The sequence below is a fragment of the Pygocentrus nattereri genome, chromosome 10 (genome assembly GCF_015220715.1).
Source record: "Pygocentrus nattereri isolate fPygNat1 chromosome 10, fPygNat1.pri, whole genome shotgun sequence".
Lineage (NCBI taxonomy): Eukaryota > Metazoa > Chordata > Actinopteri > Characiformes > Serrasalmidae > Pygocentrus > Pygocentrus nattereri.
In genome coordinates, this window is record NC_051220.1 from 27,632,367 (window position 1) to 27,775,316 (window position 142,950).

A 142,950-nucleotide genomic window follows, 5' to 3' on the forward strand; every position below is an offset into this window, starting at 1 on the left:
TTTAAACCTACCTGTCTGCTTGATTTAGACACCTGGCATCCTTTTTTTGTGCGAGTTCATTAATACTTGGGCTCAGTTGCTGAGCTGCTGAGCTGACAGTAACTGATTATATTGGCTGAACTGCAGATGAACTGCATTTTGCTTATATGACTGGTGTAGAATTGTGTAGAATTGTCCTATATACCCCGATGACAGCTGGGATAGGCTCCAGCACACCCCCGCGACCCTGAGGGAGAAGCGACTTTGAAAATGTGTGTGTGTGTGTGTGTGTGTGTGTGTGTGTGTGTGTGTGTGTGTGTGTGTGTGTGTGTGTGTGTGTGTGTGTGTGTGTGTGTGTGTGTGTCCTATAGACTGTTGTTGGGGTAGGAGAGTCAGAGCACACATTACACTGCAGTGCATGCTGGGGAGATGAGCACATGAGCTAACAGGATTGTGGCGGGTCTGATCTGGCCTGTGGACCTTATGTTTTACACATGGGCCATGGATCAAGCCTGATCCCATATCTGGTAAATCAGGTATAATTATTACTCATCATACTTAACCTGTACTCAACTAGCCATACTCTGTGTTAGCCACATGGTCACTAGGTATTGAGTGCATCTGCTGAGAAGACTACAATAAGTGATATCGACACAGTAGAAGTGTGCTGGGCCTTTACAAAGGCCATATGAGCAGAAGAGAACAATACTATACCTACGCACGGGTCACTAATCTTACTAATTCAATGCAGACCATCTAATCCTCCAAAATCCTCAGAAACAGGGTGCAACCCAACCTATCATTAATGTTATGACCAAGAATCGCATCACTTTTAGCATCCACGTCCATACATGCAATGAATCTAGAGAACAAATGCATCTATAATGTGACCTAGAATTCTAGCGGCAGATACACATAACGCACAATCAGACATCTATACTCCAGTCATAGATCTGGAGGTGGTGAGGGCCCAGAGGGCATAATGTGCATTGTGACACGTTATGTCATAAAGTGGTTAATTTCAAGTTTATAACTGCTAGGATTACACCATTTGTGTTACAATGGTAAACATACAGCACTGAGGTAACTATACATTTAAGAGCAAAAATAAAAAGGATGAGGGACATGTGATCACCAGACCATTAGAACCATTAGTATTAATGATGGTTCTACTTTCTAATTGTGTGTCTTATTCAGTGGTGGTCGGGTTTCAGCCTTCCTTACCTTGGCCATGTCTCTGAGCACTGAACATCTTGTACTTCTTGATACTCCAGCTAGGTTGCAGTTCTGGAATATGTCAGAACTGGAAGATAATGGGTTCCTGGTAGCTTCACGCTTGATTCTTCTCAAATCCTTGGCAGTTATTTTGCATCTTTTTTTCTCAGCACGTTTCTTGCGACCCTGTTGACTATTTGCAACAAAACGTTTGATGGTTCTGTGATCACGCCCCAATATCTTAGCAATTTCAAGAGTTCTGCATCCCTCTGAGAGACTTTTGGTAATTTTTAACTTTTCAGAGAAAGTTCAATCTCTTTTTTGGCCCATTTTGCCTAAAGAAAAAAGCTGCCTAATAATTATGCACACTTTGATATAGGGTGTTGACCTCCTTAGGCCACACCCTCCCTCATTACACAGATACACATCACCTGCTATGCTTAAATCCATTAAACATTCAAGTTTATCCAGCTTGGAGTTATATGGTCAAAATAGTCACTTGCCTAATAATTGTGCACACAGTGTAGAATAATTATGACAGGAGCATGTTTACCACTGTTACCTCACTTTTCCTTTTAACAACACTACATAATCATTTGGGGACTGAAGACACCAACTGATCCAGTTGGATAGCTGCTCTACAGCACTGGGCTTTTGTGGTTGAATTTTGGACTTTATAGTGCAAAACATATTTACAGTAGTAAACAGGTCCTAATTACTGTCTGATTAAACAGCCACGTTGTTGTAACACATGTGGGCTGTGGTTTGGCAAGGTTATGTTAAAATGAGCTTGGAAATCTCTGAAAAAGACGTGATCTAGAAGGCAGCATATGCTGCAGCAAAATGTGTATGCATCCTTCAGTATAAATAATACCTTCACAGATGTGAAAGTAAACCATGCAAAGGCACACATGCCAAGGTTGCTATCCCATGTTGTGAAAGACGCTGGGATTTGAAATTTATGCTGCTTCCCATTTTGATACTCCTTTTCTTCTTTTGGCAGAGGACACAACGTCCATAATTCCCATAAACAGCCTGAAGGTTGACTCGTTAGACAACAGCACATGTTTGCAATGTGCATTAATCCATTTAAGAGGAGATGGTGCTAAAAGAACTCCACAGTGTTTCTGGACATTGCTGACGTGTGGCTTCCACTGTGCATAATACAGTCTGAACTTAGATGTGTGGATGTAGCGTCAAACAGTGTTTTTTGACATCTGTTTGTCAAAGTGTTCCCAAGCCCATGTAGTAATATCCATCACAGAAGCATGCTAGTTTTAATGCAGTGACGTCTGAGGGATTGAAGGTCACAAGCATTCAGTTGTGGTTTTCAGGATTGCTCCTTACGCACAGGGAGTTATCTGGATTCCCTGAATCTTTTGATGATATTATGCACTGTAGAGGGTGAAATACCTCAAATCTTTGTGGTATCATTGCAGAATCCTTGAGGAACATTGCTTTGAAACTGTTGGATTATTTGCTGACGCACTTCTTGAGAAAGTGGTGAGCTTCAACCCATCCCTGTTATTAAAGGACTAAGCATTTCCTAGATGCTCCTTTTATACACTAGAATGCCAAAATCTCCTGTTTAAGAAGTATATTCGCAACATTCCAACAATTAGAATGTGTTGCAGGCATCAATGTCAGAATCAGCACATATATATCTTTTTTAAATTAATAAGTTAATAAGGTCAAAAATTACATTACATATATTTTGTACTGTTATCATTAAAATATATGTGAAAGTGAACTTGTATAATATGTTCTTATAACTATATCATGTGGCGGCACGGTGGCGTGGTGGGTAGCGCTGTCGCCTCACAGCGAGGAGGGCCTGGGTTCGATTCCCCGGCCGGGCGGCCAGGGTCCTCTCTGTGTGGAGTTTGCATGTTCTCCCCGTGTCTGCGTGGGTTTCCTTGAGTGAGCACAGGTTCTGTTCTTCCAAAAAAGAAAACACTGGTGAATGTCAGAATCTTTGTGAAATCTGCATAAGTGGGTTTTAAGAAGAAAGTTTGTAGAAGAAAGAACGATTGGTGAAAAAGGCCCATTGTTCCAGCCAGTAGTTTTTATTGCAAACCAATATTCTATATTTAAAGTCAAAATGCATTATGCCCAAAAAAGTTTGCCTAAGTATTCACCCCTTCAGACTAACGCCTGGTAGAATCACTTTTTCTGTAGTAACAGCTTTAAGTCTCCTTAGTTAAGTTACTGCCAGCTTTGCACACTGTTTGGGAATGATTTTCACCCATTCTTCCAGACAAATTTGCTCCAGGTTGTGCAGGTTGGTTGAATGAATCTTGTGGACTGCAGTTTTCAAATAGAGACACAGAATTTCAATTGGATTTAGATCTGGCCATTGTAGAACATTAACCTTTTTGTTGTTGTACTTCTGTGTCACTTTGGTCTTGTGCTTGAGATCACTGTCCTGCTGGAAAATGTTTCGCTCAAGCTTTAGTTTTTAGCACACTGAAGCAGGTTGTCTTGCAGTATCTTCATGTATTTTGCATCATCATCATCCATCCGTCTGTCAGTTTTAACAAGATGCTGAGTCTCCACTGAGGAAAAGCATCCCCATAACAGGATGCTGCCACCGCTATACTTCACTATTGGGATGATGTTTGTTGAGGAATGAACAGTATTAGGGTTGGCCACACCTGACCACAAAACCTTATCCCACATTTTAGCTGGGTCACTTTGATGCTGTATGGCAAACTCTGTATGTGCTTTGATGTGTTTTTTCTTCAGTAATGGCTTCTTTCTAACCAACCTCCTTGATATTGTTGACTGGTGCACCTTCACTCTAGTTTCACCCATTGAACTCTGTAGCTCTTCCATAATGATTGTTGTGGCTTCCCTCTCAAGTCCACTGAAGTAAGGTTTTAAGGAATGGCCATGTCTAGGCATGGATAGTATGATGCTGCTTTGATTCAATCAAGTGATCCAACAGCACTCACTTATTTTGTTCCTATCTTATGTATGTCTGTAACTTAATAGTTTCCTTAAAAAGTCTCAATACTAACCCACTAGTCTATCAATTTTGACTGACATGTTGGTACAATATGTGAAAAGCTAAAATGATACTAAAACACAATATTTTATGTGTTAATTTAAGAACCTGCCTACTGCATATTCTGAAAAGTTGGGGCAGGAACATGTTAACCACTGCATTACATTACACTACATTAACAGCACTTAATTATTGTCATTTTTTCACCTTTTTTCTATTATACAAGTCTTCAGCTGTGCAACCGTACAAAGCCTTTGTTATCATATTATGAGCTTTATAAGACACGTGTTTTCACTGGATGACAGTTCTGTACTGCAGGCAGCTCAGTCTAGCACCCACTCTCTGATTATTCAGTCATGCTGTTGTAACACATGCAGAATGTGGCTTTGTATTGGGCGCATGTTGTTCCAAAATATGTTGAGCTTTAATGGTGTCTTGACAAACGTGCAGACGTGTCACTATCACTTACAATGACAGACACTAGTATTTTAACTTTGCGCTAGTAAAAATGGCATCTGAAGAGTCGACGGCCTACGACATTGATTTGGGATTTTTTGAAGGCCTTATGCACTGTAGAGGATGAAATACCTAAAAGCCTTGTAATTCCTGGCTGAGGAACTCCATTTTAAAACTGCTAGATTTTCTTGCTGATGCATTTTTGCCAAAGTGGCAAGCCTCAACCCATCCTTGCTCATAAAGGACTTGGCCTTTCCTGGATGCTCCTTTTGTGTCCAAGCATGATTACATCAAAGCTTTTAAGATTTTTAGAACATTTAAGAACGATCCCGATCTTAAATTGCTGCTGTCCTATTGTTGTTGCTGTTATTAGTGTAGTTGTGTTGATTGGAGTAACTTGTGTCTGAGGAAGGTGAAGCTTGTAATGTAATTAAGTGTTTATAGGTGCCTAACTTTTCACATGTTGTGTCCTCTAGCGTTACCCCCCCTTTTCATGTCACATGTTGGGGAGTGCTGGGCTTGGCATTTCTTGCTGTCTGTTGAAGTGCCTGTTTAAAATAACAGAGCATTGTCTTCTATGCCAGTTTCAGCTTTCTGTACCTCTAACAACAGCCTCTTTACTTCGCTTCCTCAGAGTTACGACATCATCTAAACTTGCAGGAGTCAAGCTTTTTTAATCAGAATCAGACTTTAGTGGTGAGCAGAGTTGGCAGTATGCAAGGTAAGGTAATGTTAACCAGCTACTCTCTCCTTGTTAGCAGTACTGTCTAACATTTAGACACTTGTGTGAAATTGAAGATTTTTGATTTAAATTGATACACTGCTTTCATGTATCTGGCATCCATGTGAGCAAACTGAACTTTTTGGATTGTTTGAACTAACACAGCAGGACGCTGTGGTACAATACCAACATAAATATAGAACTGGTATTGAATAGCTACATTGTTACGTCATCCCACCGAATAGTGGCTATGACCATGTCGAAAAAACACGCTGAGCCTGGGTTTTCCGCTTCGAAAGGTTTTGATGTTGAAATGCCACTGAAACCGTGCTCAGAGCCATTCAACCCTGTAGTGGAAAGGAGGCTGATGATGACTTAATGGATTTGCCACAGCCCTTTAGCAATGCTGCAAGCAGGTGCTGGCAGCATGGTCAGCCAGGCAGCCAATCCATGAGAGGAGGAGACTATAGGGATGAGCATACTGGTGGCAGAGCTGAGCACAATGATTCGACAGGTTAGAGAAGGCTGTGCATGAGGAGTTGGACTGGACCAAATAGTAGTCAGTAAAAAACTGTTAAAATGCTGAGAATTATAAATGCTGTACTAGCATTTGAGACATAGTCAGTGCTAGCCATGACCCAGTTTACAGATGTGGCTGTTCAATTTGGACATATATATATATATACAATTTTGGATATATATATATATATATAATATGAGATGTTAAACAATACTCAAAACTGACCAGCCACATCGTCACAGCTAGCATTCACTATATCGCAAGTGCTAGTATACCAGTTTTAATTATCAGCATTTTAACCTTGCTTACTAGAGGAACTTTGTAAATGTGCTTTGTTGTACATTGAATGTTCATTGTAAAAAGCACTATACAAATAAATTAGAATTGAATCAAAACCACAAATTTAAGGTTAGCAACTCCTTCTGCTTGTAGAGTCTTAAAGGTTGGTGCAGACTTTTCAAGAAAATGTAGAAGAGCCAAGGAAAGCTTTGTCCTGTCTGCTAAATACTCATCGTGCATTCTTGACAAAGTGTGAGATGTAGAGTGAAAGTAATTGTAGAGCAATGTTTCCTTGTGTTGGTCCTGCATCCCTAGTTTAGTGTCTCCCTGCTCTGACTGCCCATTTGAACCACATGAAGTACTTTCACAGCCTTTTCTGCATAATTCAGTTATTGAAATGTCAAAAGTCATTTGGAATCATTTAATGTGAAATTGTGCAAATGTGAAACTATCTAAAACAACCCGTGAACCTATTCATGTATTCTGAGTTTTTATATGTAATGTTGATATTGGTAAAATAGAGATAAAATTGTTTTCTTTGAGTTAATATTTTCCTTGTCTCACCTTTTATGTACCTCTTTGCTATGAATTACTTGTATAAATTTTATATCTTTGTGAGGTAGACAATTCAGACATTTGGTTCTCATCACCACTGTTGTCAATGGTTCTGTAAGTTTCTCTAGAACACATTTCACATCAAACCACTGATAAAATTTTGAAAAGCCTGTGAAATTCTTCTTAAAGAGATAGTGAGCTTATTAAGTCTTGGGAGAAGGGAAAATACTACATTTTGTGGGATACATCATACTAGACCCATTCACATTGCGGGTGTGGGTATACACACACACAATATACAATTGTTTTTGAACACTCACACATGTACACACATATATGCACACACACACACACACACACACACACACACACACACACACACACGTGTGTACGTGTGTGTGTGTGTGTGTGTGTGTGCGCGCATGTGCATATATGTGTGTACATGTGTGAGTGTTCAAAAACAATTGTGCATGGGATTAAATATAGTTTTATGGCATTCAGAGAAGAAAAACAACTACATTTGTCAAGATTTAAGTTTTTTTATTTGCCATTTACAAGAGGGCATTAGAAATCTTACTCACAGAGTCTGTCTATATAGCGACATTGTTTAATCTGGTCATGTTACCATTTCAACAATGTTCCCTATGCTTGTACAATTCTGTATACCCATCTGGTCACACCTTCTAGAATTCCTTTTCAAATATACATTTCAAATGTCACACATCATATTTACAAGAGGACAAAAGCAATTTAAAAAAAAAAAAAAAAAAAAAAAAAGAAACAAGTAAACAAAAAAACAGAATGTCTTACTCTTATACGTGGAGCCATGAACAAAGTCACAAGAACAATATTATTAATTCAATGTCCATAACCAGCATTGCTGACCAGCATGCAAGCCGTCCGACCATTTAAAACACATGGACGTATAAGCAATCTGTTCTTTTAAACAAAAATGAAAATGGTGTGTCGGAGGGGTGGGGGGTCATACAGTCACTCACAATAAAGATGTATGTATTTATCAATAATAAACCTTGAGAGAAATAGCTAATCTGGATTAGTTGCATGATCTATTTGCAAGCTGAGCTATTACACATTAGCTAGTGAGAAATGTATCTTAATAGCCTAAGCTAACCTACAGTACACGGTATTTAAAACAGATAATAGGATAATAAAGATGTAACCAGTGTAAATATGTAATAACTAATCCAGATGAACATAAAGCTGTGCCCTGTGATTTTAAGCCATTTTGTGTAAATCATTATACATTCATTCTCAGAGACATTACGGTCACATGCCTGAGAAGTTAAACACAACTTTCTTATCGATCAGATGTTGACATGTGAGCATATTGATTCCACTGAACACAAACAATGATAGAGTAAACAAAGTGACTGGACCTTTGAAGTTGAAGATTTATTACTGGTCCTGTTCAAGCAACTCATTAAACAAGGTAGAATCTTGTTTGATCCACTAGAAGACGTGCTAGCAGCATAGCCACCATTTGTTGTTGCAAAATTATAGAGTGTATTTTATATAGAATTTTTAAAGGATTTTAATTCAAATAATTGTCATTACGGGTAAAACTGATGGAAATAGGTGAAAAATCTGACTAGCTATCTTCCGAAAGCAAGACATACAAGCTGATCCCCATAACCTGCAAGGTGGCTATAATATCTTCTGCCTTTGTAGTGTTCACTGCCTGTCCATATGACACTTGCATAAATACAAGAACAAAACAATTATAATCACCCACACTCACCACATGTCAAGGGCGTCAGCAAAATGCATGACTTTGCTATATAACATAATGCTATAGCCTGTCTACCCGAACACTATTTAACCATTTTCTTAAAACATCACCACTTTGAAGCACAAATATGATCATAGCTAAGTGACAAAACAGAATAAATGAAAGCCACTATTTTAAACACAGACAAACATTTCCTAAACGAAAAATAACCAGTGTTATGACACCAAATTGTCAGAGATTCTTTCATTTCATCCACACACATTTATTGGAAATCATTATGATTATCAAAGTAGGACTTAATCTGAATTCACTGTGGTAAATTTTTTTGTTTATAGAATTAGGTATCCTCCTATGGGATGCATAGCAGCAAAACAAACACAGAGTATACACAGCTCTAGTTTTCAAAGACGGCAACGCAGCTGTGGCGGCGAGGAGGGGAGAGGAGGTACCTTAAGTGCACTAACAAAAAGGGCCAGAACCCCTAAAAAAATAAACAAAAACTCTCACACACACACACACACACACATAAAAAATCCTCTCAGTGAACACAGTTGTGTCTTAACTTCTTCTGCTAAGACACAGTGCTGCCTTGTGAAGAGGCTGAAATTTAAAAAAAAATAAGGATGATTTACTTAAATTACTTTCTTTATCATGTAATTTCTTTATGAGTAAGGAGACTTCATATTTACAAGAGCTAAACAAACCTGTTAAGTCTTTGAATCTTCTTTTTGCTTCAGCTCTTTCCTCTGAATCAAAGTACCACACTGTGATTGCATACCTACAACACAAAATCCAACAATCAAATTGAGAAAGACATATATACACACATACACACACACACACACACACATATTTATATCTGCTATTAAAAAATCTACACAAATTTACATCCAAACACAGGCACACATGCACAGACCTGGTAGCAAATGACGGTTGTACTTCATGAGGATTCCTACGGTCTGACCAGAAGAGCAGCAGTCGATCAAACAAAGGTTCAATGTCAGCTACATAAGATTTTCCTTCAGGAAATATCCGCAGAATTCCCCCATGCTCCTAAAAAGAAAGAGAAACAGTACCATTATTTAGTGTATATTTATAGGACTTATGAAGAACAACACAATGTAGAGACTGGTAACTGGTACAGGCTGGTAACATCCAATTTACCTTGGCATTCCAGTTTTTGTTCAGGTAGTAGATGCAGGTGACACAGCGCCCATCTGCATTAGGGTTATCTACATGTTTCACGTAACCTGCTCCATTGCCTGGATAGCATGCCACCATAGCCTGAATTGGAAGAACACAAACAAAACAACAGACTTGTGAGCCACTCATTAACCAAATTCCATTTCAGCATATTTTAAATTTCTGCTTTTATCAAGGTTGACAAGCTGCTAACACATTGTACATTGTTTTTGAGGTGGTCCTGTACCCAAAGCAATACTAAGACTAAAATACTCTCAACCAAAAAACGTGGAGGCTTCTGTTTTTTATTCCACATATGCTGGCTTTTTCTGCTTATCTGACTATTTGGAGCCTCTCCCTTCATCAATCACTCGTGGCCCCTGTGGAAAGTTTTAAATGTCTGGCATACATACTTAGGCATGTCCTGGAGCTTTTGAGCGTGCCTGCTGTGTGGCCTTCCCTATGCAACACAATATCAACACGCCTCATTCTCACAATGAAACGGGAAGCAGAACTCCCTTCACATCACCTCACCCCCACCTGGCCTTCTGACCTTGCACAAAGTTTAGCACGCAATATATCCCGTTGACTATACCGTAGCGCACATTCATTTCCTTCTATTATGAGACCCTGAAATCAAGTGCTCTACAAGTGCTGTTTGTAAATATTTGGTCAGTTCCTTATTACAGTATTTAAAAATAAGAAGTACAGTATATGTCATGGAAATACGCCTTCTGAATAGCAGAACAGTACCTACAGTGGATTAAAAAAGGAAAAAGGCAAAAAATATGATGACAGACATTTTTGAAAAATACAGTGATTAAGGACTATATCAGACTGATTTACAAAGACTGTGTTTTTCACCTACATTAGAAATTAGCAATTAAAGTGGTAAAGCTTTGTTTTACATTTCCTTACATTCCAGGCATTAAACAGGTAAGTGTGAGGTACAAACTCTAAAGTACTATGTAATTGTTTTGGGTAACATAATGATAAGTTCAGAGAAAGTTTAACACTGAAATGCCTTGCAGGTGTGGGGTACAATCTCTACAACACTGTGTAATTATTTTAAGTAATAAGTACCAAGGCAGTATAACTAAATAACACTGAAGAGACTAACAGGTTCTAGCTATTAAGATGATAAAGGACGTAATAAAATGCCTTGTAAACATTTGGAGCAACAAGATGGTAAATGCAAACATACTTACATCAATGTCACACATTTAGGCAGGAAAGTAAATCAGACACACCTTCAAGTACCAAACTATAAAGATAGTTTTCTGAAGTAAATGGTAAGGACTGAGTAAAGCTATAAGAATCACTGATTTCTTTTACAGCCCAGATCCAGTTTCATTATAGGTAAAAGTCAGATACATACTACATAAGAGCCATCGTACTTTCTTTGTGTGCCATCCTTTTATGCCATGTAGCTACACAGTTCTTTTTACCCAAAATAATTACACAGCACTGTGGAATTTGTATCATATACTCATTAAATTTATACCTAGAACCTGTTGGCATTTCAGTGTACTTTAGTAAGACTGCTGTGCAACCTACCATCATGTTACCCAAAAGAATTACTTAGATATTATTAAATTTAGATTTGGGTTTTCTCTTTAATTTACATGACCTACATAAAATCTTCAGCCTTCAGTTTGTCCCTTAACCATTTATCTTAAGATAAATACTTAAAGGGCTGGTTTCCTAGACCTGAATTAAAGCTAATCCTCGACTCAAAAGAATTTCCAGGTATGTTTTACCACTGGCACACAGTTTAGTCCAAGACATTAATCTCATCATAACACATTTTGAAATTCATTCTAATATATTTTTCACTCCTTCATGAAGTAATTACATTTCAAGGGAAAATGTGTGGCAATCTACGCAACCCATTTTAGTGAGTTAGTTCATATGTTCTTTCCCAGAGTAACAAATCATGAGTAAGCTAACCTTAATATCTTACAATGACTAACTGCTATTGTGTTAACTTGAGGCACTGTTCTAATTTTAGCAATTAATTTTATTTCGTTGTTTTTGCAATTGCCTTGGAATTGTTACCATCTATGTATGACTCAGGAAAATGAGTCAAGGCTGCTTTTTTATATGTAACTGATTCCAGTAAAAAGGTGATCAGGAATCAGTAAAGAAATACAGTTTCTGTAACCTTCCCAATCCTGCCAACATTAGTAATTATAGCCATAAATGGTCTAAAATATACAGTATCAAAGCTCTAACTGTGCCCTGACACTTCCGAAAATACGGCACAAACACCATAGCTAAATCTGTTTCAAAACATAACCCCATTTTCCCTTAATCATCGTCTCGACAGACCCCGCCACACAAATGCAGCAGTAGCCATTCACTGGCGCTTGTGTTTACATTTCTGCAAACGAGTTTTTATCATGGTCTCTTTCCCACAATAAGGGCACACACGTAGGTTTGCCGTCATAGCACAATGTAAACATGTATGGAGAGGTCTGGAAGGAGGATAGTGTGTGTTTGTGCATGTGTGTGTGTGTGTGTGTGTGTGTGTTGGTGGGGGGGAGCGAGTGCAGGGCTGGCAGGCTGCCAACACTATGAAGGTTTAATGACAGTGCTACGTGTTGAGCGTGAGGCTGCTGCTACACCCTGCACTCAGTTCAGTACACAACAGCAGTATTCAGCTCCAGCTCCCAAGCTCTCCCCCCAGGGGTCAGATAGCAAGTACATCCAGCCCTCTTTCACTGCATTCCGGCTAAAGACTACTCTCGGACAGCAAGCACGGGATGTTTCATTAGAACTTGAATTTGAACTCTTTTTTTTTTACTTGCCCCATTATAGGAGCTTTTCTTCTCCGAAACATTACGTAATCACTGAGGGCGGCCTGTGCTTTTTACATGGCTGCCATGCTGGGGCACCCCTATAGATTCCCCTCTAATCCCTATAGAAACACTTTATGTTGGAGCTGCAGTGTAGCGTGACAAACTGCATGCATTCTTCACTTCAACAGTTCCAGTTTTTAAACTTTTTATAATTTAGACTATTAATACTTGACTGCAATTCAATTAAATATTCTACTTTTAACTCTGCTGCTTTTAAAACTATTTTCAGCTACATTGAACGATCCTGCTGAGCGCACACAATTAATTATCAGCCAGAATACGTTGACCATTCCTGTGCCGGTCAGGACCAGATGCATAGCTTCACGTCCGCAGTTGGTTTTGCAATTTGTTGCCTCCCACTTATTAGTTTCTGTTGTGTAATTAGATTCCAGATCTGCAATGAGCATAAACGGCCAACACAGTACGTGACAAAAGTAGTGTACCTAAACAGTTAGCCAGCAAAAAATTTGAATAAAGTAAACATTTTACTTGGATATTAAAAATTATTTAGGCTAATTCTCTAGTATGGTCATTTTATTTGTTCATGTTTTAAGTATTTTCTCCACTACTTCTTTTGTGAAATCTGTTGTTAAGTACTTTTATCAAGGACACAACAGACAAAGAGCATCTGACCGCAGGCAATATGAGGTTGAAGGGGATGGGCAGATATGCAGGGGCCCAGCAGCTGACCAAAGTGAAAGTGGCTTGCTTATTCACTTCCCGTTGCCTCAGCCTTGGCTTCCTGTGAAGTGGAAGCTGTGGGGAGAGTCACGTACTACTCGTGGTACACTCTCGCATGGCTAGGTCTGACAGCCTATCTGTTGCATTCATCACCTACCACACCACAACATAACAAACAGCTACTGTAACTGTACTGAGAACTACAGATAAAGGAGGACGATGAGAAGCTATGTACTGTATGTAAGCTACAAATAATAAATACACTGGCCTTTTTTTAAACCATTGTTTTTCCTGCTTTGTTTACCAGATATTATGCAGATGTGCAGTCAAGCTGCTATATGCTGTTATAATGTACCTATAATAAAATGTTTGTTGTTGATGATTTGACGAATTGAATATGAAAATCTAATGAAATGTTGAAAAATTAGAGAGAAGCACAAAATCACTTGTACTGTAAGCCTTACAAGTAAGGATACTTTTGGCATTTTAAGATACAATGTGTGGTAATACATTAACAGTAAAATAAAGACAGTATCAGAAACATATGAAATTGTATTCAAACTGAAGTTTTATACTTATCATTCACACTTTTAATACATGTCATTACTCTTAGTTCAACATGCCAACGGTCATTAAAATTCTACATTTTGGGAAAATGAATGACTATAATGACTCTTTTGAGCTACTCTACTGAACTCTGCATACTTTGCATTGTGCTTCAAGTACCCTCTTAAAGTATCAGATTGCAAGAAACATGAATATGTGATTGAAGGAAATGATGTTCTCTTATTTCTGCATATTACTTGACATACTGTATGGCCATTGTCTGAATAAAATTGCAGTACATTTTGTGCCTTCACTTCCACCAACTTAGACAATTTGTACTTAAAGAGAGCAAAATTTAAAAATTGTTTTGTGATATCTCTTACAGTGTAACTAAATCATGCTGTAATTTCTTTGATTCCTGTCTTTGGACTATGTATGACTAAACCATAAAGACACAAGTGCTCTAGAATGAGGAAATATTCAAATCATACCCATACTACAGAAACTGAATGTTGCAATGACAACAATTTCAAGTATTTTGGGGGAAAGATGAAAAAAAGTATACCTAGGATTACAAAAATACATACACTACCATTCAAAAGTCTGAGGTCTGTTTTCCATTAAAAAAAAAACATTTAAAAGTTAACAATAAATGTATGAAACTGCTCTACAACTGTACAGATCTCACCTAATATGAAACTATGAAACAAGAAAGAAATGTTAATGTTTATATATGTCCAGAGTGATGAGCATGAACTAATAATTAAATTAACATTAACTTAAACCCTTCTTCTGTTTAGTAATTACATCAGTGTTAACTCATAAAAAGTGTATATATTGTGTTGTTTTCAACTGTAATAATGTATTATACAAAATTCATAGAGTATAAATTTAGCTCCATGCTACATTAATGAATTCGTGTAATATTTAATATCTACTTTGGAGCTAAATTAGTGGGATTTTTGTGGACTACAGGTTAACTCAGTTTAACTTTATCCCGGCCTTAACCTGTGACTATACAGTTCAGCATATTTGCTTCTTTCAGAAGGTACAGAAGTTGATATTTTAACTGTGAGAAACAAACTCTAATGCCTAAATATTTGTTCCATCTGGACTTGTTTCCTCTTTGTTTACTTAAAGGGGAATTCCATACATTTTTTTCAAACGTTGAACTGCAAACAGTCATTCAGAGCAGTTTGGTTTTAAATTTATTCTTCATTGAAGAGAAACTTGTAAACTCAGATTTCATTACAGTTGTGGTGATACAAATCAGGGGTGATTTTTACAAATATAGACACTTTATTTACTATCCAGACCAGTGAATTCACAAGCCTTCAGAGCTGTTATATGTAAAGCTGATGATGGTAAAATAGTGGTAAATCTAAAGAACTAAGCTTTCATTTGGGACTATTTTGCCTCACAGCTCCAGACATGCACTTTACATTTACGGCATTTGGCTGACGCTCTTATCCAGAGCGACTTACAATTTGTTTATTTTTACACAGGTAGGTGGAGGTAGTGTTAGGAGTCTTGCCCAAGGACTCTTATTGGTATAGTGTAGGGTATTTGCCAAGGTGGGGATTGAACCCCAGTCTACAGCGTAGGCAGAGATGTTACCCACTACACTACACCAACCACCTGCACTGCTGCGAATAGATTTTTATATACATCTTAGGCCTAAACCTAATCTCAAAACTATTGTAAAATAATGTCTCAGGCTTCAGACAGAATACTGAAGACCACTTCATGTGTTAACTTTCTGTGAGAGTTCATTTTTGGACGCAATAAACTCCTCAGATGTCTGGTTCCAATCACAATTCTGACTCTGCAGGTTTCTCTAGAACTGAACACTGACATCAAAATGCTCTAAATGACTGTTTACCTTCTAATGGATTTAATTATGAAGACATGTTTGAAAATCAGTGGAGTTACCCTTTAACCAAACAGTTCCATCCGAGCTTAATGGAGCTCACCAAGCTGACACCAATTAGCTGAGTACACTCGTCACAGACGCGCGCTCACGTTTCAGTGGTAAATAAAACGGGTGCGCCTGCGCACTGTACGCTACAGATGCTACAACTCCAGCCTTTGCCTCTCAGAGCATCTTAGCGGAGTTTTACAGGGATTTACCGCATCGTGCGTGAGGAAAAGGCAGAGGCATCTGTTTCATGCATTTCACAAAACTTGTGAAGAGAGAAGTGAACAAAATATCAGACTCTAGAGGATATGCAGAATATATAACAACGACTGGTGTGCTTGCATTTGACTGCAGTGAAGACGAAAATCATTTTTTCTCGCTCTTCTACGCTTAAAAAAGGTGGTTCTTCAGAGGGAATAGGTCTAGAGTCATGGGGTCTATATAGGGTCTTTTCATGCTTAAATAGTTCTTTGCATGGTTCTTTAAATTGATGGAGAATATGTTGTATATGGTTCTAACGTTATATAGAACCTTTTTGAAAACGGTTCTATCTAGCACCAAAGGGGGTTCTTACATCATAACAACAGAAGAACCCTTTTTGGTGTTATACAGAAACATTGAAAAAGGTTCTATATACAACACACTCTTCATCAAGCTGGAGAACTACTTCACCATGCAAAGAACTATTTAAGCATGAAATGATTCTGTATAGAACTCTAACTAGAACCACGTCCTTTGCTGAAGAACGCTTGAAGAGCCATCATTTTAAAGAGTTACAGGCTGAACAGCTGAGCAGCAGCTGGGGAGACTAGGGAAGGGTTAATCCTGAGTTCAGCTCAAAGTTAGCTCGTATAAGATGCTCACCTTCTAGATCTGAAAGAGACAGTATTTCCTGCAAGAGAACCATTTGGGCAGAAAGCCTCTCACCTTCGATCTCTCACGGATCACGTTTTTGCCCAGCCGTCCGATGCACAGAGAAACCAGCTTGTCGATCAGTTTGAGTAAGAAGTTGATGGCCTCCGCGCCCCTCTCTGTTCCGCTCACCCAGGCTATCTTATCGCCCCTTATGTGTCGCTTGGAAACTCCCAAGCCTCGACCAGCGAGCTGCCCGTCGTTCAACAGGCCAGAACACTGCATTTGCTTCACTTGCCCCAGCACCATACGTCCAACCTCGTCGCCCAAAAAACTGTCCACGTAAAAAAAACCATGATCCCGGAGAGCGGGCACAATGTGCTCCAAAGCCAGCTGCTCCAACTTCATGTCCGCGAGATGCTGAAGAAACGGCATGTCTGCTCCGAGCTTTCTCCACAAAACTAGAGTCCTGCAGCCTGCTGGTTCTGGCAGCTTCACCAAAACGCTTCAGTCTCAGACAGCTCGAGCCATTCAAACAGCTAAAGTGGGTTAAAGTGAGTAACTAATCAGAGTTGTGTCTGTTTACGTGTCCCTGCAGACGTTGTACTCACGGAAGGAGCTGAAACACGCCCCCTTAACCTGCTTGGAAGTGTGCAACGTGCAGATCGTGTAGTGGGGGGGGGGGGACCAGACCACCAGCACCAATCCCTTTCATTGTGTTTTACTCTAGCGCGAGAGACCAACACGTGTTTGGCGTGAAAAAAGCACCACTTAAACTTAATAAAGCTCATGAACGAGACCTGTAGAGTAACACGACACAGATACACGACGCACGTCCAATATAATCAGTAAATATGTACGCGTCCAATGTGCGTTTGTTTACTTATTTACGCTCCACAGATGGTGGACTACTGTAATTAGTCGTTCACATCGCGGTGGTATTTACGTTTTTATCATAAAGCACTGCTGGAAGTTGTCGTTAAGGCGCGTCCCCCCGCCGCCCCGCGCCATTGAGGATGTGGACGGGAGCATGTAGGCTACAGCTCGCGCTGCACGTTCATCCAAACACACGTGCTCACCGTGTTTCCACAACCGTGTTCCGAAGACTCCTGCCTGCTGTGATTGGTCAGTCGAATCGCTTCTAGTGTGATGATTGGCTAATCGAATCCCGCCCTCCGGCATTAGGATTGGCCAGTAGTTCACACTCAGACCAAGTCGGCCGGAATACGGGTGGGAAATGTGATAACCCCGCCTTCTTTCTTCTCGAAAACGTGTACAGATGCAGTTGTTTCATGTCGAAAAACTGAGCATTTTTCCTCTCGAATGGGCACAGTACAGCTGGAGCAATAACACAACACTAGTGTGTCTACATCATCATCATCATCATCATCCCCTATTTATATTATGTTCATAAGAACTAACGACGGAAACCATCGCCTTGTGTAATATACTATATTACTTTAAAGACACTGCAAACAGCAACTAATAACCCCTTTATACAGCTATTACACACTTGTTTACAAATGTAACACAAGGTACTTTATTACGGAGAATCTACCCACAGAAACCAGTTCACTAATTTCTTAAGACGTATTATTGTTCTTAACAAACTACCAACAAAAACTCATATTTTCATTACACTTTGTTTACATTATATTTGTTTACAGGTTCCGCGTAAGCTGGCCTTTCAGAAACAAGCAATAACTGCCAACTCGTTACATTTAGACTATTATATGGCATATATTACACATGCATCGTGTATTTAAGAGTTCTACATTATGTATTTGTTTACAGATGTAATTTATATACTTTCAGAAACTGCCAGCAGACCGTGCACTCTCAGAAAAAGGGTACTAAACTGTCACTGGGAAGGTTCCCTCAAGGCTATGTCTTAAAAATCTTTAGTCAAAGAACAGAATAATTATATTAGTTTTATACGTCGTATTGACTCCACACAGCCTGTCTGTCTTCGGGCTTTTAATTCAGTGGTTCTGTTTTACAACACTGGTTTAGGAAAAGGTACGAGTATGCACTTTCCCTGAGGAACAAAACTCATGTTAGGTATTTAGTTGGACCTTAAAACCTTAAACCTGTTGCATTTACGTTGTTTGAACCCGCACAGCACCTTTATTTCTGGCAGTGTTGTAGAGCAGCGCAGCCTTTAAATGTTTCATTAATGCACTTTTGTGCAGGCGGTTACTCTTAATTACCGGGTGGTGCTGTGAAGGTTAGAGCCCACTTTTTAATACATGTGTGGCCGTAAAACTATTATTGTTGTTGATGATGACTAAAGAGAGATCCTGGATTCCTGACCTTGTGTCTCCCTCTGATCTTGTAGCTCCCAAGTTGGCCGTCTGCGAACGTGATGAGTTTGTCCATCCTGGACAGCAGGAAGCCAATGTTGTGGCAGCCCGCCTCGGTTCCGTCCACCCACGCGATCTTGTCCCCCCGGATGGCTTTGCTCTTGCCCCGCGTCTGGCACGCGAGCTGCCCGTCCTGCATCCTGCCGCCGTCGTGGATACGCCGGACCTCGTGCAGTACTCGCTCTCCGATTCGGTTCCCTATAAAGTTGTCCACGATGCACAGCCCGTACGACTTCATGCACGGCGCCACGTACTGCAGTACGAGCTTGTGCGTGTTGAGTCGCCGCCGCTCGCTGCTGACCGGCCGGTTGCTGCGCGGTTGCCGGAGCTCGCGCGGCACTCCATCCTCGGTGTTGTCTCCCGAGCGCCGGCGCCGGCGCCCCGCGCCCCTCGCGCCCTCTCCAACCGCGCTGTCCTCACCGCCGCTTCTCACGCTCGCCTCCTCCATCTGCCCGTGAGTTAAACGAAGCTGCTGCGCGTCTCTCTGCTCGCCTTTCTCGCGCTGGATGGGCGCGTCCGGCGTGCTACGTGAACGGGGAGCCGTGCGCCCAAGACCGCATTTATCACTCTAGCAGTCGCTCACTTTAGGCTACCCTATATAACATATCAGCTGAGTCAGGCATATGGAAGGCGTATAGGCGATAACTTCTCAGAAAACTCTCTGTGGTTCGGGTTAAGTCCCGTCTGGATGGTAAGAGGTCGCCCGGTGGAGCGCGCGATCGTGCGGAACGTGTGCTCTGCACGCAGCTGCTTTTGCTTTTACTTTTCGTAAAGCCCGAGTGTGAGGAGGAGACAGCGCGCCGAGCGAAGCCTGTCACTTAAAGACGTGTTCAAACTGAAGTTAGAGCGCAGCTGAAAGGTCTCTGTGAACGTGGTCGAACTCCAGACGGGTCTGACGTTTACTGTGGAGTGAACGCGCGAGCCTGGTATTAGTGGTTTTTTGTTGTTATTGGTTTGTAGGCCACCCACAAGAATCTCAGTCGGTTGTTTTGGTCATTTAGGCCCGCTGTATGTTAAAATGGACCCTGTGAAATGTAAACCTGGTTGAGCATGAGTTTAACCCGACTGAACATGAGTTTAACCCGACTGAACATGAGTTTAACCCGACTGAACATGAGTTTAACCCGACTGAACATGAGTTTAACCCGACTGAACATGAGTTTATCCTAGCCAGTATAGATTTGCTTTGTGTGGCCACTCAAAATGTGCAATTCTGAAGCTTTTTTTGCAGTTTACTAAGGTGTGTTTAAATCGAATGTGTCCATATACATAATGACTACATGCCATGAGGCTGTGATTTCAGCATGGTAATAAATTCTCTTCTTTCATTCAAGTTTGATGTGGTTTACTTCTGACAAATCAGCCTCAAGATCAGACACCGTTTTTTCTTCAGTCTTTATATTATACTCATTAATGACTTTCCTCACGTTACTTACCATTTTCTTCAGCTCTATACAGTACCGAAAAGGTTCTAGAACTTTATAACATTACTGGAAGCCTTTTTTGATGCTATATAAAGACCCACATGCTACAACAACTGTGTTCCATCATAAAGAAGAACAATATAACTATGCAAAGAACAGTTTCTGTATTTAAATGGTTCTTTGAGTAGGTTTTTGTTTATGTAATCTTTGCTTTTAACTTAAATAACCTTGAAGAGCCATTTTAAAGGGGTATACATGCTTGTTTTCCACAATATAATAGTAATGAGCATCATGCTTGCCTTTTATGGTGGTGTAGCAGTGGTTACCTATGATCAGCCTTGGGCTGAGTGTGTGTAATTTTATAGGAAGTGGGCAATTTTCTGGAGAGCTGTTATGGATATCTGCTTAAAGCAGATGCATCTAAAAGTTTTTTTTACAGGAATAAAAATAGACTCAATTGTTATGGGAATAACAAACCATCACATATTACTAAGGTTTAAATACTAATTGTACAAGTATTTTACCAGTGCCACGTTCATAATGAGTAAGTCTATATGTGATTCTGATACATTTAGCCGCGGGTGGTGAGAGATTTATATAGATTTGCTTTATATGCTGGGACTGAGCTGGGAGAGGCCCGTTAAAGGTTTGTTGGTCCTGTTTACTAACACCTTCATGCAGTTGCTCAAAGCCAGTAGAGCAATTATAATTGCAGTGTTAGCAGGTCACTATATTTGCACTATATCTTAGGTGCAAACTCCAGGCAACCCTTGAGCATGTACGTGAGAACATCCTCATCCTGCAGTTTAAACAGTAACCAGTTGCTATTTTCATTCTGAGTCCATGCCAGCAAGATGAATCTGAGAACGGGATTGAATGTCATTGGTTTTTCTGAAAGGTCCAACCCATAATACATCCTGCAGGTGGCAAGTCCACACAAGTAGTGCCTGTACGTATTCCTACACATTAAAGTAAGCTTCTGAAGATTAACCATACAGATCAAGCCACTTTGCCAAGATTTACATACTTGTTCTTTTCCATTTGATTTGTTCTGCTCTCTTAGTGACCAGTCTTTTAAACTGCAACTACCATGAATAGCAAGCGTAGTAAAATATGCAACAAAACTCATTTAAAAGATTATCACTCTCTTCATAGTTGTCAAGAAAATGTAATCTATACATAGCTTTAATAATAGCACTTTTGGAAGGCCACCCTGGTGAACGTAGGATCAGACTGTAGTCAGGTCACCTTAAAAACTCACATTTGTAACCCCCCCCCCCAGCTCTATGCTGTCCAGGGTGTGGCATTATTCAGTACAAGTTACAAACAAGATAAGAGCAACACACTGAAGAGTAACAGTGAAAAATATGTTGTCACACTCAATAGAATCTGTTTATCCAAGGAAACACTGACCTCACCAGCTGAACCATGGTCGACCCTGACATTAGCTGATGACATTTCAAAAGAAAATCGCCCTGTGTGTGTAAACTAGATTGTTGACGTTTAGAAATTCCAGGCATCCAAAGTTGTTCCAACATACAAGATTCCATTTCCTTTTCAAGAACACGATTAGCTGCACACTAGATGTAGCATATGAAACTCTCTATGGAGATTAGGACATTTGTTTTCAAAATACACTCTCCATTTTCCTTTCTTTATAATAAAAGCCTTTGATGTTATACTGTGACTGCTGGGCTCCGGCAGCCTGGCCCATTCATATTCAGGTTTTAAGAAGTGTTTCAGACTGCCTTCTGAATGAGATACAATACAAGGCAACCAATCAGAACAGAAGATGCTCACATGTGCCTTTACGACTGGTATAATAACAAAAAAACAGCCTGTCGCTATAAGGGACAGTTGGAAAATGTCACATAAAATTAACTCTGACAGTTTTTGTACATAAAATCACACAACCATCATAAATAGACCTCATGAAAAACAGGTTATGGTTCCTTTATCCAAATATCCTTTCACATCTCATTTGTCACACCAGAAAAAAAAATGAAAAGGTAAAAACAGAATAAAGTGATGGAAGTGTTTATTTAAGTAATATTTAAATACACATAGGGTGAGGTGCCACACAGTTACCACCTGAGAAACTTTAGTTTTTTTTGTTTTTGTTTTGGGTCACACAGGTTATCTATACAATGCTACATTGTGGTAAAACAAAACTTATCACCAGACAAAATAATTCTTTATAAAATATTACAAATATGTATACATTGAAATATACACATTATCACAAAATATTGACTATGTCAATAAACCACTGCCATCAAAGGAAATTGAAGCATTATAAAAATGTCAGCATTATATAAAAAGATGCATCAGGGCAGTATGTGCTCAGATTCTGAGACTGCACGCTTACATGGGGCTACATAGCCACAGACATTAAGACTACAATGGATCCATATATCTGCTTTCTTTCCTGATTCCTCTTCAGGCTTCTCCGCTGTCTCAGCCCACCAAACTGTTCAAGTCTCCAGTGATTGTAGGCACAGGGTAAAAAAAACCCTGCAAGAGAACTCCTCTTTCTAACCACCAGGGGGAATCCATGGGCATCCCGAACGGTATCAGACGCTCACACGGTCACTGGACCACTTCGAAGTAGTGTAAAATGGCCATGATGTGCTGGGGCATGAACACGTAGCCTGTGTACACTGCCATTGCTGCTACGGAGATCAAGAGAGAATCTGACATGATGTTAAAGAAACTTTACTTCTTAGAGAAGAATAATAAGGGTAATTTGACATGCTGTTTATTTGAAAGAAACACAAATGTTCACAGAACTTGTGCCATAAACTATGTTCTTAAAGTATACATGGGTATACCTTATTTTTATTCACAGAGTAATTAAAAAAAAATAAAAATAAAACCCTTCACCAAACAAAAAACAAATGATTCAATTGTTGGGTTATAAACACCTAGAATAGGGGAACATAAGTACCATAACTAAAATACTGTTGTGCTGACAAGATCAGATATTATTATAATAATAAAAAAAAAGTGGAACAGGTTCATCTTTGTCCTCACAGTGGAAACCATGATATCACTCCAACAGGTGCCTTTCCTGCCTGCTGTTAAACTGTTAGAAATTCTTTAATACTAACTTTAAGATCAAAGGTCACATGTTTTAAGATCACTTTATAACAGCTCCAGTCATAAACAATGACTCCTGTGCCTAAAGACACCCTAGTGACATCACTAAAGTCTGAACTTTTGTGAAGTCAACAAGATAAAAGCATATAGAACAAGAGATCTTGAGGACACTTGGTTTACAAGTATGCATTTGGGACTAGCATTGGATGTGAATCGAATTCCCAGAAAAAAGAAAGAAAAGAAAAAAAAAAAAAGTCCATTCCTTGACTCCAACACGTGTGGATGTCACAGTCAACTCTCAGCCCAGGACTCGGAGTAAACTCGGAGTAAACTCCAGCAAAATCAGCGATTTTCATGAACTCATCAGAGTCAGCGATTTAACTCTGTCAACTCTGTTTTTTACTGTAATCGGTTGATCGACCTATCAATGGAGGTCTCAAAATGGGAAAAGGTCTGGGTTTGAGGAGCACAACTTGGTTAATTTAAGAAGCTTTATGCCATGTCAGTGCTGCTCACCAGCTGGTCACAAACTCTGCTCACAATTTTTTTTGGTATGTCCTGCAACGCTACGCCACCCATTTTCTTCATGATTTGGGTTTTAAAAAAAAAAAAAAAAAAAAAAAAAGGATTTGAAACAGTACTAGGGACAAAAAAAAGAAAACAAAATCTTCCACAAAACATTGTGGAAAACAATATGAAGCTAAAAACAGCTTCTTACTTGCCAGCGTTTTATTCAAATTTTCTGTTCCACTTAAATGGTGCTGCAGTTACATTTAGGATGGTGCAATATTAAAGCTAGTCTAAGCTATGTTTAGGATAGTTTAATCTCTGCTATATCCTTTAATCATCAGTTCTGGTGCTGAGTTGGTGAAAAAAAAAAGAAAAAAAGTGGAGGCAAGAGTCTAAGTCAACACTGGAAAATTGTGCACTATTTGGGACAGACCTGTGCATTGCACTGGTTATAAACATACTGTACCCAGTGAAACGGTCACCCTGCATGCATTTTTTTTAAATGAGCCAATTTGCTTATTGCAGCAAATTGCACATATTGCAATAAATACACTATGGCTCAGTTTTCAACATCATCTCAGCCATGTTGGTCAGACCATATTCTATCGCATGGAAAATTGGGCCACAAGATGCAGAGGACAGTTGTGGCCCTGGCTAAAGCACCCCTTTGAACTGCAAAAGAGAAATGGGACACTGTGACCTTGCAGGCATGTGCAAATAAGGACCTGATAACCACTGTGATCCAAGACTTCACTAGTCTAGTCTGCCTTGCAACATCTATGTGAAATGAAGTACTAAATATTTCAATAAAACCAGTTTAATAGAAATAAATAACTTGGTTAGTAGTAACATCCATGAGTGTGTGTGTCTGTGGTAACATCCATTGATGTTGAGTTAAATGTGGGATTTCTGTGAGGGGGATGTGGATTTCACAGCAAACTGGATAAGTTCAGCATAAACTTGAAAACTGTCCAACATTTTCCTTAGCTCTTCTCCTATTTTACAGTCTTGATTTTGACCTTTGTGAAGTTGTTTCGCGAAATGCCTCCTGTGCTTCATACTGAGCCTTGTTAATGTCAGATTTATGTTAATTCTTCCTAAATACCACTGAAACTAGGCCTGAAAACCCGGAGTCACTATCACAAGCCTCTCAAAACGGTGGGCGTGGTCTAGCAAGGCGATAAATGAAAACACTTTGGACCGAGAATCATCTAATGTTTGCAAGTCCCACGAAAACTAATTTAGATAAAATACATGTCAGATGTAAGATATTTCAAGCTTATTTTAAACCACTTCTGTCGTGATGCACATAGGCCGAGTCTTGACATGGAACACAAACGCCCTTCTTCCGCGACGACGTGATGACGTAGGAAACATACCAATTAGCGCGAGCAGATCTTGTGATCTCCAAGTCATAAGCTATAGAACTTTAAGCACGACAATGAGTTGAAGATCTGGCCATCAGCCCGCACGCAAGTCCCAATGGAAGAAACTAAACACTGCCATGTAAATCACTGTTCAGATTACTTAACTATTGGTAGTTACATTATTTTAGGACTATTACAGTACTATAATAACAGTGCTTCCTATCGTTACTAATGTTGTAACTCTAATGTACAAAACTGTCAGTGTTACTTGTAAGCTGATGCCTTGATCTGATGAATCACCCCAGGTAATTGCACCATCCAAGTTTCTCAGCTTATTCTACTTGAGTTACGGGAGTAAGCCGGTTATCAACGAAATGTTCGGTTCGTATTAGGTATAAATTAAAAATCTAGAACATAACGCAAAGACATCTGCTAATTTTATTAGCTGCTAATCCTACGGGTGACAATTATTTCGCTCACTTGTTGCTATCTGTAGCCACAGAGCTACTTACGAAGCTGAAGCCAGCTTCTTATTCGAATTGCCCAGTCCACCTTAATTTGTGCAGCAGTTAAGACTTTGGCGCCACATTTAAGGTGTAACGATAAAATCCCACCAAGAAGCTGGCGAATAGCAAGCCGACATCTGCCTCGTGAGCTAATTAGGTTAACCTAGGACAATGACACAGTAAGTCACTAAAACAAAAAGGGGGAAAAACACAATCTCAAGAAAGGATACTGAAGACGGTTCTCTCCCAAGGCTCCAACATGTACAGTGCGGTGACAAGTAGATATTGGTAATAAAACCAAGATATTTGTTTCCAAGCATCTCCAATCGCCATGTTCCTTACTTGGTCGTCTTGATTCCTCCGCTCCCTTCCGGCTTCTTCACAAACCGCGGATTGGTGGAAGTGCGCAGTGACGACACGGCAAATCACGTGCCCACTTTCAAACGATAGGACGTTTCTGTGTGGGGTGGCTGTGCAAATTTACATACTCGTTTGCATACGGCTTTCTGATTGGATATTTGGCGGAGCGGGTTTTATCTAGAGAAACAAACAGTGGAGCTAGATAACATATTATTAAAAACACGCGAAAATGATTAAAAAGTGATTAAATATTACTCAGAGATATATTTCGAGAAACGTCTAGAAATTATGTGAGACGCAAAGTTAATTTAACGCGATTCAGCTTGAAAAAAATGGAGATTTGAAAGGGAACATAATCTGAGAAAACTGAATACAGGGCAGAGGAGATTTGAGACCTCTGTGTTTTACTGACACTAGATGGCAGCATACCTGCATTTATTCTGTACTACTATACACCGTGACCAAAAGTATGTGGACACTTGACCATTGCACGTAATTGAGCTTGTTGGATATCCCATTCCAAAACCATGGGCGTTAACATGGAGTCAAATACCTCTGCTAATCACATCAGTTGCCAAGTTTATGAGTAATTTTGCTCACATATAGCTAGCTGTACCCACAAAGCTAATTATGAAGCTGATGCTGATGTTGGATGAAAAGGCCCACAATCAACTTTCCATTTCATCCCAAAGGTGTTTAATGAGGTTGAGGTCATGGCTCTGTGCAGGCCACTGGAGCCCCTTCATACCAGACTTGTCAAACCATGTGCACCTTCACGTTCTGCACAGGGCACACTTAGGCTGGAACTGGAAAGTATTTTCCAAACTGTTGCCACAAAGTTGGAAGCATGAAATTGTTTAAAATGTTTTTGTGTGCTGTAGCAGTAAGTACTTTTTACTGGAACTAAGGGGCCTAGCCCCAGACCATTATTCCTCCTACTCCAAACTTTATTGTTGGCACTGTGCATTCCAGTAGGTATGGGGTGTTCTCCTGGCATCCACCAGTCAGATTCATCCATCTGCCTGCCAGATAATGAAGCATGATTCATTACTCCATAGTCCATAGCTTTACATCAGCCCATGCTTGACACTGCGTATAGTAATCTTAAGCTTGTGTGCAGCAGCTTGATAACGGAAACCCAATTCACAAAGCTCCCAACACACAGTTCCTGTGTTTATGTTGCTTAAAAGAGGTGGTTTGTAACTCTGTAGTGAGTGATACAACAGAGGATAGGCAATTTTAAGGCACTATACAGCAGGCCTGCTCTATGAGTTTGCATGCGCTACAGTAGCTGAGCTATTGTTGTTCCTAGATGTTTCTATTTCAAAATAGAGCATGCAGTTGACTGGGGCAGATCTACCATGGAAGAACTTTCTCAAACTGACTTGAGGAGGGGATCCAATGACAGTTTAAATTAAAATGTCTAAATCCACCACCCAGAGGGAATGCTGTCATGTCCATTTGCTCTTTGAATCTCTGGTTTTGCTGATATGTGCAATTTTAGTAGGAAATATGCTGTGTTAAACAGGAGGTGGGTCACTCTGTTAACATGGAATTTCCTATGACTATTAATGTAAATATGAATGTAAAGTCATTGGTCACAGTACAGCTGAACAGACCCCCAAGACTCTTGACAAATACATAAACAGATACAATTTTATGATGAACCTTGGGATCTCAGTGAGGTACTGGTTATATTTTAAGATTGGACCCAGAACCCAGTATAAGGTTGCTACTAGTCCACAAATTCAGGTTCACAGTTAATTCTCGTAAGTTATCAGCCATTACAATACACTATCTTTAAAAAACAGCAATCTCAAAAAAAGATTTATTTAAATAATGCAAGTGACTAACACAGTTTGTTTGCTTATAACTATTTGTGAGATATTATTCGTATGTTTTCATTGAATGTAAGACTATATGAAAATGTCCTGCATCACTTAAAGTAAAAAAAAAAATTAAAGAAATAAACCTAAATCACTTTGTCAATCAAGAAAAATATTTTACATTAATGTCCATGAATACAGATGTCAAAAACAGATTAAATCCTTTTCTACAACATCCCCTTATTCTCACCTGTGTTTCTTAATCAAACTGTAGACAGTGATTTTAGGAATAAAGGCTGCCTGGAGTCCTGTGTCACACACATTATCTCTTCAGCTGTGGCTTGCGAGGATGTTGAAGAAATGGTAGACCTCGTCTTTATCAAATACAGCCACTTCGGTAGAACACTCTGTACACTTGACTGGATGATATATCTCTTCCTCATCCATTCCACTCAGCCTGGAATCAGTCAGACCTGCCTCTGCCTTTGTCTCTGTGGATGTGGCCACAGAGCCTTGTTGACCTTTCTTCCTGCGTCGGTTCTTCTGTTTGGCTGATTTATACTTCAGCACTTCATCCTTACTCACTGTACAGTTCATCACAAACATGGCTCGGTACTGCGTCCTATACTTCTCATGTCTATGTACAAAGACAAGAAGAATCATATAAGTAAAATCTTATATATTTGATATTTTTAAATTGTTGCAGGAAAGTAACAGCATGTTTTGATTTGACAGTGATAATATGATTAACCAAATTGGGCAGCTATTGGTGGAATAGTGCAATAATGCCTTCACCTCTGACAGTCCAGACATAGTGTGGTCATACATGCAGGACAATTGAGGACAGCATCACTGCTCGGGAGAGGGCAAGATTTGTTTCTTTTGTCTGTAGATGATGTGGCCCTTCTGTGGCTTCTGTACCTGTATCCATGCAAATGTTTATGCAGAAAACATGAGTTAATTTTAGGCTTTGTGTGTGTAAGGTAGAATTTGATTACTGTAGTAATTTTAGTTGTCCTTCAGTACAATACTCACTCTTTTCTTCTGGCATCTACCCATGCCTGATCCCGATCATCTTCATCTGGGTCATATAATAGCTCATCGTTTGTAGGTTTAAGACGCTGCTTTCTCCTCTGACTCTGGGAGACACCTGAAACAGAACATCAAACACACAATGAACACTGATGTCTCTAAGGGACAGCATGTAGCACTGTTGCATTAATGCTTTTCCTGGCATCCTTACCGGCTTGGATGTCTTCATCTGAATCTGAATCAAAGTATATGTTGTCATACTGCTGAGGGTGCGTTCTTGCCATGTTTTGTGTTGCAGCATTGCCACTGGTTTGAGAGATCTCACCTACAAGTGAAAATGACTCTCTGTAAGAGATCACAAGTCTTCCACAGATCAGACACAGCTTCTGGGAATGTTATAATAGTAACCTTGAGTTGATGGAAAGTTCCAGTTGCACTCCATGGATTTCATAGTGCTGCTCAGCTCTGCCTCCATCTCTTTCTCAAACTCATCACCACTGGATGACTCACTTTCCCCGGTCAAATACTCTCGGATGAGCTTCTTCTTCTGATCTGGAGTTCCATTAAGAAGAATGTCGAGCTCATCTTCAGAGCTAAAGGACAATACATACAAACAAAGTCAACCATACTGCTTAATTTTTTGTAATTAGTGCATCAGGACAGATGCAATCACACACACACACACACCGATCAAGCATAACATTATGACCATGATCCATGTTTCTACACTGATTATCCATTTTATCAGCTCCACTTACTATATAATTACAGACTGTAGTTCAACTGTTTCTCTTCATACTTTGTTAGCCCTCTTTTACCCCATTCTTCAGTGGTCAGGACCCCCATGGACCGTCACATAGCAGGTGCTATTTGGGGGGTGGATCATTCTCAGCACTGTAGTAACACCAACATGGTGATAGTGTTTTATGCTGGTACACGTGGATCAGACACAGCGGTGCTGCTGGAGATTTTAAACATTGTCCACTCTATTAGACACTCCTACCTTATCAGTCCACCTTGCAGATGTAAAGTCAGAGACGATAGCTCATCTGCTACTGCACAGTTTGTGTTGGTCATAATCTAGTCCTTCATCAGTGGTCACGCTGCTCACAGGACGCTGTTGGCTGGAAATTTTTGGATGGTGCAGTATTCTCAGTCCGCCAGTGACACTGAGGTGTTTTAAAACTCCAGCATCACTACTGTGTCTGATTCACTCAGGCCAGCACAACACACACTAACACATCACCATCACGTCAGTGTTACTGCAGTGCCGAGAATGATCCACCACCCAAACAGTACCTGCTCTGTGAGGGTCCATGGGGGTCCTGACCACTGAATAACAGGGTAAATGGCTGCTAACAAAGTATGCAGAGAAACAGCTGGACTACAGCCTGTAACTATAGAACTACAAAGTGTGCTTACATTCTAGCTGGAGCTGATCAAACAGACAATGAGTGTAGATACAAGGAAGCGTTCCTAATAAAGTAATCGGTTAGAGTGTGTGTGTGTGTGTGTGTGTGTGTGTGTGTGTGTGTGTGTGTGTATTCTAGCCAACTCCAGCCATATGTAAACATTCTTGAAATCAGTGGTATTAATTTCGCTGAGGTAGCAGTCTCTACATTTTTAGGAAGGCATTACACGAGAAGTTGGAACACTGCTGTGAGAATGTGGTTGCATTTAGCCACAAGAGCATTAATGTGGGCAAGTAGTGATGTTGGATGATTAGTTCTGGATCTTAAACACCACCCCGCCCATCACAAAAGTATTTAATGGTGCTTCATCACTCCAGAGGCTCTAGTTCCACTGCGCCAGAGCACAACTGGGCACGCTGACCGCAGACTCATGTGCAGCTGCTCGAGCGTGTAACTGGCATTCATTTGGCAATAATTTTCTATGGAGTCTGTACCAGCTGTGTGTGCGCTCTTATGGCAGATTCCATGTAGAACTGCTGATCTTTAAGAATCTGTACAGTTACGCTGAGTGTAGACCACAACACGTACTACAAAACCAAACGCCACAGCGAAGCCCACACTAGTTCTGTTTACAACATTACAGCACATTCTACCTGACTGCTCTCTCTTCGTCACTTGGTTCCTCAATCTCGTAGGAGTCATATTCCTCTTTTCGGTTCATTGTTTTCCTTTTATGCAGAAAAATGTTAATATAATAGAAGATTTCTTTCGCTCTGAAATCGGCGAGTATAACTGCCAGATGATGAGACGGGAGCACTGACTGATTCCGGGTTAATTATTTTCCGTCCATGCGATGCTTCAAAATAAAAGTCGTTTGAGGATACAGGTTGACTTTGTTACTCGGTAAAAAAAATATTTACCAAGGATGGTTCATAAAGTTCATGACGTTTTATGGTTGATTGCGATTTCTTTACAATCATTTTTTCCTTTTACAACCAATTTGTATTGAGTGAAGAAAACTGCTCTTTTATTATTGGCATTTTAATTTTCGTAAATGAAAAATAAAATAAAGTTCTACATTGAAAGTAAGAGGCAACTGGCCGTTTAACACAATCGGTCATCAGTCATGCGGCTTGGTTCCCTGACCTATGAACGGACCATGGCCCTGGATTCCAGTTGTAAGTCTATGACCTGAGGTGGCAGAGTCTGAGGACTTTTTTATTGTCTCATTTACTTAGTCATTTGTATATGTCCAAGATCTTTTCATTAATTTAATTTTTTACATCTGTAGTGGATTGTCTTGAGTCTTTGAGCCTCAGGCCTCGTGGTCAGAGGTATCTTGGCGCTGACCTTATCCATATTCCACCTCTAATAGGAGCATTCAAACACAGCAAGAATGCCCTTTCCTGGCCCACGGTGTTTACAGTCACAACACTTACACACATAAAATTTGGCATAAAATTAACATCAAATATCAAGCAATGGAATGTAATTTAGATTAAGAGATTAGTCCCACAACGGGGAAATGTCACCTCCACAAATCTAACCCATCCGTGCAGTGAAACACCACATACACACTGGTGAACACACACTAGGGGGGCAGTGAGCACTCTCGTCCTGAGCAGTGGGCAACCTATCCGCCGCACACGGGGAGCAGTTGGGGGATAGGTGCCTTGCTCAAGGGCAACTCAGTCACGTGTTGTCAGCTAAGGGGATCAAACCAGCAACCTTCCCGTCTCAAGGCCGGTTCCCTGACTTCCAGTCCACGACTATTGAGTAATGGTTTTCTTCATATCTCAATAAAACAGCGTTCATATGGGCAGCAGTGTTAAAAATTAATGTCCAGTTATTTTCTGGAATGTACCTGGATAGAGTATGCTTCAGAAGCCTGTTAAAAGTGAGCAGAATTTTCTTCATGCTGAGTTTTTTCCATTCACATGAAATGAATTCTATCACATAAGGTAAACAGTGTTATTTATTTTTGTCATGTTCATTACCACTTTATCATCATTTTTACTATTTAAGTCAGCATTCCTCCATCTGAATAAATGGAAGCTTTGGTCACATACTGTGAAAAAAAAACACATTCATGTACAGTGCACTTAAAAAGCCTGGGGGAAAAAAGAAATGTATTCATTTATGATTTTTACAATATCTGATTAGTCTACATATTAAGGCAAACAATGATCTGTTATTTGTCAGGAATGAAAAATGGAAACAATGTATTAATTTTGCTAAAGAGCATAATACAAAAGAAAAACTATGAGTCTGATTAAGATGATCAACAGCAATACAGTGAAAACTAATACAACATGTACAAGGCTTTGAGTGACCATACACTTTAATCATAGTAACAATCAGCTCAACTTGAACAAGACAACTGAGCAGCATCCATACAAAAGGATTACCGAAACTAAAGACTCTGGGATTACAATAAGCCAAAATAAACAAGTAAAAAGAAAACAATTAGACAGAAATTACAGGAACATAAATGTGTTCATGAAGCAATTCTCATGAAAAACGTCAATTAACAATCAGAAGTTACAAGACGCGATTAACTGAATTTGTTGGTTCTTGTGCTGTGTGGACTTGGGAAATTTTCCACAGTGGGCCGCGTCACTTTAAGGCGGCAGTGGAGGGAGTATGGTGTCTCTGGTAGTGATACATACAGATGTTTCTTGATAAACAGACCCCAGGTATGCTCTCTCCTCCAATCCTCCAAATAAAGACGGGACCAAAGCAGGGAAAGCCCTAGACAGAGAACCCTGTTCTAGGGTCTAAGTGTCCCCTTTTAGAACAGCCAGACAGCTTTGCAACAATTGTAGATTACCCTTTAAAAGAAGACCGTGAATGGTGAGTATCAGGACAATGTAGAGATTTTGTCTGATTTTCTTCCATTAATATGCTCAGTGTCATAAAACCACATTAATTGAGGTTATATTTCTGGTTTTAAACAAGTTGAAATCTTTCCAACATGGAATAAAATTTACCTTAGCATGTTTGAGTTCGAGCTCAGCTAGTTCCACCAAGTTCTTTCTGAACGCTGCTACTCTTCTTGTTTTGAAATCTATCAGTTCTGTTTTGGTTGGGGGGAAAAGTACACACATAAGCAGCTTCATAATTAATGCAAACATTCCTTCTTTACATTATAATCTATAGAAATTTGTAAATGTATGTATGTAAATTTCACGAAAAATAAACAAAACTGTGAAGAAGAAGAAAAAAAAAAAAAAAAAAAATCAACAAATACCTTGTTTAGCTGATTCTGAGATTTTCTCAAACTTCTGACAGCACACCTGCTGGGTGGTTTCTGCTTGAAGGACGTCTTTGTTTTTAGCCCTGGCTTTGTCCAGAGCTTTGTTGGCATTCTCATAATCAACTAATGCCCTTCCTCGTCTGTACAGAAGGTCCTGAAAGGCAGCGAAGGACAGACCAAATGGACTCAACTCTGCTGCTCAAACACAAAACTAACTCTTGACCACACATGAAATGCTGAGCCTGTTATCACACATGCTGTAATCTAATAGAGTAAACAATCATGAAAGCAGCATCTGTAATGGCTTGCTATGTGATATGAGGGATGGTAAGGGTCAGACAGCACACCTTGGCAGCTTGCGACTCCCTGAGGTAATACTTCAACAAGTCAGCAAGTTTTAGGTCCTCGTCAGCGGCAACTCGTGCTTCAATTTTCTGCGCAGGAAACATACAGACGGCATGAGATTAACTGACATGAAGGGAGCAGATGACCTTATGATCCTTGACACATTGTGCTCAATTACTATGGCCTTGTGTTGTTGTAAAACTGCTGACGTTCACTGCATTCAGCACCAAATTAGCTGCCTCTCTCTTCAGGGAGAGAAAAGGGCTTTAAGGCACTTCCTCATTAATAGTTGAAAGACTCTTATTCATGAGGGGCTACCTTCAGATCTCTCTTCAAACCTTCTCAAGGCTTAACTTGAAAAAATAAATTGGGCCATGGTGGTACCAGTTTGCAAACTAGCTTAACCACTAGGGAGTTAAAATAAATACAGCATTAAAAGGGGAATTCCACCATTTTTTTCAGAATTTCAGCATAATTAAATGATTAGATGTATACAAGTAATTCAGAGTGGTTTAATGTCACATTTTCCTAGCTAGAATTGTTCACAGTGCTGGTGACGAGAACCAGACATCCAAAGCTTTAAAAAGCGTTAAACAGCTCTAAAGCTACCTCTCATAAAGTTCATGACATGGTTAAGAATATACTACCTGATGTAGTGGATATTGATTCATATGGTTTTGAGCACATTTTAAAAGCCATTTATTACAGAGAGGTACATGCAAAATGTAAAAAAGTATGTTTTTTTCCAGACATTCCACTATTTTACCTTTATCAACATTACAAATAAATGATCAGAAGAGGTGCAGGAACACTAGTGGTTTTGGATAGCACGTAAATGGCTACATTTTGCATGGTTTATATAGCAACCCCTGGTTCTGATCACTACCACTGTAAAGAAATGTGTCTAAGTTTTTCTACCACTCTGAATTAATTTGTTTACACTTCACAAACCAAATTATGCAAAAAATTGCTGAATTCCCCTTTACTGTTGGAAACCATACACTAGTTCCTTTCTGTGGTTTACCAGGCCAATAGTAAAACATACATTGAAATAAAGCAGTTAAAAATGCTAGAAATTCACATACCCGTGTTTTCTCAAAAAGCTCTGACACTTTCAAGAAAAATCTGAAAAGTAAAAGAAAAAATTCATCATAAGAAACAAAAGGTATGTTTGATGAGGCTAAAACAAGATTAAAAACTGTATATACGGCAGCTGGGTCGATCCGCCAAAGCTAAAGAGGGGGTGGGTGGGGTGGAAACAGTGTTACATACTTGCACATATCTGTTGAGTCCTGGGTCCCTAAAGTGTACAGTGTTGAGGCAATTCTGTTGATGTCATCTGCAGCACCTGTAAAAGACCTTCTGTTACACCTCCACATGAAGTAAAAGATATTCAGCAAAGCGCTCAGCTCAAACTCAAGATCAATACTTATCCATGCACTGACTGACTCAAGCCATTCATTCCTTCAGTTAAAAAGCATTCACTCTGATTTTCAATTCTCCACTTCAGTGTGTCATATTTCACTGCCACAGAAAAGAATACACTTCACGCAAGACTCACACACCAAACAGGAGACAAGTGATTAAAGAGAGGACATGCTAGGTGACTGCACATACACTTGCCATAAACTGATAGTTGTCATGATGAACAGCAATAAAGTCACCAGATGTATCTAAAAAATACTGACACAGTTTTATCAGATATACAGTGTGACTCTTCTGCTCAGACATGCAGAGAAAACTCCACTTACCAGTTTCCACATTTGTAAGCAAATTAATGCAAAACAGAGTAGACGTAAAATACTGTACATAACATAACACACAATGAAACATGACACACGTGCCATTTTTGGAGAATTGACCGAGTTGCATGTTTGGTCCTCAGTTGTATCAATTTGGCCTGAGGTGAGGCATGAACTGTTGCCAAAAGACAAAATTATTTTCCATTCCAAGATTGTTTTCCATTTCCAAAAGTACCCCAATTTGCTGACAACCCCCCACCACCCCACCCTCCTTGATGTGTGGTCAAACTATACCACTTCTTAGCTGTGACAAATGAGCTCCACAAGTTAAAAATGCATGTGATATATTTTTCTGCTTATATATGTTGAAAGTGTATTATCAGCATGTAAGTGAAGAGCTTACCTTGAACAGTGACAGTTAAGAGAAGGGGAAGAGAAACTTACTTTTGTGAGACCTGATCATTCTGTCAGATTTGGCGGAGGCGTCTTTGACGCGGTTATGGTACTCTAAAAGGAATGTCTTCTCATGTTCAAAGAAGTCATCTACATCCTGTATTCAAACGGAGAGAGGGGATGAGGGCCGTTTAAGTGAAGATAAATTTATTCAGAGCAGCCCCCCCAAAATGCTTATAACCACCATCATTTTGCACCAACATATTCAATAACTTGTCCACAAAGAACTGTAAACCATGTCTATTCAAGTATAAAAAGACTATTCAGAGGCATAATTAACATTTAAAGAATCCAAAGCAGCCATTAGTAAATCATTTCCCAGAACAGTTATTTCCTCTACACCATCACTCAACCTGTGTCACATGATGGTCACATGTACCAATGCAGGGTGAGCTCACCTTCACTCCTGCCACTATTACTCCATCTGCAGACTTCACCACGTTCTTGAAGAAGTCCTCCAGTTTCTCCTTTTTGTTTTTGCCTCGTACACTCAGCTGCCAAAGCCAGAAACAAGCAATATGTCCAAGTCAGTTTACCTCGAGTCATGAGTTTTGTTCTGTTCATATTTTCAACAAAAGGTCGAAACAGGTTATATTTTTTCAGTGAATATAATGCAGCTGAACAAAGGGAACACATTTACAAGCAGAGGTGTTCTTTCAAACAACAGGATAGAAAATGTGACACAAAAAATGGCACTTACATCTTGGTTGTACTCTAAGAAAACATGAAAGTTCAAGTCTTTGCGCAGGACAGGATGGGCAGCAACACGGCAGAGAAAGACTTCATGCATTGCCACAGTCTTCTTGAAGATGGCCAAGTATTCACTGCAACACAACACACATTACTTCTAGCGCTGAAGAAACAAGTGCATATCAAAGCAACCATAAAAACAAGGTAAAAATATATACATGAAGCCACTACATCCAAAGTGACTTACGCCTCAAGTTCCTGTTTCATCTTTGTGAACTCCTCCTTGGTCATGGAGCCTTCACCCTCACCCAGCTTCTGTAGCTTCTCTCGCGAGGCATCAAAGTCTGGTCTCGGAGGAGCAGGAGGAATCTGAAATGACACTCCATCAGTCATGTAACCGTTTTGATGGTCTTTATGGTTCCAAAAACCTTTTGTCGTTTGACATTCAGAGAGTAATGCTGATAGAGCATACTAATGATATCAGTGTTCACTGTGTCAGTCTGCAAATGCATGAAGTAATCTCTCATATTGTGAAGTGACATGAATAATTCACTGCAGATGTGATGGTAGTGCAAAATGCTTTCCAGTGCCAAGAACCATGGCTGCCGAGGTCTGAAGTATATTCCAAATGAAAGGACAATAAATCTGACAGCAAGAGTTACCCATGCTGCAGAACATTAACCAGAACCCAGAAGACCGGACAGCAATTTCCCAGTGCCACCCCTAATTCATTCTTCTCCCATAAGAGCAGACCTTAGTTCTCAGAAACTGATTCAATTATAAACAATGCCATATCACTTCACTCAACTGGACTTTCAAAATGCTAAATGTCAATTTTCCTTTTACTTTGTCTTCTACCCTGCATATTACGGGTACCTTTGCAAATAAACCCTGAGTATCTAATGCAAACACTTTAAGCTAGAAGCTACTTTAAAAACTACTGAACTGTCAAATGAACTATTTTCATTGCAGCACTTAAGCATCTAAAAGTAGATGATCATACTCAAACTATTCACTCTACTACCCCTCATGAAGGAACATCATTTCATGACAGATCTGTAATAATACTGGATCAGAGTCATTCTTTTTCCCCCTCCAATATCAGAGCCAGCATTTTCTGCTGATGACAACCCAATACAGATACCTAGTATTAGTTTAGGCAGTAGAAAGCTGGGTTGTTACTGTTTGCACATAATGGCCCTGCTGCAAAAAGTTTTCACTGTGATACATGCTCTGTCACTTTACAGTGAACACTGGGCTGTGATGACTTTGGAGAAGTGGGCCAATGTCATATTACGATTTCACACTGGACTACTGCTAGGTAAATTCAGCTCTATGAAGGGGCACCATCCATCAGCTGCTGCATTAAACTTGTGTTCACCTTTTATAAATAAACTTTTTTTCTTCAGGTAAAGAGAATGTTCAAAGAGCTAAGCTTTAGTAAAACTCATTTATAAAAATAAAGCCTTATATGTTCAGTGAGACAGAGAAGTACATTTTAACACAGACCTAGACTTTTCTCTGAAACAGAACAGCAAAACATTTTGACTGACATTCGGACCACATCCATTCATAAATTGTTACATTTCTATGTAATGCTTGTCCAGGTAGATGCATTACCAATTTCTACATTTTTTAAATGTTTATGTGTTACAAATCAGCAGACATGTACATGAAAAGACTGGACATGTGCATCGGCACAAAACTCCCCACTTTGGTGGATCCCTACTAAAGATTGATTGATTGAACAACTACTATCGGCATAACCTCAGACCAGGAATGGCCTACATGGCTGCCATACTTACAATAAAACCAGCATATTCTTCATTCTCTACAAAGGAGTCATGGAGCCAGATGAATTCTTCATGCTGTCTCACGACAGAGAATTCATTCTGCTTGAAGTTGGGTAGAGTGCTCTGGAGAAGCATAAAACACATGATAAATTCTTACACATCACATTAAACACTATTCGCCTCTTAACACTTCCAACAAGACATTAAGCTGAATATTTAAATGTGACTGAGATCAACAAGACCATTCAGAACACAAGGAGAATTACAAGCTTTACTTTTCCATTATTTCTGCAGATAATATATTTTGCATATGTTTGAGGAAACTTTTTTGGCAGCAACCCTTCAGACAGTCCAGTCACAGGGACCAGAATAGAAACACACATGCTTCCAGCACTAATAGACTTACCTTCGTATGGACGGTGAACTTCACTTTGTCTCTCTCACTCAGAGCATCTGAAATGTCCACTTGTAGTGTAGCATCGGTCTGAAGGTCCACATTGACAGCCCTGGGCTGTAAACCATGTTGAATTAGACACTACAGACAGTGAAGGCTCTCATTTTCACTTTTCTCACTTTTTCACTTGCAGGCTTTAAAACTTTTTTTTTCTTTCTTTTTAAATGCAATGGCTGCGTCCTCACTGTATGTCACACAGCTGTTCCACTGCGGGATGATTCTGCTTCATTCCTGACAGTTACAGAAGGCTTACAGACTATGTATAACGATACTACAGATTTTTGTTTCCAGTGTACACAATTTTGCAGTGCTGTCTTAACAGTTTGTTTTGAACAATGGGCTTTATTGTGTGCACATGTACAGTGGCCCTAAAAAAAGTATCTGAAAATTTGAGACAAGTTCATTATGTAGAGCACAAAATGTTAGACTGAATAACGATATTTTAAACAAACCATTCCAAGACCTTTTCAAGACCGGTTTGCATCTAAATTGTCTTTGTTCATCATCCCACTGATGAACACAAACTCACTGTCACCTCTGTACAAAAAAAATGACCCAGACTTTGACATTTACACCTTTAAAGGAGCCCCATGCCATGTTCACACAGGGTCTAGTGCACTAAAATGTTTCTCTCAGTTTATTAAGTAACCTAAAGATCAACAATAAAGCATACCCGTGGTTCAATATGGGAAAATATATATCGTTATCATCATGAATTATATCACAATGTCACTGTATGCTTTTCTGACATTCTGTCACTACTTAAAAACATTTCCTAACTGCATGTTTCATTACAAAGAGTGCACAGTTGGTCCTGTTTACCGGATTTAGTGCAGCACAGCATGTAAAACTGTGTTCTATTTCATAGCTTTTGTTAATATTTTAAATATGCTGATATATAAAATTATTTTCCAACTTACCAAATATCAGAAAAAAATACAAATCACCATGTGCATCATGAGTGTCTTGTAGCACTGTGATATACATGTTGCCATACTGCCCACCTCTAAGTTTGTGTCCGAATATTTATGGGGGCCAGTGTATATCAAGTGAAGAAAACAAATGCAGATAAAAACATAACTCATGTACTAAACACTGGCAATAAATGCCTGAAAACTGAGTATCATCAACAGCCTGCCAGAGATCACTGCTATTGTCTGACCTACTGCTCAGCTAACTGGCTTCATTCTTCATTCTCTGAACTTTGTTTGCTGGCCTAAGGAGCAGCCAGGCTCGTCTGTGTACAGTGACAGAGACAGGAGGCTCGCAGATAAACAGATTAATAACCCTCTTCTGCTAACAGGTCACAGACAGCTGGCTAAACCTAATGTCAGTGGGTTAAACAGGCTAATCGTTATGCATGTTTGCGTCTCCCACAGTACCTTTATTTCCAGGCAATAGGAAGTCAACTGACTATCAGACGCTTTGCTAATAGCTTGTAGCTCTCCAGCGACATTGAACGTGACTGACACGGCTAATCTGACACAGCCGCTAGCCCATTAAACCGCATAGGACACAAAAAGACGAGAACGCTTTAACAAACAGGACGGTGCAGCAACCAGGAGACAAAAAACGAAAAAAAACTTACTCCTCTGTCCTCCTCGGAGAGGAAATCGGGACCATCGTCCAGCCCTTCTTGCTGTTAAAAGAAGAGACAGAAAAAAAGCACAACGTGCACAGCTTAGACATTAAATCGAGCATTTCCGTGTGAAAATGACATGGCTAAAAGCTCGCCCATTAAAAACCTTTAGCAGGCTACAGTAATTGTAGAAAAACCCACCATCATGGCTGCTGCGGGTGGAGTACGAATGTGGCGATGTCGTGTGACGTGAGGCAGCGGATCAAGGAGGGCGGAGCCTGCAGGAGGACTCGGCCGCTACACTCCTCACTACAGGCGGCGGTGGAGAGAGGAAGACCGCGGCGAAGGACCGGGCTAACGGCGCTGCTGGAGGAAAAGAAGCGTACGATCTCCTACACTAACCAGAGAACTGGACTTTTTGTGGTTGTACAAGAACAATTTTGAACCTAAAACAGCATGCCGTTCTGGGCTCAGTTTATATGAGTATTTCACCAGTTTTTCAGAATAATTCAGTGGTAGAGATGTAAACAGGGGAGAGTGGTTTGATATGAAATAGGTCATTGTAGAGACTGACTCTTTACAGTGGTGGTGCTGGGAATATGTCCACAGCACAAATACAGCCATTTTATTTACTATCCCAGACTACCACTAAAGTTACACGTGCCTTCTAGTTAAGCTTTTATATGCAATCTTGATGATGGTTAAATAGTCATATATCTGAAAAGAAATTAATTAAAGTAAACGGATTAAAATACATTTAAACCCAAGCTTTATCGCAAAACTATCAGAAAACAATGTGTTGAACATCAGGCAGCATATATGTCACCACTTCATGTAATAACCTTCTGTGGGGGAGCTTGTAGATGCATTAACTCACACGTTAGGTTCCTATCACCACCACTGTGAACAGTTTGGATTCAAGTTTGTCAAGAACGGAGCATTTCACACTAAAACACTCCGAATAACTTTGTTTACGCCTCACCCATCGGGCAGTTCCCATTTATGCCCGACGAAGGTTATTTTTTATAAGAAAATGTTATCCGATACCGGTACTGAAACCGGTATGACGAGATTTTTCCTTTAAAAAACTACTAAGGTTTAAAATGAGACATTTTTCAATTTAAGCACTTATTATGAGCAGCTAGAAGTAGGTTGCTATAATCAAACTACAACCCACAAGTAGAAATACACAGCGAACAACTGGACATCACACAATATGGGCGTGTGCTGTTTCAGGCTAGATTTGTTCCAGGATCCATTCCTTTTCCCCTTCGATACCTGATCCAGCATTGAAAACAATATGCCATCTCCAGTTTCTAAAATTAGTTGTTGATTTTCTTTCTAAAGTAAGATACAGGTGTGTTATTATTTCCACCTTAAGGCAGACTTGGTGAAGAACAAAACGTGTGTAATCTTATAGCCTGTCTGGGTCTAATTCACTGCTCAACACTCAGTTTAATGTTGTGGGTGTTAATGTTCATACATTATCTCGTTCCATTGCAGTTGAGCTCTTACAGGAACACAAGCTAATGTGGGCACAAAATAACATTTTATTAAACTGTTTTTATGGGTGTGGCTGTTCAAGGCCATTTTGAACCAGAAACTGTAGCTCTAAGGTCATGGAAAGGCGGTGGACGATCACTTTAGAATCTCCCTTTAAAAGCACACATTTTTGAAAAACTGAAAACAGCTCAGTTACGCAGCACTTTTTACAATTTTTTCTACAATTTACAATACAAAATGGTAAGGGCAGTAAAAATAGGGGGGTAGTCATGGGCTGGAGGTTAGGGTACTGGCCCTGTGACTGGAAGGTCGCCGGTTTGATCCCCAGTGCTGAAGTGCCCTTGAGCAAGACACGTAACCCCCAATTGCTCCCGAGGCGCCATGGATAGGGCTGCCCAGCACTCCGGGCAAATGTGCTCACTGCCCCCTAGTGTGTGTGTGGTGTTTCACCTCACAGATGGGTTAAATGCGGAGGTGGAATTTCCCTGTTTGTGGGATTAAAAAAGTATCACTTAGCTTAAACAAATAAATACAAAGACAGACCCACAAAGGGTAACACAAACTATACATCATAATCAGTATGTAAACTAAAGATACAGGGTACATACAACACTATAGATGCAGAGGGAGATACCTGTAGGTGGAAATACGCAAGGACATTTCCAAAAATACATTTACTCAGTTAACATAAATTAAATGTACAGTGTTTTTACAAAAGTTTAGATCAGTGTAGATTTTAACTGTAACAGAAAAGCTACTGAAAACTGACCAAACACTTGTTTGTGTTACTTGTAGATTGGACAGTGTTATGGAGTAAAAAGCCACACAAAATATGGATTTGCAGTATTTTTGGATTTGCAGCACAATTTTTGGTTCAATTATTGTCCAATGTGCTAAGGAGGGGGTTCTTTGGGCCAAAGTGCAGAAATATAATAAATACCCATCTACAAAGCATATTTGAGCTTCATAGACTGGTGCAGAATAGTCTTTTAAATATTTACATTTCACATAAGTCTACTACAAGTCACATAAGTTAAATTTTCTTCAAGTTAAAGGAAAAGTGAAACCATAAGCTAAGAATAAAAGAACTAATGATAAAAGAGATTTGTGGCACTTCTTTCAAAGATAAAGCTGTCCATAGCTGCGTTTTGTGTGTCTGCGATATTTGCGAATTTGAAATATCTGCGATATTTGTGTGGTAGTATTATACATTTACATCATGTAACAAAGCTTTATATTTTCCTGTGATTTTCTTTCACTGGTATTATAAGGATGTGAGAATTTCATTGGTTTATGAAATGTAAGCTATGTATCAAACGCATGGCAGGCTAGGTAGAGGGATGAATTTGCATGAAGTATCACTTATCAGACTGTACTTTCTGTGCTTACACTGTAAAATATAGTGTCTTATAAATTGTGACCTTAATCAATCAATAAATCAGTGAATCAGCTACTTTGCTTAAAAGCACTCTGCACAAATGTGCTGACTTATTTCCTTTTCCACCATCAAGTACACATGTTAAATCATTTTTACCACTTCTGCTCTCTGCAATGAAATACTGAATAGAACAGGTTTTCCTACCATTTCTATTTATCCACATGTGTAGTTGTTTCTTTCCTCTCTTTGCCTCTATTTATGTACACAGTTGACTTTAAATGTTTCAGATACATTCACAGTCTCCCAATAAGGAGTGTACCTTGGTGAGCTGCATTATTTGCATTAATAATACTTACTAATTAACAATACACTGCCTAACCCATCCATTTTGCTTGGGCAAAAAAGCATTGAGGTATTCACGTTACTGAATCAGGACGAGAAGCATTTGCAGTCTTAACCACTGGGTGGCACCTTAAGCATTAGCTTTAAGACCACACACATTTTGTGAATACAACTGTTTTACCAATAACAACACAATGCCCTTATTGACCAATACCATTTACCTGACTATTTTCACAACACTGACAGCTAGAACCCAGCTGGAAGATCACCTGCAAGAACACTATCAGTATGTATAAAACCCACTGTAGACCATTGATCAAACTACTGGTCAGATGTGGCCTTCCATATACAGAAGTGATGATGACTTAAACGTATTTCTCACATGTTAATATCTTGATGTTCTCCACTATGTATGAACAGTATGAACGGACACCTTCTGCACCAGACTGTTGCTACATGCAGTACTAGGACCAGATTGTACCAGCATGTTCACTTACCTCCTGCCATACAGTCATGTATCTGCCAGCTTTCATGGCCAGGACTCAGGCTACTCAAAGTATATTGGTTCACAGTTTAATTCTTCACTCAATTTGGAGAGATTCTACAGGTTTCTGGTCAATCTAGATGTTCACTCAGACACGTTAGCTTAAAAGGGGTGATTCCAGACTGTAAGCAAAGTATTGGTCATAGTTTATAGGCTGGAGGATTAGCTCTGCTCAGAGCATTATGATCACATGACTATTAAAGAATAGAAAACATACAATAATGAAACATAAATAACATTGTATTTAAGCAGTTATTAACACAGAGTGACTAATATGGGCACTAAATGCAATAAGTCAATATTCATACAACCTTTAATGCTGGATTGACATGATTCAATGAACATCATAAACAACAAAACAACATCAAGATCAACTAAACATCATCCCATCTGTCACTCCCTCTAATAACACATTGAGTAACTTTGTCCTGAGGTTTAATCTTGTGACCCTTGTGCCTGCAATAACACGTCCATATTCTCTGCACAGGTCATGTTTCTCTGCAAATAGCCTAAACATTATCACATGTTACTTATGCATAGAATGAGGGATTAAAACAGTGACTTTCAGCTGGTGGAGCTGTCTCCTGTGACCTGCTTAATAATGCACTAGAAAGCAATAACAGCTACTTAAAATAGGCTGTGCTGTGCCACCACTCAATGAATTGGGAAATTTGTTATCTCTCATGTCTTTAGTTGCCACCATCCAGGCAGTAAAACTCACCAGACACTGTTTAAATTAGATGGAATTTCAGGAATTGGTTGACAGTATTTGTGCTCCAGTCCTCACATGACTAGCATTCTAGTTCACTTTGCAATGGCGGCAAGCAATCACCAACCAGTGCTCATGCCACATTCCCTTTCAGAGCTCAGAATCTTGTCGAGAGCATGGAGAGGTCACTTGTTTATTTGCAGCTTGCTTGTCCAGACACAGAGATTCAGAGGCTAACATAAAAGGCCCTTTGTTTCAGTCATCAGTGTACATAAAGGCCCTGACCAACCGAATTGATGTTTCACATGTTTTCAGGCCACATCAGCTGTGTTCAAAAATGAAATAACATTTAATCTTTATAATCTGCAGACCACATGTGATTATTGTAAGCACAAATGTATGTTAGCTTAAAATAAGCTTTGAAATGTTTTATTGCTTCATTAACAGCACAATTTTTGGTTATTGTCCAACAAGCCATGACAGCTAAGGGCATTGGGTCAAAGTGAAAAAATATAATGGATACTCATCTACATAGCATATTTAAGCTTCATAGACTGGTGCAGAATAGTCCTTTAAATATTTACATTTCACATAAGTCTTTTAAATTTTCTTCAAGTTAAAGGAAAAGTGAAACCATAAGCTAAGAATAAAAGAACTAATGATAAAAGAGATTTGTGGCACTTCTTTCAAAGATAAAGCTGTCCATAGCTGCGCTTCGACCAAGCCCAGCAATATGTTATTGCCTGCCTTGAGGGTTTGGACAGTTTCATAACCACTACTAGAAAGTTCCTCATCACTGGACACCAATAGTGACTATCTTTGAAAAACAGAATAGAATAAACTTTCCTCTAGGCAGCTTTTTAAAGATTCTTCTAACGTAATACAGTGCTGACACAATCCACTTGTCTTCTTTTCAAAATGAGTTAGTATGAGTGACCCTGGCCCTGATATTTAGTTATAAAGCAGAGCAATATTGCTTTAAATGCGCCACTTCGTTTGCTGCCCACATTCTCCAGTGCGAAAAACACTTTTTGTAAGTACTACACAGGCTGCTCAACGAGGCTTCCCTTTCACAGCTCTTTGGAGGCATGTTCAGTTTTGCCATTTGTGGACAACGATGACAAGACACAAAAGCATGTTGGCCATAAATAGCACCGAGCAGCAGAGGATTGCTCGCTGCCGGCGGATCAAATTCTCCAAAGGGAGAAGCAGCCTCTGGCCTCAAGCCCAGTTCCACTGGAAGACACACACACCACTCTGGCAGAAACTTTTGGACCATATGAAGGTGGGCGGGTGGTCCATTAAAGCTTTCGAAACATCAGGAAAGAGACCGCCCCAGGTCAGAACATGTCACGTCTGGCAACATGAATGAGGGCAAGTAGGACATGAAACCTCACAAAAAAGGTTGAAAGCTGAAAGTGCTCCCAAGAAAGCATGTCCAAGTGGATAAAACAGTTTTAGTGGCTATCTGATTTAAGCCTATATAGCAATTGTTAAATATGGTATTTTTTATAAACAATGGCTGAGGCTGAATTTCTGCAACAGCTGAGTATTTCACAGAAGTTACACCAAAAATTGTACAGCATGTACAGCACTGTGTAAATTATACCTGAGAAAATATTTAAAATGGGACCTAACTGGGCACTAAATGATTATTTGTTCAGAAAATAACACAAATAACAAGAAGTAGTGATTTTGGAGTTACGGTGTGTCTTTAACCACTTCCAAACCTCCTCGAGACAGCCTAGTACTATTAGTAGTTATAATCCAATAACTAGTTTAGTTCATCTATTTTAGTTAGTTAAATTATGTGTGCTGGTCATGGAATTTAACAAATTCATGTGATAACTGGGGACATCAAAGATCTGGAACCAAACTTTGTTCTTCAAACTAGCTCACAAAATATGAACTACTTTTTTGGAAATTGTTATTTTTCTAAAAACAGTCTAAAGGTTATGAGGTGTTTTTACAAGCACAAACACTTATTGTCCACAAAAGTGGCTTGAATAACGTGTTGATGCGCCTACAGTGTTTTATTTACTTTGAGTCTGAAATCAGATGGTATGTCACATAACAACAGAATCTGCCTCAGTGAAGAGGTGAACCATGCAAACCAGCCCAAAGAAACATGTCCATGTGGTATGCCACAAGGTTTTATTGCAAAGTGGCAACTCCACTGATCTCAAAAACAATGTTCCATTTAAGGCTGCAACTGCAGATATTGCCATCTTTACAGATATTTTGCATTCTTTTTAGTGATTAAAAAAACAATAACCAAGCAGCACCCCTTCTTCTTATTCAGTGGTGTACTGTACATTCGAATGAAAGTAAGGCTGCAACGGAACAGTTAATATTTATCTGTCTTTGTCCATATGTATTAACAGGAATGAAAGGTGTGGTAACTTCAATCCGGTGACAAACACAGAAATTCCACAGTCCCCTTAACAGTTTTGTCTCAACATGTAGTGTATAAACAAAAAAGTGCTTTCAAATCTGCATAGTATTAAATGTGTTTGCCATGTCAAATGAGTCAGATTAGGTAGAACAGTTCAAATAAATAGTTAAAAACTCAGAGTGCAAAGTGCTTGCTATTGGTTAATGCATCCTTGCGAAGCATTAACAGAAAGCATTCTCGCATGTCTATTACAGTAGAAGATTGCTGTAGTATCTCTGTATATCAAAAAAGATAAACATTTGTGCGGCAAGTACTGATACTGTGCGATACTGATGATTTCCAATGTTGTTTGGCAAAACACTCTATGAGAGAACTTTCTTGGGGATGTAAAAAAAAAAAAAAAACTACCAGAATTTGAAAAAGTCAGCTGGCAATAAACTGGTAGATTCTTTGTATATCTTTACAAGATCTCCTTCATATGAAAAGAAAAGGAAAAAACAGCCAAAAAAACAGAGAACCTAAACTATTCCTTCGGGGTCAAAAGATAGATACAGCTGCTAAGATAGAAAGCGTGTGGAATCCAGATGGCACGTGTCTTTTCTGTTTACAATGGTCGCCCTTCCAAAGATACAACCACATTGCCTCCCAATTTCTCTGCCAGGGTTGAGCGGTCCTGAATGTCATCTAAACCGTTGACTTGCCACTCATGTTTGATACCTGGAAAAGAGTGACGCACATCGTGAGAATATATTACAATATCAGCCTGCCTGCACAAAAACATCTGAACCACTTTAAAATAATCAGAAATGTAAATTCCTCTCCTGAACTCAGGTTAGTATGACACAGCACTTCTAATGCTTGGGTAAATTTAAGAACAAAGCAGAACTTACCTGTAAACTTCTTTTTAATGGCATCTTTAGAGCTAGCATAAATCATCTTGCTTTTTAATGGCGCTCCCTCAGGGGCCCTGAGTGACAAGGATAGTGACTTTAAGCTCACGCCTAAAAAGCATCATTGGTATAAAGTATAAATGCTTACACAGAGGCCACATACCAAAATATAAATACCAAGTCTTCTTTCTTAGACTCTTTTGTTTCATAAGTGGCATCATACAAGCCATATCTGCAGTCGTTAAGAGGTAGGAGCTTTACAAAGCAGGCATAGGGATCATCCACAGTCTCTCCAATATCGCCAACCAGGATTTGCTTGCCTTCCTCCACGATAATCTTCTTCTTGTCTTCACTGAGACAGAACAGCACTGCCTTTTTGCGTTTTTTTACCTCGTCCGAGGTTGAGGACTTGCGCACTTTCATGTCGTTGAAGACTTTGATGACTTCATCATTCACTGTAACTCCCGAAGCCTGAGGAGGAGAGACAGTGAGACTACCTTAGTGAGGAAGACACAACCGAAAGCCAGGCTAAGGGTAGGTTATGGAAACAATGGTGCTTAATTATGTATCCTTCATAATGTACAACATGTACAGAGCCCAAAGACATAATGAATAGACCAACATAGCTAAGATGACAGGTACTAACCAGTTATATCAATCACTTTCCACTTGTTGTGTCAACAGCAATGACAAAGCCAACCTAATGACTCACTACATTTTCTAGGCGTCCTGAATACAGTCGTTTCTCTACAGACAGCAACCTCCTGTTTATTGAAAGGGTAACTCCAGCTATTAAAAAATCTATATAATTACATGTTAAATATGTGAACAAAGTCAATCAGAGTTATTTCATATAAAATGCTATGTTCTAGAAAAACCTGCCGATACAGAACTATTCACAGTGGTGGTGATAGGAACCAGACGTCTGAAGCGTTCACTCCCTCTAAAAGCTCTTTCACAGAGCGCTATTACATGTAATGGTTAGACATACTGAAGTCCGTGATAGTTTTGGCATTCCATATATTTTAATCCACTCATTGCTGAGGGGTATATATAGGGCATTGAAGAGTATTTCTTTCTCCGTATAAACCTTTTAAATCAGTGAACTAGCTGGAGTGAGTTAGCCCCCAGTTCCAGTGCCGTAGAGCCACGCGCCGCTCAGGTAGCTAGCAGTGCTCAGAGTTAGCTCGCTGCTAAAGGCAGCTGTCGGTCTGTCTGTAGGGCCACCTAAATCCTATTGAGTCATGGCTACAAATACCCGTCTTCAGCTCTAATGGTAACTGATTTTACACGCCATGAGGACGTTCACATCCCTCACTCCGGGCGAAACCCTGCTCTGGCACTGAGCTGGAGTTCAGCGCGGCCAAAGAGCCGACAATCCGCACATCCTGCCGCACGGTAACCGTTTACCGGCCCCGGTAACGTTAGAGAAGAAAAGTTAGTTAGCGAGCAGGCTAGATTAAAGGTGATTAGCGTTATAAACTATCGGCTAAAATTAGGTTAAAATGGCCGCCTAGGGTTCAAGGCCCTGGCCATAGCTATCCCAAACTGGAACTGATTTAATTAGCTATCGGCCACGAACGAGATTAGTCCACAAAATCATACACCGGCACCGGCGATCGGCGAAAAGGCGTCGTTAGTTATTAAAACAACGGCTCGCCCAATTACATTCCTGTGACTGGCTACTCAGAGTTAACCTACAAAAGTTAACTGCTCAAGAGTTGTTAAAATAACGTCCTGAGCGCCACACACACAGATCAGGCGTGTACGGGGAAGAATGCAGACTCACCATGTTGTCCGACGGTAGTTTGAAATTGAATGTGCGAGTATTTTCTTGGTAGTTCTATCAGGGGAATGTGAACAGCGGAGCGAGGGAGAGGGAGAGAGAGAGAGAAGGGAGGGAGGGGGAGCAGGAGCGTGGCAGCACTGCACAGTCGCAGTGAGGGAATCTGCAGTGCAGCCGGCGAGCGGGTACAGGCGGGCAGAAAGGCGCTCTGCAGAGCAGCCGGGCATGCAGTGATAGGTCTGATGGACCAGGTGAGACGGGCGGCAGCTCCTCACTACATCCAGGTGAGCACTTCAGAATCAACCAGGTGAGCAGTGAAAGGGCTCTGCACTGTAACCTGTTAAGGGGTTACAAACGCTGCAGTGCACCAGGTGAACTTGAAAGGTGAGACACTGCACTGCAAATAGATGAACAGTGATAAGCACTGCACAGCAGCCAAGTAAGCAGTGACAGGTTCTTCACTCCAACCATGAGTGGGTACAGGTTCTGCACCGTGACCAGGTAAGCAGTGACCGGTTCCACACTGCAATGGGGAAAAGTGACAAATTCTGTACTGTAACCATGTTAGAGAGTACAGGTTCATCCCTGTAATGAGGTAAGCGGTTGTGTCACTACCGGTTCTGTACTGTAACCAGACTAGCAGTGAAATGTTCTGTACTGATGAGAGGGTACAAGTCCCTCACTGTAATGAGGTAATCAATGGAGTCGGTACAGGTTTTGCATTGTTACCACATGAGAGGGTACAAGTTCTGCACTGTAATGGAGGTGAGCAGTGAGGTTTTATACTGTATTGGAGGTGAGCAGTTGCAGGCTCACTTCACAGGCAAGTTCTATCCTACAGTGTGCCTTTGACAACAGCACCAAATTTATAAAACTGAGGCATCTAAAACACAAGCTTATCTTTTTTCTTATAGTAGCAAAGTTTTTTCCTCCCCTTTTTATTACTACAACTCTGAGTATGGGTTTAAAATTCAAAAAACAAAACAATGTACTTGTCACAACGAACAAAATATTAACAAAGTCAATTTATTTATTTATATAGGAAAAATGTACACAACTGCTGGGAAATAAGCTTAAGAGTCTGAACAAGGAAACCCCTCTTACTAAGGTTTCTACTGTTTGGAAACCAGTGGTGGTAATACATTAAAAAAAACAAACATGGTATACAAACACAGCCTATAAAAACTAAAAAAAACTGTTCATAAATAAAGCAAATTGTCAATTTTCAAATTATATCCAAAACTAAAATAAATAACTAATTAGTCACATGGAAAAGTATTCAGAAAAGAAAGAAGCAGGTTTTGGTTCCTATGTAGTGTTTAACCAAGCTATAGGGACCTGACTGAAAAAATATTTTATTTAACTATTCACAACTACACAAGAGAAATGCTATTTTGCAAGACTTTCCAAATACAACAAAGATTTCATGTTGTGAAAATCTATACAAACAGTAGTCTAGAAATGCAAAGGTATAAATACAAATGCACCATTTAGAAATTATTTTCAAAAACAATGTTCTTCTTGTCCTGAGTCAACGTGGATGGAAAGGACTTTTCAAGAAACAGTGCAAATATTTTTCACAGCACAGGTTTGTCCTGGATCACCTTAGACAACAAATGCTTTTTTTGCATTACTATATTGTTTTAGAAATGCGTTTCATCTTATGTGCATGTTTAACAGAGCGTCTTATTCAAAAATTGTTGCGTCCATCAGTCTGCTGGTGAAAATGAGAAAGAAGTGCTGGTTTAAAGCCTGGGTCGCTTTTGTGGAGGGCTCAAACGGTCAGCCAGGCCAAGCCTCTGCAACTCAGAGTGGAAGAAGGATTGAAGTCTGAGCCCAGCCTTTGCCTCATTGGTATTACGAGGATTGTACTCAAGGCAGTTGGAAAACATCAGCTCCACATCTGCTATATATTCCGCTGTAAAGAAACACAAATGCAGAAGTGAGATGCAAGTGTGGTGGAGCAACTGTTTCCAGTTGAGATGGCAGATGTAGAAATGAGCATTCGGTATGGTTTAGAAAGGTATTCAAATATTGGCTTCTAGCATATCAGTGTAAATTTAGACATGTACACCCAACCAGTCAGATGACTTACATGCAGTTTGGTATACACAGTTGTTCACCTTTTCCCTGATTGTACTCAAAGCAATGGGCTTCTTGATGATATCATAGTAATCAGGTACCTGTAGGGATCAACAATAAAACCAGTGTGTCAACTTTAAAACTCACACACCAAGAAAGCAGAACAGGAAAAGCAACGTACCAGGGTGTGATCAAGAAAGCACAGCACTAACATAAGCATCCTTATGTCTAGAATGCTTTTTGAAATATATTTATATGTATATTAGTCTGAATTCTCTATTTTTTGTACAATATCGTTAGCAAGTAATACAAGTCTGATGTGCATGTACACACCAGCAGGACTGTCTATATTAATGTCAAACTCTGTATGATGTACCTGAGTCCTGGACACCAATTTCATGAAGGGCCAGCTATCCTCATGTCTGACCAGGTCCACAGTGAGCTGTTCACATGCTGACAGCTCATGGACGCCAAGATTTCTTCCTGAGCTCCGACGACTTGAGTTGTTGTTTGGGGCCAGGACCACCTTGGATTTTGGAGAGACCTCTGCTGGCGAAACACAAAAAAAGCAGCTTAAAGGAAGAACAGAAAAATCACGAACTAATACGGCACATAGCACTGGTAACTTTTTAACTTTTTATTCAACACACTTCGAGCAAAAAGAAAAAGAAAGAAAATAGAGTTAACCCCTAAAAATCTCTGACTTAATGCATACTTAACCTTATTCTTAAGTAACTACAGGGACTCAAACTGGTTGAGCTATTCTTAGGTCACTGAATGTGTAATAAAACTTTGGCTGTTTAAGGGGTAAAAACATGTAAGCCTTTTATATAGAAATATGGGCAAATAAATGACTTTCCCAACAGTTTGCTTTTTTAGTTTTGCACTGGAGATGTCAAGCCTAGTGTAGCTAAAAAAATAACAATGAAGTCACCTGAAACTTTTCAAGGTGACAAACGTATTATTTTAGCCTTGTAGGCTGAGGTAAGGGAGGGGGGGGGGGGAGTGATTTTTCTGTAAAAGCATTCCTTTACATAGCCAACAAGAAGTAATCAAAAAGAGTCTTTAGATTTTTTTTGCGTAATTGATTAAACCCAGTCAAGCAAAAGCTTGCCAATTTCTTCAAAACAATACTTCATTTCTTACCATATCACCAGTGTAACTTACCAGAGCTGGGTCTTTTCCTGGAGTCTGTATGGGCTGCAGCAGGGCTGGCCTGAGTATTTGCTTTAGCCGAGGTATCACCAGCGCTCAGTACCTCCAGGCTAAGACGAGCACTAGAACGGTTACCAGCCCGAGGAGGTGGTCTGCCATTAGACACTGGGGTGGCCTTCTTCCCTGAGCTTTTGGAGCCTTTACTGGCAGAGAGGCTCTGCTTGGGTGTGTTCTGCTGGCTACGAGGTGTGGATTGATTTGATTCAGTTTGTTTGGATTTACTACTTGACTTACTACCTTTAGTGGTCTGTAGGGGAAGCTTCACAGCAGTCTTCTTAGAAACACTAGAGAAAAAGTGAAGTATTTATTTAGATGACATTTATATCATGTATTTCTATTATAGTGAATTAACTAATTTGTATGTCACAGATGTATGTCACTAAATAACCCAAAATCAGCCAACCTTTCTTGCTCTTCCTCCTCCTCTTCTTCAGACTCTTCCTCCTCTTCCTCTTCCTCAGACTGTTCTTCCTCTTCCTCAGACTCATCATCATCTTCTAGCTCCTCTTCAGAGTCAATGGAGGACCGCTGGCGAGAGTTTATGCGGTGAGAACGTTGTTTGGGACGGCACTCTGGGCAGAACCAGTCTTCCGTAGGAACAGCCTAGGCAACAACACACATCCATTTAATTCAACAGAAAGATGCTTATGCAATTATAATTCTATATGTAGTAAAAGCATCTGGAAGAGGGAAGCATACCTTCAGTTTAGGACGCACACAATAGATATGATGGCCCCTGTCACAACCATCACACAACAGCATGTTCTCTGCATCTCCCTTCCTGCGGCACACCTTGCAGCGGGCATTCAGGATTGACTTGGCCCAAACCACACTGCGTTCCAGGGTGGACAGATGCAGGAAAATCTGCGAGAGGCTGGAGCAGCCGAGCAGAGATTCCCTCCAGCGCTCCAGCACGGTCTTCACCTGCCGCCCACAGTCACTGCCATCTGCATCACAGGAAACAGATATGGGTAGAGTAAATATTAGCCATTTACTCACCAGATGTTTGTTTGGAAATACATCTTGTAGCATCTATGCAATATTCATTCCTTTTTAGAGTAAGGCTAAACAATCAATCATTCTTAGTAAAGCAAACCTCAGTGTTTCTCATAATACACAAAGTAATCTGGAATTTCTCAAGAGTTAGAATTATAGTAAGTATTGTATGTTGTTAATAACATAAAAGGCATAACATTTGTAACACACCATCCTTCTCACTGGACTGGTCGTCATCTTTCTTCTTCTCTTTTTTCTTAATTTTTTGGTCTTTCTTGTTATCCTCGTCACCTGGTTTGAGAATGATACAACTTGTTACTTTTTTTTCCCAAAATGCAATTTCCATTGCACAGCATTGCCGGTGACTGTTGTGCAAAATATCTACTGATCCAACCCATGGAACCAAGGCTACCCTCCCTCAGAGTAATATTAGTTAGCAAGCTGTCTTACCCAGTGGAGCTTTGAGGAATTTGCGTTCAATGCCCTGCTCGATCTGAGCCAGGGCTTGTGCAAGGTAGTGCACATTGTTGTTGACAGGCTGGGGTGTGCTGGCACTGGTGGAGGCTGCACTCTGGCTTTCACTCTTTAACTCCTGCAGCCTGGACAACATACAGACACAAGCTCTAAGATCAGATGAAGTGTACTAAATACAGGAAATACTGGCTGACCATGTGTTGTGTGCAAGTAGTATTTGTCTTCATGCTTTCAACAAGCACTCCGTTTCTGGTTTGGTTCCACTGTTCTAAGCCACATTTACCTGTCTTTGACTCTGATGTGGCTCTCGTCTATTTCCATGGCCTCCTCCTCACCACTGAGTACTCCGTTCTTAGCATCAGAAACCAGTAGCTCATAGTTGCCACTTTCCAGTGCTGATCTCCAGCCACTTCTTTCCATTATCTGATAATTAGAGCAGTGGACAGAACTGAATAGCATCGTTCATCATTCACTTTTATTAATATCAGACTGTAGTCACATTAAGTAAAGACTCAAACTACTTAGGTCTGTATAGATTTGGTAAAGCAAAATTAAAGCCACTAAAATTAAGCCACTTCCAAATAAATTTTTTCATCCTTCCAGACAAATATTTTCCTCCTTAATGAGAATAGTCTATAACGGTAGATCATCTCAGAGGCAATAGGCCAGCATACCTTTACTGCACCCAGAGTTCCCTGATAAATGCGGTCCTCAATGTCCAACAGCAGATCCCTTAGGCGATTCTCCATGTGATGATCAGCAGGTGCACTGCTTTCAGGGGCAGGAGGTCCATTTTTAGACTTCACAGTGCTGCCTTTGGTCTCTGTCAGTACTTTATCTGTAAAATTACATCACAAATAATCAATCAGATCAGAGATTCATTAATAACCTTTTTGCACAGACTGTATACTTATTTTTGCATCCTTTGCCACACTGCTACTACACAAACAGTAATTTATTCCAGTCCTATCCAAAAACAGACTTAAGGCCCACATTTTGAGACATTGTGCTGTCCACCATTGTGCTGGTGAATTTTATACAGAACCTGCCTTACTTCTAAACCTGAATGCATAAATGTGCTTTTATTGTAATATACCTGTTTGGTGGTAGCGCTCTGCAGCGCTACTGCTGAGCATTTGAACAATGCGTTCTTTCTCCTGCATAAGAGCCTCTTTGAGGGTGCTCTCGCGGTGTCCTCGTGGATTAAGAGACTCAATCAGCTGCTCCAACTCAGCAGGTGTGCTGTAGAAAGCCCACCGATTAGGCCGGTTCACAGGGGGAGAGTTGCTCTGACATGGACTGGGCTCTTCTATCAGCTCCTCAGTCTTAGTAGGGCTCTGGACAGAAGAGATCTCTTCTGTTTTGGGTTCAGGAGCAGGACGGGGCTCCAGCATGTCCTCAGTTAGGCCGAAAAAGTCATCCTCAACAAAAAGTGCTCCGCCAGAAGGGAATAGCCAGTAGCGGCGGTAGAGGCGGTCACGTCCCAGTGGAAGGATGTAAGTGCAGGCTGCAGCTTTATGGATCCGTTCCAGAAGCTCCTTCTCTTTCAGCTGCTGCTGCTGGAGCTCATCTGGGCTCAGGCCATCCTTCACCTCCTCCTCATTAGTCTGCTTCTCTTTTGAAGTGCTGCTCTTAGCTAAAGAGTAAATAACACAAGCCATGTTTCCATATGTGCACAACAATCTGATAAAGGAATAGCTAACCAAACATGGTGGCATAGTCGCCACCAATTATGATGCCATCTGCATAGTTGTCTGGTGGCTACTTGCTTTCATCAACTATTAGCAACATCAGCTTCTGCATTGAATGAATGCATCCTTTAATACTGATTAAGCCTTGGGTACCCTACACAACGTTTAACGTCTTAACAGATTATAAAAAGACCGGGCACCTCATACAATCCGTTTTTTGGAGATAATTTTGGGGCGACTGATATTGGGGAACTGAAATCACTGAATTCACACATCCCCCTGTTACAAGGAGACCCAAATAAACAAAAGTGGAACTGCTTGCTGCTGTTTTCTCTTTCATCTGTGCTGACACCATAAAGAAGTAGGTAAACAAGTGAGGTCATGGATTGGTAAGTGTGGTATTTATTTTTCTTTATTTTTTAGAGTTTACACTACATCACGCTCAGAGTTGGGTCAACAAAATCAAACGTGGTTGATGTACTCTGGTCTGAAACACAATCGGGAGGCAAACTACTACTCTCTCTCCAACTCTCTACTCTTTCTAACCCTAAAATCTGCAGACTAGAGCCAACTAGCATAGACTCAGCCATAGTGAGAATAGTAACCCCAGCTTTACACAGTTTAAACGTTTTGCAAGCAAAACTAGTAAGATTCTCAAAAAGAACAGTCAAATGGTGTACCACTAATTTTAGAAAAAACAGTGCAACACAAAGAAGGCACACAGATCAAAGGATTGCATGTATTTGACAATTGTAAACAAAGAAAAATCTTTCAGAAGTTATCAAAAACAATTATACAAAACAATGAATAAACCTTTAAAGACCAGTATGACAAGGGATTAACAGGCTGAAAAACAAGGTGAAAGTTACACGTTGGGATCTTCAAATACCTTTTTTAGATTTGCCTTGTACATGCTCCCCTTCATCCTCTGTCTGCTGGTCAGCATGACCCTCCTGACTTTCTGTACTAGTGTCCAATTCCTCTCTGCAAAGAGTGAACATTACAGAGTCTCAAGTAGAGCTTGACATAAATTTGGTGTGCCGATATGAGCTAACTGCTGATAAATCTGTTTTGGCCCATAAATGCCAAAAAAAAAAAAAAAAAAAAAAAAAAAAAAAAAAAAAAAAAAACCCAAAGAGATGTAAGAAAGTTCCTTCAACCATGTTATGAGTTGTTGTTGCATAATCTGTCCATTAGAGGGCACTCACTCTGCAACCTGTTAGCAACGTGTATGGAACATAAAGTACAATCAGCTGACCCAAGAAGAGTCGAGTGGAGTAACTATTACGGAGGGTTCTTCTATGCTCTGCAACCCTTTTTAGAAAGCACCATATACAACAAATCAACCTGAAGAACCATGGAACGTTTTACACATATTACTATTATCAAAAGTAATATATTTTGTTGTGCTTCTCCTTAAATAGCCACACAAAAATCTCTAATTATTGGTAATTTCTTTAACAAGTTGCTTCATTGTGTGGTCTTGGTCTATGACTCCATTATCATCTTACCCTGCTACATGCGTGCCATTCCTTGCTTCCTCTTCTTTGAGTTTCTCATGCTTTTCTTTTAGTTTCAGTTCTTGCTCTCGCAGCTTCTCCTCCTTTCTCTTTCGAACTCTGTAGGTATAACAAAGTATTTATAAGCAAATATTTTTCAAGTTTCCACCACCGTTCATTCTTTTAGTTTCATTTATGCCAAAAGCAAATACAAGTTCCTCATGATGGACAGACAGTGTGAATAGATTTTGAATGGTGAGAAGCTACTCCGTGTATATCGGTCGCAGAAAGTGACGATACCTGTTAGCAGCCTCCTCCCTCTCTCTGCGGTGCTGTTCTGCTTTGATCTCACGGAGCTCCATCTTGGCTGCTCTCTGCTCGTCAGCACAGTCCTCAATGAAATCTCTTGTGGAGACCAGAGTCAGCAGCTTCCCACACAGAGCATGCATGATTTTCAGTTTCTCACCTGTCATTGCATTCACACCATTAGAAGCTTGTCATTGAAAATTGTCCACTCAGATAATAAACACAAATGTTTGCTGATAAAGCAGTTCTTAAGTGAACACTCAACTATAGGAGAAACACAGTAGTGCTCAGTTAGCAGTGTTAGAAAAGACTAGAGTTAAAGAGCATTAGTTGTGAGCATTAGTGTAAGCACCCACCAGGCAGCAGATCATAAACAGCAGTGCAGGAGAGCTTCTTGAGCAGGCCAGGGTTAGAGAGACGCAGCTCCACACAGGGGTCATCTGTCGAGGCAAAACCCCCTTGTTTTTGGTAGCGGAATTTTGCATTGGTGGAGATGCATTCTGCCCCTGAGGCCAGAATGTGCAGTCTTAGGATCTCAGAGAGAGTACAGCTATCCAGATCTAGCTGTTTAAGACTGCAGCCTGTAAAAAGATGTTAGAAAAAAATTCTATTTGAACTTTTAATTCACAAATTTAATTAATTTATTAAAGGCAATCATTTACATATATTTACTAAGCATATAGCATCTTTATACTGATGAAAGAAACACTGAGAAAACTAAATTTTAAAAACTCATTCTCTTGAAATTATGGAATATCTTTTGCATCCATGTTTGCCAATGGCAAAAAAGCTTGCTGTATTCTCTCTTTTAAGGGTTCCATTTTCCTCAGTAATGTTTTCTCACCCTGATGGAGCTGAGGCCAGGCAGCAGCCAATGAAGCTACAGCACTGATGGCAGACTGTGTAGGGTCAACATCATCCTCCAACGCTTCGCTCAGATCTGACAAGACACAGAAAAAGTTAGTCTCAACCTGGAGAACACTGTTAGAAAGGCGTTAGCCTTAGGGGTGCATCAATACCATTTTTTCCCCCAGACACAATACAAGCATACATGTAGATACTGAGTCCAATACCATAATGAGTAACCTACTTAGAACTAAGTGGTTGTTCGAGTAAATCAGTGTGATGTACCTTAACATTCAAATCATTAAAATCTAAAGGTATGTTATTTTATTTAAGGCTTTTGAGTAGCACTGCAGGGGAGAAGAGCAAGTTTTGTTCCATGTCAGAAAAGCCCTAATGCACTGGTATAGTTTTGCTCCTCATCTGTATCTTTTAACATCAGTATCTGAAGCATAGTTACAGCAGGAATCACAACCGAGGCCAATGCAACCAAGGCCAATGCATCCGAGGAGCTTACATGTGGAGTTTTACGTCTTGATTGAGTCTTCTGTTTGGCTGGTTAAGCTGCAGTTGAATGTCCCCTAAAGCCAGACATATACTGTGTGTAGAAATCTTTTCTTTAGTGAGTCACTGTACATTTGAATAAACCATTGTGTACAAACAAAGCCTACGATCTACATACTCACACTGTACAAACACTTGGTCCATGCTACGTGGAAGCCCCTACAGACAGCTGTCTAGAAACACTCAATAAAGCTGTTTCATTACAAAACAACCTAAACAAGGCAGCAATGTACACTGTAGACCAATACAGCCTCTCTAACAGCCTATTTTACAAATCACCTTAACATTTATACCTTGCTATTCTAGTCAAAGCGTAAAGTTGGCACAAATGGACTACAGAAGCAAATGTTGACTTATTCCACCTATTTAGCTGGTCTATGTGTCTCCACCTGTGTTGGGAAAATGGTTGCGATTGTGTGTTTAAACATTGCAGCTTGGTATATTCCTGTCAGGAATACACCATCATTTTTAGTCTGTTTTTAAAGTGACCACTGACTTTGTGTTCGACTGTTACAGAGTCACTACTTCACTGCTTTTGTTTATTAGGGTGGCAGCAAACACTCTGTGTACATCACATTAGCATCAGCTGGTATCGGAACGTTGGTATAGATACATATTTATGAGTACAAGTAAACACGCACAGTATCGGCCCAATACCCGATACAGGAATATCAGTATCAATGCATCCTAGTTACCCTACAAACACAGGGCTGGGGAGCATGTCTTGACATGAGTGATCTTTTTTGTCATAGTTACACTTTGCATACAGCACAAGCAAAGAAATTACCTAGGCTAGTAGGCATTCTCTTGATATTTTTATCAAATGCTACATTTACATTACCAGATTGACGTGGCACAAATTGAGTACCTAGATCTGATGTCAGGGCTGTGTGGAAACACAAATCTGATCTTTTCAAATATGACCTGAAGTTCTCTCATGGGGTCCTATATCAGATACATATTCGATTCTTAATACAAACAAGCAGATCAGAATTCTTATGCTTCCCCCACCATTTATGGCATTTGGCAGATTTTTTTTTTTTTTTTTGGACACATGTAGATGAAGCTAGCGTTAGGAGTCTTGCCCAATCAGGGGACTAAACCCCAGTCTAGAAGAAGAAGAATAGGTATACTACATAGAAGAATAGGTATATCATGTATTGGCATAGTCAGCATAAATACAGGCACCTACAAGAGGCACTAGATGCTGCATCCTCCAACTGCAGTCTGCTGCAGGATTAGACACTTTGAAAACAAGAATACTGCTGAATCATTCCCATTGGCTACTGGATTTCATTAGCTCGTGTAAGTGCCAAACAAAATGAATATCAATGAAAATGTGGTTGATATTATTGAGCCAATGTAGAATAGTTTTAACCTTCGAAAGTTAACCATGCATTATACAGAACCCATTATTACCACCATTATCACTAATGTCTCAAGAATTTAATGCATTTTAGTAAATGTCTATGACAAACTACTGACTCTTAATTTTAATAAAAACATGTGTGCTAGCCAGCATTCATCTGGGGTGTGTGTGTGATATCTTTTTCATGTACATTTATTATTATTATTAATAATTATTGTTGTTAATTTTATAGTATTGTATCATAACATGCTCTGACCTTTGGTGTCTGCCTCAGCCACCTGCTCCTTTGCCACCTCCTCCTGCTCCTCAACCTGTGCCTGAAAAATGGCAGACAAGAAGAAGAAGAGCAGCTCGCATAGTGGCCCCTCTGGATCACAGCCCACCAAAGCCTCCTCCAGAACCTCTGTCATCATCAGAACACAGAACTTATTAATGGACCTGGGAGAAGTCTTAAGAGTGCTGTAAAATATTCAGAAGCATTGCCGTTTGAGTTTCAGTCCCTTTCTCAAAAGACAATTTGATCACTGTATGCTGTGTATTCCTCTCACCTAGAGTAATACCATCAGGAAATTCATCCTTCAGGTCAAAGATATCTCCAAATGCCTTCAGGAATTCCAGCACCATCAGTGCATCTCCAAATAGATCAGGAGGCAGACGCGTCTTCACTGGTAGTGGGTTTGGTAGCTCCTGCACACAACACACACACAGATCAATCACTATAATCATACAAAGACTTACTGACATGTAGTCACTAAGAGAGAAGAGCACTCCTACCCTGAGATCATCACACTCCATGTCCTCTCGAGGTTTACTCCACAACTTCAGCCGTTCAGCATATTTCTTCTTCTCTTCCTTTAGCTTTTCTCGTTCCTGAGTAAGTCAACGACAAACACAGTGCATAGAGTGCAAAATAACACTTGGCAAGAACATACTACATGAAGTGTGCTGTAATCCACAGTAAAGTACTGTAGTAATTTACGTAAATTTTAGTAAAATCCCAATCAAAGTGCTCTCCGTTAATCTCTCAGAGGACAGGGCTACTGAACTCACCCTCTCCTTCTCCACCTTCATTCGTTCCTTCTCTTCTTTTCTCTTCTGTCTCTCCTCCTCAACAATTCTCTTGAGCTCTTCTTTCCTTCTTTCTCTATCCTCCTTTTCCTTCTTTTTGGCTTCCAGTATATCCTCTCTCTCCCTCTTTAATTTTGATTTTTCATGTGCTGAGGAATCAAAAAATCATGAAAACATTCAAGCCTGCAGTACACAAAGACTGTCCAACTTTTGGTAACTAAAATAACTGTATATTTCAAATGACATTTATGATTTTACATAATACAAGAACATATTAAGCATCTTTGGGTTACCCATTGCCAACATTTCCTCTTTTTGTTGCATCAGTCTTAACTTCTCTTCTGCAGCTCGCATCACGTTTGGCCCCTCAACATAACTCATCTGAATGTAAAAGAATGCAGCATCTATTAAAGACACTCAGAAGTCCCTGGTTTAAATGATTTGCTTCCAACTCCCAGAATTTATAACACACTGCACTCTTATCTCAGTTGTCTGAGTTCTGTCAGTTTTTGCTATAAATTATTTTTCTTTGAAAATGTTCTTGGCATAATGGCCCTCATGTGTGGGCACATGGCATGACCACTTTAAAGTGAAATCAGACCAGTCGGGGACGAGCTTCCCCAAGTTATCCTTGTGCCAAAATCTTAATTAACATCTACAGAACAAAGCACCCACCTCCCCAGGAGATGTAATGTTGGGACGGCGACCTCTGCCCTTGCTAGGAGGACTGAAGGCAAAGGCTGGAGGCTCATCTGGGAAGAACTGAGAAAAACTTTGTTCCGACAGCTTGTATTTTGCAACTGTTGACGGCTATGAATAAATAAATAAAAAATAAAAAACACATCAGCATAAGCTTTTGAATATCCCATGATGACTACAAGTGACAGATCTATGTATAACAAACAGTGATATAGCAGCCAATTAAAATTAGCTCACACTGGAAGAGATTAAAAAGGCATACTTTCAGTCTGACGGTCCCATGCATTAGTTCACAGTGCTGTTTAAGGAGCAGTTTCAGTCGGTCTCGGGAAAACACATTCTTCTTACGACTACAGCAGAGAGCCAATAAGAAAGAACTGCATTAGGGTTTCACTAATGATATTCAATTAATTACCATTGAATGTAAGCTGTACAAAGTACATTGTCAAGTAAGGTAAACAATGTAGGTTGACAAGAGCAATTACAGCTTCATGGTGACTAGTGTATGGATAATTTTGAGGGATAAGTTCTTTTAGAAATTCTTTTAAAACATCATGGCAAAAACCACGACGAGTGTTTGGTTGCTCTAAACAGATTGTAACATTTTCATTACACATCAACTATATTATTTATCACAGTCAACATTTTATAATGGTGTGCTAATATCTATACAGTATGTTTACAAGTAGTTTAGTTCTCAAACATATCATGATTGGGGCATTTCTAGTCCAAACACTGAACCTACAGAAGAACTGTTCAACCTCTCATTTTATTTAAACTGCTTTCACTTTATAAACTATCGAACAAAAATATAAAACAACTCACCACAACTGACCAGCTTTTACAAGTACAGCCTCACAGTCTTCTGACTTCACAGGCTGAATCTTATACTTAAATGAGGATGGGCTGAGGGGCTTCTTCCTGCTTCTGTAAAACAAAGGACAAGAAACTGATCTCAGCCAAACCATAAATTACATGTGTAAAATAACTGAAAGAGACATTCAAGGGCATCTGAATTTAAAAAAAAAAAAAAAAAAAAAAAAAAAAGAACTCACCCACTGGTGGTCTTGGGTGAAGTGACTGTGCTCTCATCATCACTGTCACTGATGACAATGGAATCCCCCTCCATCCGGTGTTTGACATGACCATTAACTGTCCCATTGGAATGAGGAGGAATAACCTCTAAGATCTTGTAGGGATGTCTGTGAAACATTATATATGAAAAAGCTGAACTAAACAGAGAATCTGCATTTTTAATAATACATTTGACATAACCAAAAACTGCAACTGAAACTAGAGACACCAGAAACACAAAGCTAACTATCTTCCAGCATATTTCTATAAACTACTGCCATTTTCATGCTGTTTGCCCAATGAAGGGCTTGTTCATTCGTTAATCAATCAGTTGTGTTGGGACCTAATAAACTTTCCTGAAGTGTCTGGGGCTTTTGTACTCATTTTTATTTTTGTCCAAAAACAACTTTGAACTATATTTTAAAAAAAAAAAAACCTTTTTAAAAAAGTTAAATTTGACACAAGTGTGCATCTTAAATGGACTTATATCCTACATTCTTCCCCTCACAACAAACAGGCAGTTTTTGAAGCTTAGTTTGCATATCTGGACTGTAAGGATTGGACAGTGAACAGTACATTTTGATGCATGTTCAAATACAATACTTTTTGCCACATAGTTTTATGTTCACTGGTTAGAGTAATATTTGAAAAATAAAAATAGGAATATTCTCAGATAAATATGATTGCCATCCCAAATCCCACCCCCCCACCCCACACACACACAGCAGGAGACATAAAATATGATGAAATAAAACAATCCTTTTTTTTTTTAAATCACTAATAATCAAGTATTCTGCTGAAAAACATAGATCCTTCAGCATATGGCAATGTCAAGTAACCATGAACTGCTTAATGAGTAGAAGAATGTCACCCATCATATTGTGGCCATTTCATGAATGTTTTAACTTTTTTGTTGTATAACAATGAACATATCAGAACACAGTACTGTTTAATCCAAAAACTGTTGCTTTATATATACACTTTTTGCTCACCTCCCTGAGTCTTATTTAGCACCAACGTAAAAGCACCCCTCTTACCATGCTGGGGCTGAATCTCAAATGGCTCCCTACTCCCTACATAGTGCAAGGAACAGCACAAAATATACACCAAGTTGCCAAAAGTTTTTGCTCGTCTGCCTTCACACGCATATGAACTTGAGTGACATCCCATTCTTAATCCTTAGGGTTTAATATGATGTCGGCCCATCCTTTGCAGCTATAACAGCTTCAACTCTTCTGGGGAAGGCTTTCCAGAAGGTTTAGGAGTGTGTTTATGGGAAATTTTGACCGTTCTTCCAGAAGCGTATTTGTGAGTTCAGACACTGATGTTGGAAGAGAAGGCCTGGCTTGCAGTCTCTGCTCTAATTCATCCCAAAGGTATCGAGCTGAGGTCAAGACTCTGTGTAGGCCAGTCAAGTTCTTCCACACCAAAATCGTTCATCAATGTCTTTATGGACCTTGCTTTGTGCACTGGTGTGTAGTAATGTTGGAACAAGAAGGGGCCATCCCCAAACTGTTCCCACAAAGTTGGGAGCATGAAACGATCCAAAATCTTTTGGTCTGCTGAAGCATTAAGAAAGGCATTACCTTTCACTGTAAGGGGCTGAACCCAACTCCTGAAAAACAACCCCACACCATAACCCCCCCCCCCCCCCCCCCCCCCATCAAACTTTAAGATTAAGAGACCCTTATTAGTCCCACAACGGGGAAATTCCACCTCTGCATTTAACCCATCCGTGAAGTGAACCACCACATACACTCTAGGGGCAGTGACATGCGCTGACCCCGCTCTGTCATTTTACGTGGCCTCTCACTTCATGGCAGAGTTACTGTTGTTCCCAATCACTTCCACACTGTTATAATACCACTGACAGTTGACTGTGGAATATTTAGCAGTGAGGAAATTTCACGACTGGACTGCATCCTATCATGGTACCACTCTGCAATTAAGTCACTTAATTAAAACAATCGGGGGTCCATGCAAGCAGCATGAGTGTCAAAGATTATAGTTTATCATAGTTTACCATGTATTTCATAATGGCTTCTAACGTGGCTCAGCCAATCGGTTTTTAGAACCAGAACTATTCATTTTAAAATAATGGGTTAATTATGAGCATCTAACTTTTCATGGGTAAATATTGACACTGTCTGCACACTGATTTTTCTATCCTTTCTCGGATTTATGATTAGAAACAGGTGTGCAGGGCTTTCAATATACCTTATGGAAAAAAAGTCCATTCAGACAAAATTAGAAATGCATGTACGCATCACTTGGTATTCTACATATGATTTCCTATAATGGCCCCTGGTCTCTTTTCAAAAGTTCAATCACATGACTTTAATCAGTGCATACTAATGAATCTATGGCCTACAGACTATACAAAGACAAAACAAAACAAAAACAGTCAACTGTCCTAAATGTCAATGATAACCATAAACATAGCCTGGATGTCAGAAAGGAACCCATGCAAAAAAAAGTATATTTGATCAACTGCAAAGCCAACCAACAAGCACCACCAGTGTGTCAGACACACCCCAGTATCCCTAAAAGTCTCCCCAGCCATCTCTAAAAAGGCTCCCCTCCTCTCCCCTGCTGGGACTCCGTGTTGCTGCATGTCTGGCTGCCGCTGCGCAGGCCATGATGATGTGATGTCTGAGACAACTCCTTATGCTAGGCCAGCCTATCAGAGTGCCTTGTTTAGCTCCACCCACACTCTGGTTATCTCCAAATGGCAAAGTCAGCTTGTGATGGCTGCCTCTATCCTCTCTGACAACTGAGGACAGCTTAGTACTTCAGAAGCTCTATTGGCTACACTAGGCATACTGTTTTCATTGTGCAATATACGCCTTTTCAAACTGTCAAAAGTACGGAGAGTAGGGCTGAGCGGACTGAGCTGGACTTTTTCTCAGAAGACCAGCATATCCATGTTTCCTGGCCTGAAGCCTGAACATCATACATATTGCACTGAACTGTCAGTTAGCTGTGGTTGCGTTGTCATGTACACAAGACACGGGTGTTTGGTTGCTTCCGATTGGTCTAAATCTACAACCAGATCACATGCTCCATGATATTAGGTTAACCCATTTTAACAATTCTGACACTTATACAGGCTATAATTAAAACTGTAGCTTTTGCAATTTGAAAAATCAATCACTCAGGTCAGTGTGGAGGCATCACATACATTAAAAATAAAAAAGACTTTTGTGCAGAACAGACTGAGAATCCAAATGCATCTCAAGCTAATTTTTTTTTAAACACAAATAATTGTTTATTTTTTTCCCCACATTTCTATGGACTTTCAAACGCATAGTACCTTAATATGCCACAAAAGTTCTGATTATTAACGATCTAGTAAGTCTTCTCTTTTCAAACATATAAAATATACATTTTCAATTCAGTCATAAAACCATGGTGATGAGGGCATGCGGAATGCTAATACTAAGAGAAATTAAAACACAATGTGTGTAGTCTTATGTTCTTCCCATGCCATGAAACCACCTACAATTTGTAATAAGAAGAAAAGTTCACTGACTGAGAAAAGTCTGATTTGACAGAATATGGGAGCAAACAGTAATTCCTTGTTTATTTTTACATACTGCCACTGTAAGCAGAGCAGACATGGAACCTAACATGGTAACAACAAGTGAAGGCCAGTTCTTTTCTACAGCAGACAGAGAGACAATAGAAGTTGCAGACTACTCATACGTAATGACGTCACGTGGACAGTCACATCACTAACCAAGAGCACGGACAACTAAAAAGCTGAAATGATAATCTAACTTGAAACTTAACCTTTTTACTTTGAGTCTTGTTAATATTAACAGACTAGATCTTTTGTCACAAGCAAAGCCACCACATGATTCTATTAACCTCTTTACGTGCCTTGGCCCGCCGGCGGGCCAGAAATGTGTCATAATTAATGTTTGCCAGTGTTTATGCATAATTATAGGGTCAATATAGACACCCAATATGTCATATGAAACCTCTGCTTGCCAGCTATCTAGCCAGTTTAGCTGTATTTCCTTTCAGAAAATAACCATTTTGGGCGAAATATACCTTGTTAGCAAAAGTTTTATTAAAAAATAAGCTTAATATTTTTTATATTTGCGGTTTTTATAAATCCATATTTGATCCAATGCGGGCATGTTATACATCATTCAAACCGTCTGGCTCTCCGGATTATGATGCGATGATCCGTTTTACTGTACGACGTAGGGTTTCCGAATTAGAGCCAAAAGAGTGTGGCGCTTCAAACAGGAGATTTTTTTTTGCGAAAACTCAGCCTTAGTGCGTAACGACCCCTGCCCTCGCCGAAATACGTCACACGCCATCAGCTTACAGTTTCTCTTACCTGTCCTTCTTGGCTTCAAAATGACACCTCACCCGTGTATTTCCGGTAATGCATTCGGTAATAATCCTCTTTTATGTGCAAAGAGTGCTTGTAAAAAACAGAAGGCAAAAATTGTTTATGTCTAATTTAAACCCAAATTAAAATATGTTCTCCTTGGGCTATCGCTTTCAAACTCACGCTGAGAATCTCCCCTTTCCAACGACATGTCAATCAAACCTGTCGACCAACCAGGTGTCACGTTAGGCGGACGTGCAACAGGGGAGGCGGGATATAACCCGGAAGATTAGCGCCAAGTGCGCAGCAGGCACGGTAAACACAGCTTATTTGGCTTTTATAATACAGTTGAAATTGTTGTTATAACAAAATTTTGTCAAATAATGTAAAGAAATACACCATAGGATGTTGCCATCAAGAGTAGGTAATACATAAACACTTTTTTCCTGCAAAAATTGTTAGAAATTTTTTTTTTTTTTCCAATTTGGAGAGGTTGTGGTCCTTTGGAGACTTCAAAGGGACACTTGGAGAAATGTACACAGAAATGTATGTACACTATCTACTCTAGAGTGAATAACTTCTGATCAGTGAGGGTAATCAGTTTAAAATTTTAAATTGGTAAAAATTTGACCCCAAGGGGCAAAATATGGAACTGCAAAAACATTTCATGGACATGACCGCTTCAGTTTATGGTCCCTAAAATCTAAAACAAAAAAGGAAATTTTGAAAAGCACCTTGTTTTGTTCTTTTATTTTTTACCATATTTTGGCCATTATAGTTTAATTTCAATAATTTCAAGTGTTTTCAATTAATTTTGTAAAGGCTTTTGAGTAATAATACTTCTTAAAATTGCCTCTGGATTATATAATATTTGAGTAAAAAGCATTAATATTTGGGTATGTCATTTCAGGCGAAAATTGGCAAAAATAGGCTTGGAGTTTAAGAGGTTAAAGACCAATTATACACATACATGTATGTATGTACGTACGTACGTACGTACGTACGTATGTATGTAGGTGCACATATGTATGTGTGTGTGCACATGTATGCGTGTTAAATATCTGTGACGCATTTACCTGGCACCGGAGCGACTCACAAGATCCACCATCTCCCCGGGAAAGAAACGCTCTTTCACAAAAGCATAGATGTCATCGCATATCTCATGCAGGCGTGCACGGTGGGTGAGAGCAGTCAAGTGCAAGAGAGGGAGCATCAATGTAGTAGGAAAGTTCTGAAGATTAAGCTTGGCCTTCTTCTCACTATCCAGGGCTTCCTGGTAAGTCAGACCCGGCTTGCCTGTCACTGCACAGCTCCACACCAAACTGTTACAAAGGATGGTCCTCTCAAAGAATTCACTGTAAGAAGAACATTTCAAGACCCATTCTGTCAGTAACTACCAAAGGGCTTAAAAAATACAAACAAACAAACAAACAAACAAACAAAAAAAAAACATACAGACGTCGGTTCACATTAACCATTGCTCTTCTGCCCATTAATGTCAAAACTGAACTCCATGGTACTCTTTAATTGCCTGTACTATACTGTAAAGAATGTATTCGTAATTAAAAATTAGATCAGATCATGGTCACAACACAGTATGATGACCCAAAATCACCATTTCCAGTTACATAGTGTGCATCTGTTTATAATCGGTGTTCATGACTTCAATACAAACATGCACTGGATGAGTTCTCGTCGTTTAGTTTTCTTGGCGTGCAGTAAACGCCTTTGTCATCCCCAGTTTTCTACGTCTTATCTTGTAACACTTTGTCAAGTTACATAGGAATGAAACACCAACAGTACAGAGGGCATTAGAGGGGTCTTATCATCTTGCTAATTACCATCCAACAATAGCTGCTACCACGTTTCTAGCTGAACATCCTGTGAGCGTCGAGAACTTAACTACACACTTCAGAACAAAACAATGAACATGCTTTTAAACTTGGTCAACTCCGTTAAGCATTAGTGCTAAAACACAACTGACCCCTATATAAAAAAAAAAACAAGGAGGGAAATTTTACATTTTACAGCAGCTTTGAGGAGTATGGTGCTAACTAGCACAAGGGCCTAGCGAGCTAAAGCTAGCGCGAGTTCATCCGTCCGGGCAACTCACACCTGCCACTTCGTAAGGCTTATAAATCCACACACAGCAGCGAAATAAACCCCGATTTATTTCAGTACTTTAAAAAGCACATTTAAACTAAGTACTTAGCTGTTAACACCATATTAAACAAGAATAGTTAGTCAACTCAATGAAAACAAAAACTTTGCAGGACGTCCCCGGGCTGTCACTCTGTTGTCTGACTTCGAAACAGTTTGATGCCGTTAGCTAACCTAGCTAGCTAACTTACGGCTAACGTCCTATTAAGTTCAAATGGAGCAGAAGTTGAAAGTCACTCACTCGTAGGTTCTGAATATCTCGTGAGTCACTTTACAAAGGAAAACTTCTTCGTCTGGCTTGAGATCAGCAGGAGGTTTCTGTCGGACGAAGGGCTTTTTGTGAAGAAGCGGCATCTTTCTTTATCTCGGTGCCTGTGCTGCTGCTGCTGCTGCTGTGCCGCTGTTGGTGGTGGCGGAGCGTCCTATACTTTCAAAAAAAGGGAGGGAAACAGAAAGTAAGAAATGTTTAATTTTGAGCCTTCGTGCGATACGGATAGACCCGTTTACATTCTCACACGAACCATCCAGAGCTGACGATGTGAAAAGGGTTAAAAATAAAAGCGCCAAACTACGAGAATTTTCAAGAGGAAATCCAGCCTTTGTTAATGACACACGCTTCCCACTCCCGGTCTCTCACACACACAGTGTGACGTTAAACCCAACCCACATGAAAATGTGCTCTCAATGAGAGCGTGTGTCGGCTGTAACCGACTGGAAAGATATAATTCACAGAAAACAACAACGCCCCCAGAACACTGTCGCACAGAAGACACCTTTATCCGTTGTATAATGAAGATAAGTAGTCCGTTTGTGGGGCAAAAAAGAGAGAACTCAAGTCCTGCCCCACTTCTCCGAGCGGGCTGAGCGTGTTGACAAGTTTTGATCCGTTCTAGTTCGGTTACAGACAAGGAAGGGTGTGGGAGGAGCTTATGAGATAATCCTGTTCTCCTATTGGTTATTCATACTATCACTCACATGGTCATGGCCAATGGTGATGACTGGAGATGTGGGATAAGAGACTTTATCATAGCGCTTCACCTATTGTGTTATCTGTCTTACCGGTAGGGTGAGACGGAAAAAAGACTGCTGCATGGCTGTTTGAGTGACAGGAGCCAATCAAATGTACCTGTCATAATTACTGTAAAGATGCTTAGATCATTTATCACCACTCTATTAAGAACTATTATAATATGGTCACTAAGACATGCGACTTTATCAATGATTTTTAACCAGGGTGTTTAATTACAGGCCTAATCATGCATGTGTACACAGACTGGTGAGAAATGATAAGGAAAAATACCATGAAGTGTCTTAGTGACGTGTTGGACCACGACAAGCCACCAGAACAACTTCTGTGCACCTTGGAATAGATTGTTCAAGTCCCTGAAACTGTGCTAGGCAGATGGAACACGATTCTTCTAAAAGTGTTTTGATGATGGACTGAGATCTGGTGACTGCAAAGGCCAGAGCAAATGACTGACATGATTTTCATACTCATCAAACCATTCAGTGACCCTTCAGGCCCTGCACCATTATCCTGGACGAAACCACTCCCATCAGGATAGAATGATGTGATCAGTGAAAATAACCTTGTATTGATTAACAGTGACTCTTTCCTCTAAAGGCTGAGGTGAACTCACCATGCCTGAAAAATATTCCCCACAGCAGATCCACTGAAATGTATCACTGTTAGGGTCAAGCATTCAGGCCTGTTCAATTCCTTTGGTGTACGCTGCACATACACTCAGTGTGACTCATATGACCATATCACATTTTTCCCCACATCCCTTTGCCTATGGTTTTTGCAACATAGGCACCACAAATTTTTGACTGAAGCCCCTGTCATTAGGCCTCAAATATTAAACCCTCTTTTAAGGTCATGTTTTTCCTCTGTCCATCTTCGTCAACTGGACCTGCTCAGCATTTTTACAAATGCAACAGACCACTGAAGGACGTTTAGGAGTATCATGCAGGACAACTGTCTGAAGCATTCAGTGCACTCATTTTGTTTCTACTGTGTAGAATCATGTTGCATGTTGACTTAATTAAACAACATTGGTTATCACAACATAAACAATATATTTTATTACATTATAGTTTTAAGACATTCACATTTAGGAGGCATGTGACAACTCATAAAAACAAAAATGATGCAAGTATTTAGTATTTAACCGTATTTAATCTTCAGTGCAAAAAGTTTTCTACTGTACAGTTATCCCTACGCTGTTCAGCTAACATACCACAAAGAAAAATGTAATCTTTATTTGTACACAGAGAACAACTAAAATGACAGTCAATGATCTTAACTATTGTTCTTACCAATACCAAATTTTTATAGACCCCAACTGTTAAGTATACTATGGAAAAATTATGAGAACCTGCTTAATTATTGAGTTCAGATGTTTCTGCTATACAAATTACTAATGTGTATAAAATCAAGCACATCCATAGACAAACACACTGGCAGAAGAATGGGGTTGTACTGAAGAGCTTGGTGACTTTAAACGTGACAGTGTCATAGGATGACACCTCAAAGGGCTGCCAAGCACGGAGGTGCATAGTATGTAAAAATCACACTCAAAAGAGTTCCCAACTGCCAGTGGAAGCAACATCAGCACAAGAACTGTGTCAGGAGCTTCATGAAATGGGTTTCTAACGTTGAGCAGCTGCAGACAAGTTTAACTATGCGCAATGCCAAGTGCTGGTGTAAAGCACACTGCCAATAGACTTTGGAGCAGTGGAAATATGTTTTCTGGTGTGATGTATTATGCTTCTCTATACAGCAGTCTGATAACAAATCTGAGTGTGGCATATTTCAGGACAACACTGCCTACTAGAATGTATAAAGTACCAACAGTAAAGTTTGGTGGAGGAGGGACAAAGGTCTGGGGCTGTTTTTCAGGGTTTTGGCCCCTTAGTTCCAGTGAAAGATAATGCTAACTCTACAAAATGCAAAGATATTTCAGACAATTACATGCTTCTAACTTTGTGTCAACAGTTTGGAGAAAACCATTTCCTGTTCCAGTACAACTGTGCCCCTGTGCACAAAGCAAGGTCCATAAAGACATGGATTGGCAAGTTTAGTACAGAGGAACCTCAGTGCCCTGCACAGATCCAGCCCCACTGACCACCTTTGGGATAAAAATGAATTTTGATTGTGAGACAGGCCTTCTCACTGAACATCAGTGATTTACCTTACAAATGCTCTCTTGACTGAATGGTTACATGCTTCAAAATCATTCAGTTCAACAAGCTCATATAGGTGTGACAGACAGGTGTCCACATACCTTTGGCTGTATAGTGCATTTATCAAACCTGCTTTTTTAAAATTATGATGAACTTGGCTACAAGACTTTTTAAACATTAAGTGAGTAAAATGAGCAAGCAGAGACTTGGAAGTTTTTAAATTGATAATCATTTGATCATCGAAGGCAGGTGACAGTCCATGTTATTTTCTTGTGCTCTAAAAGACAGTAACTATAGACAAAGTCAATGAGTACTGGTACAGAAACCGAAAATGTTGAAGAATATTTACATTTACAGCATGAAGTTATCTAGAGTGACTTTCAAATGTGCTAAATACTCAATACTGAACGATACAATAGTGATAACAGTCTAACAAAGTAGTGTTGTCCTGTCAGATTAATGGCCCACTGCATCACTACTGCCTGCTGGTCATTTTAAATGTATACATGTGAATGTACTTCAATAATATGCAATGCTGAGGACATATCTGCCTAATGTTTATGTGTGTGTATTTATAGACAGATCCTAGAAGTACATTTTGTGTCTCTTGTGTCTGAGTTCTGGGTCAGAGTACTCTGTAGAGATGTATTTGTTTGAGAGAATCTGGGTCTGCGTCATTTTTCAGATAAACACTGTAATCAAGCGGCACTTCCTCTAACCAGTGTCCAATCGCTGACAGCCCCTGAAACACAAAGGAAAATATCTTATATAAATATATATACAAAAGCATCAGTGTCTTTAAATGCTGCATGCAAGACATTCAGGGAAATGTAGCCTATTATAGTTATTGTTATAGTAATTTCATCACTGTCCAAAAAAACAAAAAAAATCATTTATTTTCATTTTGTACATCATTTGAGCACAGCAGCAGCTTTACTTTGTACGAAAATGTCATGATGAATGGTCCAATAGAAATGCTCCAAAATTGCCTGTAATAAAATCTTTACATATAAAATTACATTAAAAGTAAAGAACATGTTTGCCATCTCCTGTAAAATTGCTGTTTTGGTACTGTTTTTTGATACTGTTTTTTTATTTGGACAGTGATGATATTAAACCTTCAAATTTTCCCTGTAGTTGTTGTAGTGATGATTAAAAATGCAGATACTTTCTATCAGAAACAAACATCTGTGCTGCTTACATTGGTGTCTTGCAGGGACATGAGAGCTTCTTGAATGCTGGGAACAGTTACCAACAGCGCACCTTTCTTTAGAAAATTTTGGCTTATAAACTGCCAGGCCCTGTTATAAAAATAAGAATGAAAGAAAGAAATTTTGATAAGTGCACATTCAAGTAAAATGTATAATATTCAACTGGATATATATCAAGTGCTCTGCATCCTGATTTTTTTGGTTCTATTCCATATTATTATTATGGGTGCATCTGTATCCATTCTGATACCCTTATAAAATATAAGTAGTAAATAAGAAAACATAGAAGTAAGAGCTTGTCACAGCGTAGCGTCCTGCTTGAAGGTTCTTATATTTGCATCTTGTTTTAAATACGGCAAACAAACACAGATAAAGAATACAACAGACGAAGAACAAAAATGTTACTTATATTTATAGTGATTGCAGGTTAAAGTCCATACAGCTACAGTATCAAAGAAGAGCCTATAAATAATGTACCTTACCTTAGTTGATCTCTGGCCTCCATAAAATACTCAAACACATTATTCATGATCAGCACATCGGCATTTTGCACTAATGCAGCCTGAGAACAGATATCTGCATGAATCACCTGTGGAAGGCACACAGAAATAACTCTGAAGGCATGTCAAGTGCAGCACTGATAATGACAATAACACTATTAAACAGTCTGTTACCTGAATTCTGTCACTGAAGCCATACTTCTCCACAGTGACTGTCTGAAGCTTGACAAACTCTTCACTTATCTCTACTCCAACAAGTCGTGCTGCTGCACTGTAGACATAACCCTACTAAAGGAAAGGTTATCAGTTTAGAATTTGTAGTAAATGTAAAACATTACTACTAATAATAATGTTGAAACAATCTGCTTGCCATTTAATACAAACTGAGTATGAATGAGTATGAGTATGAAGTGTATGTAGACATCAAAGTGAATATTAAGAGATTCATGGCAGGGCAACATGACAATATTTTATTGTTATTGGGACAAATTACATCACAAAATGCTTTTCTGAGCATATTGTGGCTATTGTCATTACTTAAAGAACACTGACCATCTTTATTTCATTACATAAGATCAAATAATAAATAATCCTGTTTAACTGTAATCAGTGCAGCACAGTAGATAAAATACTGAATAAAAATTATTGTATTGATAGTTTTTAGTGTGCTTTGTGTATAAAAAGATTATCTCTGTATTGTATTACATTTAGTTTAAAGGTGTCAAAGTATTCACTGTGAAAAATACAAATTAAGAACGGGGCAAATATCTTTTTCATGTCATTGTATCAGTTTATCAATATATTTTGATACATAACATTTACCTTGAAAATATCATTAAGAATATGATATTATATTTTTGCCATATTGCATAACCCCTTGTTCATGACAATTATTTCTCCAACCTTCCAGTTGTACTTTACCCCATAGAGCACCGCTCCTAGTCTGGAACCCACATCCACAACCAACTTTCCTGTCAGGTCTGGGAGAACGTGATGAAACAAGAACTGGAGCTCCGAAATGGAAAAGGAATGCGAGATGAATTCTGCAGGACATTGCAAACTGAGCCTGGAAATTTGCTACTATATTCAGCAAAAAGACATGATTTGAAAAGTACAAAGTTTGGTTAAGCTAAAGAGTGTTTACAACTTACCCAGAGGGGCTGTTCTATGTGACCCACAATTCAGACAGTAGTTGCGACTCATTTTACCTTCTTCACAGAGGGAATCAACCACTTCCTCATTGTACAAAAATGCATCCACATGCAAAGTAGGTTTAGAGTTCTGCTGGGTCTGCAATAAAAAGTGCACTTTAGTAGATGCTGCTAATGGTTTAGTTGCCTGTGTGAAGACAAACAGGCTGAAAAGGCAGACCTTCTGAATAGCCATGGTCTCTGAAGGAAACATAGCCTCAAGGGGAAGACAAGGCCTGAGATCATCTGCAATACTTCTAAGTATAGTCTTTTGATTGTCAACCAAGTAGTCATCAAGATCATCTGAAACACAAATTACAGCATGTAACTAAAACAATAATTGGCCATAAACATCTGTATCACAACCCTGTAAAACCCCATATAGAAATCTGTTATTTACATGTACAATCAACACCTAAGTATTGCCACCCCTCCAGAAAGCAAGCAAAATATAGGTAAAACATATAATAACTCTATTTTCCCCCACAAATGTTTGGAGATATTGCAAACTATTCATTCAATGTATATAATTCCTGCAAAATGTTGTGGTATATTTGGAATAGTTCATTCTGTCAAAGAAACATATGTTGCAAAATTATTGGCACCCTTGAAAAATAGTATAAAACAAATATGTGTTACTGGGGAATAAATGTTTCTTGATATTGCTTTTGGTATTTATGAACTTTTTTGCTGTCTATGGCCATTTCCTGTTGCAATTATCAGTAAGCATAATCAGAGCTAGAGTAAACAAATTTCAAAAGCATGGGAGAGTTTAAAATTTGCCAGGAAGGGGACATATCTGCATATTGCCCCCATGCACAGTAAGGAGCATGCTAAGAGAGGCCAAAAGATGCCCAAAGATCACAGCATCACAACTGAAAAGTTTAGTTATTGGGGTTTCACCATTTCAAAGTCAATGTGATGCCACCTCGATGACCTTAAACTTTTTGGATGAGCTCCACCAAAGAAGCCCTTCCTGAGACCAAGACAGCAATCCAGCATCTGAACTTTGCCAAGCAACACTGGACGTAAAACTGGAATCACGTGTTGTGGTCAGATGAGACAAAAAATGAGCTTTCTGATCATGCACACCATCGTCATGTTTGGCAAAAAAGGAAGAGAGAGAACAGAGTACAGAGAACAGCACCTTGTACCCATGGTAAAATATGGTGATGGCTATTAGATGCTTTAAGACTGTTTTGCTGCCAGTGGTCCAGGGGCTCTTGTTTCGGTCAGAGGCATAATGAATTCCATTCAATACCAAAACATCTTAGCTGGAAGTCTGGTTGCCTCAGCCAGATGGCTCAAAATGGGCTGTGGCAATATTTTTGGAATTTGCATTTTTATTAAAATGTGTGTTAACAAAGATTACTTTATTTTGTTTTGACAGTAAAAGCATGAGGCTTACCCATTTGTTTAAGCCCAAAATATCACTCATTGCATGTGTAGTAATTTATATACGTTAATTTTAGCTTATTTTCATGAAGGGTGCCAATATTTCTTGAGTTGCCTGTACATACATCAGGCATATATTTCAATGTGCACATACACAAGCATCAAATATTAGACATACAGTATATGCATAATGTATGGCTCATACATATATGTCCACAGCTATATTCTTTATATATTTACCACATTGGGAAGAATTTGGAAGATATAAAGAAGATGAATGTCTAAATATTCTTATTTTACAAGACATAACTTTTTGCTTGTTAAGTTTAACATAAAGGGAAAAACATAAAATGCAGCCTGTGCAAAATAATTTATTTATGGTCTTTATTCCAAGGTTTACCAGATAAATTGCATGCCTTGTTTTTAATGGCAGTTGAAAGCAAAAAATCTAAAAGAAATACACCAGTAGCATAAACTTAATATATATGAGCAATACTTAGTACCCTTATATGAAATTTCGCCATGTTGTTAAATGTGTTACATAAACATATTTGTGTATTTTGCTATATAGCTGAAATATGTAGCGATATTTGAAAACGGCCAATTTCAAGTTGGCATATACGTCCATATGTGACAAGAGAAATCCATACAAGTTACACTAATATATGCCATATATCAGATTTCCGTATGAGACAGCACAACAGTGTGTGTATTTAATCAAATATCTTATCTTAGTGCGTCCAGCTATGAAACATAAAAGCTAGGTTAACTGTAATTTAGCTGCACTGCAAACAAACCTAACCTTCACATAACTTTTACTCCCAACTGAGACATAAAATCATAAGGCGAATTACCGGATTTTGTGACCCAGTCGATGAGCTTAGCGAGATCCTGAGGCTCTGTTTTGCCTAATATATGCAGAATTTCATTCTTAGCCTCCTTAAAGTTCATTTTAACCGTCAATTTTAAATTTAGATGGTTAAATCTGAAGCTCGCGCAGCAGCTCAAGGAGCCCATGCACCCGCAGCACTTCACTTTAGGGAGGAGCCAAAAATGCTCTCATTTCTTAAGGTGGCTCTAGAAAACAATGCACTGTGCTGCTAAATAATAAGTCCGTAAATCAAAGTAAAGTACATTCCTTAGCATAAATTAATACATAACTGCCAAGTAATAATATAAAATAAAAATAATCTCATATTATATTTGCTACCAATCTTCCTAAACGCAGCTCCACCTTAAGACCGCGTGTACGTAGGCTGGCTGGTTTTGTGGAGCATTTTCTTAAATAAACAGGTTGAAAAGAGCAATAAACAGTTTGCTGTTCTCATTTTTTCACTGTGAGTAAGAATAAAATATTAAGAGATGTGCTGAATATGTGTTCACGATGGTACAAGAGTCGTTTAACGCTGATTCTGGATCAGCGTTCGTTGCCATGTCACTTCCTTTGCCTGCTGACGAGTGATGACAACAACCGACCACAGATCAGCGCAAAATACCCAAATCCGGCGTCTGCCTCGGAAGTAGAAAGGTTTTATGGGAGTTTTGTGTGTTAGGTGACGTCTGCCTGCTCTCTGCCGAAACAGCTGTGTCGAAGGTAAGACAAGGAAATAAAATCCGGATAAAATTATCCACATAAACACTTTTCCACTGTTTATTAACGTGTTTATGTTGTCTCCATCATTTATGTGTGTATAAACCTTAAAGGATGTGAGGATGGTCCTCTTTTTGCTCGAGTCTTGGCGAGTCGAGCCTCCAGAAGCGAGCTAACGCTAACAAGCCGAGAAAAACAAGCTAACCAAATGTAGGTTAACAGTTAGTTAGCTAACGCTAAGTTACTCACGACGAAGCTTAATCAATTTGTTCAGGATGGATTCGAGTTGTTTTTGTGATAATTAACTCACATTTGCTTTTATTTCAAAGTGGAAATCACACAAGACCTGCGTTAGCTATGATGTTTTTCTGGTAGACGCTGAGCAGCGACTCGTCAACCTAACTGTAATATTTGACGCCGCTAACGTTACTAAGTAACGCACTTAGCCCTTACCGGTTTATTTAATAAATCCGTCTCTTGCTAACTGACAAAATATTACTAGAACATGCTGTCCCTTGCGTCTCTCTTATCGACAGACAGTGTGTGCCTCATGATCCGCTTATAGAGCTATGTGGGGTTTATATTAAGGACATGTGCGCTTTTCCTTTACTGGTGTAGCTTCGTGTTTCTTTTTATGCTTAGGTTATATCTTTTTCTGATGTGCGTATTTGTTATTGTATTTGTATGCAGGGTTCTGTTTTTTTGTAGTAAGTTATTCGTTTTAGTGGTGGTGGACATGTTTGGTTCTTATGTTTTTGAGCTTTTTTTCCTGTGGTTTGGATTTTGAATGTGTATTTTATTTAACCGATGTATGTGTTTGCTTACTACATTTGGAGCATATGTGTTGGTTGTTTTTGTTTGTTTGTTTGTTATTATTTAAACTTACTGCTTTTTGTCTGGCTTCTACATTTGAGTTTTTAACTGAGCATTTTTACTAGACTATCGTTGTTGGGCCAAGACTCGTTGCGTAAAAAATGTAAAAAACTTTTCCCGTCTACATTTTTAATGCCAAATTGTTTATAATAAAGGGAAATATCAATATTAAAGCATTACTTAAGGTTGTCATACGTTTCTGCAACCAACAAAAATATCTTTAGTAATACTAGAAGAAACCAATAGGCTGTTTATAATGCTGGATGATGCATCTGTCATTCATTTGTAGTTTCACATTCTCCAAAATGTGTGTACTGTTTAATAGTAATATATAATAATTGTTTAGTATCTTTTAGGAAACTATTGTCATTCTTATGGAAATCCTGTAGAAATTCATGTAATGTTCCTATAGATACTGTTCATAGAGGAAACTTGTGGCCAAGTACTTGGAAAAATACATTTAAAAAAAAGTAAGCCTTTGTGTTAAATTAACTCTTTGTGTTGTCCTAGGAAACACTGTGGTTTATTCACTGGCTTAACTGGGTCATTTGCACCCATACATAACTATCGGTGGGAGCTTTGAACGAGTTTCCCTGGGGGGAACCCCCACCTTACTGAAGAGGTTGCATTTGCCTGACACGTATGGAAATGCCCTTTACTTTATGATTATAATTAAAGCCCTGTAATAATAAGTGCAGAAGAGCATTACAGCATCATGTTTTCATGTTACAGGTAGCCAACTCTAAACCGCAAACATGGTGTTAGCTGACTTGGGAAGAAAAATAACCTCAGCGCTGAGATCGCTCAGCAATGCCACAATCATCAATGAGGAGGTAATATACTACTGACCAGTATTTTTTATTTTTTTTTTTTATATATAATTTTTCAAAAAGGTTATTTTGGGCTGGTAACATTTACTCTGAGAGGTTCTTTGGGTCTAGGGATTGTCTTTGTCTCTCAACACTCATTTATCACTAATGTTTATGAAGTAAAGCTCTGTCTTTCCCAGGTCTTAAATGCTATGCTAAAAGAAGTTTGTGCTGCCTTGCTGGAAGCTGATGTCAACATCAAACTGGTGAAGCAGCTCAGGGAGAATGTCAAGTAAGATTGGGATCTTGGATTTTTTTATATGTAATGACGTTTTCCTTTTCTCAAAGGAAATGCTTAGTCATATTTGATCATTATTAGGGCCGCTATTGATCTGGAGGAGATGGCCTCTGGCCTGAATAAGAGAAGAATGATCCAGCATGCTGTTTTCAAGGAGCTTGTCAAGGTTTGTGTTCTCTTATTGCAGAGTAGCCTGTGTTTTTTTGGCAATGCTTGATACATTGTTAAAAGTTATTGTTGCATTCTAAGATTGTTTTTGCTTTCTGCAGCAGATAAATAAAGGGGATGCTATATTGTTAACTAGATTTTACATGCAACAAATTGTACTTAACCCACGTTTGGTAATAAAGTGAGCAATGCTTTCTCTGGTTTTGCCTAAAAGTCTTCATTTTGATGCAAGCACATGTACATATGAATGTTTCAAGAAGCCAGACTGAGTGATTTCTCTTGTAGCTGGTGGACCCTGGAGTAAAAGCATGGACACCTACCAAGGGTAAAAACAACATCATCATGTTTGTGGGCCTTCAGGGCAGTGGGAAAACCACAACATGTTCTAAGGTGAGTCAAAACTGTAAGCACACAGACTCACATAGGGACATGTCAATTCCTTTTAGAGCTTTCACTGAATGACTTAATTGTTGGCTATTATTATTATTGAGCACAGACATCACTGTTACCGTTTTATCAAGGAAGCATAAGAAATACAGAGTTAGCTGTATGAGTTACTTTGGGTTTGTGAATGAGTCCTTCTTCATCATGTTTCTCTTTATTTCCTCAGTTGGCATACTACTACCAAAGAAAAGGATGGAAAACATGTTTGATTTGTGCTGACACTTTCAGAGCAGGTATAGTTTGTTCCTCCTGCATTTTTCTTTGCAGTATCAGAACTTCAAAAGTATTAATATGCAACTAAAATTTTCTGTTTTGCTGTTACTTGCTTTATAAGGTGCCTTTGATCAGCTGAAGCAAAATGCCACGAAAGCCAGAATTCCCTTTTATGGAAGGTAATGTTATCTTTAATACACTGATGTTGCACATATGAGAGATGTTTAGCACCTTAAGGACCTGGCTTGTAACTTACTTAAGGACAAATTATACTTGCACATCTGTGTATCTGAAAATACGTGGATTTATTCCTGTTTTTGCTCCCTCCAAGAATGAATACTCATTTCATTTAATTTTTTTTGTAATCTTGATCTTGAAAATTGATTTGTAATTGTTTAAAACATCACACCTCTTTTGCCAGCTGCTCCTCATGCTGTCCCATTTAATTTCATGTTCTTTCTGTGCTGGTATTGATGGTTCTTGTCCCACCTCCAACGCTACAGGATAGTCAGTCAGAGTTAAATTGATGCTCAGCTCCCCATGTTGACATGTTGTTGTTACAATTTTGGAGGTGTGCCTCTGCAATTACATTTACCCTTGAACCCCTTATATAAATCGCATTTAGCAAACTGAACATTATCCACAAGAGTACTCAGGTAGCATTAAGTGCTTCACATCTGTGCCACTTGTTCCTTGTCCCTGTTTGAGATAAAACATGACTTGTTTGATCTTTAAAATTTTATTTACCAATAGTTACACAGAGATGGATCCAGTCATCATAGCTTCTGAGGGAGTGGAAAAATTCAAATCAGAAAACTTTGAAATAATAATTGTTGACACCAGTGGTCGACATAAGCAAGAAGACTCGTTGTTTGAAGAAATGCTTCAGGTTTCAAATGCTGTGGTAAGTGTGTAATGAGAAATTGTTTTTCCTAAAGATAGGTCAAGCTATAACGGGTAAACCATGGTTCATAAATTATAATACTGCATGTGTCTTAATTCGTGCTTTCATTGTTCCCACAGCAACCGGATAACATTGTGTATGTGATGGATGCATCCATTGGTCAGGCTTGTGAAGCTCAAGCTAAAGCCTTCAAGGACAAGGTAGATGTGGCCTCTGTCATCATCACTAAGCTGGATGGTCATGCTAAGGGCGGTGGCGCACTCAGCGCGTAAGAGCATCTTTTACTTTGGAGATAAAAACCATCTCAAGTACTGTAACTTTATTAGACAATGAATCATAATTACTTTAAATTTCATATTACCAGAGTTGCTGCCACAAAGAGTCCCATCATTTTCATTGGCACAGGCGAGCACATTGATGACTTTGAGCCTTTTAAAACTCAGCCCTTCATAAGCAAGCTGCTAGGTATGTTTTTCCTCCATTTTTAACCTTAATATATTTTTCAAATTCTTAGCATTCATTTAAACTAAATGTTTTTCTCTTGAATTTACAGGTATGGGAGACATTGAAGGACTGATAGACAAAGTGAACGAACTTAAGCTTGATGACAACGAGGAGCTGATTGACAAGCTCAAACATGGTAAGAATTCAATTATACTGTTTTTCTCAACGTCCATCAGACATCATAAGTATTTACTAAAATTATTTCCTTTGCATACATATGTAATTCCTTAAATAAAATTTGAAAGCAGGTGTGTCCAGTTATAGTGAATGAGCATTTTATTTAAATCCATCTGTTACATTTGGATCAGTGGTAGTTTGCTTTTTGCAGTGCTAATATGTCACTGCCGTTTTTGTCTGTTCCACCATCAGGCCAGTTTACACTCAGAGACATGTATGAGCAGTTCCAGAACATCATGAAAATGGGACCTTTTGGGCAGATCATGGTATGTTCAGCCTACACTTGAAATGTGTTACGTCTTAATATACCATTACATGTTTACTATAACTTCACAGTCTGCCTGTCTATGGTTGAATATCCTGTTGTATAATATTGCCTGTAGGGCATGATTCCAGGCTTTGGAACTGACTTCATGAGCAAAGGCAATGAACAGGAATCCATGGCCAGGCTAAAGAAACTCATGACAATTATGGACAGCATGAATGACCAAGGTATGATCATTTTGTTTCTTTGCTTTTTTTTTTTTTTCTTCTTCTTCAAATAACACATTGTTCTTATTAATCTTATAAAAATCCACATTTATTATGTGCAGAACTTGACAACAAAGATGGTGCTAAGCTCTTCAGTAAGCAGCCAAACCGGGTTCAGAGGGTAGCACGAGGATCTGGGGTGGCCACCAGGGATGTGCAGGAGCTGCTTACCCAATACACAAAGTTTGCTCAGATGGTAAAGAAAATGGGAGGCATTAAAGGCTTATTTAAAGGTGAGTTCTAAAGTTTATTCATGTTCAATTGACACAAATGCTAAAAGCTTTTTGCACACTTTACTATTTATTATTCTTTATTCTATTTTGTATTTTTATTTTAATGTGGGAATTAACAAATTGTTTCTAGAGAGCGACATTCAATACATCTTGCTCAGTCATGGCAAACAGAGATTTCAAACGTCTTTCATGGCAACAAATAGTTTTTGTTTCTAATACTTATTTATTTTTCCCTTCAGGAGGGGACATGTCAAAGAACGTCAACCCATCTCAGATGGCCAAGTTGAACCAGCAGATGGCAAAGATGATGGACCCCAGAGTGCTTCACCACATGGGTATGCACCACCCCCACCATCTGAATAAGCCATTTGTGATTTGCTAGCCTGGTCGTTGCCCAGTGTTGAAGCTTTAGGCCTAAGAAAGAAGATAGAAGGGCTTAGCTTTGAATTAAAATTTACATTGTACAATGTCATAAGTCATTAGTCTGTGGTCTTTGTTGTAAATAGACCTTTTGGTGATCTAATGTATTTGTCTTGATGCAGGTGGAATGGCTGGTCTACAATCAATGATGCGGCAGTTTCAGCAAGGGGCCGCCGGCAACATGAAAGGAATGATGGGATTCAACAACATGTGAACTTCTGAGCCTTAAATAAAAGATGAAAAATAACCTTAAGGGTTTTACGAAGCAAAAACCCTAGTGGAGGAAGATCGTTTATTTTTTTGCCTCATATAGTACAGTAATTAATTAAACCATGTAAAATATTGAAAGGCGTAAATATTTCTTAAGCCTGGTGAGCCTTGGCTAAACAAATGGAAGGTTTGATCAATGACAAAGCATGTAATTTTAAACATGTTTAAAGCCAACAGGATATGATGCTCAAATCAGGTTTTGTTTTTATTTCTCCCCTTTACCAGATCAAATTTCTGGCAAGAATCTGTCAGAATTGCAGCTCATTATTTGTTTAAATGGGTGTGTTGGAAAGTAAATGTCTAAATTATAATTGACAAGGTATAGTGACATGTCGTGTTCGTTGAGGAAAGATTAAATGTTTGCAGTGCAGATTTGACAGCTTTGCTGGTCTAAAGAGGCACTGGTGATTGTAACACAGACTGACAGACACGCACAGCCATGTTTATCCTTTTGTAAGATGTTACCAGAAATGGGCCTAGCTGCTTTCACCATGTATGAACCCAATTTGAGGAATACAAAATCTGTATGTATTTTCTCTCCCTATTGTGATGGAGATGCTTACAGTTGGAATAATAACTAGGTAATCATGGTTTATTGTCTTGAGTGTTTCCATTTTCTGGATTTGCCATAGAGAAGCTTTGGCTTTGTACCTGAAGTACAGTAGTGGCAGATTAGTCTGTGGCAATATTTTGTCATAACATTAATAAATTTGTATAGCAACATTTTAACAACTGTTGTTCATTTATTTTGGTATGTCTACATAAAAACGTGTATATACACCAGATTGCTCAAATGTTTGAACTAATTCAGTATTGCATAGTACAGAATAAAGTGATACTGATGGATTACTTGAACAGGCCAAGGTTTTATAAAAATGTAAAGTTTTATTTTATTAGGATTCTAAAGCTTAAGCCATCCACGTAATGTAGATAAAGTATTTTGAAAATAAACCCTTTTGCTACATGTAAGGACATTTGACATATTTGCAGATTATAAATTGGGATGTGAATGTCAGCCACTCGAGGTATCTGAAAGTCTTCAAAAGTACATTTGCATAATGTACATTAAAATAAAATCACAGATTTCACGTTGAGACCGCCGGAGTGATCTGCTGAGATGAAATAAGCGGATTAAGCCATGTAAAGCTAGACAGTGAAACAGTTTCTCTGAGAAAGGGAAGGCATCTCTCCTTTGACACACACCTTCTCGACGTGGCAGTGCCTCTTCAGCCATGTTGGTTGCAACGTCAGCGCCCGGGTCCGTTCAGCGAGCTCGGAGAGCGAACCGAGAAGGCTGAGCTCAGAGATACCGGCGGCTTTGGGTACGTACAGTCGGCTGTTTGTGTTTGCTTTGACATAATTCACTGTGGTGTTGCTTCAAAGAGTGGTATACTGTCATTGAGATATGGGCCTGGTTGTTACGAGGGAAAATACTGAGCGGACATTTGTCAGCTGAACGACATGAAAACTAGTTAACTCTGGTTTAGCCAGCTAGCATGTTGACGTATTTGAACCCCGAGTACTGTTACTCCAAGCTGAACCTGCCTCGCTAGCTAAGGTTAGCTCTCACCGAGGGGTGTGGAGATGTGTTATTTTCTTGATATCACTACAATCTAGCGTGGGCTACGTATTGAATAGCAGATTGATTTAGCTAGCTGGAGAAGATATTTAGTTAACTACTAACGATGAACTGTTTAGCTGACGAAAGCAGCTCGATGTAAAGCTAACGTTAACTGTAGCTAAATTCTCTTACTGGGCAGTTCACTTGTAAAAACACGTAAACGTTTCAGACCTTATTCAGACATTTTTTAGAACATGGCATTAACAGTTAACTTTGCTGCTGTGCTGAAGAGTCGACAAGCTTGTGATAGCTGTTTGCCGTGACAGAACATGCCATTAACAGTTCATTTAAATTAGTGCATCATTTTAATTACAGTGTCAGAAGTGTGAAATACGTGCTGTTTGAGGTGTGTACTGTTTAGCACCAGTTAAGCATTATATTGGCATTTCTCCATAGCTGAAAGTTCTACTCATTTGCACATGTGGCATGTACCTGGTGCTCCAGTTTATCGCTGATACACCCTATTTATTACAGTTTTATATGTACCACATCTGTTTGATCATTGCCAACCTACACGAGTATGTGCGCCTCTGCTATCTCAAGTATTGATCCCACTCAGTGCAGCTGTCGAACTTCTCCTCCACATTCTCGGTTTCTTATCGTGATCTCATCGCAGTTTGTATGAATTCTGTTCATTCTTCCAGCCCTTTTCTCACAGCTCATAGTTGCTCGAGGGTGCCATGACAACCTTCCCAGAGTTCATTCAGCAGAATGAGGACCGAGATGGGGTGCGTTTCAGCTGGAACGTGTGGCCCTCCAGTCGACTGGAGGCCACTCGTATGGTGGTCCCCGTGGCATCTCTTTTCACCCCTCTAAAGGAGCGCCCAGATCTCCCACCGATACAGTATGAACCACTCCTGTGTAGCCGGGCCACCTGCCGAGCTGTGCTCAATCCTTTATGGTGAGTCACTTAAATCAAAGCTGATTGTACTGTAGGAGGTTCTGATTTGAACCTTTTTGAAAAGGTTTCTGCTCTTGTTATGATATGAGCTTGTAACAATAGAAGAACCCTTTTTGAAAAGGTTCTATATAGAACCATCTACAGCACATTCTCTATCAATATGAAGAACCCTCTTATGATGCGAAGTATCCTTTATTCATGTGAGTGTCTGTTGAGTATTCATGGTTTAATATAAAACCATTTTCTTTACTAAGGAACCTTTTGAAGAATAGTCTGTCAGATTCTTTTTTTTCTTTCTTTTCTCCCTGAAACAGCCAAGTGGATTACAGAGCAAAACTGTGGGCTTGCAATTTCTGTTATCAAAGAAATCAGGTAGGAGCTAAAAGAATGAGCAGTGATTAGATCACATTTTAGTCTTCAAAGGCTTCAAAGTCTCGTACTTGTACTTGCTTAATTGCATTATGTGTATCTTGTTTAGTTCCCACCAACGTATGCTGGAATATCTGAGGTGAACCAACCAGCTGAACTACTTCCACAGTTCTCCACCATTGAATATGTTGTACAGGTAAAACTATTAAGTTGTGGAATAGTGAATAAATCTGTAAAAAAGTGAATACATATTTAAAAAGCATACGTGAATGTAAAGGGGAGTTCCGCCGAATGTCCAGCAGTTCTACATAATGTTCTGTTTAAGATCTAAACAGACATGTTCAGGATGCTTTGATATGAAATGTAGTATTCTGAATAAACTTAAAAAGTCAGAATTGCTTGCAGGGCAGCTGATAGGAACCATGACAAAAAGCTAGTACACTATGGTTACGTATGTGATACTTAATGCTTGAGACATTGTACTGCAGTAGTTTTACAATAAAGCTTTGGCTTAAAACATTTTTAATGTCCAAGGGCCTTGTAGATTTTAAAATGAACCCCAAAAAGGCTCAGAAGACACGTTTAGGCTCACTCTTCATTTTGCATAGTAAATTGAATGGCTGTTTAGAATGGTATTATAGACATTGCATCCATATCACTGCCACTGTAGACTTATTTATGATGGATAATTTATTCTAAATCCACTTTGAATGAATTTAATTATGCAGAAATGAAAAATATGTGGAACTACCCTTACTAAATAGAGTAAAAGTATAAAAGTAACCTGTTTATCACTGCTCAGAGCTTAAACATTGGTGAAACAATAGAATGTGGAAATAGAAAAGGCAATGAAATAAAACGTTAGCTGTGTTGGTCATCCACAGCGAGGTCCTCAGATGCCTCTGAACTTTCTGTATGTGGTGGACACATGTATGGAAGATGAAGACCTGCAGGCTCTGAAGGAATCTCTGCAGATGTCTCTGAGTCTGCTGCCCCCCACAGCCCTTGTGGGGCTCATCACATTTGGCCGAATGATCCAGGTCCATGAGCTGGGCTGTGAAGGCATCTCTAAAAGCTATGTCTTTAGAGGAACCAAAGACCTCAGTGCAAAGCAGCTACAGGTGAAGTTTTTCATTTAGACAAAGATATGTATTTTGAAAGTCACAGTTACAGTAATGCAAGTAAGTTATCAATTCTGTTAATTAATAGATTTACTTAGATTACTTGCTAATACAAGGATTTATTTTTTTTTAGTCTTCCTTATTTATATTCACTAGTAATACCAAAGAGTGCAGTACAATACACTGTTCTGGAAAGTATTTTTGATGGGACTGGGCAGAATATGCGAACAGATTTAGGGTTTGGGCTGTTAGTGCAGAACATGACAAGTATAACAACAAATTTGTTGACCTATATAATTATACTTTGTGAAAAATTGCCTATATCTATTGAATTACGTGATTGATTCAGTAGAATTTCTCTGTATGTTAACTACAGGAGATGCTTGGCTTGTCCAAACCAACTGCAGCTCAGGCAAATCGAGGACCACAACAACCCCAAGTTCCTCCTTCTAATAGGTGCATTTACATTTTTCATTTTCTTTTGTTTTGTTTTGTAAATGGGTGTATTATGATCTTGGGAAATGGGAACATCATGGAGATGCAGTGTTTGCACTGTAGAGAGTACCTAGTGCTGTAAAATGGCACAATATTCTTTATGCTTTACCACTGTGTTTAAAATTTGGGCAGTTTTTTTTTTTTTTGCTTTCCCTAAATGTAAACGCATCAGAATGCAGGAAAAAGCAGACAAAGGCTTTGTCCTCCTGTTAGCAGGTTTGGTGACTTTCTGCATTGGGTAGCAGTATAAGTGGCTGTTGAACGATTCAGTTTTTGATGTTCACAACATATTTTTTTTGTTTTGACTGGGCGAGTAGATTATGCCTTAATTAACTTGGTGTGCAGTACAAGTTCTAGGTAGGCAAGCAATATCAAAATAGTTGTAATGTGTTTGCCTGGTCCTCAGAGGTGCACATTACATTATAGAATTTAGAAATGCACAGTGTTATGGAATCATATCAGTATCAACAGCTAATTGCTTAAAAATAAATATGGGACAGATGTTTAGATTTGATCAATATTTATTTATATACCCGATGTTTGATGATGTTCGTATTGAAGAACGGATTGTTGAGAGGACTCAGAAATAATATGCTAACATATCTACATGTTAATTTTACCACAGTTAAGACCTTATGAAAAATGTTACAGTACTCTGTCATGCTCATCCAGGTGGATGTATACATAGCTTCTACATATTGTTCATGTTTATGTATAGGCAGTGGTGTCTGCATCAGCAGATGTATTTACTTAATGATCAGATATCAGCTCACAATACCCATTTCAGTGGATCTTTTAATAGAATTATCAAAGATTGGGTCCTCTTTGACATTGGTGCATGTATGTGTAAAATGTGTGTAAAATGTGTAAAAATACGTTCTTATACTGATGAGCATTCTTATTCTGACTATTGATAGATAAAGCTAGGTAAATAAATGGATATAAGATTTGGGATGTTTCTTTGAATTCGGATGATTTTCCACATCACACAGCTTTGTTGATTCGGTGATCGATTGAAGCTGTTTGAAAGCTCAGACTTTGGAGAACCATTTTCAAGGTTGTAATCCATCACAGTCGACTAAGCTTAAACTATAGTTAATCATCTTAGAGTTTTCACTTGTTTTTGAGTTTTAACTTTCTGTCTTTTTGAGTTTCAGTTAAAGATTTAATGTGTTATAGCCTAGTGAAATATACACTGAAGAATGATGTGTCCCTTAGGTTTCTGCAGCCAGTGCAGAAGATTGATATGAACTTGACTGATCTCTTGGGAGAGCTTCAGAGAGACCCGTGGCCCGTCACTCAGGGCAAACGACCCCTCAGATCTTTAGGAGTAGCGTTATCCATTGCTGTTGGACTGCTGGAGGTAAATCTAATTGCTCGTGCAGTGTTTCCAGTACTGTTGGTCTTACATAAACTGTGTAGTAGTTTTGGCCTGCAGAATGTTTTGTGGTTATCATGACACTCGTAACACCAAATGCAGAAACTGTAGAAAAAATGGTATGCTGATAGTGAAGTGTCTTATTTTGTGAGGATTGCTTCTGATGTTGATATACATTTACATTGTTGTTTACAGTGTTTTTGGTGATAATTCACAACTGCATTAATCTCTTCTCTTTTGATAGTGCACTTTCCCTAACACAGGGGCCAGAATTATGACCTTCATTGGTGGTCCAGCCACCCAGGGCCCAGGCATGGTAGTAGGAGATGAGCTGAAAACACCTATTCGCTCTTGGCATGACATTGAAAAGGACAATGCAAAGTTCATGAAGAAAGCAACTAAGGTAAGGCATGTGTATGTCTATTGAAAATAAAGTTTAGGGTAAAATGGGTCTGTCATGTAATTCACTTCACAGAATTCACAGAAATAAGAAATGGTGGTGACAATCTTCAATTTTTTATTTTTTTTTACTTGGGCAGATAAAAGTCAAGCATATTCACATAGAAACAAAAATATAAAGTAGATGAAGACTGTCTAGCCTGTGTGAGACGTAAGACCAATTCTTATCTACAACATTAGGCAACGTCATGAATATCATTGTGATCATAAAAACGTGCATATATTGATACATGGAGAGGGATTATTGTGTAGTATTGTTTAGGTTTTATTTGATACATTTAACATATTTAAAAAATAAAACCTAAAATGTGGCCAAAAGTTATGGGTCATTTACAGTGCCCTGCACAATTGGCACTCCTGGTAATCATGAACAGAATGAGCTGTAACAAAATATTCTTAATTACTTATGTTTTTAATCTTTCATTCGAAATGTAACCTTTATTTAGTGTGTAATGATTGAAAGAAAGGACTAAATCTTGTCCTGAAATAAATATTTGTTTTAAATCTGCCACAATTGTTGGCTTACAGTTGAAAATGCCTGTTTCTACTGTACTGTCTACTATGTATTGTACTGAACCCACACACAGAATGTAAAGGATTTGGAGAGGATCTATATGGAGAAACTGTCTCAGATCTCTTGCCATGTATTTAACAGTCTGATTAAGCATTATAGGAGACTCAGAGCTGTTATCATTGCAAAGGGAGGCTGCATAAATTATTAAATGAAGGGATGCCAGCAATTGTGGATGAAAATGTGCCCTGCATGGATTTGAGAAAAACCTTTGTTTCCTGATCAGATTTAGGGTTTTTATAAGCATTGTATTTAAAAGATTTGTTAATATTTATAAGCAATAAAGAATGTTTTTTTACAGCCTGATTTGCATATGTTTACTAGGAGTGTCAGTATTTGTGAAGGACACCATATTATGTTTTTCAGTATGTTAAACTCAGCAAGTTAATAGTGTGAAAATATTTGAGGCACTTAAAAATGTACTTAAAAATGCCATGTTTAAGTTTGTCCTCTGTAAAGTGTATGTTAACTTATTTTCGCTTAGAAAATCAACAAAACATGTCATTTGAATACATGGTGCATTTTGCTGTTGTTGAAAACTTGGATTTTGCTGTTGTTGACCTAAGAACTACATTTTTGAAGTTTGGAGAAATAAATTCAAACACTTGCTTAAATATTGAATACCTGCCTAACTGATGTCTAACTTGTCATAATGAGCCGTTTTTGATGTTTTGGCGTTTTAGTGTGATTATTCATTTTAAGTAAAACAAGAAAATCCCGTATTCAGATTGTTCAGTGTCTGCACTATTTAAATATTTGCATTAATGACTTCTGAAAACCTGGGCTTTGGTTCCCTGAATCATAGTGGTAAGATCATTATAAACTTGTTTAAACTGTGGGATTTGATTGATAATATAAGTGTTTATGTAATTAGTCAGTGTCCATCATTTACTAGTGTTTTTGACAGGCAGTGATTTTAATTTATTTATTTTTCCCCCCATGGACCTGTTTTTTTGTGGTTATGACAAAGGATTAGCAGGGTATTTCATTTCCTCTAAAAGTTTGTGAAATTTAAGGCCCATTTGCTGAACACAATCTTATTATTGCCTTGTAGCATTATGAGGCCTTGGCCAACCGGGCTGCAGCTAATGGTCACATTATTGACATCTATGCCTGCGCCCTGGATCAGACAGGACTAGCGGAGATGAAGTGCTGCACCAACTACACAGGGTGAGAAACACAACATGTGCCAAGTTACAGTTGGAGACTAAAGGTCTGCCTGCTTTCCCCAAATACATGTTCTCAGCTCATGTTACAATCTGTGATTTAATCTCTAGAAACTAGTGTGTTGTTTGTGGTGTTAATAGTTGTGTTTCAGGCACTAACTCTGCCTTTAAGTTTTGTGGTGTTATTTCTCTGAATGTAACACATCTTTGTTGTGGTCTGGTCCTACAGGGGCTACATGGTGATGGCAGATTCATTCAATACATCCCTCTTTAAGCAGACCTTCCAGAGGGTTTTCACTAAGGATGTGCAGGGGGCTTTTAAGATGGCCTTTGCAGGAACTCTAGAGATTAAGGTAAGGTCTTAGCTTTACACTCCATTGTTTTAACTGTTCAGCCAGCGTGCCATTTAAAGCTTTCTTCAAGCCAGATTGTTGTTTTTATTTCAGACATCAAGAGAGATTAAGATATCTGGAGCGATTGGCCCTTGCATCTCACTGAATGCTAAAGGACCCTGTGTATCAGAAAATGTGAGTTAGACCTGAGTCGTATGTTGGATTTAAGGGAAGAACAGAAAAATCATTTGAACTAATACAGCGTGTATCATTGGTAATTTTATAACTATGTAGTTAATACACTTTTAACACCATTATGTGTTCAAGGATGTTTTCTTCTTTCATGATGATGTCGGTAATTGAAATTTTCTCTGCAAAATTTTGACCTCTTCTGTTAACATTTGTTTCAGGAAATTGGAACGGGTGGTACTTGCCAGTGGAAGATCTGTGGTCTGGATCCCAACACGACACTGGCAATTTACTTTGAAGTTGTCAATCAGGTATGAATATCTGTAACTCACCTGACTCACACATGCCTCACTAAACCATGTGCTACCATCACTGCGTTTATTGTGTTGTGTCATAGGTTGACCTCATTAGAAATGATAATATATGACCAAATGGCTCTTGCCACAGATATCTGTGCCAGTTAGGCTAGGCTTGAGTAATGCTTTACGTAATTTGGTAAGATAAAAATAAAATGAGCACAGTCATTTTAGGTATCAGACGTTGTATGATCTCATCCACTAGGGGGCAGATTTTGTCAAGAAACAAGAATGTTTGAAAAAGCTGATGTGAAGTTAGTTTATCTTTTTTGGGGTAGTGGGGAGGGGTATATGTGCAGTGATCCATGTGCAAAACATTTTTTCCAGAAATATAACATGCACACAAAGACTATTTGCAGTTAATTATTGATGGCTCTTTACCAGTGCTGATGACTGCAATTTTGTTTCCTTCAGCACCCTTATTAGTATGGTAGACACAGTTCCTAAAGTCAGACTAAATATTTCTTAAGTAGTTTCATAACTGTTTAAGGCTGATACAAAACTGCGTTCATTTCTGCTGTTTCATCTGTGCCTTTCTGAATTTTAATGGCGTTGTTCTAAATACTTTGTTGCATTTATTTGATATGTAAAGAACGTGATACAGCAAAGCAGAAAATTCTGAGATTTTTATTCAACTTGCATCACATACTACCTTTTTTAACAAGAGAACATGTGAAAAGATATTAGTCGCACATCACACACATTTTACTGTTACTTTGCTTAAACATATCAATAATAAGTGATGACAGATCTAAATAGCACTTTGAATGAGGGCATGTGCTTGCTTAACAAAAAAAAAAAAGGCAGAGCACATCCAACAAAATATACTCATACTTATTATACCAGGTTTGATGGGTTCAGATGATTAAAAGAATAGAACTGAGAGTGTGTCATTCAGTCTTCTAATAACAGATCCTTTTTTGATGAAGGCAACTGAAACACATTGTTGGCATTGCTCAGTGTGATAGCTGCTCTACAAGGAGCTGCTGTGTGAGTTGTCACAATTTCTGTTTACACTGCAAATCATCACAAGTCAAGTTTGCTCTTGTCAGTCCCCCCAGGTCTATTTAATTACTTGGACAGCTGCTTCTGTAGATCACTGAATTTTTGTATCCTCTTCAGATAGTTCACACAGCCAGAGGTGTTGTAAGAGACATGCTCAGCTCCCTGCAGGCTCTTGGAAAGGCTCAGTATGTGTTTGTAGTGCTGGGAGTGCACTGGGTGTTGAGGAAAGGCAGTTGTGACTCTTCCTGCCCGCCTGTGTAGTTGTGCTCTTGGGAAGGGGGTTCTTGTGAGCACGTGCCAACGTCTGTCGGATTTTTTTCACAGTCCTGTGTAGGGCAGCTCTGTACCTCCTGAGAGAATCGAACAAGGTCATGATTAACCACCCACACGCACACTCACTCAGCTTGTTCTGTTATCCCCTGACTGCATAGCAACAGCACTGTTTCGTGTGTGGCATCAGGTTTGCACGTGAACTGTAAACTGCCTTGTTATGCTGCTGAATGCTGTTGTGCTTAATATTTGGGTATAAATGACATCCAGTGCTTACGTTTGGGTCATGGAGATGATCCATGGGTTGAGTGCGGAGGTGAACAGCGCTAGCCAGGTGGCTATGGCGGAGGCAGACTGAGGACTCTCTCGCCCTGTCAAGGTCTCGTAGAAGCAGATGGTGATGTATGGCAGCCAACAAATAAGCAGGCACACTATACATAAACACGCACACACATAGACACACACATACAAATCATGTGATTCAGTTAATGATTAAGGGCAGGACATATTTGATTACATGCAGGGGATATTATATTACTGTCTTGTATGCATGTTGCTTGTGTGATAACTTTGTTTTGTTAGCTACCCTGTACAGCTTGTTTGCCCGTGTTAGCTTTTACCTGTATCTTCTGTAAGTTATGAGTGCTATATACAGGTAGTGCCAATCTAGAAATGTATTTTGAAGTTTGCAGACAGAGAATGAAGGGCAGACAGAGAATGAAGGGCAGTCTTTTCTTTGGTGAATTTACATTACTTTGCAAAAGTCAGAGACCTTTGACTTATTTAATTTTACAACTGAAACAGCCATTAATCACAAATTATTTATTTTCAGAAGATATTTCTAAGTAAATGGGATATAAGATGGTCCACTTGCATAAGAAAGTGGACAGTCAAAGGAAAATAAGGAACCTGGAGTTCAGCACTAGTGCTGTGTGTCTGAATATGTAGCTCTCAAGAAATCATTCCTGAAAAAAGAAAATAAAAATGCAAATTAAGCAAAGAATCAGCTGGTGTTCCCAGAACAATGTCCTGGCCACCCTAGAGTTCAGCTCTCAATGTTTGGGATTACTTGGATCAGGGTTTCTCAACCTGTGGTCCATAGACCACCAGTGGGTCGCAAAGCACCTTGTAGTGGTCTGTGAGCCTGTAGTAGTTTGTGGTGGGCTGGAAATGTCAAAGTCATAAAAACTAAGTGGAAAAAAGATGAACTTAATAATTAAAAAGCAAGAACTGTTTTCAAATTGCGACAAATATACATACAAATAAAACCATTGCAGGACTAGGCTAATACACTTCAAAAGTTTGAGACACAGCTACTGACGCACAATACAGTAAGCAAGTTTCTCGAGGTGCTTTCACACCTGCCTTGTTTGGTGTGGACCTACTAGACTCTGTTTCTTTATTTCGATCTATTTTGACATCTATGAATATTCCACCCATATTCGGGTCTGCAACAGACAGATGCACTGTGATCAGGCAAAAACTGCAGGTCTCTGTCCACTTCCAAAAGAACCTTGACTGCTGGCGAGAATGTGTTATATGATGAAACAAGGGAATTCATCAACAGAGCTTGCTTTCCTCTTTTTCTAGCAGCACATCTGTGCTGTACCCTCAGCATAAACGGCTCACTCTTTACAGACTCTCATTAACTCATTTCTGGAGCATCAGCTGCTGTATAATAAAATAACAGTGAAGATATCTGTTTGATTTTGGCTCATGATTCGTAACATAATTTTAGGTGAGCTTTAGCGATATGAGTGGTTAAACGCAAATTGATAAACCCATGCTAAAGAAGCAAATATGATATATATGTTTTATAGTTATTGTTGATTGATGCTAAAGCAAAAGCCTGGTGAGTGGAGTGAGGTTTGCCTATTTCAAATGAATAACAAAAACCCTCAAAACTAAAGAGAAATCTCAAGACCAAAGGCAGTGTAGTAATTTCAGTGAAAACGTGATGTCCTTGCAGCTCCAAATCACAGTCCACATCTGTGTCATACATTTCTATTCTTTTTGCTTTTTCCCCCTTTTTAACATCTTTGCAAGTAAATATTTTCAACGTTATGCTTTTTAACAAAACTGCAAATTTAGGGACCTGTGATTAAACCAAAATGGATGACCTGTTTCAGACTCTGATTCTCAGGTTTTCAGTGTCCGCACTTAAGAAAAGGATTTAAAAAGTAAATGTTAGTTTCTTGTGGGCTGCTTTGCCTTGTAGTTATAAACAGGTGGGCCTTGAGGTGGAAAAAGTTGAGGACCCCTTACTTGGATCATGAAAAGCAGAATATGCAACCAACTCCTAAGATTGAACTTTGTGAAAAATACTCCCCCATATAAAAAGCCCCAAATGAATGGAAACTAAAATAAAATTAGTAAAACCTGTAATAAGAGCAAAGGGTGGACACAGTAAATACTAAAAAAAAAAAGAAAAAAAAAACTATGTATATAATTTGTCATTGTTGAGGCTTCTGTTATTATCTGTCAAATGTGTTGTATGCTTTTTTTTTCTGGATGCCAGAAAATTAAAAACTTGTACTTAATGACTGTTTTGTCTAGAAATTCAATCAGTTGTGTTCTCTGACTTGTGCACAGTATTGTGTTTAACCTAGTTATTATTAGCATGGGTGGCTAGGTTTAATCGTATTTTGATCAGTTACGTCATTATACACTTTTGGGGCATGGGATTGATATTGTCTACAAAAGAGAATAATTAGTTCTATGTAACTGGATTTACTGTAACACCGTATATAAAAAAATTTAAGATCAGCACTGATAGGAAACACTGAGTGAGTGTCGCCATTTAAATTTACTTTTGAATTGCTAATATCGCTTTTAAAAGCAGCAACATCCTTACTCCTCAGTATTAAATGATTGTCACTGAGGAAATCCTAATATGACAATGCAAAGCATTCTAGCAACAATCAAACTACTATCAATAAATCAGCATTGTCCAGTAATCTCTCTGTGGTTTTCATTCAGCTTACCTATGGTTGTCACCATGACTATGGAGCTCTTGATGTAATTATTGGCAGGCACATAAAAGCAGTGCTGCTCATTGCAAACAAACGTCCCTCGTCGTACTTGATTCCTTGCTATGTACACTATATATCCATACATGGAGCACATTGCCAGAATGGGCACGATGACTCCCACCACTATGAAGAGCATGTTGAAGCCTATAGTAGCAGGCTTGAAGCTGGGAGCGCAGAGGAACCTGCTGCTGCTGTAGGTGTAGTTTCCAAAGCCTAGCAGTGGCAGAGCTGCGTTCAAGAGTGAGTACATCCATATGACGGCAAGAATAACTCTAGTCCTGTGTGAGGTGAATATATTTGCGTAGTTTAGAGCAAAGCAGATCTCTATGAACTTGTCGACGGTGGCCCAGGTGAGAGAATGAATGGAGGACAGCTGTAGCAGTGAGAAGAAGAAACCACTGCCTTGGCACAGTGCACTGCTACTGGGGTAGCCCTGTGGCTGGAACAGGCTGTTATAGGCCCCGAAGGGGATGGTGGACAGGCCCAGAGCCAGATCGCACACGCTGAAGCTCAGTGTAAGAGTCCATGTCTCTGTGTGTAGGCTCCTGTTGAGCAGCAACACAAGGAGCAGTGCAGCGTTTCCACACACAGAACAGAGGCTGGAGCCAATCATCAGCATGGCGTAAACCCCTGCCATCCACTGCATTGTGTCCACCTTAGAAAGATTCTCTCCTGCTCTGTTTACTTACACATCTGAACACAGGCATCCACAGGTCCTAATTTGCCATGGTTGCATCCATAGTTTGCCACCACTGTCAAGCCATAGTCTGAGACTGAAGAAGTCAGGTCAGGTTATCCTGTGATGAGGGGAATTTTCCAAAGCTCCAGAGAGTGCTGGTTATGCATTTGTTGCCCTCATGCTGTGCCTCATAAGTGCATGATCCAGTGCAGTCACTTGATTACTACATGCTAATCTCTGTGGGGTGTGTCAGTTTAGCCCTCCTCTTTTCACCTGCCAGCCCCAGCAAGAAAAACAAAGCCACTTTAAGATAAAACTATGCAACCCACTACAGTCACTCTAAATGTAATAAAGTGTCGAACATATTAAGAGGGTAAAGTCTGTGGACACAAACTGTGGACAGCTACAGTAACTGGGCTGTTCTGTCAACAAGAAGCTCCAGATTTAATATCCTCTCCTGCTATGGCTGCTGGCTGCCAAGTTAATGAGCCATTCTGCACCCAAGTGCTGTTGGGGTAATTGGCAAGAAGCATGACTCTAAAGCAGTTTAAGCCTTAATCATTAATTATTGCCGTGCTGCCTTCACTAAGCTTAAGCCTTCTTTCCAATTATATTCTGTTGTTTTGCCCTTCGTATGTCTCTTTTATTTTAAGTGTTGTCTGGATTAGTTTTGTTTTTCTTCAGCATGTCCACAACATTTGCGATACCTTGTTGACTGTTGAAGTCTTTTTGATTGAACTTTTCTTTTTCATTATTTGAATGCTCAAATTGAATTAAAGCTGCAGTTGTCATCATGAAGTGGAGTAGGAGTGTCAAAATGGGCTCCTTCCGGCCATAGCTGTGAGAGGTTTTCCCTTCTTTTTTCCCCCTCTTCTAACACTCTGAATTTATCTTTTGCTAATTAATTAACTGATCAAGTGTGGTTAGTGAAAAAATGTACCCTGGCAGGAACCCACTTTAACACCCCCGAACCTAGAGCAATTTCAGAGTTGCACTGGAAAAAATTTAAAGCAACATTTATGTGCAAAAAGCACAAGTCATGTACAGCTTTCAATGAGTGCGATTTGTATTTACCACAGTGGTGTAAAAGTGAAATACATTTCGCAAGTGTAGGGGGACACCAAGAGCAACAACTGTGTCTTATACATTTACAAGCACCCCTCTGTATAAAGCTCAGCACATTTTACTTCTTTTTGCAGCACAATGCACCAATTCCTCAGGGGGGGCGAGGGGCCATTCAGTATGTGACTCAGTACCAGCACTCCAGTGGGCAGAGACGCATCAGAGTCACCACTATTGCCAGAAAGTTAGTAGTTCTTCCTACATTCTACGTTAATTTCCGCAAGCTATTCTAGCAAAAGGTATACCTATTAGGCAAACTTTCTTGGGTCCCTCTTCAGCCTCTACTTTGTGTCCAGATATTAGACTACTTCCAAACATATGATTTCTATTCAGAGTGTTAAAAGGTCTTGGTTCTCTGTTGTATCCTTAAATAAAGGAATTCTAGAAGAATCTCATGTGAGTTTTGTGACATTGTAGACAGTGTTTGAAGGAATTAAATGAGTGCATGTCTTGCAGAGTTACAGTTCAGTCATCATCTCTCCTCATATTCAATTTGTTGTCAACAGACTGGCCTAGTTTCTACGACAACTTGTGTATTTGGCCATTAAATGTTGCCACTTTTAGCATGTGGAATTTGTTTGACTGTGCACTTCCAAAAATATTTCTTATTCTGACATGGTTTGTTTGGTTTAAGCTCAGTTTACACTAAAAGCTTAAGTGAAGAAGAGCATAAATATTCCCTCAACAGTTATTTTCTCAATGGTTGTTGACCTTAGGTCCTCTCTTGTTGAGCACACTTGTTATACTTATTTAACATGCATACAGTGGTAGATAAGTCAATGTGGCTTAGATTTATTAGTAGCATGTGTGCAAAGTTCAGTGTGTTCTGATGCATTATTTCTTCCTCAGCTGGGCGGATGCACAGACACAGATTCAGAACATCGCAGCGTCTTTTGATCAGGAAGCCTCTGCAATTCTCATGGCCCGCCTTGCTGTCTACAGAGCTGAGTCAGAGGAGGGGCCAGATGTCTTGCGCTGGCTGGACAGACAGCTCATTCGCCTGGTGAGGAGAGTCTGACCTCTCTAGCTGTCAATATGATTGCCAGTGAAGTACAAAACTCATGGATTTTTTTTTCCTGCAAGCTCATTGCCCTCTATTCTGAGCCTGTTTTGAGACTTATTCTTAAATATTTGTCTTTTTTTTTTTTCAGTGTCAGAAATTTGGAGATTACCACAAAGATGACCCTAACTCTTTCCGTTTCTCTGAGACTTTCTCTCTGTATCCCCAGGTAGGCCCCTCTGTCTCTTAACTTATCCTTTGTGACCTCACAGCCCAAATCTCTACCTTCTAATCTTATCTTCTAATAAATCTTTGATGGCAAAACACTACTGAAATGAAATATAGATGTGTTTTTTTTTGTGTCGACAGTTTATGTTTCATCTGAGAAGGTCTCCGTTTCTCCAAGTGTTCAACAATAGCCCAGATGAGAGCTCCTACTACCGACACCATTTCATGAGACAGGATCTGACTCAGTCTCTTATCATGATTCAGCCAATCCTGTACGCCTACTCCTTCAATGGTCCACCTGAGGTAGACCCACATGTCTTTTCATTAAGTTGTTTATATTTGTGTAGAATTAACTTTTTTTTTAAATAAGTACTTTATAAACGATATGTTCTTGTAAAAACACTAGTTTGCTGAACAAAGGTAATAAGATGAAGACTTTTTTATTTGTTTGTTTTTTCAGGTTTTATATCAGTGTTTAGCTATTATATTAGTGTTCCAATAGTGTATTTGATTTTTTTTTTTTTTTTTTTGCTAGCTGCACTGATTTCCCATGAAAGCAAAGTAATAGCTCTTATATTTTATACTTGCTAATGTGCACATTTAACAACAAAGTGTTATTTTACTTCTTCCACTGGTTTGGTCAAAGATGTGCTTTGGGGTCATTTTTGTAGGACAGTTCTGAGAACTGTCTATATTGTTAAAGGCCCCATATGTGCACTGGCTTCAAGAAACAAAATATTGACTAGATGAAGTATGTTGCAATTTAGTAATTATCCCTACTTTAACATCAGGGTCTAATCCCAAAGTCTGACATCATGTTCTAATGTGAAGTAGCCAGTCGTATATCTGAAATGCACTGTCATGGTGATGTCTCTTAAATCCCATGACCCTGCAGATTATTGTCCTGGGTCTCTTATCACAAGCTGTACTTGTGTTTAATTAGTAAACTTAGGGTAGCTTTCCATTATGAAAGACATTTTTATTATTTTCTTGTGTCAACCCTGTAACAGTATAACAAGCTGTTGTTCGTCGATTAATCAATTACCAGTGAACACTGAGTGATCGTTTCCAAGAGATAGAACGTTGCATCTGTTTTCACACTCAACTTGGAGGCTGTGTGTATGTGAGGGAAGGGGCACCCATAATTGCTATCCTTGGATCAGTTCTTGCTGAAGTGTGTAATTTTCACTGTTGAGGCTGCCAGCGAAAACTCTAAATAATGGCTGAGACTCCTCAGCTGCACACCAGGTTAAACCATTATATAGAATGCAGAGGTGTGCAATGTGGTTGCAATGCACATCTGTGCCACGTGTCACAGTTTCCCACAAGATAGGACTTAGATGGTAGGGAGTCACTTTCCTCTGTTAAATGATGCAGTCTAGTGAATTGGTTGTGAGATAAGAATTCAAAAGTTCTGAGACATTGTGAACTAAGCAAGTCTCCATGATGCTTTGAAAAGAAGATGTAGAAATTTCACCCTCAGTTTGTTCTTATCCTTATAAGTATTAATGTCCTCACACAATTAATCCAGAATTTCTCATTACAAGATTGCTTCCGGTCCTCTGAGACTAGCAGAAAGTGTCTTGGCAAACGAAAAATAGATTTGCAAGCAACCTGTTGGTAGTAAGTTTGGTGTTCTTTAGACTGTTGTACAAGTATGGTGTGAGTGCTATATGTATATTGCACACTAGTTGTGAGTCTGTCATCAAGACAATTTGTGTGAAGGACTAGAACTGTAGGTGTTTGAGCTTAATGTGCTTTTAATGGAGAGCTTTACCCTTTATTATCCACTCTGGCTTTCTCCTGAGATGACAATGCGAATACTTAGAAAAGCTTCCACAGGAACTAGCGCCTGTCAAAAGAGAGTGCTAAATTAGGGGTTTTCTTTCCTTGCCTGCAGCCGGTGCTGTTGGACAGCAGTAGCATTCTTCCGGACAGAATTCTCTTGATGGACACGTTCTTCCAGATCCTCATCTACCATGGAGAGGTGAGCACAGCCTTTCCACTGAGAGAAACTAAGAGTCAGCTGGCCATACATATTCCATAGACCATACATATTAGATCTGTACAGCTTGTCTCTCTGATATTGAGCTATACTATATAATTAAATGCAGTCAGCATTGCTGTAGTCATGCATTGCTAGAACTAGGAAAGGAATTGCACATTTTGTCTGCCCTTTACTGTCTTTTGTCTTTGCACTGTTTACTATGCATCTTTTATTACTGCACTGGAAAAGTAGCCTGATAGTGTTTTGTTATACTGTACTACCCTGTATTGTATAATGACAAAGTTGAATTGAATTGTCTGATGGTGAGAGCTGGTGCTGAAATATGTGTTAATGAAGTTTGAGTGCAGTGTAATTTAAACAGAAATGTTTTACAGAACATTTCTAGCAGCAGTAAATGTTTTGCTGCTGTTCCTCCGGGGTGTGGATGGTCAGTTCACACATAAGCTGAATTTCTTTACAGTTTGCATGCATGTTTGAATGCCTGGAATATTTGCAGTATGCTAGGGACAATTCCAGAGTCTTTTTTTTTCCTTTGTAGACGGTAGCTCAGTGGCGTAAAGCGGGCTACCAGGATATGCCTGAGTATGAGAACTTCCGCCACCTACTGCAGGCTCCAGTGGATGATGCTCAGGAGATCCTGCACTCACGTTTCCCTATGCCCCGCTACATTGACACTGAGCATGGGGGCAGCCAGGTAACCCTGCTAAATTGATAGAAGACACCTAGAAACAAATGGGAAATTTCCAATTATTGGAAATGTTAAAGAGTTAAGAGTTCTATATGTCAGATGATCTCTGAGATGCCTGCAAAGCCCAGGCTTGGACTTGGAGCTTCTAGCAGTTTAGAGAAACTGGCCCTCCAGGAGTTTACAAGGAGGCTGTAATTTAAAGAGCATCAGAGGGATTCTCCTTAATCAGGGCATGTGTAATGGCTTATTCAGCAGCCTGTGCTGTTATGCATTAATGACCATATTTAATCTGCCCCAGGGCTCAGACTGAGATCATGGTTTTGCCTTCAGCAAGCTACTGATTTGTTTATTCTTCATCCCTGCTATCCTTCAGGCTCGGTTCTTGCTGTCCAAAGTCAACCCCTCTCAGACTCACAACAACATGTATGCCTGGGGACAGGTGAGTGCATCAGTGACAGTAATCAGTCTTTTTCTTCATGCCATTATGTTTGCATTGTCTCTCTCTTCAAGCATGTTACACAGAACATAATTATTACATTATAACGTCTTTGATTTCTAATGAACTTGCATCCAGGTATGAGGCTGAAGTAAGGTTCTTATTTAAATGTTACATTCTGCTTTAAATAGTGTAACAGTTACATTCTAGTGACTGTACAGGTGTCAGAATATAATAGTTCACTCTGTTTGTGTGTGTGTGCAGGAGTCAGGAGCCCCCATCTTAACAGATGACGTGAGTTTGCAGGTGTTCATGGATCATCTGAAGAAGCTGGCTGTGTCCAGTGCTGCCTAAGAGTTTACCCAGACCACCCAAATGTATAGCTTTTCACCTCTCCTGCATCAACCAAGTAATGCCATAAATCCCTCTGAGAGCAACACTAGGACTGACTTTTGACCTTTCCCCTTTATTTCATGTTTATCTGAAGCCCAAGCCCTTTAGGCTACATGGTTTCTGTATGGAGTAAATAACATGTACAATTGTTTCCACTGAGTAATGAATGAATGTTCATGAGATTTAGTGGATACAATATAAAAGATGCGTCTCCGTTTCATAACACTACATGGGAATTATGCTACAGGGCAAATGATGTTTTGTTAATAACGTCACTGAATTATTTAGTCAGAATCTAATGGCAGCAGAAATGGCTTTGGTTTTTATGTTGCTGAGTGTCAGTTGACAGCAGTGATGTAATCTCATATTAAACAGTTGTGTGGGGGAATTGAATATCACAGCTTACCTACAGCTGTACTAGATTGTTTGGCAAAGGATTGTGGTAACTGCCATTGTAGCCAATTAAATGTGAACGCATTAGTGCTGACTCAAGCCCCCAGCTGAGTTTGTCTTACAAAATCTGTTTCTGATTTTTATCATAGTTTCTGTGTAGTGCAGGAATAAAGTCCCAGCCACAAACTTGCAGGCTTGCAGAATATGCCTTATTCCATCTGATGTCCTTCTATTTATGCCTCATTTCTAACAGTATTATAGAATTATTTACCTGATATTTCTAATAAAACAGCTTAATTGTCATATGTGCTTGAGTCCTTTTGTGTGAAACGGTGTGGATGCACAGAAAGAACCCTTCCCTCTTTTCTCTTGCTCTCTTTCTGTACTGACATTAACATTTAGAGAGGGTGTGTCAGTTTGCTGGTTGTGAATATTTTTTTCATGGTTTCATTCTATATGCATTTACAACCCAAGACAATTAGCATTCACATTTTTTGTTTGCATTATTTTCTTTTCTTTGTATATGTAACTGTTGACATGAAATTCTTAATGGAAGTCATCATAAATTGAGTACTTCCAACATGAAAAACAAGCCTGTCAGTATATTATGTGGTTCCCAAGATACCTTTCCATTGTCTATGAATTTTAACTCCCAATTAATTAACCTAGATTATAATATGTAGTTAAAAAAGCTCCATGAAGCAGTATCGTGGTCTGTTTTGTGTGTACTTCTCCCAGCAGGAGAAACTGTGATGCCTGTAAACTTGGCATTCTCCAGGCTGGGGAGTTACTTGGCAGAGTTTCTGAAGTGCTGATTGTATTATGGTATTTGAAGTCTCAGAAGTGGTCTACAGACGTTTCTTTAGGAAAGCAAATAGTTTCTGATGTCCCAATTTGGACCATTCTTCTATTTGTTTCCAGTGAAACTATGTAGCTTCTTTGTATTTTGGATGGAGTACCGATGAGAGTTTCAACACACTTCCAATATCTACAAAGGTGTAACCTAAGAATATTTATTTTACATTTTCAAATAAACAAGCAGTTGTAAAGGCTTCTTTATACTGTGGTTGAAGAAAAGTTATGACTACTCCATTTAAATTATGAAGTGGCTCCAACAGTTTCAAAGCCAGATCAGCAGTGAAGCCCCTGATTTATATAAACTGTGCAAGTATCTTCAGTAAGGTAACCTTAGATATCCTCTCATGTACCCATTTATTCCATTATTCTGTTCATTTTCAAAAAATGAAAAAAAAAAACTGCGAGTGGTTTCAGAAGTAGGTGCACACATCTGCAGTGAAATGAATAGCACTGTATGATGGAGGCTTTTACTTTCTGGAGTTTTAAAAGCAACCCATCATGACTGTTTTCAAAGATGGCCACATGGGAGCACTAATGTATCTCATTATCTAATGCAACAAAATCAATATGCCACACTTCCATTATCAAACTGGTATAAAAATGATTTCTGGAGTTTAGAAATCAACTTGGCGTCCAAGTTCTGTGGAAGCCCTGGTTACAAATTGCATCTCTAGTGCTCATTATTTTAAACCCTCATCTCCCTGAATGCCACAGTGTCCTCATTACTGAACCAGTTGATTTTGTTCCTCAGTGGTGAATGTATTGATGTGGATAGACCCCATCTCCAAACATTTGTGTAGGTATAAATGCATCTCTATAAACTCTTTTTAAAGTTCTTTTAAAGTTTAGCTTTCTTCCTGCTGTAGAGATGCTTTCTTTTGTCTGGTTTAGCAGAAACACTCAGAGCTGACAGAGGCAGAGCAGCAACAGCAGGTTGCCGTGGAGACAGCAGTAGAAAGTAAAGGCTGTGCTGGTGGAGGGCAGAAAGAAACAATATGTGCGTGTGTGTGTATATATATATATATATATATATATATATATATATATATATATATATATATATATATATATAATGTATAATATAATGTGCATCTTCTGGTATGTTTTGTATCAGGCGTTCAGCTCAATTGCTGGATAAAAGTGAGCGATGTGCATCTAGAGTGAAGTTACAGCTCTCTGTTCCTCTGTAAAGCATGTAGTATTTATAGAGACGACAGACATGATCTGAACAGGAAGGCTGGACCACGTCCCTCAAAGCATCCGCAGCACTGCAGCATGCTAAACGTGACATCACATCCATAAAGACTACGACCAGAAATAGACATCTGTGCTCAGAAAATGGATGTAGTTCACTGGTGTTGTTAATTATAAATAGTTTTCTGGAATTGTTGCCAGGGGCAGTGAGCAGAAATACCACACCTAAAGGGTTTTAATCTGTGCTCAACTAGGCTACAACGTTGCTGAATTTTTGCAAACACTAAAACCACTTAAACAGTTTATCAGTCTCTATTATTGAGCTAGGTAGGGTCTAGCAATTCTCCTGCTCTCAATAATTAAAGTGAAACAGATTTTCTACAAGCTTTTTTATTTAAAATCTATTAACAACCTTTGATAATGATGCTATGTGAAGGAAACAATATTTCATCTGAAAACAAAAGGCAATTGAGAACTTCCAGGTGTTAAAGATGGGAGTGAGATCTAAAGCATATGTTTATTGAATTTCAGGTTTGCTCAAATTTCAACAAAAAATATGGCTGTTCACAACAATTATTAATCAATCTCTTTGCCGTGTTTTTTCTTCTCCTTCTGAACATTCTGAACATGTAAAACTGTCCCTGTTGGATAAACAGCACTTAACTTTCATCTTTGTAAGAGAAAAGACAATCAAGCTCCACTCCTGCTTCAGATCTGAAAAAATCCAAAGGCTAAACGAGAGACACCACATTAACCTCTTCACCTCCTTGAGACCACCAGTGGTTCCAAAACACACTTCATCATATTCTTCATAACTTTAATTCATAAGCTACATTCAAACAGTGAGTGTCATATGAGAGCTGTACCTGTGTTCTTTCCAGTCAAATAGATGGGTGATGTAATTTTAAACCCTTATAATAAAAGCAGCTGAACTTACAAGTTTTTTGTTTACTGAAAGTCGACCCATTTTTCCACAAATCTGGGCTATAAATAGAGGTGGGTAATCCAGATCCAGAAAGTACAAACCCTCCCCAGGATTTTGTTCAAACTGCCTGAACACCTGTGCTGTTGGTTAGAGCAAATAAGAGAAGTGAAGTGGTTGGAACAAAATCCTGGGGAGGGTTTTTACTTTTTGCACCTGGATTACCCACCTCTAACTATAAACTATGAACGGATGGTGTCTCTTCAGTGATCTGCTCTGTAAAAACTATTTTTATAAAATAATACAAAGAGCATTATACATAGATTTTTGGCTTTCAGCAGTAAATTGTAAGCATATAGCAATATGTGTGATCATAAAACACGTTCTGTTTATTTGAGGGGAGCTTTGAAAATTAAATAAATTAATAAATGTATTAATAAATATAATAAATAATTATATTAATATATAATTAATAAATTATTTCATGCAGTTACTGAATAATTTGCCTTAAGATGTGGTCATGAAAATTCCGATGAAATAAAACAAGATATACCCTGGAGAATAAGAGGTTAAAAGAATTAGAGATCCTAAACAAGGACAGTAGAAGGCCAAAGAGAAATGCTGGATGTCTCAAACTGAGAAACTAAAAGCAGATCCGAAGAAGAAGAAAATGGACAAGGCGAGGAGCCGTTCAGAGAGGAAGCAGAGCGATTAAGAGAGAGCGAATGAATCGGAACAAATGAAAACACTATCCTAGTACAACGCATCCTAGCTTCAACGAGTGTTGAAGCTGCTAATCAGCAGCTAGAAGATTGGCTATTGAAGTGATGGAGGAGGAAAGAGAGAAGTGGAGAGCAGAAAAGGAAGAGACGGAAGAGAGACTTTGGAAATTACAGCTCGGCTCAAATAATGTGGATGTAATTACTGAGTACAAAGCCTTGATAAAAAGAAAAGAGGCTAAGCAGGTTAAGAGGAAGAGCAATAAAAGAGAGACGATATGATTCTATCAGCAATTTCTGCTACTTGTTTCTGCTTCAGCTCCTTCACTACTGAAACATAAAATGGTGAAAGAGCTGAAGCAGAAAAACAAGTGTAACAAGAGTAAAGACTTAAAGCTGCTCTGGAAAAAAAAGAATCAGACTGTACATTTTTTACAAACATTGATAAACACATAAAAAACATGTATTCATTCAAAATATTAATAAAAATCTAACCTTTGTTTAAAATACGAAGATGGAAAAAACTCTAAACCTTATCAGGGAATAAATGTTTTTCTCAAATCTGTGTGCCACAGTTGTTGACATCCCTTCATTTAATGCTTTGTGCAGCCTCCCTTTGCAATGATAACAGCTCTGAGTCTTCTCCTGTAAAGCTTAATGAGACTGGAGAACACATGGCAAGAGAGCTGAGACCATAGATCCCTCCAGATCCTTCAGATACAGAGGTATGTGCTGTGGACTCTTCCTTTCAACTCATCCCACAGGTTTTTTTATGGGGTTTAGGTCAGGGGAGCGGAATTTCCATGGTAAAACCTTAATTCTGTGGTCAGGGAACCGTTTTTCTGTTGATTTTGAGGTTTGCTTTGAATCATTGTTGTGATGTAAGATCATAAGACTATGGCCAAGTTTAAGCTTCCTTGCTGAAGCAGTCAGCTTTTGATTTTATTTCTGCTGGTACTTGATGGAGTGTCTGATGCCATGTATCTAAATAAACTGTCCACAGCCCTTGGAAGTAAAACAGATCTGCAGTATCACGGATCCACCACCATACTTCACAGTGATGATGAGCAACTTTCCTGCATGGCTGTCTTTGTGCTCATGTCATACTCAACTTTGGTGTTTGTTGCCAAAAACCTCTATTTTGGTATCATCTTATCATAGATGGCCCCACAGAATTTCCAGTAAACTCTGGCAAATTGTAGGTGCTTGAGTTTGTTGGTCCTTAACAGCAGAAGCTTTCTTTTGGTAACCCCCCTAAACAACTTGTGGTTATATAGATGGTGTTTGATTGTGGTTTGGGAGACATTCTGACCCCAAGATCTAATGTCTGCAATTTCCCATCTGTGTTGCCTGGAGATTCTTTGTCCACTTGAATTATCGTTCTCACTGTGTATGTGGTCAGTACAGACATACATCCTCTTTCTATCAGATTCTTAACATCTCCATTTGTTTTACACTGCTTAATTGTTGACCTGGTAGTGGAAATGTTTAGCTGTTTTCTCGTGGCCGTTCCCTTATTTGTGCAGCTCAACAACCTTTTTTCGCACATCAAGAGGCTTTTATTGTCATTCCATCTATGTACAAGTACACAGTGGAGTAAAATTACGTTCCTCCAGGAACAACACGGTGCAACAAGGAACAAAAAGTACAGTGCAGACATCGTGAGCAAACAAAAATTAAACTAGAAACAATAAAGACATTAAACACAGTAAACAGACAGGACAGTGCAGCACTGACTCAGCACTCATTCTGGACATGAGGTAGTGGAATAAGGTGCAGATAATTAACATGCTGTGAATTGAGTCACGCAGTCAGATGACATTCATAAACACAGCAGTTACTGAGGTAGAAAAATCTGAGTAAAACAGTGAAAACACAGTGTAGCAGCAATGATCCAGATAGTGTAAGTAGAGCATGTGTCTGAGGGGGGGCAGGGGTTTGCTCAGTCCTTGTGAGTTCAAAAACCTGATTGCTTGAGGAACAAAGCTGTTGTAGAGTCTGGCAGTGGTGGCATGGACGCCACGGTACCTTCTGCCAGACGACAGAATGAAAAAAGTCCATATGAGGGATGGATGGGGTCGTCAACAATGCTAGTGGCTTTCCAGATACAACCTGTGCTGTATATGTCCATGATGGAGGGGAGAGAGACCCCAATGATCTTCTCAGCTGTCCTCACTATACACTGTAGGGTCTTGCGGTCTCAGGCAGTGCAATTCCCAAACCAAGCGATGATGCAACAGCTCAGGATGCTCTACCACAGTCCCCCTGTAGAACATGGTGAGGATGAGAGGGGGGAGATGTGCCTTCTTCAGTCTCCGCAGGAAGTAGAGGCGCTGCTGGGCTCTCTTGGCTATGGAGTTGGTGTTGTGGGACCAAGTGAGGTTCTCTGTGATGTGGACACCGAGGAACTTGGTACTCCTGACGATTTCCACAGCAGAGCCAGTGATGTTCAGTGGGGGTGGTCGCCTCGCACTCTTCAGAAGTCAACAACCATCTCTTTAGGTTTGTCTACATTCAGAGACAGGTTGTTTACTCCACACCAGTCCGTTAGCCGCTGCACCTCCTCTCTGTATGCTGACTCGTCATTCTTGCTGATCAGACCCACCACAGTCATGTCATCAGCGAACTTGATGATGTGGTTTGAGCTGTACTTTGCAGTACAATTATGAGTCAGCTGAGTAAACAGTAGTGGATTGAGCACACAGCCCTGAGGGGCACCGGTGCTCAGTGTGGTGGTGCTGGAGATGTTATTTCCTATCCTGACTAACTGAGGTCTCTCAGATAGGAAATCCAGGATCCAGTTACAGAGGGAGGCATTCAGGCCCAGCAGGCTCAGTTTTCCAATCAGCTGCTGAGGGGTGATTGTGTTGAATGCTGAACTTAAGTCTATGAACAGCATTCTGATGTAGGTGTCTTTATTTTCCAGGTGGAAGAGAGCCTGGTAGAGTGTGGTGGAGATGGCGTCATCTGTTGAGCGGTTGGAACGATATGCAAATTGCAGTGGGTCCAGTGAAGGAGGAAGCTGGTTTTTAATGTGCCTCATGACAAGCCTCTCAAAGCACTTCATGATGATGGGAGTGAGGGCAACGGGATGGTAGTCATTGAAGCAGGACACTGGAGACTTCTTCGGCACAGGGATGATGATGGTGAACTTGAAGCATGTTGGAACGACTGCAGTGCTCAGAGAGATGTTGAATATGTCCGTGAGAACATCAGCCAGCTGTCTGGTGCATTCTCTGAGCACTCTGCCTGGTATGCTGTCAGATCCTGGTGCTTTTCGTCGGGTGACTCTGTGTAGAGTTCTCCGCACATCACCAGTGGACAGACACAGTACCTGTTCACTTGGAGGAGGTGCGGTTTTCCTTACCGTCGTGCCGTTCTGCGCCTCAAACCGAGCATAGAAGTTGTTAATCATGTCTGGAAGGGAGGTATCACTGTCACAAGCAGGTGGAGGTGATTTCTAGTTGGTGATGGCCTGGATGCTCTGCCACATGCGCTGTGTGTCAGCAGTGTTTTGAAAATGATCATGGATTTTCTTTGAATAGGCACGCTTAGCCTCTTTGATGGCCCAGGAAAGCTTGGCTCTTGCCACCCTGATGCTTGCTTTGTCCCTTGACTTGAAAGTCTTGTTGCGGGTTCTCAGCAGCATGCGCACCTCTGCAGTCATCCATGGTTTCTGGTTGGGGCAAGTTGTGACGGGTTTGGAGATGCCCTTGCTGATGTAACCAGTCACTGATTCTGTGTACTTCTCCAGGTTGTTGGTGTCACTGGTAGTTGCTGCTTCTCTGAACATCTCCCAGTCAGTGTGCTCAAAACAGTCCTGAGAGATAGCTCCTGGTGGCCAGGTTCTCATTTGCTTCTGGTCTGGTTTGGCACGTCTGATGAGCAGTCTGTATGCTGGAATGAGCATCATAGAGTGGTCTGAGTAGCAGTAGTGGGGGCGGGGCTCAGCCCTTTACGCGCTGGGGATGTTTGTGTAAACAAGATCCAGCACGTTAGCCCCCCGGGTTGCAAAGTCCACATACTGGTAGAATTTGGGGAGTACTGACTAGCACTGAGTACTGATTAGCATAGTTGAAATCACCGGCAATAATATATAATAACAGTCCGTCTGGGTTTGGGTACATCACTGCTGTATTCTCTGGTCTTTCTTTTGCCTGTTTTTCACATATATCATCATGTAGGTAAACAAGAAGTCATAGCCAACAGTGTCTTGTGATGGTCCTGACAATTGAAGAACAGGATAAAAGAGAGCTAATAAAGTATGAAGACCAACAGATGGTCTACAGCCTGTAATTATAGAACTACAAGTTGAAGTACAATTGTGTGCTGCTTTTGTGTGCTAATTTTAATGTTATGGCTGATTTGTATAATGCATAGTGTCAACAGTGAAGTTGGATGGATGCCAGGCGATGTATAAACATATCACACTTGTCCTTCCTGCACCAAAATTTAATGCTGACACTGTGTGTTATATTGATCAACCATAACATTAAAACACCTTGTTTTTATCACAGTTATATGTTTACTGTGACTATTCATGATCTGGGTGTCATTAAAACATACAACATTTTTAAAGCTTAAGGGTGAAGTGGTAGTGGAGTGTCTGACTGTAGCATTGCATCTAGTTGTGAAATTCTGGAAATGGTATTATTTTTCCTTTATTAAGATCTTAAAAGATATTAAATGCATCAATCTATTTTTTTAAATAAATGCACAGCAACTCTGTACACATAAATAAAACATTTTATATAATTTGCAGGTGCAGTGACATAATTATAGATGAGGAAAAACATTGGACTGTGGTTTCTAAACGTCTGGCCTGGCTACAGCTGGTACAGCACCAACATATCCCTCTGATTGGGCTCTTCAGCTGTGATGAATCTAGCTTATTAAACAGTGTACTAACACAGCACCAATCTGTGCACTTCTCTTCCCTTCAAACAGAGTATTGCCCGGATTAATCAAGCAAGCGATCCTTTTCATCCAGCCCTGTGTTAATAACATTTTTCTGAGTTATTTGTGGCATGAATGTGCCGTCTCAGTTTTTCCACTGCAACTAAAAAAAAAAAAAAGAACAAAATGAATGCCTGCTGAGGGCTGAAATAGCAGCTAACATAAATGATGCTAAGCCTGCATCATTTGCAGTAAACAGGAAAGATATAATATATATATATATATATATATATATATATAAATAAAATCTGATGATCTTTGAGTGAAGCTGCAGGTAATCAGAAGTACCTGTGTGTGTGTGTGTGTGTGTGTGTGTGTGTGTGTGTGTGTGTGTGTGTTTGTGTGTTTGTCTTCTATGAAGCTCCTTCCACTACTCGCATATGAGGGGGAAAGAAACAGAGAAATGGCTCTACAGAATGTCCCTCAGTGATGATTCAGCTCAGTGATGTTATTTAGTTTGGCAAAAAGAAAGGCTGTTAGAGCCTCTATGTTTTACAGTCTTCTAAAAATGTATGTGATGTGCAGTTTCTGTTTACTGTTACAACAATTTCCTTCAAGATCAAAATTTCTTATAACAAGTAAACAAAGCTGTTATTTGTCTGTCTTTTTGTGTGTTAGAGTAATTGTTTTTTTTCCTAACTGCAGTTAAGATGGATAAATTCAGCTACAGCTTTTCAGATGTCATTGATGTCCTCAGATGATTAACTTGACATTCTTTGGTCATCTAAATCTACCCTGGTCAATAAGCTGCAGATAAGAATCATATTGTGTTTTACATGCAGCAACATCTCTGCATAGAAGACTTTTAAGCCTTTACACCACTCTAAATTATTCTTCATAACACTGATTGCATTCTTTCATCTCTCAATCTTTAAATACGACACACATGACAGTGCTCTGGTAGACTAAATGATTAAAGTCCAGAACAGACTCTGTGTACTTTACATATATTAAAAAAATGTTTTCCACATTAAAGTGAAGGGGCTATGTCAGTCTGTCACTCAGATGAACTCCAGTGGCCTAACCTCAATCACAAACACCTTTGGAATTAATTAGTGTTGATCATGAGCCAGGCCTTTTCATTCAACGTTAATACCAATTCACAGAAACATGCTCCAAAATCTTTCCTAGAAGAGTGGAGGTTGTTATATTTGCTCATATACGTGTGTTGGTACTTCTGGTCATTTAGTGTAGATGCCTATGAAGTATTATATTTATATAATTTTACAACTCTTCTGAGCCACTGGGATGCTTACACAGTATGGAGAATTTTCTTCACTACATGCATATATATTGTATGTCCCTCTGGGAAAACTCCAGCATATTTTTCACTTTGTATGCTGCAGCTTTTACTTTGTTTACATGAAATCTGTGATCAATTTGTGATTGCAAACATATTTGCATTAGTGAGATCCTGCATTTGCTTTCTTCCTCCAAGACTGCACCAAAGTATCCTTCTTTATACAGTATCTGGCTGCACACAAGATTTGTTTTACATTAGGAGGAAAAGCAAAGCCTGTAATTATTTCAAATATTTGATTGTTTTTACCCACCTGTACTGGCCATGTTCAAATCCAATGTGAAATACTTCATATACACATATATTTCCATTTATTTAGGCCAGAAAGATCTACTCAATCCATCCACATAACATTTCAGAAGACTTATGACTCATTCAAGTGGTCCTTACGAAACTTGAAACAGGCAGCAATGGTCCTCCTAAAGAGAAGTGGATTTTTTACCATGCTATCATTTCATACATACTATTCTTGTTTAGTGTTTGCCTGATTGTGGGCTCATGAACACTGACATTAGTCAGAGTAAGAGAAGTGTGCAGATCTTTAGATGTTACTCCAGGGTTCCTTGTGATCTCCCAGAATATTATATGCCTTAGTCTTGGCGTCATTTTGTTGGATGACCACATCTGGCAAGGTGTTGAATTTCCTTCATGTTTACACTAGCTGCCTGACAGTGGATTGGTGAAGCACTTTTCAGAAATTGTTCACCTTCCAAGATAATAAGTATTGGCTATTGGTCCACAGAAATCATATTTGACATGCACTAAGAAATGTGTGTGGTAAAGACCAGATGTTGATGGTGAAGATTAAGGTTGATGTTTAAATAGGGTAGGGTCAGCCATGCTCACATCCTACTGTTGCGTGTTATTGAACTTCCTGACTCTAAATTTCACCTGTACCAAACTGATTGTTCTAGAAGTTCACACACTTTGGCCAACCAAAATATATAATGTTGAATCGTTTTGTCCAATAAATGACATTCCTGCACTGCATTCTTGAAAAGCCATTGTCTGACTTTTATGTTGTTGTTAAGAACTACTTCACAGAACAACTTACCTAAGAAATGTTTGTGATTATTATAAATAATAAATTATTCTTTAAACATTACTCTATTTCATAATTTTGTTTATTCCTGCCATTTTTTAAAAGCTATAGTGTGGAACAGATCACTGTAGCACACCACATTGCTTTAGTAAGTACTATGTTATGAGAGTGAAGTGTGGAGTATTCAGTACATCCTAGTCGTAGCTGATGGTCCCTTCTAAGATTAAAACTGCATTGAATGCTTGATGACAACAATGTAGACTGCTAATATGACTAACATTTACTTAAAGCTTGGGGGCAGAAGTTAGCTTCAGCTTATGTGCGTCACACTGAAAGGCCCTCACTGTCACTTACATTGATCTGTGGCACCGTTATCGTCTTTGACTGAAGTGCCTCTTTAAGTTGTGTGTCCTACTTGGGATAGGAGTATTTGCACTGATACAATTTCCATAAGCTGCTGTGATGATAAACTGCAGTTAAGGTTTCCATGGCAACACCGCTTCTCAGGTTATTTTCTACCCTGTAATGCCTTGAGAGGGTCCGATCCTCAGGTCTAACATAATGAGAAAGCTTATAATGCTTTGATGTCGTTCTGGCCACTGGCAAGGTATCAACCTAATTGTTATGTTCATAGTACTATGTGTTTTGTGGATGAAGCTCAGGCAAAGGATGAAAAAAACAGATGCTATATGAGAAAACATGCTTCTGCTCATGCAGTTGTCTGCTAAAAACACTGTAAGCTATGTTTGGCCTGAATGAATGTTCTATTTGGTGAAGCACAAGAATCCCTGCATGATGGTTTGATAAATCAAAATAATAGGATACCTGGCCTAGTAAGATGAAGAATACTAACACAGTATGCAGAGGGTGTAGGGTTAGAAAGCCAGCATTAGAATGCAAAGAGCCTACAGCTGATCCAGTTCCAGGCTTTGTAATGAAACATATAAGCTATTATTTCAGCATCAAAGAGCACTGAAAGTACACTGAGTCTGCCTGGATCAGAGGAGAAGCAGCAGTCTCCTGCAGTTGTGGGCAGAGTAGTCCAAACTCATTGGCCATTATGAAATAATAGTTAATAATATAAAAATTAGAATTAGTTAAATTAAATAATAACTGAATTACATGTATAAATACCGCACCTTTAATGAAACAACAAACCTCAAAATGTCAGAAGTGTGACCAGTCACCATGCAGCCACTGAATGTAAATGACTAAAATTTAACTGACACATACAGTACTGTGTAGAAGCCAAAGACCATTTATTCTATTTAAAGATAGAATAAGATAAAGAAAGATTAAAATAGCCTTTAAGTTCAAGTTATTCATGTTTCAAAGTTAGAAAAAGCAGGAAATATATAAAAATATAAAAAATATAAGCCCCAGGATCTAAATATAATATCACATTTTTCATTGTCCATACTTTGCCTTTATTAAGGAGGACAGAAACACCTATGGATGTTTTCAGATCTGAATCAAGAGTGGAGCTTGATTTTCTCTCCCAAAAATGAAAGACTTGTTAATCTGATCAAGCTAGTGTTGGTGGCCTAACACGTCTTGCAGAGTTGTGAGGAGGCCCGTTTTCTCCATATCTTTTAAATAGTTTTTTGTAAACTCATATTTTTTTTGTTTGATTTCCTTTGATGTGCTGTAGATTTTCATATTTAATCTTTTCGGGAATATCTCCTATAGCCATTTTAGATGCACATGAGAGAGAAATTTGAAGGCAGCCAAGGTGAGGTTGGGTAGTTGCTTGTGTGAATGTTCGTGTTTCTATGAAAGAGAACATAATGTTAGTTTTTGAACAGCTTTTGCTGTGAGGACACAGCTGTGACTGGTTGGTTTTAAGATTGGAAGAATGGAAGAGTTAAAGTGAGAGTAGGTGCACAAAAGTGATGTAGAATATTTATAGAGATGTTACTTAGTGCCGGAGCTGTTTGTGTAATTTTCTGTTAAATATATGTTCTGACATTGAAAATGTTCTGACAATGAACAACTTGTACTTAATGGCTGGAAATTAAATAAACAAAAGAATGGTCTCTGACTTTTACACAGTACTTCATAACTGAGTAGAAAAAATAGTGTTATTATTTGAAAATGCTTTGGGAAGTAAAAATCCATTGAAATCTTACATTGAGTGCATGTAACTGAGTGAATGGAATTAGTGCAAGTATCCACCTCTGATCTCCTCTAGTGCTGAATGTGTTGCTCTCTTTCCGCTCTAGGCTGGACCCCTGAGCTCGGCCTGCTGAAACATCATTTAAAGCAGTTGTGAAACTCTTCTGGCACTGAACACCTTCTCCTTCAGTGTAGCTCAGTGGCAGCCAGCAGAAAAGTAAGAGATCTGTCCTTCATTAATGGAGTGACTCATACTTATTCATCAGTACATAGACGGACATAGAATACATTTATTACTTATGAAAGCTGAATATAATGAGACATTTCATAATGTGCAGATCATAAATAAGCAGGAAGATTTGTAGGTCATGTATTATTTGTCTCATTTATTTAGGCCAAACCAATTGGTTTATTTTTGTAAGCAAGTTATACAGATAAAACTACTGAAAAAGTGACAAAGCATCTGACGTTCTATGTAAATTATTAATAACATGCAGAACTGGAAATCAACAAGCTCATAACCCAAATATTAGGAGGCCAACAAAACATGAGCTAAGATTTTAACCATCGGATTACTTATGCTAGAAGCAGTCATGTGACTAATTGACACATGTCTCAACAAAAGATATGAGAGCATGTCACATCTTATGCATAAATAGTACTTCAGGCACATCATGGTACATAGCATATATTAAGCTTTCAGAGAGAGTATCAAAGCTGTGCTGTGTCTGGAGCTCATCACATCTCTCTCAGCACAGCTCCACCCTCTACACTGGAGTGCGAAATCACAGGTTGCTGCTAAATGAGATCTTCTTTTTCATCACAAGTACACTCGCCTGCTGCATTTTTAGTAGGTTAAGGCTTTTAGAAATATAGTGTAGTGAAAAAGTGTTTGCCTCCTTCTTTATTTTCTCTTTTATCAGTGGAGACTCATTACTGGTATAGGCCTTGAGTTCAGGTCATGAAAGTGAACATTTGGTTTAAAAAGAGGAAAAAAAACACTTCTATGATGGAGCTACTTTCTGCTGGTGCCCCTATGGGGTTCCAGTAGTACATTAGCAGAATGCCAACATCAATCAACAAACCTTTTTGGCTGTTTTAGATTAAACACAAACACTTAAAGCCTGTAAAAGACATTCCATGTTTTATTTGATGCTTGTAACATACATGTTCACATGTATTTTGGCTTGAATGTGGCAGTTTCATAGCGACTTTCAATAAAGGGCCATGGCGTAAAGCTGTCATCACTGTTTTTCATTTCAAGCAACTGACTGAAACCTGGTTAGATGACTCTTAATCACAGTCTTCTTGAGGACTTGAGTGACTTAAGTTTTTCTCTACCAAAACTGGTCCCATCCATTGGAAATGAACAATATGAATGGTCATTTAACAATTACGTCAGTGGCTAATCTGACATGTTAAGCCTTCAGACCCGATCCTGAAGACCAAACTTATAGAAGAGCTCGGTTCACTGTGTTTACCTAGATACCATGGCGAAAGAAAAACATCTGAATTGAAAGACCCCGAGGCTTCTCCTCTGCCTATTGCTGCATATTTGTTTTATATTTTACATCCACCTTTTTTTGCAAATTTTCAAAATATGCTTTAAAAAATTGGATGAAAAAGCTAGAAAAAATATGTAAATTATACAAAGAAGGTTTTACACTTACAATGAGGTAGAAAAGTTGGTATAAAGGAGAAATACAAGCATCTGACATTTTCAAATGGTTTGAATAAACACACAACTAGTGAATGCTCTCATATCAGAGGTTCTGAACCTTTTTCACAGTGCGACCCTTTTTGGGGTTAAAAACATATTGCAACCCCTTCTTTACAATCCTATCTCCCTAAAACCCCCATGACCCATATACACCAGTATATACATTTAAGAAACTACAGAAAAATGATAATTTAGTGAGTCTAGTTACTTACTGGGTCTACATGCCTTAGCTAGTCCTTCACCAGCCTGGCACTAAAAAGCATCCAGTTAAGTGGTAAATCAAGACCCTGCCTCAGTAACAATTTCACCCAATAAAATTCACAATCGACATTAGCCTGTCTTCCATGACCTGTAGGTGGAGCCATTCAGCAGAGTTTGTTTGCAGATTATTTTTGTTTGATAAGATCTATGTCCTGTAGCATCACTCTCATAACCAGTTTAAGAACCTTTGATTCTTTGGTGGAAATATTCCACCAAAGGACCAGGACATCATTGAATGAACTGCAGGTCTCTCTAGCCTCACTGTTCATGTCTCCATAGTGAAAAAAGTGTCCAAACCAAAGTATATCATTTATGGAAAAGCAGCCAGACAGAAAACACTGCTATCCATAATCAGCATCAATGTTTGTCTCATGTTTGCAGAAAAAGGATCAGAACAATCTCAGAGCCTTTTGAGAGAATGTTCTATGGAAACACCTGTCCGAATAAACAGCACAGGTTCCTTTATATCTGTAAAGTAAAATTCTGAACCATTCGGAACATGTAGGCAGCGGGATGGTGGGGATGTTTTGCTGCCACGGCACTTGCACAACTTGCTATTATTGAAGGAAACATGAAATCTGTTGCCTATTAGAGAAGTATTAAGTATTAAATATTGACTGTATGTTCATGTATCTATGAGCTGAAGCTGAAAAATAATTGAGGAGCAAATCCACATCTGAATGGCTGAAAAGAAACACAATGCTTTGGAACGGCCTTGACAAAGTCCTGGCTTGAACCCAACAGTACCTGAGCTGCTGTGGCACGGTGTCAGCTGAGCAGTTCATGATTGAAAATCTAAGCAGCAAGCAAAGATGATTCCTCCACAACAGTGTGAAAGGCTATAGAAAATGTTCACTGCAGTTATTGATGCAAAAGGTGATGAAGCAAGATGTTCATTTTAAAGGGGCAGTTACTTTTTCTCACGTTTGATAAGGTTCTTTTGGTCTTATATTGCATTTTGTTTAAAGATATGAAAGCATTTGCTCTGACAAATATGCTGCAGTAGAGAAAATCAGGAAAGGGCAATCATCTTTGTCATTTCAAAGCCTCCATTTTTACATGTTTTAAAACTGTATGGAAATGCCAGCTGCCCTTCACACTGTACGAACATTTCAAAACTGCAAATGACTTTTCATTTCATTCCCTTTACGTCAAAGTTCTGACTGTCAGAAAGTGTTAAAAAAAATAGTGTCTAAAAACTGTATCTGGGTGGAAAGAGAGGACACGGAAACAGGAAGAAAGGCAATAAGAGTGGTTTTACAACTCCTGGGAGGCTGGTTTGGGAAAACACAAAACAAAATGAGCACAGCTCAAGGCTAAGAACAAAACAATATCTGTAAACACACTGTGTCACTGAGAACTCAGGCCTGTTGTTTTCTCACAGCTGCAGCTTATGGCCATCATCTCCAATCACCTGCTGAGGAAAAAACAACGTAAATAGTTTCACTGAAACATCAAAACATGTGACAATCAGCCCCTAATCACCCACTTAGTGCCCACTGGCTCCACCCTCCTGCCAGCTGCCAGACTTGCTGCAGAGTAAATCAGCTGCTTTGAATTCATCCTCGACGATACATTCGTATCGGTGAGCTCCCACAGTTTGATACAAATTTCAAAATGAAGACAAAAGAATGTTCTACAGAGACATGATTTATAAAGAAGCTCAAACCTGGCAAAGAGCACAAAAGCATTTCAAAGCCATAGAACATGCTTCAGGATTTAGTGTTGCCAGTGGAGTCTGTTTTATAGAAGCTGAAGTACGGTAAAAGTAACAGTGCCTACATCACTACCTTCCATTTAGATTTAGCTCTAGTGGTCAGAAGAAATACTTTTTGGAGATACTACTGCCAGGCCATCTGTGGAGTCTGGAGTCTATGGCTGTCAAGTAAACACCAAGTACAAAGACACATAAGGAAAGAAATGGGGGCTGAATAAATTTATGATATCACTGTTTGTTTTTCATAATATTCTATAGTAGGATAACAAAGTAAATAGTCCAAGGGAAAAACGTTTGTACAAATGTTTGTAGACACATGTTCTGCCAGCATTGCTTTGAGGATATGATTGCATTCAGCCATGACAGCATTAGTGAGGTCAGGAACTGATGTTGGATGATTAGTTCTGGATTAATCCAGCTCATACCAGAGGTACAGGATGGAACTCCAACTCTCTAGAGAACACAGTTCCCCGCTCCACAGCCTACACAGCTGGGGGGCTTTATACCTATCTAGCTGATACTTGGCACTGAGCACAGTGACCTTAGGCTCATTTCCAACTCTACCATTCTAGCAGTGCTTTTCTATTTAGGTTGTACAAGCTGTGTGTGTACAATTGAATCCCTGCACCTGAAAGAAGCTGAACTCAGTAATTAGAAGTGTCTACAGGCCTGGCATCAGGTCAGAATCATTTAGTAGAGCAATGCCTACCTAGTATTTTGTACATGCCTCTATAAGAAACTAAACTTCATGTTCTCTGCTGAACTGCATGCCATGCATGCCTTGTATAAATAAGTAGTGTATGTTGTGGAGAGAAAAAATCAGCAGACAGAGTTCCGAAATGAGCAGACCTTTGGTGACTTGCTGTAAATATGACTCTCCTGTTGATTCACTAACGAATTTGTGGCTTCTTTTGACAGATCTACCGTACATTTCTTACCCATATTTTCCATTTTTTTACTTTTTTGCTGTCTGGAAGCAGCTAGAAGTGAAAAAAAGAGAAAAAAAAGGAAAATATGGAAACCCTGAAAACCCTGCAGTGGTTTTCAGACGCCCCAGTAATGATTAAGATATGGGTCTGGGTCTCTACACATTTTGGACATATACACATAATGTAGGTTAAATAGTGTGTACAGAGCTTCACTCTTCTGTTACTACTACTGCTCCTACTAATAATAATACCCTGAACAAAATTATAAATACAACATTTTTTTACATGAAAGATTTTATTGAAACTCCACAAAAAATTAAACAGGCTCATGAAACAGAATTCCCACTTTAGTATATGGTATGACCACCACTAATAGGAAAAATCCTGTTATTAAACTGCAGTAAAATGTGAGCAAAATCAAAAGTGTTGAATTTATATTTTTGTTCAGAGTAAATATGATAATAATCAATAATAATAGACATTTGACCTATACTAGTGGTATGCAAAAGTTAGAACAGCCCTGGTCAAATGATTTTAATTGATTTAGTAAGTGAAAAAAGTTAACACATCTTTTACAGAGAACACACTTTTGCACATCTTAATTCACAATTCCTGTTCATTTGCTAAATTTAATATTGAAAAACTGTTAAACTCAGCCAATAAACAGAATTTGTGCGTGAACATTTGCAGAAAAATGTCGTTTTATTGTATTGTAGTATTACTGTCTGTAGAGAACGTGTTAACTTATTTTCACTTACAACTCCAATTCCAATTAAGTTGGGACGCTATGCAAAACATAAATAAAAACAGAATATGTTGATTTGCAAATCCTTTTCAACCTATATTCAATTGAATACACTACAAAAACAAGATATTTAATGTTCAAATGGATTAACTTTATTGTTTTTTGCAAATATTCCCTCATTTTTAATTTGATGCCTGGAACACCATCCAAAGAAGTTGGGACAGGGGCAACAAAAGACTGGGAAAGTTGAGGAATGCTCAAAAAACACCTGTTTGGAACATTCCACAGGTGAACAGGTTAATTGGAAACAGGTGAGCGTCATGATTAGGTATAAAGGGAGCATCCCTGAAAGGCTCAGTCGTTCACAAGCAAGGATGGGGTGAGGTTCACCACTTTGTGAACAACTGCGTGAGCTAATAATCCAACAGTTTAAGAACAACGTTTCTCAACATGCAATTGCAAGGAATTTAGGGATTTCATCATCTACAGTCCATAATATCATCAGAAGATTCAGAGAATCTGGAGAAATCTCTGCAAGTAAGCGGCAAGTCAGAAAACCAACATTGAATGCCCGTGACCTTCGATCCCTCAGACGGCACTGCATTAAAAACCCACATCATTCTGTAATGGATATTACCACATGGGCTCAGGAACACTTCAGAAAACCATTGTCAGTGTACACAGTTCGTCGCTCCATCTACAAGTGCAAGTTAAAACTCTGCTATACAAAGCGAAAGCCATATATCAACACCACCCAGAAACGCCGCCAGCTTCTCTGGGCCCGAGCTCATCTGAGATGGACTGACGCAAAGTGGAAAAGTGTCCTGTGGTCTGACGAGTCCACATTTCAAATTGTTTTTGGAAATCATGGACGTCATGTCCTCCAGGCCAAAGAGGAAAAGGACTGTCTGGATTGTTATCAGCGCAAAGTTCAAAAGCCAGCATCTCTGATGGTGTGGGGGTGTGTTAGTGCCCATGGCACATCTTGCACATCTGTGAGCACCATTAATGCTGAAAGGTACATACAGGTTTTGGAGCAACATAAGCTGCCATCCAAGCAACGTCTTTTTCAGGCACGTCCCTGCTTATTTCAGCAAGACAATGCCAAGCCACATTCTACAAGAATTCCACCTACAAAGCATCAACAATTTGTGTCCTCAGTTCCCAAACGCTTATTGAATGTTGTCAAAAGGAAAGGTGATGTATCACAGTGGTAAATATGCCCCTGTCCCAACTTCTTTGGAATGTGTTGCAGGCATCAAATTCAAAATAAGTGAATATTTGCAAAAACAGTAAAGTTTATCTGTTTGAACATTAAATATCTTGTCTTTGTAGTGTATTCAATTGAATATAGGTCAAAAAGGATTTGCAAATCATCGTATTCTATTTTTTGTTATGTTTTACACAACGTCCCAACTTCATTGGAATTGGGGATGTACAAATCAGTTAAACATCACATTTGACCAGGGGTGTTCAAACTTTTACCTGCCACTGCATTTGTTTCCTCTTTAGTATAATTTCTTTATTAAAATTTTTTTTTGCTGCCACGGACAACAGTTTTTGAAAACTGATGTCAGTCACTTCTTTGTTTATTAATGCAATTCATCATTTAACAGAAAATCAGCCTCAGTACTGCAGCACTCACAGGATTGTACTTAGTCAATAGCATTCAACAAATACAATATCTTCTGGACAGAAAACTAACATATATCTGTCCCTTGCTTTTTCCTATGTGAATCTGTGTATGTGTTAATTATTAATTGAGCAATGCTGGGAGCTCTCAACTCAAACTTGGTTTCATCTTGTTTATCTGTGTCTCTATCTGGGGCTATGATTGCTGGGTCCGGGTGAGGCAGTAAATCTCTCGGGCGAGCGGCAGTGCTCCAGGAGGGGGAACTAATTGGAAGAGAAGGCCATGGTGGCTTTATACCAGCATCCAAAAAAGATAAGACACTGCCATCAATTTGTGGATGAATCTCCTTGTCCTGACACTGCACACACACACACACACGGCTGTGCCTGGCTTGCCTGGACTGTCACTGCAAATCCTACTGATCAGTTACGGAATTGTCACTAGGCCAGGAAAAGAGAGATTAAACAGGAATCACTTTCCCTCACTGAGGGTTTTTAAATGAATGAAGAGTAGCTCAAACAAAAGGTCAGATGCAGTCAAGAATGCAAATTTTTTGCCTTTCCAATGTGTTAAAATCTTAATTATTTCACATTGAAAAATTCTGAATGTTTATCTTTTTCACATTGTTTCACATCATAAATTAAGTGAACATTGGTCTTTATGTTTATCTGTTTATCTGTGGTTTGTTTGCATATCGCTGTTGTCGGAAGAAAACCTCGTATCTCCATTTTTGACATTTTTAAGTTTTTGATATAATTCTTTTTGGCCATTACATTGTATGTAAATTTCATGATGAATGTACCAAAAGAAATGACCTAAAATGAATCAGAAAAACGTCTGGTTCCATTGACTTGCATTAAAAGTAAAGCAGGTTTTTTGCTTCTCCTGTAAAGTTACCATTTTGGAGATATGAGGTTTTCTTCTGACAACAGCGATATATTTGTGTCTCATATGTGCATATGTACTTTCTGTACATGAAAAAATATATACTGTAACTTTATTCATATTCATTCCACATTTTTACTCTATGCAAAATTTATTTACAAACAAGTTTGTATGAGTGTACTTTCTCCTTTACATATGAAATATTTATTTGAAACAATTCCTCCAAAGATGTGCTCCAGCTCTAATTTGTCACATCTGCTCCAACTAATTAGTGCTGTTTCATGATGTTTTGATTTTTGGGGGCGGGGTCTGGAGTTTTAAGTTGAAGCTAAACTCGTTAGGATGATTCTCTGCTATATAAGCTCAGTGTCAATGATTTGAAACCTTGTAATTCACCAAAGCAATGTTTTATGGGACAATTTGCATGCAGTCTATGGGTGTAATGTGCCAAAGATGAAACATTTACTGAGCCACAACTTCTGAAGCCCTCTCTCCACAGGTTATCCTGGGCTTAGCCAGAGCTAATGATGTGTAAACCACCAATGCTTGTGTCCATGGACCCACCCCACTGCTCCCCCTCTGTCTACCAGTGGTGGGTCTTCTTAATTACCAAACCTGGAGACCATACTGCTTCTCTCAGCAGACATCAAATCATCATTATCAAGATGTCAAGATATGTTTTCTGTCTGGGAAACTATCTGTAGCCTTCAAATGACTCTATGCATGATGATCTGAAGCTTGCCAGGCATTACCTTTGCTTTTATTTCTTGCTCAACCTGAAAATGTCTTTCTGTGTAGAAACCCTCATGTAAGCCAGACCTTTATGTGGCCTGGAGTTATGAGATAAAGCAATAAGATGATATATGACAGTAAATAGCACCAGGCTAATATATACTCAAACTGAAATTCTAACCACAGTCCTCTAACTTCTCTATATTTACCCACAGAGCTGATTTAACAGTATAATTATTTAACCCTTGTAGGCCTAGGCCTGGTAATGGTTAATCGACATACCCCAGAAATGAATTCATTTACTGTCAGTTAAAAGAAAAGTCGATTCATTTCCAGCAAACAATAGTAAGACAGCAGTTGTCACCCATATAAACATAACTGAACTTTTAACCTTTTAATATCTCAGGCTTATTTCATACTAAAGCTTATTATCCAGTACCTACAGGGACTTCAGTGCAAACTGGCTGAACTATTCTTAGGTTAAAGAAGTGTGTAGTAAAACTTTGGGCTTGCTGGTGGGCTCTGGCAGGGGTTAAACGTTTGGTGATGTGATATCTGCAGGCCCATGGGTTTCATGGCCGCATTCAGGGGCCTTAGTCACTATGAGGCCCCCGCCAGCAGTTATGACAAAATTTGAACAGATGTCTTGGCTCGCGGTGGGAACTTTAATAGCTGCACAGCAAAAAACAGAAGCAATTTCACATTTTTTTTATTGTGTTATGGCCAATAGATGCTCTCTACATGCTCCACTCCAGATGCTCTCCACATCTTTCCTAAATGTTCACTTTATTTTCTCCTTCATTCACTGCTTAGCAGGGTATGCACTATGGCCATTACTTCAGTCGCGCTTTCGTTTTTTTTTTTCTCAGCAGTGAGCTAGTGTTCCTGTGAATGTACTTTGAGTTTGAAGCTCCAGATATTCAACAGATGGGGTGATCTGTAAAAGTGAGATCTGATGCCTTAACAGAGTAGAGGACGCCCATTTCTAAAGCCAAGTTAAAAGGCCAGGCACCTGAGTTAAAGAAAAAAAAAGTTGCAGTGTCTTTGTGGGTACTGATCATACGCACAGCCAATGTAGAAGTATGCTTTAGCTTGATGGTTTGAATTTTTAATTTCGTAGCTTTCTTCTGTCTGTATTATGTACATTTGAGCTGTCTGATTTTAATTTGTTGTCTTCACTGGGGTAAAGGTTTTGCTTAAGTGGTTGCATACTTTGTACAGAAGAGTTGTATTGGGTTTGTGTTAACTCAACCCAGAGGTACCCAGAGGCTGATAATTTGATGAAGCAGTTAATACCACGTTTGTTGTACCTAATATACTAAGACTGTTCTAGAAATGCTGCTAGACTGGTTAAACACACTCTGTGCTGCAGATATCATGCACAAAATGCTGCCTGTGGTATGGAATACATTTAAGGACATCCTCAGATCACAACACCAGGTTTCTGACAGAAAAAAGGACTTTGGTCTCAGAAAAAACACAAATAAATCATGTTTTAGTGCTCATTCATCAGACGAAAAGGGATGCTTCAAAGGGCCTCAGGCAAAATGGCTTCAGAGAACCAGACAAAGGACTAAGCTAATCAGCCACAAGTTCATGTGACATTTGCAATTCTGTTCTTTCTTACTAGATTACAGTTTTGTAGCCAAATTAAAGATGAAGATATACCACAACCACAACTTTTACTGCACTGCACTTTTATTGTGTCCAAAGATTAATATGACAAAGATTACAACTGAATATGTCACATGGTATCACTGCATTTTCTCCCATGTTCAGTTTAGTGTATGAGATTGTGGGAAACTAACAGGAGGACTAAAAGGTCAAGCAAAGGAAAATATGATTACCCAAATAAGAGGACTCTGTTACCAATATTGGCCCAAACTGTTGTGTTCTGTTTACTACATAGTAATGGATGTAATGTTCATGGGTCATATTGACTCATGCCAGGCTATTTTTTCACTTTATTGTTAAAATAGCTAAGGTTATCTCAATGATTTAGAACAGGTAGGGGGAGTTATATGTACACATGCAGTGGGGTCCAAAAGTATGAGACCACTAGTGAAAATGCTTTTATTTGTATTAGTATCAATATGAAGTTTTTCATTATAAATGATATCATTAGCAACAAATGAGAGAGAAAAGAAGAATCTTTGAAATATTTGCATGAATTTCAGCATTTCCTAGAATGTCATATTTCTGTCTCTAATGACAGTGTGAAGTTGTGCTGGAATGAACTACATACGTTTGGTCAGTTTGCTTAAAAGTAAATAGTGACAAATTGTGTAGAATCTTTCATTTTTCTTCATCACTTTATTTATATACAATTTATTGGTTTATTTGTTTGTATATATATATATATATATATATATATATATATATATATATATATATATATATATGTGTGTGTGTGTGTGTGTGTGTATGTGTGTGTCTGTGTTTGTGTGTGTCTGTGTTTTTCATCTGGCTTGCATCAAATATACTACAATCATACTAATAATATTAATATCATACTACAAATGTATGCAACATTGAAATACCTATTCAACCATTCAAACTGAGAAACATGCTGTGTAAAGATAAAAAAATCTAGATTGGCTGCAAAACTGGCATTAACCTGACAGTGTGGAAGCTTTAAACAGATGGTCCAACAGTATTGTGACAGTGAAGGCCAAACCCAAAACCAAACCCGGACACAAATAGCTACTGATGGTCAGGCCCAGACTGGTAATCAAGGAAACAGGGAAATATTCCAGTGGTACTTTGCAACATATTGAGCCTACAGTATAATTTCACCACAGTTAAGTTATAAATTATAATGCCCTTTGTTAGACTAAAAGAAAATGTTATTACAGCTTAAGAGCTGACAGGTGAAAAATCCTGCTGAAGAGCACTTGAAGCGCTTGCTGAACTGAAGAGTACTAAATAGCTACACACTAATACTAACACAGTGAAAGAGTAGGGTTTATGTATTAACTGATCCAAAATATAGAGAAGCAGAAAGCAGTATTAGTGAAGGTTTGTGTTTGAGTTATAGAGTCCTGACCTGAATACTTTTCCCGGTCAGATCCTGATGGCAGCAATAATGAGGACATAGCAGTGGACTACTCTGACAGTTCCCACAAGGCACACTGATGATTTCTGTCATTTTAGTTGCACACACTAAAGAACTAGATAATCCAGATAACATGACTTGTAACGATGTGGATTTCTAATTAAATATGTTGCTCTAAAAATGATTTCTCATGTATATTATTTCTATTCTGTTGTACAATACTGTTCAGTACTGTGATTGTAAACGTTTCAATTTTGTGTTGGTGGATCAGCTGCCCTGCAAGCATGTAAGCTTACTTGTGTTATTAAGTATAATAGCCTATGCTTTTAACATATGAAACCAAGAAGGTGAAGACTATGTGTAGTGCTGTTGTTGAGGTCCTATGACCTCACACACACACACACATTACATGCTCTACAAATCACATGTATTTTCCTATGTATGACATCTGGATTTTCTTAGGCAAAAAAATGTCTAGCCCTGAACTTCAAGTTGAACTGATTTTCCTTGGAAACTGTTTGTCTGTTGGTTGTTCTAGGAAGTTGATCTATGCACAGTGTTAAATTAATTCTTGTAGTTTTCACTTTTGTCGACCTGGAATTAAATCAGCACTCCAGCCTTCATTCAACAGTGGTACTTTTACTGTACTGTGACAATAGCTATAAACAAGTATTCAGACACTTTTGTTTTTGTTACTTAATAAACTTCTAGTGCATATTTTCACTTTGTAGTGAGGAGCAATGATGAGGTGGACGCAAGAGCAAGATTTATTATGGGCAAATCCAAAATCAGGGTCGAGACAGTCCAGGGTCATACAGCCAACACGTAGAGATCGATAGACAGACATAACTCAAAGAACATACACCAGAGAAACAGTACATCCAACACAATCAGCACTTCAAACATACATCCAAACAATCAGCACATACATTCATACACAGACCTGCAACCACACAGGGGAAAACACAGGGCTTATATAACAAGGGATCACAAAACACAAGTGGAAACACAGGTGGGAACAATCAGGGATGGAGTCACAAAACAAGGGGCCAGACTGGGAACCAAAACAAAAAGCATGTGGACTAGACCAAAACTTCAAATTTACACATATAATATATACATACAAACAAATTGTATGTATTCCTAAGTATAAACAAAGATGGGTTTTAAAATGAGACTGATATGAAAAAAAATTCAGACACCAAAAATGAATAACATTAGTAGCTTTTTGCAAAGCTGTTGTTGGCAAAAGCTTTGAGATGTCTCTGATGATAAGTAATTAAATAATCTCCTCTTGGCAAACTCTCTTCAATTCCCCAAAAGTACTGAAGACCAAGACTTGCAATTTCAGAATCATATATAAATTTTCAGTTCAGGAATTGATGTCAGACTATTGGATGGGCACCTTCACCATTTTCAGACATCTTGAGTTGTTTTGGCTGCATGTTTGGGGTCACTGTCTTGTTGAAACGTCCATCTTCTCCCCTTTCTTGGCTGATGAGATTAAATTCTCATCTGTGATCATGTGATAGTACATCACTGCATTCATGTTTCCTTTAATGACATGTAATGCCCCTGTACCAGAGAAGAAAATCATGATGCTCCCACCACCATACTTCACTGTGGTTATTCTGTGCTTGGATCACACACACAACCCTTCTTTCTCCAAACATGATGAGCTGAATTATTGCCAGAAACTCTATTTTTGTTTTGTATGATCAGAGTATATTTGTCACGATTGGCCCCTCCCAGTCTCATCATGTGCTTGTGTTTACCTTTGTCCTGTGCATGTGCTCGTGTTTACTTCCTGGTCTTCCATGTGCATTTGTTTTGGTTTTTCTGTCCTGTCCCCTTGTTTGGTTACTCTGCCCTTGATTGTTCCCACCTGTGTTTCCACCTGTGTCTTGTGATCCCTTGTTAGCCCTCATATACACTCGTACAAGCCCTGTGTTTGCCTTGGTCTGGGTTGGTCTTTGTTGTTTCTTGTTCTGGTTGTACTGTTTGATATCGTTTGATACTGTTTGATATCGTTTAGTGTTTGTTGCTCCTGTTTTCATTTTGTCATGTCTGTCCCTCCTACTTGTTGTGTTAGCTGTTTGATCCTGGACCGTTGTGACTATGACCCTGGATTTGCCCCTAATAAAAGTCACTTATGTGGCTGCCTACTCGCTCCTCACCACAATATTATTCCAAAACACTTCTTTTTCAGCAGAGGAGATTTGCAAATAATTGTAGGCACAGAGATGATTGCGGGGCAACTGATTGCTTATTGTACACTGTGTTACTGTTGTTGTTTCAGGTTTTTCTGCAAGTGGACTGCTGGCTTCTTTTTTACCTTCCTTATCATTAGTCTCATTAGTTATCATTAGTAGAAATCTTGCTTGGTGCACCTGTTCATGAACTTCCCATTACATTTCCAGTTGCATATTATTGAACCAACAGTACTGATGGAGTTGTTTAAGGACTTTGCTAAGGCTTTGTAGCTCTTTCCATCAAGGTTTTCCTATGTTGAACTTTCGAAAGCTCCTTTGCTTTCACCATGATTATTATTTGCTGCTTCCCAACCAATAGCAACATCATTTATAATGACACCAGGTGCAATCTTCCAAGAACATTTTCTGTTTTGCAGGAACAGTAATATCTAACCTTGTTTACTCTGATGAATACATGCTTTTTTGTTTATGTTAATATTATTTTATTACAACATTAAAAGACAATGTTTCTGTAAAGTTGATATATAAATAAATATATGCAACAGAAGTATATTAAAAACAAAAAACTAAAGTTACAGTACTTGTTTCCCCTCACTGTAGTTATACAGCCATTAAGGAGTTGAAGGGTCTATTCTCATTAAATCTTTAGATTGTAGTATATCTTATTTATTCTGTAATTAACAAATTAAAAATGACCCAAAATGCTAAGATGTAGATGTAATGAGATGCAAAATATTACAGAGAAATAACTGTGCAAGATGGTTATGCCTGATCTTTCTGCTTAGTGGGTGGTTGTGACTGTGCTCAAAGTGTATAACTTGTGCACAGGATACCATCTGGTTTCCGTTAGCAGTTTTTAAAAATATTTCGCTTCTTTATTTTGGGACACAGACAGGGCGGTGAGGTAGATCAAATTGGAAGCATAATGTTAAACAAACAGAAAAATTGGTAGTCGTTATATTGAGCGTTTGTACTGTACTGTGTCTACGACCCATCAGAGCAGGGAACTGAGGAAACTATAAAACCGTTGATTTGTGCTGGCTTTTCCTCAAGCCACAAATTAATCATCACAGCATGATCCATATTTCGGAACAGTGCTGGAGCTACAGCGGCTAGTTGTGATGAGGTTTTTACTTTCCTCCTGGCAGACTGCCAAATAGCGAAGGGTGTCCTGTCCCAGACCTAATGCTGTAGCTCCTGCTAACAATTACACTATTCCATTCAGAAAAGGAATCCTCAATATGTCAAGGCAGGGAAAGTTTTGTGTGAGCTGGTATGTTTTGTATTATGCTCTTCTAGCCCAGTGTGAGAGAACTGGCACTGAAGGAAATGAGATCAGGAGCAGTCTGCCTGGTTTCACAGATGGGGTGGAGAACTGCCAGTCAAAGCCAGTACTGTCATTTTTTTAATCTCTGAGCTTCTGCTAACTGAGACATTAGAGTCCTTTATGATGGAGAGTGAAATCCAAATCCACAACTAGATATCACTGTCCCCATTCTCTTCCTCTCTCTTGCTCTCTCTCTCTCTCTCTCTCTCTCTCCCCCCATCTCAGCATTTCTTTCATGGTTTGCTTCATTTACAATTCTATTTCAAAACCATTGCAACAATCATATACATACACAAAAAACAGATATGTGACATATAAAATACAAACTTCAAATCTGAAAAATTTGGACAGTATATGAAAACAGTGATTGGTACATTTTGTACAAACAACGCAGAAAACAGTACAGTTAATCGAGATCTGAAAACAGAATTTTTGCCATTCTTCCATTATACAAGCCCTCACCTGCACAACCACACAGGGCCTTTATTGTGGTACTTCACGCTTCATAATGCACCACACATTTTCAGTGGGATGGGTCTGGACTGCAGGCCAGTCTAGCACCCGCACTGTCTGATTATGCAGCTATGCTGTTGTAACATGAGCAGAATATGGTTTGGCAATGTTATACTGAAATAAGTATAGATGTCCCTGACAAGAAATGTAATCTAGAGAGCACCATATGTTGCTCCAAAATCTGTAAACAGTGTCAGTGTTAGTGACAACCTTTACAGATGTGCAAGTCATCTGTGCCATAACAGACATTGGCTTTTGAACTTTAATCTGGTAACAATCTGGATGAAGAAACAACCAGGAGAAGGAAAAAAAAAATTCTTAAGTTAATGGATATTTTTTTATACTTTTTTATGGGTCCACTGGTCATGAAAATTTGACACAGTATAAATAGTAGTTGTTAAAAAATATGCGTGTTTGTGTGTGTTATGGTTTGGTGTTGAGACATTCTGACTCTATCCTGTAGTGTATGGCATCACATATCTGGCTGCAGTGCATCTCTCTTTCTCACTCTCCTACCCTCTCTCAATTTCTCTCTGACTGTATTAAGTCATTTCAGGAGTTCATATTACATGTCTAATTCTGGCGTTCAGCTTAATTAAGTATGACACGACATTTAAGAACATTCTATGATTAATTAGTCCTGAAGTGAGCAAGGTAATTATTTTCTTTCAAAATCTTGACCCAGTTGGCCAGTTTTAGCATCTAGTTTCTTGAAAACTGTAAGGCAGTACATTTTTAACATTGCCTATAATTTTAACCATGACTCACACTGTTGTTACAGAGTCGTCACATCTTTACATAAGAGCTCCAGTTGCACTGAAGGAGAAATTTCAGATTAAGCCCACTTGATGCAAGTATTTTAAGAACAGTAGCTATCTCTATCCAAGGCTATATTATTCATCATTCATTACATGAGGTGGTTTTCACAATATGAAAACAATTCAGCAATGGAGCAATGTTTGACAAACAAAAACTACTGATACCTCATTAAATGCTTTAGAAATATCATCACATCTATTCAAATTCTTTCATTTTTGTGAAGGGCACAGAGTGAGACATGTTTCAGCTGCTGCTGGGGAAGCTTATAGTGAGGAGCTTTACTAATGGGCATTGTTACTACTGAATTACTGACTGAACCCGCATTCCACAAGCACAGGTTCTTTGAGGGCTTCCCCTATGGATGCAATGAAAAACAGAGGGCACAGATGAATTACGTGCCTGTAATACAATGACATATTATGCATGCGTGCAATCATTACGCTCTAATATACCACCTCCACCTCTTTCTGTCTGTTGCCATAGTGAAACCATTCTTCTCCACCAGCCAAACTACATGCAAAACAGAACCCACTTTCATCACACGCTCTCATCTCTATGGCGATGACCGTTATGAGGGACCTTTGGTACTTTGAGTTATGTGCACTAAAGCCACAAAAGAATGACACTGTTTGACGTCAAAATCAGTGAACATGGAGCACTGAGCATGCACAAAGGCAAGCCCCATATCTTCTGTCAACACAAAGCTTATTCAAACATTGAAGCATAAATTCTTGATTTAACATACTGACACCTTGCGCCCTGGCCGAGGGCAAAGCAAACATTGCCTTAGTGAGCGTGCTTCAGCGCCGTGCTGGCTGAGAGACTTGCTGTAGCCTATTTCTATCATTCACGCAGCATTACCTGCACAGATGACACTCTGCATGGTGTCTAGATAAATCAGCGTAGCCTGGCATAGCTGCCAACTGTCACTCCGCTGATCAAGCTACTGGGAGGTTCTCCAGATTGAAGCTGTCTGTTTGTGCATGCCACATGCTAAACTCAATTCAGTTAAATACCAAAGGTGACCAACTGTCCCTCTAACTGACAGAGAAAAAAAAAAGTGGTCAGATTACAACGTTCAGCCATCTAAGTGACAACATCCTATTGAGACTGTTGCTGAAGCCTGTTCATCTTCAGAAGTCCCAGTCAGAAATCTATGAAGCCTGCACACAGGGTTTCAAATAACACAGCCCCCCATAAAGGGCTAAACACACAAAATAAAAACACATTTACACATGTGATGATTTTTGTATGCGACCAAGACTTCCATTATCATCTGTAAGATAAAGCAGAACAAATATCTGGAGTCATCATGATAAAACATAATCATAAATATAATAATCATAAATAATCATAAATATAAAAAGATATATATAAAAATGTACATTTGTATATACAACTCCCAGTGGGGGTTTACTATGCACAGCCTACTGGGACGAGACGCCAGGGTCATCCTATGACCCGCTGGTGGATTTATACCTGTAAGTTGGCCTAGGAGCGGCTCGAGGTCCCCTGCACTGTTAGAAATAAACGTACCATGCAGGTACATGATTCATTCATCAAGGTATTAACAATATAAGTGTACCCGCAAAGGTACAACAGTGGTTTTAAGGTCCAATGGTGTACCTTACATGAGTTTTTCCTAGTGGTATTTGTACCTTTTCATAACCGAATGTTTTAAATCAGAAGATTAAAATAAAAAGCCTGGAGAAGAGATGGAGGATGTGGAATCAATACAACTTAGAAAATATAATTTCAATGGATTCTGGTACAGTTATGTTCCCTGACTAAAGGTACTGAGATACCCACACTGATCAGAGGGGTACTGCCCCAATGACAGTGTCGTACCTTTTTTCAGAGAGTGTGGAATAAGCTGGAGGAAGTTGTGGGGGACAAGGTTGTCTGGGATTCTCTGCCCTCCCAACTGCTACTGCAACCTTACCTGCATTAATATATCGTTGCTGTTGGAAGAAAACCTTGTATCTCCATTTTTGGCATTTTTCAGTTTTTGACATAATTTGAAAGTATCTGTTACTTTTTACATTGTTTGTAAATTTTGTGATGAGTGGCCTAAAAGAAATTACCCAAAATTACATGGGAAAAATTCTGGTTCCATTGATTTACATTGAAAGTGAAGTATGATTTTTCCTTCTCCTGCAAAGTTACTATTTTGGAGGTACAAGGTTTTCTTCTGACAGCAGCGATATACATAAACATACACATTATAAATTTAACCCATTACATATATTTGATCTACATACATGTGTATACATTTAATCTATTCACATAATTACACTAAGTCTTGTCATTCATCATGTCAATCATTTAAAAATAATAATAAAGTGAGAACTGATTTTTCTGGCCTGATCTTTACTTAATAACATCATTAAAGGTTTTAATTAACTTCAATTATCAAGTTATGTGCCACAAAAGCCACAAAGAATGACACTGTTTGACGTCAACATCAGCGAACATGGAGCACAGAGTGTGCACAAAGGCAAACCCCTTCTGTCAATTAAAAAAAAAAAAAAAAAAAAAAAAAAAAAAAAAAAATATATATATATATATATATATATATATATATATATATATATATATATATATATATATATATATATATATATATATATATATATATATGTGTATATACATAGAACTGTGCGAAAGTCTTAGGCACCCAAGACATTTTCAAAATCAATTTATTTATGTAGTGTGTTTATTTGCTGAGACAAGTGTTAATATTTGAATAAACAAAATTGATAGAATATTAATTAATAATGATTATATATATATATATATATATATATATATATATATATAAACAATAAAAATAGTTTTTATGGATGTTAGTGTGTTTAACCATTCTCAAACCTCTCCTCGAGGAAGTCCAGTATTATATGTAGTTAAACAGCAACTGCTGGTTTGACCAATCAGTGCTTCAGTAAATTGTGCTCATGATGTAATTGATGATATTAGCAAGTCTCTGTGGTGGCTGTGAAGTATCAAAGGAAAAATATGGACTCAAGAAATTCTTGTTACTTTTCATTGTTTTTATGTTTATTTGAATTATGAATATGACTTTATTCCAATGTATATTGTGATAAAATCACTGCTGAGGTATGTTTGCTTAGATGCCTAAAACCTTTGCACAGTACTGTATATACTGTGCATATATATATATATATATAATTTTATATATTTTTTTTCTGTGGAATTCACATAAGTTAGGAACCAATGCATTATTGAAATGAATTTTGTAGCAGGAGTTTTAATGATTGCAGACTTCAGGCCCTATTGCTGTTCATTTATATTTCATTGCTGCTATATGTCATGCTTCATAGGAGAAGGAAAAACTATTATTTACTTTTATGTATGTATCAATAACTTGGGCTATTTCCATTGGTCCATTCATCATGAACTTTTCATGGAATGTAAAGAGCTGGTGTTTTCAGATGGAGTGAAGAGATATATTGTGAGTTGTGAAGACAAAGGTGATGATTTGATTCAGTCTAAAACTGCATTAGCAATTACAGCAGTAAATTAGAGTGGTATGTTCTCACCATGTCCAGCACTGGCCAATTCACAGCCAATGTGCAATTTATAAACTCTTGAGTCAAAGGCAAACAATACTGTAAATACAGAGCTGAAAGGGAGCTGTGTTGCAGTTCAATAAAGATATTAGCTCTTAGCTACTAAACATATGGTATGTGTCCTGGCAGCATCACTCTAAAGCTGTCTTTTATCTTCAAATGGGTTTATGTGCAAGCCTGCAGGAAGGAACTGCTGATCCCTGAAGGGCACTGAAATGCGTAAACTGTTGATGACTGTGAAGCAGTTCAGCCACTCATAAATAGACAATGTGGCTGAAATGTCATCCATAATAACAACACTCAATCAGGACACCTCTCAGCACTGCCTTATGACCCACAGGTGGAGGGTCACTGTAGCGAGATGGAGGGGGGGGGGGGGGGGGGGGGGGCAGAGAGAGAGAGAGAGAGAGAGAGAGAGAGATAGACAGAGAGACAGAGACAAAAGAGGGCAGAGAAAGAGAGAGAGAGGGATACAGAGAGAGATAGAGAAGGAGATACACCAAGACAGAAACTGAGAGAGAGAGGTAGACAGAGACAGAGACAGAAAGAGGGCAGAGAAAGAGAGAGAGAGAGAGAGAGAGAGAAGGAGATACACCAAGACAGAAACAGAGAGAGAGAGAGAGAGAGAGAGAGAGAGAGAGAGGGAACAAGGTAAAAAGAGGGGCAAGAGAGGAGAGAGCGAGGTAGAAAGGGGTGGAGAGAGGAGAGAGTGAGGTAGAAAGAGGAGAAGAGACCAGTGAGCGAGGTAGAAAGAGGGGAAGAGAGAACAGAGAGCTAGAAAGAGAGGTGTGCGAGAGAAGGAGAGAGTGAGAGGGCCAGTAAAAGAGAGAAAGAGTGGGAGATAGAGAGAGAATGACAGAGTGAGAGAGAGCAAGGAAGAGAGAGAGGGAGGAAAGAAAGAGAGGGAGAGAGACAGAAAGGGAGAGGCAGAGAAAGAAAGAGACAAACTGAAGTATTATATGAGGAGAGAGAGAGGATAAATGCTGTTTTCTCTGAAAAGCTATATGCACTTATTTAATTAAACATTTAATCAGAGTTCATGACTAAATCTGTCAGATATCCTGTTGCTTCAGTCATAGAAAATAAACATTAAAGGAAATGTGAAAGGCAATTAGTAACAACTGATCTGCTCATTATCACTAAATGTGAATATCAGTTTGTAGATTATTGTTTGGTAAAGAAATCAATGTTAATAACATATGGCCTTCGTGTCATATATTGGCCTTTAGAATGTTCTTGGTCGTAATTCGTGATCGTGTGTGCTCAGTGACCAGCCTAATCAGTGGTGAGAGATTAAGCGGGAGGTTGACCTACTGAATTTCACACATGCCAAATCAGATTTTGATCAAGAGTGATTTGTTGACGTTATTTAATGTATGTATACTGCAGCATTCAAGTCTCCATTATGATCATGACTGCACATACACTTTCAAGTATGTTTGTGTGTGTGTGCATGTAGGATAAAAGTCACTGGAGATTGAGGAGTTCATCCATTGCTCAGCATGCTTAGATAAGTGTAGGTGGTCAATCTGATCAATCAAGGCTGTGGTCCACTGGACATATTTCACAAAATCTTACTCACAGTTATAAACAGCATTCTTTTCAATATGTGGAAAGGCAGGCTTGTCATGAGTTTGCCAAAAGCTCTGAAAGAGTTATTACACTTTATTTCATTACAGCTCTCCCTCATGGTCACTCTCAATCTGTAGGCAATCTGCATGAAGTCATCATTCTCTCCCAACCGCTGCTGTGAGCCAGTTCATCTGCTAATTAAGCTATTTCATTTAAATAAGTGTCTGCACTGTTAAACAAGTAAAGAGCAACAGTAGACAGTGGCAGAACTGGAGCTATAAGAATACATAATGCATTTTGCTTGCAAGGCTTTGTAAAAGGCCTTCTAAGCACAGGCATGTTATTAGTCCTTGTTGGAAATGCGAGAAGGAGTGGTGCTAAGCCATAACTGTCAATCATAGCTGAACCATACTCCAAATATAGCATCAGGTTAATGGATTAATGACTGCACAACCACTAAACTGCAGTCTTGCCTTAATTACCTCCCTTTAATGGAGTATAACACACTACCATTAAAACCCAACACCTGAACAGCAGTGGGATGTGCTCCATTTAAACACACATTAAATCAGATGTAAGCTGTAGGTGAACTTTTTTGAACAGATTTGAAAACAGTGTAAAGAATCCACTGATCTCAAAGAAGCTGTAGTTAAAGGATAAATGTCACTGCATGTGCCTTGTGGCTATTGCTTTTCAATAAGCACTACACGGTACTACACGGTGCATAAGAATGAATAACTGCTAGGCCTTCAGTGTGGGCCATAAATGCCAAAATACGGAGAAAAATGAAAAGACAAAGAAAAAACATCTCTATAGTAATGCTAGTGCCTCTACGGGTTTCCAGTAGTATGTTAGTGCTAAGCAGATGAACATGAAAAATGTTTGTCATTTTTAAATTAAACTAAACTAAATTAAATGAAATTAAGATATTTAAAGCTTGTAAAAGACACTGCACATCTCCATGTCTTATAATCATTAATGTATCAAAATTGGTTCCTCCCACTATAAAATCAAAACATGATTGGTTGATTCTACTGTCACTTCCTAATTCTATTAATGGTTATTCTGATGCATTAGGCCTTCAGTTCAGCTCCTGAAGTCCTAACTAATGGGAGAGCTTACTTGGCTATATCTATCAAGACAAAACAGAGAAAAAAATTAGCCAATTTTGCATGGTTAAAAAATTCAACCCTTAGTCTCAAGTCAAAATGTTCAAATACAGCAAGCATTAAATTAGATTTATATACTTTTTCCACAGAAATCGTTAGTTTCCAATGTCATGTACAAAACAACAAATGGTTATTTGAAATGATAAAAGTGTAAATGTCCCAGGCATTTGACAGGCCTAAACTCCCTTACAAAATATATTATGATATTATAATAAATTAAGAAGCCATAAGATTTCTACAGTACTATGTAATGCTTATACAATAATTTTGAATATTTTTGCATCCCACAATGTTCCTATAGCACTGTCTTATAGTATCCTATAGTACTAGTGTAGTATCCTATAATTTAATTTAACATTTGTCAAAATTTCCTAGAAAAGGAACCTTGTACAAATTCCTTAAGTATTGCTCTGGATCTTTTTTCACAAGCACTGCATTACCTAATAAATAAGGCCTTGTTGCAATTTGGTGAAGCTTAAATTAGCATTCCAGCTTTGTCCACCATTTGTATTTTGTGCCTGCTGCAATAAAAATAGGAGGGATTTAGTAATTGATGAGGTGCAGCCCAGGCTGGGGCATTTAAATAGGGGGTGATGAATAGCGCATGGACAGGCTGACCTCTCACTAGCTTTACTTCTGAATGGGCTGCAGCCCCTTGCCATACATCATCTGACATTTTACTATCCAATTTCTCTCTGTATTCACTCCCACTTTTACTCCTGCACAAAGGCAGATCCCTGTGCCTCCATTAATATTCATATATGATGTAATATGCTAACCACAAACAGCTGGTAAACATGCTAGAAGCTGAAGTACTTAGCGGAATTAGATGTTTGGCTCTGCAGCTGAGGAGCGGCAGGGCAGGGCTAATAATGTTTGTACTTGAAAGGCAGACTTGTTACAGGACCACTGAATAAGCATTACAGTAAGCGCATTTGGGGTGAGGGATCGTTTAGATCCGAGAGAATGTTTTGCTGAGCTCTGTAGCACTACAGCCGGCACTCAGCCTGTGAGCTACCTGACAGATGACCTTCTGAGCTAATTTGGAATTATGGCCTTAATTACCGTGTTATAGACCATTCATTGGGACTAGCTTCTCCAGAACAAGGGGGGTCACCTTGATGGTTGATTGGCCAGCACGGTGTGTGTGTGTGAGAAAGAGCAACGTCT

At 39.0% G+C, this 142,950-nt stretch overlaps 10 protein-coding genes across 16 annotated transcripts; 2 read left to right on the forward strand and 8 right to left on the reverse strand.

Annotated features, from left to right (window-relative positions):
* Positions 1–7,255: 7,255 nt before the first annotated feature.
* On the reverse strand, positions 7,256–19,772 carry egln3 (egl-9 family hypoxia-inducible factor 3). Of its 2 annotated transcripts, none has more exons than XM_017699800.2 (5): positions 18,836–19,772; positions 9,647–9,766; positions 9,399–9,535; positions 9,187–9,260; positions 7,256–9,082 (listed from the first exon to the last, which is right to left on the reverse strand). In XM_017699800.2, exons 1-5 carry the CDS (start codon positions 19,331–19,333, stop codon positions 9,054–9,056), a joined length of 858 nt encoding a protein of 285 aa, XP_017555289.1. In that variant the 5' UTR covers positions 19,334–19,772; the 3' UTR covers positions 7,256–9,053. The 2 variants fall into 2 exon arrangements, with proteins under 2 accessions (XP_017555289.1, XP_017555291.1); XM_017699802.2 differs by lacking the exon at positions 18,836–19,772 and adding an exon at positions 16,598–18,814.
* A 2,558-nt stretch (positions 19,773–22,330) lies between these two features.
* sptssa (serine palmitoyltransferase, small subunit A) lies at positions 22,331–26,173 on the reverse strand. Its single transcript, XM_037541798.1, has 2 exons — positions 26,022–26,173; positions 22,331–23,002 (listed from the first exon to the last, which is right to left on the reverse strand). Exons 1-2 carry the CDS (start codon positions 26,122–26,124, stop codon positions 22,899–22,901), a joined length of 207 nt encoding a protein of 68 aa, XP_037397695.1. The 5' UTR covers positions 26,125–26,173; the 3' UTR covers positions 22,331–22,898.
* Positions 26,174–27,789: 1,616 nt separating this feature from the next.
* LOC108428611 (e2f-associated phosphoprotein) lies at positions 27,790–31,237 on the reverse strand. Its single transcript, XM_017699714.2, has 6 exons — positions 31,075–31,237; positions 29,418–29,602; positions 29,221–29,334; positions 29,013–29,127; positions 28,773–28,898; positions 27,790–28,614 (listed from the first exon to the last, which is right to left on the reverse strand). Exons 1-6 carry the CDS (start codon positions 31,140–31,142, stop codon positions 28,308–28,310), a joined length of 915 nt encoding a protein of 304 aa, XP_017555203.1. The 5' UTR covers positions 31,143–31,237; the 3' UTR covers positions 27,790–28,307.
* A 1,141-nt stretch (positions 31,238–32,378) lies between these two features.
* Positions 32,379–41,036, reverse strand: snx6 (sorting nexin 6). 2 transcript variants are annotated; one of them, XM_017699804.2, is made up of 14 exons: positions 40,935–41,036; positions 40,743–40,793; positions 39,107–39,211; positions 38,713–38,823; positions 37,155–37,276; positions 36,918–37,041; positions 36,616–36,711; positions 36,209–36,314; positions 35,295–35,361; positions 35,108–35,147; positions 34,025–34,111; positions 33,672–33,831; positions 33,412–33,497; positions 32,379–33,252 (listed from the first exon to the last, which is right to left on the reverse strand). In XM_017699804.2, exons 1-14 carry the CDS (start codon positions 40,938–40,940, stop codon positions 33,199–33,201), a joined length of 1,215 nt encoding a protein of 404 aa, XP_017555293.1. In that variant the 5' UTR covers positions 40,941–41,036; the 3' UTR covers positions 32,379–33,198. The 2 variants fall into 2 exon arrangements, with proteins under 2 accessions (XP_017555293.1, XP_017555292.1); XM_017699803.2 differs by having other exon boundaries at positions 35,295–35,370; positions 40,935–41,033.
* Positions 41,037–47,223: 6,187 nt separating this feature from the next.
* Positions 47,224–50,456, reverse strand: cfl2 (cofilin 2 (muscle)). The gene is made up of 4 exons (XM_017699805.2): positions 50,284–50,456; positions 48,658–48,965; positions 48,495–48,571; positions 47,224–48,321 (listed from the first exon to the last, which is right to left on the reverse strand). The coding sequence occupies exons 1-4, from the start codon at positions 50,284–50,286 to the stop codon at positions 48,209–48,211; spliced, it is 501 nt and encodes a 166-aa protein (XP_017555294.1). The 5' UTR covers positions 50,287–50,456; the 3' UTR covers positions 47,224–48,208.
* An 830-nt stretch (positions 50,457–51,286) lies between these two features.
* Positions 51,287–71,548, reverse strand: baz1a (bromodomain adjacent to zinc finger domain, 1A). Of its 5 annotated transcripts, none has more exons than XM_017699807.2 (28): positions 71,439–71,548; positions 70,907–71,087; positions 69,582–69,860; positions 64,142–64,288; positions 63,912–64,013; positions 63,349–63,436; positions 63,063–63,197; positions 62,681–62,768; positions 62,370–62,536; positions 62,094–62,189; positions 61,868–62,006; positions 61,576–61,722; positions 59,388–59,483; positions 58,900–59,124; positions 58,538–58,703; positions 58,250–58,357; positions 57,628–57,722; positions 56,144–56,683; positions 55,722–55,885; positions 55,331–55,470; positions 55,024–55,172; positions 54,784–54,864; positions 54,277–54,524; positions 53,981–54,180; positions 53,530–53,861; positions 52,739–52,911; positions 52,376–52,463; positions 51,287–52,198 (listed from the first exon to the last, which is right to left on the reverse strand). In XM_017699807.2, exons 2-28 carry the CDS (start codon positions 71,017–71,019, stop codon positions 52,026–52,028), a joined length of 4,479 nt encoding a protein of 1,492 aa, XP_017555296.1. In that variant the 5' UTR covers positions 71,020–71,087; positions 71,439–71,548; the 3' UTR covers positions 51,287–52,025. The 5 variants fall into 5 exon arrangements, with proteins under 5 accessions (XP_017555296.1, XP_017555298.1, XP_017555297.1 ...); XM_017699809.2 differs by having other exon boundaries at positions 70,907–71,092; XM_017699808.2 differs by lacking the exon at positions 71,439–71,548 and adding an exon at positions 71,187–71,370.
* A 1,276-nt stretch (positions 71,549–72,824) lies between these two features.
* On the reverse strand, positions 72,825–79,177 carry zgc:109986 (uncharacterized protein LOC553566 homolog). The gene is made up of 8 exons (XM_017699811.2): positions 79,002–79,177; positions 76,934–77,055; positions 76,714–76,852; positions 76,484–76,605; positions 75,737–75,847; positions 75,545–75,651; positions 75,053–75,152; positions 72,825–74,593 (listed from the first exon to the last, which is right to left on the reverse strand). The coding sequence occupies exons 1-8, from the start codon at positions 79,162–79,164 to the stop codon at positions 74,477–74,479; spliced, it is 981 nt and encodes a 326-aa protein (XP_017555300.1). The 5' UTR covers positions 79,165–79,177; the 3' UTR covers positions 72,825–74,476.
* A 483-nt stretch (positions 79,178–79,660) lies between these two features.
* Positions 79,661–86,311, forward strand: srp54 (signal recognition particle 54). Its single transcript, XM_017699813.1, has 17 exons — positions 79,661–79,741; positions 81,122–81,251; positions 81,344–81,444; positions 81,621–81,712; positions 81,800–81,884; positions 82,172–82,276; positions 82,497–82,563; positions 82,665–82,722; positions 83,297–83,447; positions 83,567–83,715; positions 83,812–83,912; positions 84,001–84,087; positions 84,321–84,394; positions 84,512–84,620; positions 84,722–84,892; positions 85,132–85,227; positions 85,435–86,311. The coding sequence occupies exons 3-17, from the start codon at positions 81,367–81,369 to the stop codon at positions 85,524–85,526; spliced, it is 1,515 nt and encodes a 504-aa protein (XP_017555302.1). The 5' UTR covers positions 79,661–79,741; positions 81,122–81,251; positions 81,344–81,366; the 3' UTR covers positions 85,527–86,311.
* Positions 86,312–86,770: 459 nt separating this feature from the next.
* Positions 86,771–106,097, forward strand: sec23a (Sec23 homolog A, coat complex II component). The gene is made up of 20 exons (XM_017699812.2): positions 86,771–86,904; positions 87,848–88,104; positions 88,419–88,476; positions 88,583–88,669; positions 89,358–89,594; positions 89,971–90,050; positions 91,308–91,452; positions 91,712–91,870; positions 93,552–93,667; positions 93,893–94,016; positions 94,110–94,190; positions 94,406–94,495; positions 100,726–100,832; positions 101,498–101,651; positions 101,800–101,877; positions 102,018–102,179; positions 103,777–103,863; positions 104,423–104,578; positions 104,946–105,011; positions 105,273–106,097. The coding sequence occupies exons 2-20, from the start codon at positions 87,884–87,886 to the stop codon at positions 105,360–105,362; spliced, it is 2,298 nt and encodes a 765-aa protein (XP_017555301.1). The 5' UTR covers positions 86,771–86,904; positions 87,848–87,883; the 3' UTR covers positions 105,363–106,097.
* On the reverse strand, positions 96,089–99,496 carry LOC108428660 (histamine H2 receptor). Its single transcript, XM_017699815.2, has 2 exons — positions 98,800–99,496; positions 96,089–96,246 (listed from the first exon to the last, which is right to left on the reverse strand). Exons 1-2 carry the CDS (start codon positions 99,491–99,493, stop codon positions 96,089–96,091), a joined length of 852 nt encoding a protein of 283 aa, XP_017555304.1. The 5' UTR covers positions 99,494–99,496.
* Positions 106,098–142,950: the final 36,853 nt, after the last annotated feature.

Excerpts from the sequence above, each read along its gene's own strand:
- egln3 (XM_017699800.2), bottom strand. The coding sequence starts at position 19,333 with ATGGAGGAGGCGAGCGTGAGAAGCGGCGGTGAGGACAGCGCGGTTGGA. Across the intron at positions 9,536-9,646 it reads ACAAAAACTGGAATGCCAAG|GAGCATGGGGGAATTCTGCG; the intron begins GTAAATTGGATG and ends CTTTCTTTTTAG. Across the intron at positions 9,083-9,186 it reads AAGATTCAAAGACTTAACAG|CCTCTTCACAAGGCAGCACT; the intron begins GTTTGTTTAGCT and ends TTTAAATTTCAG.
- sptssa (XM_037541798.1), bottom strand. The coding sequence starts at position 26,124 with ATGGCGATTGGAGATGCTTGGAAACAAATATCTTGGTTTTATTACCAA. Across the intron at positions 23,003-26,021 it reads TTGGGAGAGAACCGTCTTCA|ATTCTCTCTTGATCTCCGTA; the intron begins GTATCCTTTCTT and ends ACATCATGTCAG.
- LOC108428611 (XM_017699714.2), bottom strand. The coding sequence starts at position 31,142 with ATGAACCGAAAAGAGGAATATGACTCCTACGAGATTGAGGAACCAAGT. Across the intron at positions 29,603-31,074 it reads GACGAAGAGAGAGCAGTCAG|CTCTGAAGATGAGCTCGACA; the intron begins GTAGAATGTGCT and ends ATTGTCCTTTAG. Across the intron at positions 29,335-29,417 it reads GAACTTTCCATCAACTCAAG|GTGAGATCTCTCAAACCAGT; the intron begins GTTACTATTATA and ends TTTCACTTGTAG.
- snx6 (XM_017699803.2), bottom strand. Across the intron at positions 33,498-33,671 it reads CTCAGAATCAGCTAAACAAG|AACTGATAGATTTCAAAACA; the intron begins GTATTTGTTGAT and ends CAACCAAAACAG. Across the intron at positions 33,253-33,411 it reads TCGAACTCAAACATGCTAAG|GGTAATCTACAATTGTTGCA; the intron begins GTAAATTTTATT and ends CTTCTTTTAAAG.
- cfl2 (XM_017699805.2), bottom strand. Across the intron at positions 48,572-48,657 it reads GACTTGGTATTTATATTTTG|GGCCCCTGAGGGAGCGCCAT; the intron begins GTATGTGGCCTC and ends CTTGTCACTCAG. Across the intron at positions 48,322-48,494 it reads CATTAAAAAGAAGTTTACAG|GTATCAAACATGAGTGGCAA; the intron begins GTAAGTTCTGCT and ends ACTCTTTTCCAG.
- baz1a (XM_017699807.2), bottom strand. The coding sequence starts at position 71,019 with ATGCCGCTTCTTCACAAAAAGCCCTTCGTCCGACAGAAACCTCCTGCT. Across the intron at positions 61,723-61,867 it reads TCCTGATGGTATTACTCTAG|AGGTTCTGGAGGAGGCTTTG; the intron begins GTGAGAGGAATA and ends TGATGATGACAG. Across the intron at positions 52,912-53,529 it reads CAGGAAAAGACCCAGCTCTG|CAGAGGTCTCTCCAAAATCC; the intron begins GTAAGTTACACT and ends GTGTTTCGCCAG.
- zgc:109986 (XM_017699811.2), bottom strand. The coding sequence starts at position 79,164 with ATGGGCTCCTTGAGCTGCTGCGCGAGCTTCAGATTTAACCATCTAAAT. Across the intron at positions 76,853-76,933 it reads AGACCATGGCTATTCAGAAG|ACCCAGCAGAACTCTAAACC; the intron begins GTCTGCCTTTTC and ends TTTTTATTGCAG. Across the intron at positions 75,848-76,483 it reads TAGGAGCGGTGCTCTATGGG|GGTTATGTCTACAGTGCAGC; the intron begins GTAAAGTACAAC and ends TTCCTTTAGTAG.
- srp54 (XM_017699813.1), top strand. The coding sequence starts at position 81,367 with ATGGTGTTAGCTGACTTGGGAAGAAAAATAACCTCAGCGCTGAGATCG. Across the intron at positions 81,885-82,171 it reads TTTTCAAGGAGCTTGTCAAG|CTGGTGGACCCTGGAGTAAA; the intron begins GTTTGTGTTCTC and ends TTTCTCTTGTAG. Across the intron at positions 83,913-84,000 it reads CTTCATAAGCAAGCTGCTAG|GTATGGGAGACATTGAAGGA; the intron begins GTATGTTTTTCC and ends TTGAATTTACAG.
- sec23a (XM_017699812.2), top strand. The coding sequence starts at position 87,884 with ATGACAACCTTCCCAGAGTTCATTCAGCAGAATGAGGACCGAGATGGG. Across the intron at positions 91,871-93,551 it reads TCATGAAGAAAGCAACTAAG|CATTATGAGGCCTTGGCCAA; the intron begins GTAAGGCATGTG and ends ATTGCCTTGTAG. Across the intron at positions 100,833-101,497 it reads GTCACCACTATTGCCAGAAA|CTGGGCGGATGCACAGACAC; the intron begins GTTAGTAGTTCT and ends TTTCTTCCTCAG.
- LOC108428660 (XM_017699815.2), bottom strand. The coding sequence starts at position 99,493 with ATGCAGTGGATGGCAGGGGTTTACGCCATGCTGATGATTGGCTCCAGC. Across the intron at positions 96,247-98,799 it reads AGTCATGGTGACAACCATAG|TGTGCCTGCTTATTTGTTGG; the intron begins GTAAGCTGAATG and ends GTTTATGTATAG.